Below are 144,179 nucleotides of genomic sequence, written 5' to 3'. Positions count from 1 at the left end.
AATAACATTGAGGATCCAAAACCAGCTATAAAGAGCCTTCCAATATCCCCCTTATCAAAACCATACTGGCTATAGAGGAAGTATACATAGGGACCCTGCAGCCAATCCCCAGCTATTGGCGGATGAACAATAACAAGTTAGAATCTAAGAAAATAATCCAACCCAGATGGTTCGTCCTTCAAGATTTAGAGAATGCTCTAATAATGTTCTGGACATATTAGATCTCCTAGTTGTTTTGATTTTACAAAGTAAGTTTGTTGAGGTTATTCATTGAAAAGGCAAAATAAGCTGATCTACGAAATCAGTTATGGTCAAGAGGAAGAAGAAGAGAGAATTAATTCACATCAATGAAAGGTACTTGTAAGATCTGGAAAATCAAGACGACTAGGTCCACATTATGATCAGACAATGTTATCATTAGATTAATACCAGAGAGAAAAGCAATGAAAACATAAAACAAATGGCGAGTTAAACGAAAAGGCTCTCTGCAAAGCCAAAGAAGTCATTTCCGCACCCGGAACAGGGGAAAGCACAGCAAACAAGATCCCGCATCTGGAACACTGAAAAAGCGATACTAAAACCCCAACTCCCAGTGAATCCGGCATGGAAACCAAAGAGAAATCGAAACCAGGTAATTGGGAGGAGATTCAAACCACAGATCCCAACAGGAGCCAGGCATTAGCCTCAACTATTAATTTGCGCAAAACAGGAATAGCGGGATCCAACCACGTCAGAAAACATAACAGAAATGGGAAATTTCGCTAATTTTACCAGGTATTTTCAAGATCCCAAATGGAAATAGGAAGTGGAAACGCCAGATCTAGCTTACCCATCATGAGAGAGTAGACGACAAGGTAGTTGTTCTTGAAGGAATTAAAAGCAGAAGATGTGTTAATGCGATCTTTGGTGGTCTTGCTGAACTCTAGGGCGGCGACTACCAGCGATAGACACCCAAAGATAAGGTAATAGAAGATTTCCATTTCTGCAGATCGATCTGCTTACACAGACACTCTTCAGTCGTCACACACACTAGCAGAGTAGAGAGAGAGGGAGAGGAGAGAACGAGAGAAAGATAGCTGAAAATTGAAAAGGAGGGCTGATAAATGGCCCCGCGGCAGCGAAAATGAGACTGCAAGTCTATAACCAACGCGAACAAAAGCTGTTCCCCATTTGGTTTTCGCGTTTCGTATTCATACGCGGCAAGATCCGAGTTGTCCAATTTCGCACTCGGAGTTAATGATAACTGTTATGATATTGCCTTAATCATCAATCGTCATGTTAGATGATCAAAATCTAGCCGCTGAGGGCCGATATGGCGATCCCAAATGATTCCATCCACCACGCCTATATCCGTATGGTAGATCGAGGTCGGTGGCCAATAGCCATATCCCACGTACCCATAGAGATCAAATCTCACGCTTTGGGTCAACAACTCACATGATATGATGGTAATTTGTTCGAAGTTCGACTGAAGAATTTAAAACAAAAACCGTCGGTGGCCTTGTGATGACGCATTTTTTACTGGATCGATTTCTAATTCAACGGCCCAAACTAAAGCCTTCACTTCTGTTCCCGAACCGAGGAGCCGATATAAAAAAGCCCACCGTTCAACGGTTTAAGTAAATTTTTTTTTTAATATACAAGGACTTTCTCTCAACTGATATCAAAACAGTCACGGTCTTATGACTTGGATCAGATTTCCGGTCCTTGATTCCCAGAATTAACATCATTTTTGGATTCCGCTAATATATGTAAAAGCTAAAACCTATGTTTTACCGAACTACTTTCAATTAAGGGCATTTACCATTTGGTTTGGTTTGATTTGGACAAGATTTTTTTACCAAATCAGTAAATATTTTCAGATCAAATCAAAACTATTTTAACACAAATCAAATTAGACCAAACCGATCTATTATGATTTGGTCCGATTTCCATTTCCAATAGGATTTCGGTCATTCTATTAGGTAATATTAACCCAATTAAAAAAATCCCAAATAATATGCATACATTCATGAAAAGTGACGAAGGGTGATTTGGCCCGAACTACTAAAGAGGGGATACGTGGACACAACCTGACCAAAAGATGACAACTCAGCTTAACGTAACCAGTTTGTAGTAGATTGAGCTTGGGTACCCAACCACCCCGAGCTAAAATGACCTCGGGACAAGGTCATCTCGAGACGAGATCGACTCGGTACCAGATCACAACAGGAACATCTCGATGCCAAGGCACTTCGGCATTCAACCCAGTTCGAGACTTAAAGATATCAATTCGGGAATACCGACACGTTACTATGTGGTGATCCCGAAAACCCCTCCAACGGATCCCGGGCCTCACGAGATCACGTTGTGTAACAGCTAGCATTATCTCCCAGCCCGATTAGGGCGAAACTGATGAACCTTATCAGTTGGCAGCATTATCTTCCAATTTACATGGAAATGGATCCAATTGTGACGATGATCTCGGAACTAATCCATAAAACCCGCAAGGACTCCATTATATAAAGGCTCCACCCCCGGTGGTTCAAGGTACGTGTGATTTATATGCTCTCTAGCTCTCTTCATTCTTAAGCTATTTTTTAGCTCGCAACCAGTATACTGACTTAAGCATCAGAGCGACCTCGTCGGGCTAGCAACCCAGGGTTCTTTGATCCTCTTGTAGATCAACTGTTCGCCGTCCACCTGGAAGCCATATCACCTCCAGTAGGGAGCAACTAGATCGCACAGCATCATTTGGTGTCGTTGGTGGGAAACACAACAAAAAGCCTTTCTCCACCATCAATAATAGAATCAAATCTATGGCTTCCTCCAGTAACGTCGGACAAAACAACGAGATGAACGTCTTCGGGGGGGCAGCCTCAGTTCCCTTCTGTCTGCATCAGTCAGTTCACCATCCCGCTTACCACGGCTGGGGGACCAACGTTGATCGTGACCCAAGCAACCATTAATTGAACGCGCCACTCCCTCTTGTAGTTGGTGCGACTTTCGCTGAACCATCTGTAGTTCCCCTGGAGCTGGACAGTCCCAACTTGATGACCTGGTACACTGTATTCAGGCCATTCAGGTCCAAATGCAGTAGGTCCAACAGTATTAGTTATACCAACAACAAGTACTTCATCAGTTCTATTAGCAACAGTACTAGCATCAGTTCCCTCCGCTGTAGCAGAATCAGCAGTCGGTTCCACCTCGGCACCCGACAATGCAACAGAATCAATCCCGCCGTCAGAACACTCACCCTCCTAGTCGGGGAGAGACTTCCTAGGTTCCACATTCTCTTGGGAGCCAGATCTCGTCCCATAGCAGGAGGGATAGACAAGTCACTCCTCCCGCTTCGCAGAACGTGAACAAATCGGGAAATACTCAGCCCACCAAAGCCATTTCACCCCGACCCTCGCATCATGAAGGTTCGCTTGTAGGGAACCGGTTCAGGGTTTTGGCCGCGGACTCTAGGCGAGGCCCTTCCATTCACGGCAGCCAGCATCAGCAGTCTGAGCCACTCCGTGCCAAGACGATACCCGACCACACAAAGGTCAACAGCACCAATGCAGAGCCGGTCAAGAAGTAGCAAAGAAGGCGTCGTAAGGCACGCCAAACAGCAGTTCCAAGCCAGCTCGCCGGCCCTAGCCAACCTGAGCAGATAAAAGGCAAAGAGGAAGTGAGTTCAGAAGCCACAAAGACCACTCCCCTCCTCTTCGGGTCATCCCCTTTGTCCTTCAAGCTCCTGGCGACCCCCATGCCGAAGGGGTAGCTCCTGGACAAGTATGACGAATCGTTCGATCCAAATGACCACGTGGACTCATTCCAGTCTCAGATGCATCTAGTTGGGGCTGACGAGTCCTGCATGTGTGTAGTCTTCTCCACGACATTCAAAGGGGTAGATCGCACATGGTACAGAAAACTCGCGCCAAGGACGACCAAAAGTTGGGCGCAGTTCGTGCAGATGTTCACCTCGCACTTCATCACCAGTAAGAAGTGTCCGAGGTCTCAAGAAAGCCTCCTCAGCATAGTTCAAAGAGAAGGGGAGTCGATCCAAAACTACATAAAATGCTTCAACGACACCATCGAAAGTGTTGCGACAGGGGGTCTCAAAAAAGCCTCCTTAGCAAGAAGTGTCAGTTAGGGGGTAGAGCTCTCGCCTAGAAAGCATTGTGACAGGGGTACTATTGGCCCACAATGAAGATAGACACACTTGAGCTCGTCAAGAAGTGCGATTAGTGTCAAAGGCATGCCAACATCCACCACCGACCTGCTGCCGACCTCAAATATCTCACCATCCCGTGGCCCTCCGCATAGTGGGGAATCAACATTCTTGACCCTTTCCCGCCAACAACAGGACAGAGGAGATTCTTGGTGGTAGCAGTGGACTACTTTACGAAGTGGGTGGAGGCGGAACCCCTAACAACAATCACAACCCGTAACATACAAAATTTCTTTTGGAGGAATATAGTGTGTCACTTCTGGCTACCTCGGGTACTTATCTCTGACAACGGAAAGCAGTTTGAGGACATCAAGTTCCAGAATTGGTGTTCCGAGATGGGGATACAACAGAGCTTCACCTCGGTGGCACATCCTCAGGCAAACAGGCAAGCAGAGGTCAGGAACAGAGCCATACTACGTGGACTGAAAGCTCGCTTAGCCCAAGCTAAAGTACTGTGGGTAGACAAGCTGCCTAGTGTGTTATGGGCCTACCGAACTACCGTTAAGACTGCCACGGGTGAGAGCCCTTTCAACCTCACCTATGGCACAAAAGCAGTGATCCCAGCAGAGATCGAGGTGCCTATGCTATGCTTGGAAGCCTGCAATGAGGAAGGAAACGATGACGAGCTCCGTACCAACCTCGACTTGGTGGAAAAAGTACGGGACCTGGCATACATTCAGACTATAGCCTACCAGCAAAGTGTCATGGGGGTAATCGTTGGGGCCCCGTGCGGCACTCAAAATGGGCGAGTAAGCCTACGAAATAAAGCAAACACACACACAAAGGCAACAAGATGGCACACGAATTAGCAAAAGGCTATTTGTATTGCATTAATCAGTGGTAAGCACAAGCACACAGTACAATGTCGAGGGGATCTCGTGCTTAACCTTTACACGCTTATGAGCTCACTCGACTACCTACCTCCCCTCAAAGAGTACGTTAAGCTTTTGGGGGAGTGACAATAGGAAACATCAAAATGATGGAAAAGCATACTAAGTAATTACAATAACGCCATTGGCGGTCCCCCATACAAAATACAAGCAAAGCCCACCCATGACACACATGTTGACACCATGAAGGCACGCGGTTGGCACTCGGATGGCTCACTGTAGGTGCTTGATGACACGACGAAGGAGTCACATGTGACATTCTCCCCCACTCAATTCGATCTACATCCTCGGAGATCGGCTTCGACTGGTCCCTTAGAGTCACTGTTGCGGAAGGAGGGTTCTTCTGCTGCTCCCTGAACCGGCTGTCGTCCAAGGCCGAGGTGTATATTTTGGTGGCATGGTTGGGTTGGCTCATTCTGTTGGGGTTTCCTATGGTTAAGTCCTTTCCTGGCAGCCTCAAGGTATGTTAGTGGCTGGTTCTGTTTGGCTAAGGGGTAGGTTTGGGCCAGGTAAGGATCAAAATGGTGTTTTGGATTATTAAGGTGTGGATTCCCATGCATTTTTCCCCAAGGGTAACTCACAGGGCTACTACGGGAACTAGCCTTTGGGATGATGTGAATGTGGTCCCTAGATGGCTTGGGTGGCACTCGCTCTCCCCGGTGGTTGTGGTAGTAGATGTGGGCAAGGTTTGACACGGCCTTGGGTCTTCTTCTGTTGGGCTCACCAGTTGTGGACACTTGCGGCTTCTGCTGCGAAGTTGACTTCTGCTGATGTGGTTGGCGTTGAAGCTGATGCTGCTGCTGGTGTTGACTTGGGCGCTGGCATTGGTGTTGGCGCTGAAAATGGAACTGTCTAGGGGGTGACTTCTTCCTGGTGACGACTTCCCAACCAGTTCCAGTGTCGATGTGAGGTACTTGACAGGGGTTCTTCCTTATTGACGCAGAGATGTCTTCATGGTTGATAGTTTCTTGGTACAACTGCAAGGCTGAAAGCTGCTTCCCAATTTGCAAGGCTGATGACACAGGAACCATACAAGGGGAGTGTTCGTCCATAACAAGCAAACTGTTGATGTGAGGCATAAGTGCTGCTTCCGCCTGCTTGAGGAACTCCACTCCAAGAACCACCTGAAAATCATCCAAGGGAACCACAGATAGATTAATGGATCCTTTCCATGGTCCAACTTGGAGTTCAACTCCACGGGCCGTGCCCTCTACTGCTTTGGCCCCAGAGTTGATAGCCTTGACCCACCCAGTTTGTTTGGTGGTGGTCAAGCCGAGTCGCTTTGCCTCTGCAAGCGAAATGAAGTTGTGGGTGGCCCCAGTGTCCACCAAGGCTTGGGTCGGCCTCCCGCCGAGGGTGATGTCTACATAACTTAGCCCCTTGTGGGCTTTGGTGGGCCGCTTTGATGTGGCCTCTTTCTTGACCATGGCATTGATGAGTTGGAGGGCGCCTACTCTTGGCGCCGCTGTGGGTTTCTCCTCATTGCTCTCTTCACTATCGATGAGTTTGGCGATGAGGGCAGTTATTTTCTTTCAGGTTGGACAGTCACTCGTCCAATGCTTCCCGTTGCAAAGGTAACACGGCACAGGAGGAGGTCTCCTGGTGGATTGGTGGCCCTGGTAGCTTGGGCCTCCTTGTGGCTTCCTCCCTTGTTGGTAATTGTAGGGCTTGTTCGTAGGCACTGGCTTCTCCTTTGTAGGGGTTGATTGTGGATCTCCCCCACTCAAACTCATGGTACCTGGGCTGGATGGTCTTTGCACATCTTCCTTAGGTGTTCTCAGATCAACAAGCTGTTCAGCTATGGCCATGGCGGTGGCGAGGTCCTCAACCCCACGTTGCTAGAGTTCGAGCTCAGCCCATGGCCTGAGACCGTCCATAAAATTGAACAGAAGATCCTTGTCTGACATGTCAGTGATCTCCAGCGTCAAGGCCGAAAACTCCTTGACATAGTCATGTAGTGATTCTTGATGTCTGAGATTCTTCATTCTTCGGCACGCCAAGTACTCCACATTTTCTGGGTAGAACTACCGCTTGATCTCACGCTTAAATCCAACCCAAGTGTCAATGGTACGGGTTCCACGTTCAATGTCTTGGCAACACCTACGCCACCATAACATTGCGATATCAGTCAAATACATAGCAGCTGTACGTACCTGAGTTTGGTTGTCAATGATGCTAGTGGCAGAGAAATATTGCTCCAGTTGCCACAATAAGTTGTCAAGCTCCCTAGCATCCCGAGCACCCGAGTAAGGTGTTGGCTCTCGGATCTTGATGTTCATGGAAGCTAGGGTGGAGGGAGTGCTTGGTGTGTTGGCCACTGCCCTCTTTAGGAGAGTCATCTCATCTCTCATCTCATCCAATTGCGCTTGGAACCTGTCAAGCAAGTCTTGTAGGCTGCTTTGGGAAGGCCCAACTCCCAAATTCTGTATGGTGGTGTGCATGTCTCTGAAGGCGCCATTGAAACGTCCTTCTAGTTCCACCACTTCATTCTCAACCGTCTCTAGGTTGAGGTGGAGTTCATCAACCCGATCTCGGGTTTCTCCCACTGTCACCTCGCAACGTAGGAGGCGCATGTCCACGGTAGCTAGTTGGTCGACTGATTTGTCATGCTTGCTAGCTTTGGTTGTACGCCCCTTTGGGGCTTGTGTCTTGATAGGTTCGTCAAGTGGAGTTTCATCAGTGTCGTGGGCTTGAATCCGCCCATGTGGTGTGTCATCGGAAATGCCCCGATTTCTCTTCATTGGGTTGATGTAGGGACGAAGACAAGGTCCAGAGTGTTTGTAGGAGCACCTGCTCTGATACCAACTGTCACGGGGGTAATCGTTGGGGCCCCGTGCGGCACTCGAAATGGGCGAGTAAGCCTACGAGACAAAGCAAACACACACACAAAGGCAACAAGATGGCACACGAATTAGCAAAAGGCTATTTGTATTGCATTAATCAGTGGTAAGCACAAGCACATAGTACAATGTCGAGGGGATCTCGTGCTCAACCTTTACACGCTTATTAGCTCACTCGACTACCTACCTCCCCTCAAAGAGTACGTTAAGCTTTTGGGGGAGTGACAATAGGAAACATCAAAATGATGGAAAAGCATACTAAGCAAAGCCCACCCATGACACACATGTTGACACCATGAAGGCACGCGGTTGGCACTCGGATGGCTCACTGTAGGTGTTTGATGGCGCGACGAAGGAGTCACCTGTGACAAAAGGGTGGCTCGGTACTATAATGCTCGGGTCAAGAAACGACACTTCCGTGTCGGCCACCTGGTTCTTAGGAAAGTTATGGTACCTGAGCCCGATATCAATAAGCTCGGACCGAACTAGGAAGGTCCATACCTAGTAAGACGGGCACTCGGGGAAGGTACATACGAGCTCGAGACTTTGGAAGGAAAACAAGTACCTCGAGCGTGGAACATCGGCAACCTGAGACGATACTACCTATGATCGCCGAACTGGAGAGAGGACAGCAAGTCACTCCCAGAAGTCCAAGGACTAAAGTGCCAAGCTGATAAAGGACCTCGACACCACATAAGACCCAGTCGCCTCTTCGGCATGGGCAAAACCAAGGGTAAGGAGAGTGGATTGCGAGTCGCTCCCAAAGCCTAAGGGCTAAGGTACCGAGGTGACAAAATACCTTGACACCACATAAGTCCCAATCGCCTCCTCGGCATGGGCAGACAATACCTAATTGCCTCTTTGGCATAGGCAACTCATCTCATGTCTAAGGTATAGACAGATCGGGTATAAACCCTACGATGTCTAGCCCACCTCGGCTTATAATGAAAAAGTTGAACCCCAACAAAGGGACAACAAACATTACCAAGTATCCCACGAGTAGACAGGTCGGGTATATGCCCTACAATGTCCACGCACCTCGGCATACATCATGCGAAGTTACCCCTACTGGTAGTCCAGCTCGGTAGCCTGACGGTTTAGGGTAACCTACTATACCTATTTGGTTAGTCCGCCAGTTAGGGAATTATTTGCACATTTATTTGACAAAAAGTGTATTTCATTAATATGAGGAGTTTGTTACAAAAAAAAAAAAGAGGAAAGGTTACTATAGACCGAGCTCACAGGCACGGGGTATACAATATGGAGTCTATTCATCTGGGCGCTCTTCCCCCTTGCTCGAGGCTTTTGCAGGAAGGTTCACCCTCTCGTTGGCACTGGTCTCTTCGATGTCGATGAGCATCTCGCTATCACTTTCCACCTCAGAGTCTAGATCTTCAGTAGCTTCGACATCCATCTCATTTGTAACCTTGAGGTGGTGATGACGCTTAGATCGAACTACGGAAATTCACGTCGGGTCAGCCACCTGCTAAGCTTAAAGCCCTTACGGTAGCCTTCCGTCCCCGCCTAAATCTGCTCTCCATGGAACTCATCCACTGTTTGGAGGAGTATTTCAGTTCGCTCCTTGACGTGGACCTCGAGGTTCTCCACCTCCCGCTTCAGCGCCGCTTTCTCCCTTGCGAACTCCTCCTTCTCGGACATCAGCAATGATATCATCTCCTTCTGAGCCCTTGCATCATTCTTCAACTGGAATATTTCATTACGGGCCAGATTCAACTCGGCGTGAGCCTTGCGAGATGAGGACTCTGCTGCAATAGCTCGCTTCAGGTGCAGTTCAGACTGGTATGTCAGAGCGTGCACAACAGAGTTCACCTGCCGAGAGAAGAATAGTAGTTAGTACAAGAAAAGTTATCAAAGTACAGAATTGAAGAACTAAAGGCAACTTACCACCACACAGTGAGTAGCCGCTCGAGCTCCGAGTTGAGCGACCGACAGCTCGGCCCAATTGGCGACCTCCTCGGCATATACCACGCTCTTGCTCTTAAGGAGGTTGCACTTCAAAGTTTGGATGCTCTGAACTGCCCCCTCGCTGCATGAAGAAGTGACAACAGTAGGAGCGGGCTCCGAAGATGTTTCCTCCTCGGGCGCGTGGGGTGGAAAGATCCTTCTTGGTTCCTCCTCAATTAGATCGATCATTGGAGGTTGCGCAGTAGAGGGCTGCTCGGGTTCAGGGATGTTAGCATGCGGAGACTCAACACGAGGCCTTTTGGCAAGTCGCTTTTTCTTCCCCTTCATCCGTCCAAGGAGCTCGTTCGCAGGAAGCTTCATGATTGTTGTAACAAAAGCAAAAAGTCAGAAATAGCATCAAAATAAAACGAAAGCAACACAAAAGTAACAACCTACTAGGACTCATACCGGCCTCACGAGCTTGTCTTTGGTCACAGAGTTCGCAAACTTGAGACCGAGCTCCGCCCAGGACTGGAGCGCTTCCCTTGTTTTCAAGTCCAGCCTGACACCGGGATCTTGGATGGTCGCCCTCCAGTGGGTCAGAAAAGGCCAACCCTCAGTGTTATGGACTAAAAAGTAGCCCCTTTTCCAGGCCGGGACCCTATTTGGGAGTTCGTGTAAAAGCTTGTAGCTCGGATGTGGGGACAAAGAGTAAGTCCGCCTGTGCTCGAGTAGAACATGGGAGGAATTCTTTTTTAATGAAATGATGGAAGAGAAAATGTCGAGGTCAAGGGGTAGGTTATAATCATGGAAGAGCGAGATGGTTTCTACTACGTTACGAATGGAGTTCCGGTGTAATTGATCTATGGTGATATTGAAGAGCTTTATGATCTCTACGATCAAAGGGTGAAGTGGGAGACGAATGCTAGCTGTGAGATGTTCCTCGAAGATCACGATCTCGTCGTGACCGTGCTCCTAGGGAAAATACCCAAAGGAAGGCTATATACAAGATCGCTTGAAAGCTTATACCGAGCTACTAAGGTCTGGAGCCTGTCCACTGTCATCGTCGATGGACCAAAGTTGTTTGGCTGCCAACCTCGATGCGAGGTGAATGCCAGACCACCTGTTGCCTCTCACGCCTCTCGGGGTGATTCCACCTCGGGTGGACCGCGGACCGCTCCTTGACCTGAAGTAACTTCTTCGATGAAGCGATCTACGACTTGAGCTAAGGTACCCACCTCGACTCCTGCGGAATCACTATGTTCATCTAAAAGACTATCGAAACTAAAACTAGACATTATTAAGAAAAGACAAATAAAAAAATGAGAGCTAGGGAAGACTCACCAAAGAAAGATTGAACTAAAAGAAGACATCGGACTGGAGAGACTGAACTAAGAAGCTTGTACGCGACCTCAAAACGAAGATTTGTGAATTTATGGAGAAGCAAATGAGTCTCGGGCCCCCTATTTAAAACGGGTATGTTCGAAACTCAACGGTCAAGATTAAAGCAATCCAACGTCTCCTAGGAAAACCGGTTGCGCAACCCCGAGTTTGAAATTGGTTTAGCGCATTTTTTGACATCCACAGAGTGTATAGATCGCGTGACATCTGCTCGTAAACTAGACGCGACTTGGGTTACTCCTGGTTGAGACCGACCAGCGATTTGCCCAACAAGCCACCTGGACCTCAGGCCAAATCCACTTGTCTTGTCATGAACTCCCCACACCAGGTCGGAACCCCTGGCTTGGGGAGTGGGGGGCAATTGATGAAGGGTGATTTGGCCTAACCTAGTAAAGAGGGGACACGTGGACACGATCTGACCAAGAGATGATAACTCAGCTTAATGTAACCAGTCCGCAGCAGATCAACTCGATACCAAATCGCAACAAGAACATCTCGATGCCAAGGCACTTCGACATTCAACCCGGTTCGGGACTTAAAGACATCAATTCGGGGATACCGACACTTCACTACGTGGTGATCCCGAAAACCCCTCCAATGGATCCCAAGCCTCACGAGATCACGTCGTGTAACAGCTAGCATTATCTCCCCGCTCGATTAGGGCAGAATTGATGAACATTATCGGTTGGCAGCATTATCTTCCAATTTACATAGAAACGGATCCAATCGTAACGATGATCTCGGAACTGATCCATAAAACCCGCAATGACCCCATTATATAAAGGCTCCACCCCCCGATGGTTCAAGGCACGTGTGATTTATATGCTCTCTAGCTCTCTGCATTCTTAAGCTATTTTTAGCTCGCAACCAGTATACTAACTTAAGCATCGGAGCGACCTCGCTGGGCTACCAACCTTGGGTTCTTTGATCCTCTTGTAGATCAACTGTTTGCCGTCCACCTGGAAGTCAGATCACCTCCAGCAAGGAGCAACTATATCGCGCAACATCAAAAGTAAATACGATTCAATATCAAATTAAAATGTTAATAAATGCCTATTATTATTATTGTTGTTATTGTTATTGTTATTGTTATTATTATTTAAATTACATTTGTAACCCCATTTCTTGTTAATACATTATACATTATACATCTATTAAAGTGATAGGTTAAAATATAAAAACCTCCCTGGGTTTTTTTGACAATCATATTAAGCCTTTCATATGTTTTGATTCAAACAAAAACCTCATTGTAGTTTTGAAAAAAATATTTAGATATCTCCCTTTTCTTATCTCTTGAAAGAGAAATTACTAATAAAATTCATTTATATTTTTCAATATACCAATTACGGAAGAGAGATGCAAGGTTAGAAATATACTAACGTGCGGTTCATACATTCAAATCTATAATTCAAAGTTCCAACAGTCAGATTTTTTTTTGTGGTGATGGTTCATCCTCGCCATCACAATCCTTCATTCTATTATTTGTACAAGAGAGTGGTAGAAGTACTAAGGTTGAGGTTAGAGGTGTAATCAAGCCAAGTCGAGTCAAGTTTTGGGAGGCTCGAGCTCGACTGGTCGAAACTCGATTTTTTTTTTATACATGAGCTTGATTACGTTTTGAGTTTCATATTTGAACTCGAGTCAAGTCGATACTCTTGAGTTACTCAAATTTGACTTGGCTGGAATCAATTATAAATAAAGTGTTATTAAAATTATAAATAAATCAATATTATAAATAAAAACTTATTATGAAGCGTGATTATAAATTTATTTATTCATATTATAAATTAATTAATATAAAATAATATTTTCTTATATTATAAATAAAAAAATATATTAAAAATAATATTCTATTAAAAGCTCGATTAGGCTCGCCAACTACTCAAGACGGGTATCATGCAACTCACACTCGACTCCACTAAACTAATTGTTCAACTCAAGTCAAGCTTCACTCGATTCAATAATCTTTGTGTTAAGTTGAAGTATTTAGCAAGCCAAGCCAAAGTAGATCACTAGTTGGCTTGGCACGTTGACACCATAGTTGAGGTTTGTGGTCCTATATGTTCAAGAGCCTCCAAATGGTTTTGTAGTTAAGAGAGATCCGAGAACATAATATATTCAGGTCCTATTTGGTTTGCAGGAATAGGGGTTTAGAATTGGAATTAGAACGGGCTATTTTGATTTTAATTGTTTGGTTGGACGGAATCAGAATACCATTTTTTGCCCCTTCTTTCAGGATGAAATCTCATTCCTATTGATTCCAGTTTCCATTCTCATTCTTGTCCGAACCAAACAGACTATGGGAATAGACCATTTCGATTCCAATTTTAAAGGATTTTGATTCCAAATTTGGCTGTGAACCAAATGAACCCTTATCTTTAAAGATGGCTTCACTTAGGGTACATTTGGTTCACACTTAGAATCAAAATCAAAATCTTTTGGAATCAGAACCATAATGATATTTTTCCATGGTTTGTTTGGTTTAGACAGGAATAGGAATGAAAATTGAAATCAGCATAAATGAGATTTCATTCCAAAGGGAGGGGGAGGGAATGGCCATTCCCTCAAATGGGGGAATGCAATTCCATTATGAATGGGAATGAGATTCCAATTTCGTCCAACCAACCAGTTTGAATTGGAATTATCCATTCCGATTCTGATTCTAGACTCTTATTCCCGCAAACCAAACAGGGCCTTAATCCTTCCTATCGTGATTGTAGCTTATCACTCGATACTACAATGTCATCCATGGATGCAAAAATCACTACTCTAGAGCAATCTTAGGAAATGATCTTTAGGCTTGGTTTGGAAAGAGTATGAATACAAATATGTATAGTGCAAATACGTACAAAATATAGGGGTGCAAATGGATCGGATTGGATTCGAATCTGATCTGACATTGTTTATATCGGATCTGATCAGATTTGAATTTGAATCCTGGTAAGTTGGATCTTCGAATTTGATCCAATCCGATTTGATTTCTTTAAAAATTAATAAATTACTAAAAGAAAAACAAAATATACTAATTTAAATAAAGTAAAAACAAAAAAAAATAAATATTTTTAATTATTTTCATATATATACATATTTTTTATAAAAATAAATAATATAACAAATTTATAAAAATATAATATATACAATATATTATATATAAGATCGGATCGGATCCATTTAACCCCTAAAATACAATGTTTTGCACTCTACATAATTATATTTATACTCCTTTCAAACTGAGCCATGAATTGATAAAACCTTTCAAATATAACTCTCGGAATGGTTTCAGTTTCCACCTAACTAGACGTCGACCCTTTGGCGTAATTCACCCAGTTATAAAGATTATTCTAGCTACACTACCATTCGCAGCACCATTAGCGCAAACTTTGGAATCTTTGCTTTCCATGATTGCATCTTCTAACCATCATGATTCGCAGGAACACGGGTAATACTTATTAGTGTGGAACCAACAAATTAAATATGGCCATGCATTGTGGTCGTAAGGGTTCCTCCCGACTCCCATTTGGTTGCATTGTGGTCGTAAGGGTTCCTCCCGACTCCCATTTGGTTGAGTTAAGGATGACACGCTCTAGAATATCTCTCCTAGTTGTTCTCATTGCTTAATACTTGAGAGTGTAGGGTGGATATATAGGGTAGTCAAGTACTAGATAAGAAAGAAATAGTAATTCTGAGATGGAGAAAGAGGAGGATCAAGCAGGTCTTGGGTGAGTTTTCAAGATGGAAATTTAAAGCAAAGGAAGGGGGATCAAGCAAGGTTACCGGTCAATCCATATTCACAGCATATATATTTGGAAAAGAATAAAGCTATATATCAGTCCATGGCCGTGAGTGTTGCAGATATGATTGAAAAATAATTATTTTATTGATTTGTTTTGTAAATGAGTTTGACATTCAATCAAATCAACCCAATGATAGACTATCCGAATCAGTACCCATGGACGAGACCCAAGTTAAAAAGTTCTACTTGTTTGAGCCAAATCCAACACTTGAAGAAAAAAAAAAATCATCATACCTATTGCAGAAATTGCTACTGAGGGTTACTCATCCTGTTCACTTCAAAAGAAATAAGGCCAAATCCAACACAATCAATCCCGTCTTTATCTAATCGGGTTCTCCCTCTAAATGTTGCAGTTAAAGAAAATTGTTCCCTCAGACATCTCCATTGGTGAGAGAGTGAGAAACCCTATATGGGAAAGTATTGTAATTTTAGTCAATGTATATCTGAAAGAATCATATTAAGGGTAAAATTAGTATTTTAAAAAATAAATGTATTAGCTAAGGCCCAGTTTTAAAGGAGTATAAATACAAATATATAGAATGTAAAATCTTATATTTTGTATTATTTTGTATGTATTTGTATTGTATATATTTGTATTTGTATTTGTACTCCTTCCAAATTGAGCTTAATGTTTTCCATTGGAAAATATAACAGAAGGAAATAATACGTTTTCTTAAAACTATAAGGGAGGTTTTTGTAATCATCAAGACAAAGAGAAGGTTTTTATGATTGTTGTAAAACATAAGGGAAGATTTACATTTATCCCTGGGGTGAGCATTATTTGGTTAAAACCAAAAAATTGAACTGAAAATTTTGGTTTTCAATTAATTTAGCTTTACAAAAATTTTGGTTTCGGGTTATGAGATTTAGTTAATTGAAAAAAACCAAATTAACTGAATTTTATATTTATACTATATATGTTATATATTATATATAATATTATATATTGTATAATATATACACAATATGTTAATGTATATTAATATATTAAAAAATCGGTTTTAACCAAAATAACCAAAAAAATGATTTCAGTTATTTTTATTTTTTCACTATTTCAGCTTCAGTTCGATTTTCCATTTCATTTTTCGGTTTTAAAATTTTCAATTTATTCAATTCAATTTTTAATTGAATAATTCAATTACTTACCCCTATTAACCAAAAGCAATAATACACCGCAAGGTACGGACCACCTGCTTGGTAAGGTCTCTTATTGGTTATAACAGAGACTTGGGATTGAATCCTGCCTGCACCTAGGTGGGGGAGGTTATGGGTAGGAGTGGATTCAAGCCGAGACGAGTTGGATAACTAGCTATTTGAGCTCAGCTCGCCAGGGCAATACGAGGCTCGAACTCGGCTCGGCTCAAGCTCGACTTGAAAATATATTTTATAAAAATAAAAAATTATATATAAAAAATATTTTTATTTGATATTTAAACATTAAGAATTATAATAATTAGTTATTATATATAAATAAAAATATTATATTTTTATTATATATTATTTTCTATTTATTATTATTATTATTATTATGAAAGCGATAATACACCCATCATACTTTTAGTCCTTAGAAATAAAATTGTATAGTGCATGGTTCATTCTTCTTTTATATATATATATATGAAAGCGATAATACACCCATCATACTTTTAGTCCTTAGAAATAAAATTGTATAGTGTATGGTTCATTCTTCTTTATTTTTCTTCTCTTCTATTTAACAATTAACAATGATAGCCGGGCCACCTTGATGTCATTTCATCCAATTCAAAGTGGGGCCACGTTAATATATATGGCCGTAAAATAAACGGTTTGGCTAATAAAACCACGTATTGGCAAAAGCGGATTGCACATTTTTTTTAGGAGAGCTGAAATTATCCACGAAGAAAGCATTTTTACACGATGGTATCCTTTGCCCATCACTTTCTGAGTTTCTTGTCAAGACTTTTACAAAAGAAAAATACTTCGAATTGTTTGATAACGATTGGAGTGGCCAAATTAAATGATTTAGTGTCTTGTTTTTCGTTGAAAAAGACAGTTTTTTAATCGTTATTGATCTAGATGCTTGGATCATTTGATCCGGGATCTATTCAGGCAATCGGTTTTGTTTTACCTTAAATTCGATCATTGGACAAAAATCATTAAATCGGTGGTCAAAATGATTCTATTTCCGAGTCATTTTTTAAAACCATGGAAAAGTAATTAATAAAAATGGTAAAATATAAAAACCTCTCCTAAAGATTCTAACAATCATAATAACCTTCTCTAAGGCTTTATTTTAATAAAAACCTCCCTGTAACTTCAAAGTTGCAAAGTTACCCTTATAATTTATTAGGGCATCTTTCAATATAATTCAAAATATCAGATTTGCCCTTCTATACTTCACTAGACCTAACATTTTTATAGAATATAATTATTTTATTCTTTTCAATCTAACTCGAAAAATTTTTTAATAAAAAAATAAAAATAAAATCTTTTGGGGGCATTTAATAAATTTTCATATGAATTGATGGATAGAAAGGTAAAATGGGTATTTAAAAAATAAATAAATAATGCATTTGACCAATATCTCCATCCAAAATAATAACAAGAAGGAAGTAATTGTTGATTTTTTCAATACTAGCAGGGAGGTTTTTGTGAAAATGAAACCTTAGGGGAATTTTTATATTTGATCCTAATAAAAAAATATTTAAAGATATAATGATGATCAACCACCTGAGTTTAGGCCATCAAAAAACTCATTTTCTTACCTCTTTAATAATAACTTATTAACAAACAGAATAAAAAATCATCAAATTCAGCGACTTCAACGCTATCAAACAGCCCCTTAGTTGGACTTGAAATATCATCGTATTTTAGTTGGTTTCTAGGATCGTAGCCATTTAAGTCAAATTGCTTTACGATCTGATGGAGCGCAATCCGGCCGGTCTTAGCTGTCAACGAACTTGCCTCTAAGCTGGAGCGTCGGGGGGCCTGAAACGGGGAAGATGAGAGAGCTCCGGGGGGAACTCGGTGTGATAACTCCGAAGCTCAAGTCAGTAATCTCTCAAAGGCAAATTGTATACCAGATAGTGCAAAGTTCACATACCTTGTTTGTTGGGGGCAGGGGGTTCTTATAATCACTTCGCGCACTCGCTCCGAGGCCCTTGTCAGGTTGGGTATGATTACCCTTGCGTCTGTCAATTCGGCCGCCGTCCTCTTTGCTGGGACAGAACCGTCACTGCATAACCGTCTCTCTAACTGGAGATGGCGGTGGTAGGTGGTCGTTTAGAGTGTGGCCGTCAAGCGTCAGATCCCAAGTCAGTCCGGTGCGGCGCCCTCGGGTACGGACTTCCTCAGTGTCAGGCATGATACGATTTGTTTGGTTTTGGTGCTTGGAAGGTGACGCAAAGTGGTGAGCGAGGCGAAGTCTTGAGTTCGGAGATATGTATAGGGCGGACCAGTTCGGCGAGGTGTACCCCGAACTGTTACAAGGTTGGCCAGTTCGGCGAGGTGAATCCCGAACTGTTACAAGGCTAGTTCGGTGAAGTGTATCCCGAACTGTTACAAGGTTGCCCAATTCGGTGAAGTGTATCCCGAACTGTTACAAGGTAGGCCAGTTCGGATTACTTTCTAGTTTGGGACCAAATGTGAGTTCAGGCCCCCAGTAGGGAGTTCGGTCCGCTGATGTCTCCCCGTGGTGTTCATGCCTTAGGCTCGCTTTTGTATCGAGCTGTTGTTTTTACCACGTGTCGCATAACTGTAAGATTGGGCCAAATCTTCCCTCATCACGATCCATAGTCTATGGAATGACTTATTACTATTCCTATTCATTGTCAATTTGTCATGTCTTTATTATATAAAATGCAAATCATTCGGTGACTATATGCTATGTCTCATTGTTTAATGTTCAATTCAATTTATCTCTTTTTCACCATAAGGTCGACAGAAATTGGTTTTAGCCATTAATTCCACCTTTTTATAATAAAAGTTTTATTTTGCATGCGCCACCTCTAATTTGTTTTGAAACAAATTAAATGACAACGAAAAATGTTTTCATCACAAAAGGAGAAAACAATATAGCTCAAATATTTGCATCAGAGAATATTTCCACCCATTTCAAATTGAAATTTTATATGTGTATATGTAAATTAAAACAGTGTTTACGAACCACCGTTGACCTAGAATCGGAACGTACATTTGGCTCAGGAACCATCCAAACAGCTGGTTCCGCATGTTTCACCCTTAACCCGGTCTTTGACCCAAAAATTTTGATTTGATCAGTAATCCACTACTTTGGTGGTCAAACCATTGACTTACTTGACATGTTTAATGGTTTTGGCTGTTTTTTATTTTAATTATTTTTTAATTTTTAATTTTTAAGTTGGAATGGGCCATTTGTTCAAATAGATGGTTAAACCATCAACCCAAAAACTGGCGGCCAAAACGGTTTCAGTTCTATGTCAGTTTTTAAAATCTTGATATAAAATTTTAAAATTTTGGAGTTTCATATTTCAATAACAATTCACAGTTTTGGACATGTACATGTTCGAAACCTTGGAATTTAAGCAAAATAAATATGTCTGTTATGCATCATATATCATGTCAATAGGGGTGGATTCGAGCCGAGTTGAGCCGAATACTGCGAGGCTTGAGCTTGGCTTGAGACTGTTCTACAAGGCTTGAGCTCGAGCTCGAGCTCAGTTCAAGCCAGAAACTTGAACTTGAGCTTAGCTTCGCTTAAGCTCAATTTTGAGAAAAATATTTTATAAAAATAAAAAATTATATATAAAATAATATTTTTTATTTGATATTTAAAAATTTAAGAATTATAATATTTTTATAATATATATATATATATTCAAGTCGGCTCGTAAGCCAAGCTCTAGTAGGTTCGAGCTCGGCTCATTTCATAATTGAGCCAGTGAATTGGGCTCGAGCTCGGTTGAAACTGAGCCGAGCCGAGCTTTTCACTAGTCGGGCTCAAATAGCTCGTGAAAAGCTCGACTCGTTGCCACCCCTACATGTCGATGGTGTTGTTTGGAACTAAGAGTGTCAAGTACCTATTCAACTAGAAAGCTTAAAGTTGTTAGGTGTGACCCCTGAATTGATCTTGATTCTAAAAAATGCAGCCTCATATGAAAGCCTCTGAGACTTGAAATGTGGATAAGTACAAGCCCATCCATGCATTGTTCTGAAATTTAATTAATTATTCTCTAACATGCGATCAAACAAGACACTTTATTAAGCTTTGATACTATGTCAACTAACTGTTCAACCTAAAAGCTTAAGCTATTAGGTGAGGTCTATGAATATGTTTTTAGTTTTTAGCATGTCCCTTCACATGAAAGCTTATTAGGCTTGATTGTTGACAAGCACAGGCACGTTCATAATTTATATTGAAATTTTATTAATTGTAATGGGGCAACAATGATCAAACACCAAACCAACATCTAAGAGGCTTTGATACTATATCAAAGAATCATTCAACCTAAAAGCTTAAGTTGTTAAATAAAGTCCCCCAAGGTTTTTATTCTCTAGCATGCCCCTTCATGTGAGAGCCTATTGGGCTCTAAGCGTGAACAAGCACAACTCCACCCATGCCTTGTGCTAAAATTTATAAGTATAATTAGGTTAAGGAGGATTAAATACTAGCTACACTTGGTCAAATAAGCTTTGATACCAATTTGAGGAAATGTTGAATCTAAAAGCTTAAGTTATTAGGCGAGGTTGATGAATAGGTTTTTATTCTCTAATAGAAAATGTTTTCAAAATTTTCATTAACATATCAAAACATGCCTACATTTAACCTAATACAAAAACATCCACATCCACTTCATATTTAGTCTCAAGATAAAACAAATAAATAGGGATGACAACAAGTTGGGTTCTATAAATTCCAAACCCTACCAATTTTAGTATTCAAACCTTCCCCATACATGAATATGCAAAACTCTCCCTACGTTTGAGTAGGGGCGAGCATTGTTTGGTTAAAACAGAAAAACCGAACAAAAAAATTTGGTTAACCAAGAAACTGAATTATATATATATATATATATATATATATATATATATAAAATATGTAGTGATGAAATTTCGTTTTAACTAAAAATTGAGCCAAAAATTTTGGTTTCAGTTTAATTTTGCATTTAAAATTTTGATTTATTCAATTTAGTATTTAACCAAAGGAACCATTTGCTCACCCCCTACATTTGAGGGTGGGGCATGTCAGGTTGCCAAGTTTGGTATTGAACCTGTACCTAATTTCCTATTATTATTTTTGTTTTATATAAGCAATAAACAAGTAAAATAGCATGAACAAGTATCAAAATTTCCAATTAATTGTTTAAAACATGTAGAAAACATATAAACAAGTAAAAGAGGATTCAAATGCTTCCCCTTGTATATAAGTATCTTCACCAATAGCCTACCCAAGGTTCCAAATTTCGATACGATATGCTCGATACAAGGTGTATCATATCGTATCTTTAAAAGTCCAATACGAGGTATGCGAAAAATTTACAGTATTGTCTTTTTTCCACCATATCAGAGCATATTAGGGGCGTATTGACCGATGAGCTACGAAAAAGATACAATAAAAAACTGGGAAATAAGCCTTCTTTCACCCCCCAAATGACTTTTAAAAATCCATACTTCATTCCTAGAGTGCTAGATATGCAAAAGTTTGTAAGAAACAAGCGTGAATTGTTATTTTTTAAAGAAATTTCAAAATTTAAAAAAAATATGGCAAAAATATATAAGTCTATTTTCCATTTTTATAAGATCTTGTGATTTCTTTTTTTTTTCTCGAATGTTTAAATCTATGTTCATGATCTACATTTTTTTTTACATTCAAAATCACAATTTTTTTGTGTTATGAGTAAATCTATGGAAATTTCATGAAGATATTTGGGGAAAATATAAATTAACAAAAAAATTTGAAAATATATTTTTTTTCCTCTACGTATAAAGACTTAATATGTTTTAGATCTATGAATTTATCTATCATATCCATAGAGCAATTGAAATTTCTTCTTTAATAGCTATTTTTTTAATATATGTTTATTCATATATTTTTTATTTTTTATAATTTTTGAAAATGAAAAATAAATAATTATTATTATTTATATTTTCACTTAGAAGTTGTCCAATGCATGTTTTATGGTTGGATAGGGGAGTTGGGTTTTTTCCATCCCATAAAATTCAAGAATTTTAATTTATAAATTATAGTTAAGCATATGTTTTTTAATGAAGTTATAATTAACTACAATATATTTCTTCATAAAACCATTAAAATGTATTAATTTAATGTATATATACCTCATTGAGGTCTTATATTTAGTGTTATTGAAGTATTTTTTGTGTTTTCATGCATATATATAGTATCTTAATTTTTTTCTCCGATTTGCATGCGTATTCAAAGTGTATCCCAATACATTTCTTAAAATTGCCTTGGCATTTATGATACTTTGAACCTTGAGCCTACGACACCATTTTTTGCTTAAAAGGGACATCACATTTCACTTATGCGATGGTGGATTTAACCATTTGGAAATTTGGGTGGAAAAACTAAGCTAGTTAGGGATCAAGGGCAATTTTTGTGGATATCCAATCCATTACAATTTCAGGGTGAGTAAGGGTGGGTACCCTTAGGGTAGAAATTGCCTATCTCTACAAATGAAGCTGAGTCTGTAAAGTGAAAATACCACAATACCAAACATAACATAGAGAGGATCAAAATAAAAGGAAAAAAAGACCTCTTTATCAGTAATTATCTTTTGTTTCTTCTTGAATAGCTGTCCGTCTACCTTTTCTCTTATATATTTGGTGCAAAATCATTTTGGTTAATTTGTTGTTTGAAGTGGTAGTTCTATCAAGTTCTATGTGTAGAAGGAAACTGGTTTAATGAGTATTGAGTGCCCCTTTCATGTGAGTCTGGATTATTAGCTGCATTTAATGGCTGTATTTATAGCATGTGATGGCCGATGTGGAGCGCCCCTAACACAGCCATTAAGTGCAATTAATCCATATTCCTCCCGGGCCAATTTTCTGGTCTATGGTAGGTGAGGGGTCCTTTCATCTAGATGCTCATGTGAGTCTCCATTTTCATGCACTAGAGAATATTGGCCACCATATTAAGTATAGGCCAGTATTTTAATAGTTTTTGTTCATGTATTATTTTGATAAATTTTGTTTAGCATCCATTTTTATATTATAATTTTAGGTTATAATTCTATTTGATATTTTTTATATATAATTTTTTATTTAATTTAAGAGATTAAATCAAGCTTTATTTATAAATAATGAATGACTTTATGGATCCTATATTATTTGATGAGTTTTTTTTTTTTTTGCTTTTTAATAGAATTAACTATCACTAACCCTTTTTTAAGAGTAGAGGTAATTACCATTTGAAACTCATACTTTTTTTAAGTGGGAATAACCACTTTTGAAATGATCTTTCTTGAGAAAATAAGATATCATTTGTACGAGGGAGATCTAAACTCTCTAATTTGAGGGGTGTTCTATGATATTGGAATGACATGGTACTGAACGAGAGATTTGACCAATCAAATCTGAAATTGATGAATACCACTTGATTGGTCTCCTCTTTTATGATACTGGTTGATTAGGTGTAACTTATATATATATAATTAAAAATAAAAATAACAAAAAACAACTAAAAGTCTTAATTTTATATATTAAAATCCATTGTAGGTATCTCTAATAGAATCCTTTTAACTGTAAGACTGTAACATCCCTTCCCTTATTAACTCTAATAAAATCCTTCTCAAACCCATCATTCTCTCTTAAGTATCTTTGAATTCCTATTGACCATGTAACAAAGGTATAGATTTGATGAATTAGGTCAGGTTAAGGCCTAACCCACCCTAAGAAATAGACCTCAAGCCTGTATACCAAGGTTAAGGCCCAAATTGTTTGATTCAAACCCACCTAAGCTAAACCTTACACAACTTGTGATGTGGTTGAAATAGATTTGGTTAAGCTTGGGTGGGTTTGTTCAAGTTTAGAAGTTTTTCCACCCATTTTTTTTTTCGGCTTTATAATAAATTCAATACCACTATGTTACAATTAAGTTAGATAGTTTATCTAAGAAACTAATATTTTTATTTTTTGGAATTCCCTTATTAACCTATTTAGAAATATCACAAGGCTCATTTTGCCAGAATTACTTTTTAATAAAGTATTCGTACCGGAACAATCAATTTGGTGCATTTGCATGCCCTTTCATGTAGTGTCGTCCCCACTCTCTCACACCAAAGATAAAAAGAAATTTCTTATACATCAATCCATGAAAAATTGTAAATTAAAATGTTGACAAGTCAAAATGCTAGAAAATTGAGATGTCAATTCTTTTCTTTTCTTTTCTTTTCTTTTTTAATTTTTCGCTGTCATTGTTAATTTTATTTTGGCTTAATTCTTAAAAAATATAAATATAAATAAATAAATATATATATATATATATATATATATAAAATACAAATACATATAAAATACAAAATTTTGCACTCTACATATCTTACATTTGTATTCCTGAGCCTTTATTGTAGACAAAAAAAAAATGAATATTTATGAAAAAAGGTACATAAAAATTAATTAATCCATCTCCTTGAATTTGATAGAATATATCATTTGTAAAAGGTAAAAGTGCTAACTGTAGCTTTTGTCCAAAATTTTCAATTCTTTTACCTTTAATATGATGATACGATATTCCTTAGGTTTATGCAGAAGTATAAAAAGGCCTATTGCAGAATTTTAAATTTCATTACGGATCTATAAATATTCAAAATGTCAAATACCTCTATTTTATATGTACTAATACCCGCTCATAAATTAACATCAATTCTGTGGCACTTACCCTAACAGTATTTTAGGCCTAAAAATTTTAATCGTAAGAATGAACTCCCTAAGGTTTATCTAATTACTCAGATACCAATTAAGGTAGATCAGACACAAAGTGCAGAAAAACTAGAGATTTGGATTCTCGGTAAGGATGAAACCGGATACTAGGATTTATTAAAAAAAAAGTCGGTTGTGTTGAATGTTGCTGTAATGTTTTTAATTTTGTACACCGACACACCACACACGGATGAAGTTTAGGTTTCTAATGAGTATGGCCAAAATGAGTAGGATGAATGCTACCGACCCACCGTCTTTTTCAAAAATTCAAGGAAAATAGTAGGTATGGCAAGACGGTGGGTTTGGGGCATGTACCATTCCTCCATTTCTCAAATTTTAACTAAGCTGTCACAAGTCTATTTGGGAAAGACTTTTATTTGAAAATCTAATAGTAAAAAAATGTAGTGGATATTTACAAAAATATCTTAGCAGCTTTTACGATATCAAATTAGTCCCCACAACGTCCCACAATACATCTCTGTCGTGTATTGGGTTACCAAAAATGATAATATCATTATTGGGAGATGTTCCCAATACATGGTGGGATGTGCAGTGGGTTGTTGGGGGGGAATCTTGTGGGGGACTGATTTAATCTCAGTTTATATACTGTTTGGTTAAAGGTATATTTTTTTGTGTGAAGATGAGACGAAAAAAGTGAAAAGTTTCATTTCTAACTTCTTGTAAAAAGTTTGAATCATGTTTTTTCGTGTTTTTTTAAGGCACAACCTTTTGGTGGTTAAATCTTTTTCCAACCAAACAGAAAAAAACGAAAACATAGACCATCAGACTTTTAAACAACCGACAGCCCGTACGAAAAGATGTGCCAAATGAGACTTTAATTCTCTATCATCATTCCTTATTTTAGTGAAGAACAAATTGAACCTTCATATCCCTAATCCATGATGGAGATGGATTCTTCCTTCGGGTTAGGTTGGGGCATGAACTTTATTCTCCATCCTCATCCCAAACTTAATATCCCAATTATTCCTCGTTCTGCCATAGCAGTTTCCATCCCTAACCCAATTAGGTTGGGGAGCCCTGGTATCCATTGAGGATAGGAAAATTTGTCATTTCCAAAAAAATGCTGATATGTAGAAATTTATGGCATGTTAATGAATTGTGACTAAGGCTGCATTTGGAATCAGTATAAAACGTTATCAGTGTAAAACTACATTGGTAACATTTTACACTGAACAAAAAAATGACCATTGCTTTTTTTTTTTAAATAGTGATGGGTGGAAGAGTGTAAATTTTACATCGACAAAATTGATATAGTTTTTACATCAATTATTGATGTAAAATATTAGAGTTGATGATGTTTTACATCGACTATCGACATAAAACAACACTCCATCCAAACGTACGCAAAACTAAGCCGAAGTATAATTTTATGTTGATAATAATTACGCCCTCTTTCCAAACGCATACTTAACCAAACTGATGTAAAATTTACATCAGTTCTTGATTTACATCAATCCAAGTGCAACCTAAATAACCCATTGTATTGGTATGTATTCCCCATTATGACTCAAGTCCCATGAAGTTAGAGGCAAAGAGGTTGAGGTTTCTCACTTGTCCCATTAAAGACATTAATTTCCACATATTAGTATGATCCTTTTTCCTTCTTGATGGACATCTCCCATAGGTTGTTATTCATAGGAAGATGTTCTTAGATCGGTCCAAGGAGTGCTCTATGAGTAACAAATCCCAATTCGTTAATTCAAGTTTTGCTTTATGGCACAAAAAAAAAAAAAAAAAAGAGAGCTAAAATCGGTTAAAAGTGCCTTGTGGGATTGGAAAATAATACTGCATTAAACTATGAAAAAAGGGTTATATTAGTAGTGCAATGGAGAAAAAATTATTAATTGATAAGTGGTAAAAATCTAGCCCAATAGAAACCAAATGATAGCATATAATAAGAATCTAGATATTAAAAAGGAATTATTGACCATTCATTAGATTCACTATGTTTGGTTTAAAGGAAAGCTAGGGAAACTCATACAAAGGTTTATAAAGTTTGTAAAGTTTTCCCTACATTTCCCTTCCTTTCCCTATTTTTTCCTTCAAACCAAACACAGATTAATGAAATGGACTTCAAGAAAAATCATAGAACAAATAAGGGCAACCCCAATGCTAAGGCCTGATATCGAGGATAAAACAGTATGGGATCTAGATGTAAAAAGAAAGTTCTTAGTAAAAACTGCTTATGAAGCTTTGAATAAACATCCAATAGAAGAGGATGGATAAAAAAATCGTGAAAGTGAATCAGGAGAAGTTGCATTTCCCCTACGATATTTTTTTATATGGTTTATGACAAGAAATGTCCTTCAAAGGAAGAAGTTTTTAGTAGGGGTGAGCAAAAAAACTGAAAAATCGAACTAATCAAAACTAAACTAAAATTTGGTTAACCGAACTAGTTGGTTTGGTGTTTTTAAGAAACTGAAGGTATCGGTTCGGTTTCAGTTAACCAATATAAAAAACCGATGATTAACTGAACCGACTGGTATACATATATTTTTATATTATATATATTATATTATAAATCAATAAATATGCATTATATATAATATATAAATATATATTTATAATATATGATATATTATATATTATTTATTATTTATTATTTAAAATATAATATTATATAATATATATTTATAATTCTTTATTATATATTTAGATATATTTTTATAACATATATTATAAAAATTTAAAAACCAACAAACCGAACCAATGGTTAATCGAACCGGTCAATAGATTAACCGATTAGTTTCGGTTTGGTTTTGGTTACTGGTTTTCCAAAAATTGATAGTATCGGTTCGGTTACAAAAAAAAAGACCCACGGTTTGGTTAACTAAACTATGAACACCCCTATCACTGGGTCATTCGCCTATCTAACAAATGCTTGCTAACAGATTTCAGACAAGTCTGAATTTGCTCTTCACACAACATATCTCACATCGACCACACAGCATGTTCTGATCACACATCAGCAACGTCTTCCATACTTATATCTAATATAAATATATATAGTAAATGAATGACTTCATGTCAAAGCCTCCCCCAGTCAGACACATGGCATTCTAATATTGCAAGAACAAGAATTTCAATTGCGTGTAAAGTTCAAGTTTAGTTATGTCCAATTTGTTATATATGGGTAAACCAGGTTCCTTAATTTTAGGAAAGAAAAAGCTCAATAGTATTTATCATTCCAATTTCAAAACATTTCTTCCAACCAAATGGACACCTGTCAACCCAATTTCAAGAACATGATAGTGGGTATACACATAAGTGACCCACTTTAATCAGAAGTTGTTTTAACAACTCTAACTGAAGTGGTTTATCGACATACTCTCTACATAGAACCCAAATTGAGGTTCTCCATCATTGTCTTCAAGAAATGCAATGAGAAACGAGAACCCAAACTGAAGTTTTTCCAACACTGTAATTTGGTTTCTGATGGAGCACAATTCAGCCGGTCTTAGCTGTCAACGAATTCACATCTAAGCTGGAGCGTCGGGGAGCCTAAAACGGGAAAGATGAGAGAACTCCGGGGGGGAACCCGGTGTGATAACTCCAAAGCTCAAGTCAGTAATCTCTCAAAGGCAAAGTGTAGACCATATAGCGCAAAGTTCACATCACATGTTTGTTGGGGGCAGGGGGCCTTTTATAACCACTTCGCGCACTCGCTCCGAGGCCCTTGTCAGGTCGGGTATGATTACCCTTGCGTCTGTCAATTCGGCCATCGTCTTTTCTGCTGGGACAAAACCGTCACTGCCTAACCATCTCTCTAACTGGAGATGGCGGTGTCAGGAGGCGGTGGCAGGTGGCCGTTTAGAGTGCGGCCGTTAAGCGTCAGATCCCAAGTCAGTCAGGTGTGGCACCCTCGGGTACGGACTTCCTCAGTGTCAGACATAGTACAGTTTGTTTGGTTTGATGCCCTGAAGGTGATGTGGTGGAGTGGTGAGCAAGGCGAAGTCTTGAGTTCAAAGGTATGTATAGGGCAAGTCAGTTCGACGAGGGGTATCCCGAGCTATTACAAGGCAGGCCAGTTCGGCGAGGTGTATCCCGAACTGTTACAAGGCAGGCCAATTCGGCGAGGTGTGTCCCGAACTATTGCAAGGCAGGCCAGTTCAACGAGGTGTATCCCGAACTATTACAAGCCCGGCCAGTTCGGCGAAGTATGTCCCGAACTGTTGCAAGGCTGGCCAGTTCGGATTACTTTCTGGTTTGGGACCAAGGGTGAGTTCGGGCCCCTAGTAGGGAGTTCTGACCGCTGGTTTCTCCCCTTGGTGCTCGCGCCTTAGGCTTGCTTTTGTGTCGAGCTGTTGCCTTTGCCACGTGTCGCATAATTGTGAGGTCGGGCCAAATCTTCCTTCATCAATTGCCCCCTACTCCTCGTGCCAAGGGTCTTGCCCTGGTGCGGGGAGTTTTGCAAGGTGGTAGGTGGATTTGTCCCGTTCTTCGAATCTTGACTGCGCGAGTTGCTTTTGCCAGGGTTCTTCGGTTCCGAGAAGGCAGGAAACGTGCCTACTGCTCATAAATGTTGACGGTCGTGACAGCGCGCATTTAAATTTCAAAAATTCACGTCGCTAGGACGTGACAGCGGGTCATTTAAATTTGAAAAAAGGCGTGCCACTGCCGTTGTGAAGGGACGTGCACTGGCGGTTTTGTCAGTTGCAGGGAGACATGCGGCGCGGTCAGTTTCAGAAAGACGTGCACCGGCGCGATGTCGGTTTCAAAAAGACGTGCGCTGACATTTTGCTCTTTTCGGAAAGACGTGCGCCAATCACGTCTCGACCTCAGGGGACGTGCGGTCAGCGTGAATGTGGGCCGTCGGATCGTCTTTGACCTGCACGGTCGGTTCTTGGTTACTGTAGCTATAAATAGTGGGGGACCCCAGTCGATTTGTCACTTCTGTGGTTTGCCTCTTGAGCTCGCGTCCAAGTTTTTTCAGCTTGGGTCTAGGCTGGTTACTTAGCCTTCAAGGCTTTTGGCTTGTTCCTGTCTCCGGAGCCCTCAGAACTTTCTTCCGGTGAGTACCTTCCTGAATCCACCTCTTTTCCTCGATGTCTAGCTTTGATAGCTCAGACGACTCTTCAAGTAGGACTGATGTAGGTTCTACAAACCGAGTCGTATCCCCCGACTGCCTTAGTGATCCCGAGGTGGAACTTGATGATGACTATGAACCCGTAGGCCGAGCCGTTTCGGGCAGTTTGGCGTCTTCCTCTCGCCGATGTCGGATGCTAGACAGGTTTGGTCCCTCGACCATGACGCCCGAGGGGCTCCAATCTATACTCATGTCTTACAATCTACGTGGGGGTATACTTATTTCATTCATTCAAGTAGTTTTCCTTGGGAACACGGTCCTGACGAGATCGTGATTTTTCGATAGCAGCTCGTTGCGGGGCTACGACTACCTTTCCACTCCCTTCTAGTCGAAGTCATAAACCAATTGGTGTTACCATTGGCCAGCTTCATTCAAACTCTATTCGGAACCTAGTGGGGACAGTCTCCCTCTTTTGTGAACAGAACTTCCCTTTAGACTTGGAGATTTTCTCCTCTATCTTGATGCTCAAGAAACAAGCGGGTTCTCTTCCTGGGGGAAGACGGGCGTATTACCTTTCTCCTCGTTGGGCTTTAAGCTTCTGCACGATCTTCCTAATAAGGTTCCGGCGTGGAAGCGGGACTACTTCGGTGTGCGAAGTGCACAAGGATGGCCCTTTCAGACCGGGTGGGGTGAGGCCGTTCTTGATTCTGGTGTCACTCTCGACAAAGAGACGGTGAAGGGCCTTTGGCAATGGGCACGGCAAGGTTTAAAGTGCCATCAGTACTTAACGGAGGCCAAAGTTATTGCGGTCGGCCTGAGTTCGGGTAGGTTTCTAGCTCTAGGGTTTCTTGTTTGCTTCGTTCCTTCATTTTTTCTGATGTCGAACTCTATTTTGCAGGTGTTATGAACGCAGAGAGGACTCGTGGGGGGCGCCTGTTCCAAGGCATGAAGAGGAAGAGGCGGGTCGCCAAGCGAACTCGTACCGAGCTGCCCCCGGATGAGGAGCCTCAAGTTCCAGGTCACACGCCGGAGGATCTACCCAGGGAGCCCGAGGTGACTCCACCGATGCATGAAGCGGCCGTGGTGCCTTACGCTGAGACTACTCACACGGGTGCTCCTGCTCACTCTGGGTTCGCTCATATGCGAGTTGGGCCCTCGGGCTCGGGAGCTCAAGGGGAGTTCAGGAGCGTGTTGACACCGAACTACGCTCTTCATAAGAGTAGGGGGGCTACGTTCCCCGAGGAGATCGTGGCATGGACCGATCTACCTTTGAACCAGGTCGCCTATCGCGCTGTAACACATGCTATGGTGGTAAGTCAAATTCCGTCTGCCTTCTTCATTTTCTATCGCTTTTGTTGTTTTTGTTCACTTGCTTCTTTTGGTAGGTGAATTCTTCAATTCACGCCTTAGCAGCCCAAGTTGAGAGGAGCTCGCGACAGGCACGAGCTGCTGAGGCTGCCGCTCATGCTGCTGAAGAGGCTTTCCGTGCCGCCGAGGCGAATACCCGAGCTGCTGAGGAGGCCGCTTATGTTGCCGAAGAGGTTGCTCGCGTTCCCATGGCCAGGCAGGTGATGTCTCAGCGTGATGCCGAGGCCATGGGGGTAGTCGTCAAGCACATGGCAGACTTGAAGTTGGACTTGCAGCATCAAGTCGAATATCTTTAGGAGGACATCAGGGAGAAAATGCAGATTTTTTCCCAAGGCATTGAAGACGCCAAGAAGAACGCCGTTGAAGACTATATTGCCTCTCTGCATTTTGACGATCTGATGGTGGATTCTTATAGGAGGGGGTTCAAGTTGAGCCGGTGGATGATCCGGAACACGTACCCCGACCTCAATGTTAGCGTCATATCCACTTCGCGTATAACTCAGGAGATGGCCAATGCTGCCGATGGCAAGCCAGATTCTGAAGGAGAGGCAGGGCCTTCGGGTGTTGTTGAAGTGCCTTCTGATGGCGAAGAAGTAGCTCCGGGCATGTAAAGATTTTTTTTTGAAGTGCCTTTTGGTGGCCAATGTACTCCTGTTTCTTGCAATGGAATAGACAATCTTTTTGCCTAAGTGTTCTTTTTCCCGAACTGATTCTTTGTCGAACTGATAATATGCCATTGTTTCTTGTCCGGGTTATTGTACTTACACGACCTATTTCGACGCTAAGGATTTTGTAGCAAACTGATTTATTTTTGAGCTGATAACATGCCCGATTTCTTTGCTTGCTTACACCGAGGTTCCTCTTGGCTCTGCATCATGGCCCTTAGGCCCTTGAAGCGATTTCGTCCACTTCGCTTGGTGGTTTATAGGTAGTATCGCCTTAAGTTCACAATGTTCCACGCTCGAGGTACTTGTTTGCCTTATAAGGTTTCGAGCTCGTATGCCCCCCCGAGCACTCTCTTTACTTTATAGGGCCCTTCCCAGTTTGGTCCAAGTTTGCCCACGCTGGGTTCGGGCACCATAATCTTACGAAGGACCAGGTCACCGACCCGGAAGTTTCACTGCTTTACTCTAGCATTGTAGTAGCGAGCTACCTGCTGTTGATAGGCCGCTATCCGGATGTACGCAAAGTCCCTTACCTCGTCCAGTAGGTCAAGGTTGGTCCATAACTCGTCTCTGTTTGTCCGATCGTCGTATGTTTCTAGTCGCAATGTTGGTACTTCGATTTCCACCGGGATCACTACTTCAGTGCCGTAGGTGAAGTTGAAGGGGGTTTCTCCCATGGCGGTTTTTTCTGTAGTTCGGTGAACCCATAAAACGCTTGGTAGCTCTTCGGCCCACAATCCCTTAGCTCGATCTAAACGTGCTTTCAGTCTGCGTAGGATGGCTCTATTCATAACTTTCGTCTGACTGTTTGCCTGCAGGTGCACGACTGATGTGAAGTTCTGCCGAATCCCCATGTTCTGGCACCACTCTTGGAACTTTATATCCTCGAACTGCTTGCCGTTGTCGGAAACTAGTACCCGAGGTAACCCAAAACGACATACTATGTTCTTCCAAAAGAAGTTATGTATGTTTCGGGTCGTAACTATTCCAGAGGTTCGGCTTCAATCCACTTCGTGAAGTAATCCACTGCCACAACTAGGAATTTTCTCCCTCATGTTGCTGGTGGGAATGGCCCCAGGAGGTCGATACCCCATTGTGCAAAGGGCCACGGGCTGGCAAGGTATTTGAGGTCGGAAGCAGGCTGATGGTGGATATTGGCGTGCTTCTGGCATTTGTCGCATTTTCTGACGAGCTCGACTGCTTCTGCCTTCATCGTTGGCCAATAGTATCATTGTCGAAGTGCTTTTTGGGCGAGTGCTCTGCCACCCAGGTGTAGCCGCATAGGCCTTCATGAGTGTCGCGGAGTACGAACTCGGCTTCAGCAGGTCGCAGGCAACGCAAGTAGGGGAGCGTGTAGGACCGTCGATACAACCATTCGTCAATTATGACGTATTTGGCTGCCTGGCGCTGCACCCTCTTGGCCGCATTGCATTCTGCAGGGAGGGTTCCGTCTATCAAGAAGCTCGCGAGTGGGTCGATCCAGCTCGGCTCTGCTTCGACGACGGGAGCGACCTCCTCTGCCCCTCCGACAATACTAGGCCGAGGTAAATTCTATATGTACACGGTTCTCATGTTGTTGTGACTTGTGCTGGCTAGCCGGGACAGAGCGTCGACCTCAGTGTTCTCTGACCTTGGGATTTGCCTGATGAAGTGTGACTGGAAGTTGAGCAGGGCCTCTTTTACTTTCGCCAAGTATGCGATCATAGAGAGCTCGCGTGCTTCATACTCGCCCGTGACTTGGTTGACCATGAGCTGGGAACCGCTGCAGATGACCAAGTGCTTTGCTCTTACCTTTTGCGCTAAGTTCAGCCCGGCTATCAGTGCTTCGTATTTTGCCTCATTGTTAGATGTCGCGAACTCAAAGCGTAGTGCGTATTCCAATTTTGTGCCGTCCAGGCTGCATAAGACTATTCCAACCCCGCTGCCTTGCTGGTTCGAGGAACCATCTACGTGAAGGATCCAGGGCTCCTCATCCCAGTTTGCGTTTCGCCTGACCAGGAGAGATTCCACATAGACTGCTACTTCATGGGGTTCAGACTCTATTGGCTCGGGAGTTCCGGGTTCATCCAAATTGGGGACCTCGGACTCAACCTGTTGGGCTTCATGGCTGAAAGTGCACTCGGAGAATAAAATCTGCCAAAGCTTGGGCTTTAATTGTGGTCCGTGGTTTGTACTGGAGATCATACTCGCTGAGTTCGATGGCCCACTTTGTCAGCCTACTGGAGACCTCGAGCTTCAGCAAGACTTGCCTTAGGGGTTTGTCGGTTAAGACGATGACTGTGTGAGCTTGGAAGTACAGGCGGAGTTTCCGAGTTGATATCACCAGTGCGTAGGCTATTTTGTCTATCTGCGGGTACCTAGTCTTTGCTCCCTGTAGAATTTTACTAACATAATAGACGGGCCGCTGGATCCGGTCTACTTGTTTTACTAATACCAAACTGGCCACCTCGTCGCTCGCCGAGAGGTACAGTTCTAAGACCTCGCCCTCATCAGGTCTGGCTAAGGTTGGTACGGTGGCGAGGTAAGTCTAAAGCCCATCGAACGCGAGCTGGCAATCTCGGGTCCATTCGAACCCTTTGCCTTTGATTGCCTTAAAGAAAGGCAGGCAGCGGTCTGCCGACTTGGACATGAAGCGGCTATGCGGCCGTTTAGCCTTTGAACTTCTTTTACTTTCCGAGGTGGTCTCATATCAAGGATGGCCTTTATTTTGTTCGGGTTGGCCTCAATACCGCGCCGGTTGACAATGTACCCTAGAAACTTACCTGATGTGACACCGAAGACACACTTGTTCGGGTTTAGTCTCATGTTATATTGACGCAGAATTTGAAAGACAAAATCCAAGTCTTTTATTAATTCTCGCAAAAACTGTGTTTTGACGACCATGTCGTCTACATAACATTCGATTTCCGTGCCAATTAAAGGCCGAAAAAGTTTATTTACAAGTCTTTGAAAGGTCGCACCAGCATTCTTTAGCCCAAAGGGCATAACCTTGTAACAGTACAGGCCGAACTCGGTAATGAAGCTGGTTTTTTCTTGGTCGGACTGGTCCATCTTGATTTGGATGTAGCCTGAGTAGGCGTACAGGAAGCTTAGCAGCTCGTGTCTCGAGGTCGTGTCCACTAGGCGGTCAATTCGGGGCAGGGGGAAGTAGTCTTTTGGGCAATCTCAATTCAGGTCAGTGTAGTCAACGCACATGCGTCACTTGCCATTGGCTTTTTTCACCAGAACTGGGTTAGCTACCCAGCTCGGGTAATGAACTTCCCTTATGAAGTCCGTTGCGAGGAGCTTTTCGACTTCTTCGTCGATCGCTCTCCAGCGCTCTGGGGTTAAGTTGCGTTTCTTCTGTCTAATGGGTCTGACTACATGGTCAGTGTTAAGTTTGTGAGTTATAAGGCCAGGGTCAATACCGGGCATACCTGCCGTGCACCATGCAAAAATATCTAAATTTTGGAGTAAGAAACTTACCAGTTCAGTTCGCAAAGGCTCCTTGACGGAGGCACCGATCTGGAGTGTTCGCGTCGGATCTGTAGCCGAGGTCGGGACTGTGACTGTTTCCTCAGTGGGCGAAGCTCGTTCCTCGCCCTGCTCCGTAGGCGGCTCCAGTTCGAGGTCGTCGGCAGCCTTGGTTTTTCCCTTTAGGGCGACAACATAGCATTTGCAGGACTCAAGTTGGTCGCCCCGCGCTACCCCCACACCGAAGTCCGTTTGGAACTTCATTGCCAGATAATAGGTGGAGACTACAGCACACAGAATATGCGTAATTGGCCGCCCTATTATGGCGTTGTATGGGGAGGGGGTCGCGACCACTAGAAAATTGTGGTTGAGTCTTACTGCGCATGGCCATGTGCCGACTTCCACAGGTACTATTATCTTCCCCAGGGGCCTAACTTCCTCTCCATTGAAGCCCACCAGAGGAGTGTGTGCAGGTTTTAATTCGCTTTTCTACAACTGCAATTGGTCGAACGCTGATTTGAATAGGATGTCCGTCGAACTGCCTGAGTCTACCAGTACGCGCCAGACTTTGAAGTCGCTGATCCTTAGCTTTATGACGAGCGCGTCGTCGTGGGGGTAGTGAACATCTCGTGCATCATCTTCTGTAAAAAAGATTGGTTCTTCCTTCTTCGGCCTCTTGGGAGGGTTCTGCTCCTCTCGGGCTGCTTTGCGAACTGACGTCCTTGCTGCCGCCGAAGTGCATCCTTCCACCACCGAACTACCCACTATCATGTGGATGGTTCCCCGGACTGGCCTTTCTTCTGAGGGAGGTCGTTGCAAGGCTTCTGTCGGTCTGGTGCTCGGCTCGAGGACATCCTTCCCGTGTTCCTCTTGCCGACCTGCTTTATTACTATTGTCATAATGTACAAAATTTTTTAAGTACCCACGACGGATGAGTCCTTCTATCTCGTCGCGGATATTATTACATTGCTCGGTGCTATGACCGTGATCTTTATGAAAACTACAATATAAATTTTTGTTCCTCTCGTTTGGGTTGCTCTTCAGGTGAGGTGGCCACTTTATGTAGGGGGCGTCCTTAATCGTCATCAAGATCTCGGTCCGCTTTGTGTTCAATGGTGTGCAGTCCGTTCGAACTGCTAAGGGAGCTCGGGACGGTTGGCTTGGCTTCGCCTCTCAGTTCTGGCTTCTTCTGTCGTCGGGGTTGGAGGGCTCGCCTTCTCTTTTTCTTTTTTCAACCCCGCCTTCGTTTCTCTGGTTGATCACTTCCTCTGTTCTCATAAACTTGTCCGCAAGCTTGAGGAAGTCAGCCACGGTTGCTGGCTGGCTGGCCACCATGTGTCATTTGAACTCTTTGTGCGTCACCCCTCTTTTGGCCGCAGCGAGCTGTACCGCAGGGTCTAACCGAGGGATCTGCAAACATGCTTCATTGAACTGTTTGATGTAGCTCCGGATGGCTTCCCCCTCTCTTTGGATTACCCCGAAGATACTTTCCTCGGTTCTAGGACACCTTTTGCTAGTAACAAAGTGCGCAGTGGAGATCTGCACGAATTGGGGCCAGCTTCTTATTGACCCGGAAGCTAGGTTCCGGTACCAAGTGCGGACCAGCCCTCTGAAGGTGGTGGTGAAGGCCACGCACATGCACGACTCGCTTGCCCTTGCAAGGTGCATTTGCGACTGGAATGCGTCGACGTGGTCGTTGGGGTCAAAGGACCCATCATACTTGTCCAGAGAAGGGAGTTTGAAATCTCTAGGCAAGGGGACTGCCAAAAGTTTTGCTGAAAGGGGGGAAGGAACTAAGAGAATGGGGACGGTTTTTACCCCGCCCGAGCTCGTTTCTTCCTTGCCTCTGAGCTCGGGTAGCACACGGGTAGCAGTTCGGCGACTTCGCCGGCGCCTTCTTTGAGTGGGCTTGGTGCTGGCGCTGCTGGCCTCCGTGTTGCCGAGCTCGATGGGCCCGAAATGTTGGACTGCTGCTAAGGCGTTGAAGCGGTTCTCCGTGAGTGGGAACTCGGGCTTGGAGCGCCGGGGTGACTTCGCGGGCGAGGTTCTTGACCCACCTGCGAGCTGCGAAGCGGGGGTGATCTTTCTTTGCTTACGACCAGGGGATGAGGCCTGACTATTAGGGGGGTTCTGTGGTCAGGAAGCCTCTCCTTGGTGAGGTCGTCCACCTTGAGGGGAGGCATTGACCGGCTTTGAAACAGGGTGTCAGGGGGGAAGCAGTGGTTGGTTCAATGGTAGCTGAGGGAACTGTTGTTGATAATGGTGTTGGGAGAGGTGGTGCAACACCTGGTGTTGCTGGAGTTGGTGTTGCTGGAATTGTTGCATTTGGGCATGCATTGCCCGCATGCTTTGCATGAGATCATCTAGCTGATTTTGGCGGGCTGCAAGTGGGACAGCAGTTGGTTCCGCGAAGTTCGTTTCGATGGGGAGTGGAAGAGGAATGTTCAACGAGGGAGTGTTCAGAGGTGCCACCACCTGTGGCACATTCAAACATGGGATCCCATCCACCGAAAGGGGGATGGTGAACTGCCCAATGCACACCGCCGAAACATGAAGTTGTTCTACGGTAGTGGTTGTTTCGGTTCCTCGTCCGACACTGCTGGAGGAGGCCATTTTGGTGTTGGAGTTTTTGAAGGAAGGGTAGGTAAAAGAGATTTAGAGGGAGGCTTTTAGAAGCGTTCCCACAGACGGCGCCAATTGATGGAGCGCAATCCGGCCGGTCTTAGCTGTCAACGAATTTGCCTCTGAGTTGGAGCGTCGGGGAGCCTGAAACAGGAAAGATGAGAGAACTCCGGGGAGAACCCGGTGTGATAACTCCAAAGCTCAAGTTAGTAATCTCTCAAAGGCAAAGTGTAGACTAGATAGCGCAAAGTTCACATCACATGTTTGTTGGGGGCAGGGGGCCTTTTATAACCACTTCGCGCACTCGCTCTGAGGCCCTTGTCAGGTCGGGTATGATTACCCTTGCGTCTGTCAATTCGGTCGTCGTCCTTTTTGTTGGGACAGAACCATCACTGCCTAACCATCTCTCTATTTGGAGATGGCGGTGTCAGGAGGCGGTGGCAGGTGGCCGTTTAGAGTGCGGCCGTCAAGCATTAGATCCCAAGTCAATCAAGTGCGATGCCCTCGGGTACGGACTTCCTCAGTGTCAGACATAGTACGGTTTGTTTGGTTTTGGTGCCCTGAAGGTGATGTGGTGGAGTGGTGAGCAAGGCGAAGTCTTGAGTTCGGAGGTATGTATAGGGCAGGTCAGTTCGGCGAGGGGTATCCCGAGCTGTTATAAGGCAGGCCAGTTCGGCGAGGTGTATCCCGAATTGTTACAAGGCAGGCCAATTCGGCGATGTGTGTCCCGAACTGTTGCAAGGCAGGCCAGTTCGGCGAGGTGTATCCCGAACTGTTACAAGGTCGGCCAGTTTGGCGAAGTATGTCCCAAATTGTTGCAAGGCAGGCCAGTTCGGATTACTTTCTGGTTTGGGACCAAGGGTGAGTTCGGGCCCCTAGTAAGGTGTTCTGACTGCTGGTTTCTCCCCTTGGTGCTCGCGCTTTAGGCTTGCTTTTGTGTTGAACTGTTGCCTTTGCCACGTGTCGCATAACTGTGAGGTCGGGCTAAATCTTCTTTCATCAGTTTCCAACATCAGATTGAGTTTATCTATACATATTTATAGCATTGAATGGAAATAATCTTGGAATCATGCGATGAAGAGCAAGTTTGTGGATCAGATGATGATGACTTATTGATGAAATGAGCAAAAAAACAAATGTTGATCAACGTATTCATGGTAGCATTGCTTGGGGCATTAGTAATCAAATCCGTGAACCACCCTCCTCAGGACCAACAAAACCATGAAGAAGGTCATGTGTGTCTTCCACTCTCTCCAAACTCAAAGCCATCTACAGCGAATCGCCAATACAGCCAGGTGTAGTAGGAGACACTGTAAAAGAAGACCCAAAATCCAAGCCAAAATTTGTAATTTGCGAGTTTGATCAAGTTCTATGTTCTCATTTGTAATATTTTTAATATAGCGCCAGCACAACCGAGATCCTCTCTAAAACTAAAATCTTTGAGAACCATTTAGAAGAATTGCCGCTTCTCATTTTAATTTAGCATGCTATCAAGAAAGACATTCCAATAAAAAAGCTTTAGTACTTGCAGGTTAGGATTCGAGTTTGTCATAGACTCATTTGCACTATACATTTGATAACTGTTTGGAAGTTTTGGGTTACATCACATAATTTCAAGTGTGTTTCACCTTACAGATTGAGTCGTGTCTATTTTTATTTATCAAAATGGGATTCTTTATATTTTGTTCACTTTTTTATAAAAAAAATGGAATTAATCCTTAATAAATGTTGACTACTGTCATGAATTTAAGTAAATTTTCAATCTACTTTTAGCTTTGAAAAAATGAGTTTAAGTAAATTTTCAATCTACTTTTAAGTAAATTTTAAATTTTCAAACTAGACACGTGTCTTATTCTGATTAGTTGCCTTTCAATAACAGAGCCCACTAACAAAGCCCAAAGCCAACTACCATGTAGAAACATGGCCATCTCTGAGTTTTTTCTCTTACAACTTTCACAGACGTGTGCTATTGTAATTCTTGTGAGAAGTGCGAAGTTCCCACTCGCAATCTCTTCCTAAAAAAATGCACAATATAAAACCATTTGCAATTTTCTTGCACATTCAATCTAACGGAACTAAAAATCTTTCTGCAAATTCAATCTAACCCAACTAAAAACTTTTTGCACATTCAACCGTGTCTGACAAACCCTCAAGGTGTTTGCTTTGTGAACCTGCAACTTCAGAGAAGTATGGAACTCAGAGAACTCTCAAGGTGTCTAGCAAACTCTCTAGCCGTCTGCTTTGTTACACTGCAACTTCAAAATTCTGCAATTCAAAGAATATTGCAACAAGTCTACTACTCAGAGAAGTCTTAACTTCAGCATTGGTGTTGCATTGAAGGTCTCCGGCTCAACTAACTTTCAATCGGTTAGTGTATTATCATGCTATATTTTTTATTATTGTTTTAATAGTTATTTAAGTTCAATTGGGTATCTTTATTTGTTTAATAGTTTTGAGTTATTTCAATCTTTGTTTGTTCAATAGTTATTTAAATCTGTTATTTCAATTTGTGTTTTAATAATCGCCGACCACCGGCGATCGTTTATGGCTAGCGGCAGTGGCGTGGTGTTAATAGGATAGAGTTTATTTATGATCGGCCAGCAGTTTAAAGAAACGGTTGTGGCCAGTCGACGGTATCTTTATGGCCAGTTTGTAGTTAGTTTTCTTTCAATTTTTCTTTTTCCATTTATTTTATCTGTTATTGTTTAATATTTTTTACATGTTATTTTGTTGAACCACCCATTTCTGGCCTGTCGAAGGCCTCTGTTTTCGTCGCTCTAACGAGCGAGCAAAAATGCCTTCGGGTCTCTCAAGAAAGTGAAGGCATCTGGTGTTTCAGGTCGAGTCTTATCTTGCTCCATATTCGCTATGTCTAATATATTGATTTGGGCCGGTTCATGTGTTCATTAATCAAATCGGTTTAATGCATTTAAAGAAAAACCGGTTTCATTAAATAAGTAGTCAATTAATGATTTTACTATCATAATAAGAAGTATTTAATTAATGATTTTATTATTATAATTAAATTTTTTAATGTATTTAAAGATTAATGAAAATGTAATATTTACTTAATGATTATTATTATTTTTGTCTATTTATTAATTATTATTTTGAAATCATTACTTTTAGTTAATAAGTGAATAGTCATTGTATCCTCAATGAGTAGTCGTCTTCTCATACGACGTCTCACTCTAAACTAAATCAACGGTGGAAAACAGATAGTTCATATGACCATCCCGGCCACCGGTGGCCACTCATATGTGATCGTCGGTGATCGGCGATCTCATCTAACTCTAAAAAGCAAACGCCAGTCGCCTGTAGTAAATAGTAACCTGATCATTTTCTTCTTAGGCCAACCTATCTTCTCAAGCGCCGTTTTGCAATAGACCTGTTGGTTCGGTCCTTGGTCAAAATTCGTTGAATCAGTCAATGACCCATTGATCTAAACAGTAAAACCATTGACCCATTGATATGTTCAATGGTTTGTGGTTGTTTTTATTTTTTTAATCGGCCATCTAGGCAACCGGTGCTGCTTTATCCTAATCTCGGTCCGTAGCAAAAAATCGTTGAATCGGTTAATGATCCATTGACTTGGGCGATCAAACCGTTGACCCGTTCAATGGTTTTTGGTCATTTTTTATTTTTTTTAATTTTATTATCAGAATGGGCCATCTGTTCAAACTGAATAGTCAAACCATTGACCAAAAAACCGGTGGCCAGAACAGTTCTATTTTCAGGTTGTATAAGTCACACGCTCGAATGACATGACATGTATGGTAATGCTTAATGGACCTCACACACTCAATTTTTTGCATATAATTTTTGTTGTCAGAATGGGTCATTCGTTTTTTTTAATTGGAAATTGTCCAAGAAACCAATTCCGTTTTACCCCAATCCTGGTCCTTGGCCAAAAACCATTGAATCGGTCAATGACCCATTGACCTGAGTGGTCGAACCATCAACTCATTGACCCATTCAATGGTTTTTAGCTGTTTTCTTTTTATTATTTTTTTTAATTTTTTTGTCAGAATGAGTCGTCCATTCGAACTGAACGGTCGAAACATCGACCCAAAAACCGGTGGCCAGAACGGTTCCATTTTTTGGTCGTATGAAACACACGCTCGAATGACATAACATGTATGATATTGCTCAATGGACCTCACACTCAATTTTTTGCTTGTAATTTTTGTTGTTAGAATGGATTGTCCGTTCGAACTGGACGATCGAACCATTGACCTGAAAACCAGTGGCCAAAATGGTTCCGTAAATTATAATTTTTTGTTGTCAGAACGGGCCATCCGTTCAAACCGAACGACCAAACCGTCGATCCAAAAACTGGTGGCCAAAATGGTTCCGTTTTTGGGTCGTATGAGTCACACACTCAAATGACATAACACGTATTATACTACTTAATAGACCTCACAATTTTTTGCCTATAATTTTTGTTGTCAGAACGGGCTGTCCATTCGAACTAAATGATCGAATTGTCGACCCAAAAACTTGTGGCCAAAATGGTTCCATAATATTTTGCTTGTAATTTTTGTTATCAAAACGGGCCATCGGTTCGAACCGAACGGTCCAACAGTCGATTGTTAGAACGTTATTAACAACATTTATCAATAATAGTAAGTGATTATACTATATAATTAAATAATCATTAATGATAGTTTTAATAATATTATTTAGTTATTTTTAATATAACAATAATTATTAAATTTATGAATATGATTTATTAACAATATTCATTAAATTAATAATTACCAAAATTAAAATAAATTAACAGTATTTATTAGTAATAGTCAGTAATTATAATATTTTATTAAATAATCAATAACAATACTTTTAATAACATTTTTTATTATTTTGAATATAACAATAATTACTATATTTATTAATAGTATTTATAATTTTAATTTAAAGTAAAATTTAAGTAAATATCTATTTATTAAAAATATTTATAATAATAGTAATTATGAATTATAATCACTAATTATATATTTATTAAATTACTGTAATAATCAATAATTATTAAAATTGGGTTACTAAATTTACTAATAGTATTTTTAATTATAATTTTAATTATTTTGAATATAACAATAATTACTATATTTATTAACAATATTTATTAATAATGGTATTTATAATTTTAATTTAAAGTAAAATTTAAGTAAATATCTGGTTATTAACAATATTTATAACAAAAGTAATTATTAATTATAATCACTAATTATATATTTATTAAATTACTGTAATAATCAATAATTATTAAAATTTGGTTACTAAATTTATTAACAATATTTTTTAATAACAATATTTATTATTTTAATTCAAAGTAACATTTTTTTATAGAAACCAAGAGGGGCCACACAAGACGAGGGGTAGCACATCCCCATAAATCAAACTTACAAATACAAGCTAGATTCCAAGGAAGATCACTAAGATTAAGACTTCTGTACCCTGTAGGGACGAAAAGGCTTAATTGGCGAGCCAGTTTGCTGCTTGATTAGCTTCCTGATAGACATGATTGTAGACAAAGTCTTCGTTTGCTCGATTCTTCAAATCCAAACACTCTTCAATGATGTTTCGAAGGTTCTAGGGGGGTCGATGAGTCATTTCTGACAAAAAATCACGATCAAAGAGTCTCCTTCAACGATGATGGAATGGTTTGGGAAATTCATTGCCAAGTTGTGGGCCTCCCACGTGGCCCAAGCTTCTGCCAAGTTGATTGTCGTAGAACTTAAGTGGTAAGCCTTGTAATCTACCGCCTCACCCATGAAATTCTTAGCTATGACTGCGATTGAGCACAACCCATTGTTTAGTCAGGATGCATCGAAGTTAATTTTGATAGTACCAATTTTTAAAGTTTGCCACACAACATATTTGCATGAGTTATGGGATCTACCCAATTAGTCTTCAAATTGGTTTCATAGTATTCCGAAAAGGCCGATAGAGCTCTTTCAATCACCACTTTTCTCTTACATTGTTTCCTCCATTTGAATTTTTCTTACCAATTTTCCACCAATCTTCCAATGAAATATTAAATCCTAAAGGACCCACCAAAATGGGATTTTTTGCATCCCAAATTTGTTTAACAACTGTACAATTTTTTTAAATATGATCCACATCCTTGTTTTTTCCACAAAAACTACATTTTCCATCCACACTTAAACTTCTATTTTGCAAAAGTAATTTTGTTGGGAGTCTTTTATTAAGCAGGAGATAGAGAAAAGTTTTCAATTTTGATGAATAATTAACCTTCCAAACAGTCGAATTCCACTTTAAGTTCAACTCTTCATAAATAAACAAGTTACATTTTAATTTATATGCCGACTTAATTGAAAAATTTCCATCACAGCTAAATTTCCACACTAATTTATCTTTTTTTTTATTTGAAGGGATAAAGATAGATTTTATTTTCTCTCAATTATTTAAACCTCAATAAGAAAGAGATTATCATTTTCAATCCTCATAATTTACTCCAAAGAGGTATTGCCAACCCATGTATCTTTCGGACACTGTTACCAAAAAAAATTCATTTTGGACACGGTTGAGACGGAAGCTGGAAGGTTTTTCTTTTAAATTCATAAAGCTGGAAGGTTTTCAAACTCAATGTTGAATTCTTTACCTATTTTTATTTTTTTAACAAAGAAAAACGGTTTTAGAGATTATCATTTCAGCCGGTTGCAGGTTTATTCCTCCAACTCAACACCGGTGATGTGTCGAAATGTCACCGGACTGAGAGAATCCATTGGCTTGTGAATCGTGACATAACGAACGCGAGTTTTTTTTTGTTTTTATTTGAATAAATAACGAATACGAGTTCAGCGATGGAAATAAGAACCTTTTTTAATAATTTTCAAAGTTTGGCGTGCCGGTGTTTCGTTGAGTCCGGATATGCTCCTCACAATTCGCGCCTCACACACAAGAATACCATGCAAACGAAATTCTCCACAGCCGTTCAAACTCGGAACTCGGAAGGTTCTCCCTACTTTCCAACATTTCTTGGTTGGTGTCTTGGTGATGTCTTCGGGCTTCGCCTTCGGCCTTGTAACTTGTACCTTAAACCCCTAAAAACTGTTGTTACCCGAAAACCCTAATCTTTATTCGAATTGTACTCGTGTTTCGTTTTGAGTTTCATCTCTCTCTCTCTCTCTCTCTTTTTTTTTTTTTTTTTTCATTGTATTATTTGATCTCTGATGTATGTGATTTGATTTCTATCCGTCTAATCGTCTCTAGGAATTGATCATTTCGAAGTTCCCTTCTTCCAAGTTTTTCCACCAAATTAACAGAAACTTCCATGGCTTCTAAGATTGGTTTGCGATTTGGATCCGGCCTACGCAGCGCCTTTTCTCGGATTCCTGTCCACCGCCGGGCTCCTTTCGTTGCCGTTCTGGAATCTCCATCGTTCATTGACTCACCTCTCCCCTATCTTCCTGCAGTTCCCGTCGAGTTTTCGTTCTATAGTGCTGGATTCCGGTACCTGTCGACCCTCCGTCGCCAACCTGTTCGAAGTCGAACCGTAGACATCGGCGCTAGAGCTCGGCAGCTCCAGAACCGCCGGCTCTGGACATACGCCCTGACTTTTAGCTGTATTGCTGGATTCATTATTATCGTCTTGAACAACTTCCAGGACCAATTGGTTTTCTATGTCACCCCCACAGAAGCCCTCGAGAAATTCTCGGTGAATCCTTCGAAGAACAAGTTCAGGTTGGGTGGATTGGTTCTTGAAGGGAGCGTGGTTCAGCCCGCTTCGTCGCCTGATATGGAATTTGTGATTACGGATTTGATCACCGATATTTTGGTCCGGTACCAAGGCTCGCTTCCTGATTTGTTCAGAGAAGGGCACTCAGTGGTTGTTGAGGGCTTCATTCGCCCATTCACGGACGAGAATCAGGAGCAGTTGGCCTCGGCGGGGAAGGCTGTCTCAGCCAAAGCCAGGAGTGGGGAGTGTTACTTCGCGGCCACTGAGGTACTTGCTAAGCACGACGAAAAATACATGCCGAAGGAGGTTGCAGCAGCGATAGAGAAAAACAAAGCAATAATTGAGGCCGAGTCGGAGAAAGTACGAGCAAGGGAGAGTTGAACCTGGGCTACAGTATGGTTCTCTGTCTTCTTCAAGATGTAGCACCTATTTTATACTGTCGCAGACTAACAATTCAGTAGACAATTGCTTTGTTACAGTAGACTTAGACAAGCGTATACATGCTTGGTGGTAAAGGAGAGGCTTTTATCTCTTCGAGGCTTTTATTTTCATTCATTTTTTTTTTTTTTACTTTTTGTTTTTGTAATGCGGCATCCATTATTTTTGTTCTCCTCATTGTTTTGGCCCCAAGAAGATGTGAGACCATATTCTAATGAATAAGAGGATGTTTTTAGCTGCAGTGTTTTGCAATTGAGAACCTTGCAACCTTGCCTTTTGACTTGATAGAATCATGGAAGTTCATTGTAAATTTATTTTGTTTTTAAAGAGACGTGTTGCCTGAAACTGAAAGGCTTATCTGTATTTGAGTTGGTCGTAATGATGTTTTCAATGCAGTCTTCATTTGCTTGCAAGTATAATTAAGGAAAAGAATGATTTCCTTGGAAAATGATATTCAATAGGAAGAGAAATCATATTCCTAATTTCCTGGTGTTTTTCTTTTGATTGGTACTGGTTTTCCTGGTATTTTGCTTAATTTGTAGAAGAAAAAATGAATTAGATGAGGTTACAAATAAAAAGAAAAGGAATAGTTGAGGAATACATGAGTAGGGGGCATTACTTGGTGAAATGGTAAAACCTCAGGCTGCCAAATATGAGAATACAGGTTCAAGTCTGAGAGTGACCACTTTGCGCACACACACACACACACAAAAAAAAAAAGAAAAGAAAAGAAAAGAAAACCTTGAATTATTTTACCACCCAGACAACATTTTTCTTTGGATTTCCCATTTGTCTTTTAGAGCAGTCTTCTGCTTAGACCAAGTTACTTGTTTTAACTGCTGCAGCCAATGGTTGCCTATGTACATGAACACACCATCTCAGTTGATTTTCCCTCATCTTGCCACTAATTAGCTCTACTCCCAGGTTCTCACTTGTGTACTTAGTTCTGACTCTCTTTTCTAGTTTTTCCACTCATCCATCTGAACTTATTTATCTCAGTCACTTATTTATGAGAGAGGTAAGCATGCTGTCCTACTATTGTTAAATGGATTTATCACAGGGAAAAGTAAAGTTATGTTTTACTTGCCATTTGCTAAAATTTCCAATTTGTAAATACATCAAACCAACCTCATTTGTAAATATCAAGGCTTCAAAGCAATGAGAACAATGATTGCAGTAATTATTGAAATTGGATTTTGATCACGTTCAATATGAAATAATGTTTTCTTTACTATGACTTTATCTACTTTGAAGGAAAGCATAAGCGCTTAGCTAGAATTTGATTACATTTATGAAAAAAAGAGAATTCGGTTACATACTTTTCCTGTACCAGTGAATTTAACCTAGACTTCTTAGACTATGTAGGATTCTACTTGGTCTAGCCTAGAAAACCATTTCTACTCTACCTGAAGCATTAACCAAAGTTTTTATGCAGATGACTAAGGGTAAATTATTGTATACTTATTGTAGATCCTGAACTCACAGGGGCCTAGGTATTCAAGATAGGGTTCCTGTCAAATGGGAGAAAGTATGCAAGCCAAAATCTAATGGGGGCCTAGGTATCTTTAGAGATCCTCCTACGTTCTGTCTGACCCCTATTGGTTATTAAATTTAGGCAGTTTTAAACTAACAAAGGTTTCATGGCCTGATTCCAGCTTGATCAATCCCTTTATATCTGCTTCAATTAGATGCTATTTTTATGGGTTTTGCATGGCAAATTTTAAATATCCAGTGATTAAAAAGCTTGGGAAAACCCATAAAGGAGCCAAGTTGACCTAGATTTGAGTGCCAATCCTCTGTATGGGCCATCTAAGTTTTGTATCCAGATTTAGCTTCCAATTTTGTCTATTTGGCATCCAAGAATTCCATATCAGTCTTGTCCTCATCTTCCAATGATGTTCATCAATAAGATGCAGAACTGGCCCACATGCTAGTTTTTTTTTTTTTTTTTTTTTTTTTTCTTTTGATCAATTGGCCCACATGCTAGTTGAAGTTCATTTGTGGAAAAGATGCATATAAAAGGGCAGAGCTCCTTGGAGCTGATACAGTCATGCATTTGATAGCATATGCAACTAGTTGCTTGCAATGTCACGTATGGATATGAGAAATAAGAAATGGTTCAGGCAGTGAAAGCCACCAATGGATACAAGCGGTGATGAAGATAGGAATTAATGGTGGTTCCAAAGGAACAAAATGACTAAATAGATGAAAATCTAAGCTCTGTTTTCACCAAATATCTTGCAATTCAAAGTACAAATTCTGAAATTTTTGCCAGGATTTGTTTACATGTTTTATAAACTTAGAAAATGAACTTTTAGAGAAGCAGTTGTCTCAGAAAAGAGAAAGAAAAGCTTCTTTTCTTATATTATATTTCAAAGGGATTGATTTCAAATGACTCTAGGTTAAGAACAGCAATTCTCATTACATTTTTGCCCTGCCATTGAACCACTATCACAAGTTGCCATCATTTGAACCATCTCCTATTGGAAGTTGAAAAAGACCATGACCCAGCCTATTCGAGTTCCCTAATTCCCTCTTGTGAGTTACCGTTAATTCAATAGTGTCTTATGAGGTGCATAGCAGCAAACCAAACATGGACATGATTTCCACTGCTAATTAAGTTAACTAGTTCCTCAGTTCTACTTATGTGCTTAGTTTGCCATAAATATGCTTTTTCTTTGACTTTGGATGAATGCAAGTTTTGGATTTGAGAAGTTTGATACAGTCAAAGGTGGAGAGGTTAGAGCAGAAACTGGGTTTTCAAGATCACCATCTCCAGTATTATTGGTGCCATGTTCTGGTCATTCCTTGGTTAGTGTGTTATAAGGTTTTGAATTTGTTGTTTATTCTCTCTTGCATGTGAGTTTCTACAAGGAACTATTAAATGAATTGTACGTAATACTCAGCATTCGGTGTGATGCCAAATCTTCTTGGTTAGTAACAGGCCCTCTTTTAGTGGGTAGTTCCCATCCGTACTGTTCCATTTATTGGATAACAGTTCAGTCTGCTGAGCCAATCTGCTGACTTGGCTCCTTTCTAAAAGGCCTCTTACCTGCCATCACATGGACCTTCAATATCTTAAATCTACTTTGGTTGGTTGTCAATCTTAAGTCTACCTCATATATATTTTAATAAAATAATCCATTCTGTATATTGATTCTTGTTGGCCTGTTATATTACTTGGAACAAACATAAGAGAAATTTTGCATTGTCTAGTATGATAATCAGTGGCATTATGCTGTTTAGGATTTAGAAATGCAATTGTATAGTACTTTATTGGTTTTTTTTTTTTTTTGGTTTGGAATTGTAAAATATTTCTATCACTTATTAGCTAGGACCTAATGTACCATGCATGTTTCTGGTCTTTGCAAAGAGACAACCATGACAGGCTTTTAGGTAGAAGACACACACAACGACAAATTACAGCTATTGCTGCGGTTCTTTTAACAGGGGTCGTCATAACTATCGCAATATAGGATTTTTTTAGTAGCAATTATTGAGAAACATTGTTATTCAACCATGATTATAATTTTTTAAGCAATGGTTGCATTACTGGCACTAATATAATCCCACTATAACATGATATAACGCCGCTATATCGTGTTAATCAAATATTAAAAATATAAAATATAAAAATTTAGGCATGCTCTTATCCTTTTTCTCCTGCACCTCATTCTTGTTTTTTCCCCATTCAACCCCTTTTCCTTTTGGATTTTTCTTCTATTCCCTCTTTCTTCCACACTCAAATGCTTTTCAACGTCTTTCCTCTTTCTCATAGTTACTTTAAGTGGAAGAATTGGGATGCTGGAGGGAGAGAAGCAGACAAGCGACTCCAAATCTCTTCAGTTTGTAGATCCGGTGGTGATAACTGTAGATTCAACCTTGAAAGTTTCATTTACATTTAAGGGCAATGAAACTGCTCTGTTTCTTGGTTCTCTTTGTAGAGAACATTGATGTGGGCCCCACAGCTGTCGTACCACTCTGTCCGTAGGGTAGAATGTATCTAGTCACAGCTGTGGTTATTTTGTTGTTTTGTTATTTCTAGTTTCAGTTTTATATTGGTTGTTATCTAGTCACAGTTATGATGTAAACACCAAGGGCAGATATGTCCTTTCATGTAACTAGCATAACCTATATATATTAACTTAAAGTGGCGGCGGCAGAATCATTGACATTATGTTCTCCTCAAAATCTGTGTTCTATTGCTCTTCCATCACTCTTTCTTCTACATCTTCTTCACTTTTTCTTCTCATTGAACCTAAAATCTCTTAGTGATCAAGACTGAATAGCAGTCTTGAAAACCTACATGGTATCAGAGCCAGGTTAGGGTTTTTCATGTGAGTCTAATACCAGTCGACCACATGAGAATCTCCTAGGACTGAAAGCTGAAAAGGAGGAGTTCGCAGACTGATTCTTGGAGATCGCCAGAGGTACTAGCAGCTGTTAGAAACTTGCTAGGGTTGCAGAGTGTTGGTGGTCAGGAAGGATCAGAGAAGACTAGGGTTCAGGTAACCCTAGAAGGCAGCGAACTATTTTTTCCTTGTAAGTTGTTATTTTTTAATAGAAGTTCTTTCAGAGAAGATAGGTTGGACCTATCTGGAGGGGAAGGCCGAATCATTCTAGCTCTTTCTCTCTTCGATTTCCTAGGGTTTTACATCAAACCCTGGACCGAACTGTGTTTCTTTCTACTCTAGGGTTTGAAAGTGATCTGCGACAAGCTCTAGTGGTTGACTGAACTCTATGATCTACCTAGAGCTACTCTTAAGTTGATTGGTAGATCCGATCAGATTCTAGGGTTTCTTATTAACCCTACTGCAAGCTCATCTATACAGTTTGGACTGTGCGACTGAATTGCTTCCTCTCAGGACTGATTAAAACCCTACTGAAAGCTCATCTATATAGTTTGGACTGTGCGACTGAATTGCTTCCTTTCAGGACTGATTAAAACCCTAACTTTCCCTAGCATATCAGTTTTGTTTTAAAGTTGTTCTCAGAGTTCTAAGGGGGTTAGAGATCTACAGACAGCTACTGCTGTGTTGGCTAGTTGGTTTTAGATCAGAATTACTTCGGTTTTGTGCACATACACTGAGAATACAGATCAAGCCTATACTGTTTTGATTGTGATTGGTGATTCAAGTACTGTTTTGAGACTTGACAGAAATGGAGTCTAAAATTCAGGCAGAAGGCAGTCTTGGGAACATCAGTTATGGTGGTATTTCTGAGATGGGTGGTCAGATTACGACCGTAAAGTTTGATGGATCAAACTATTTGGAATGGGTCCAATCAGCCATGATGGCTATTGGTGGAAGAGGTAAATTAGGGTACCTCCTGGGAGATATGAAAGAACCTTCCAAGGGAGACCCGACATATACCAAGTGGATACAAGAAAACTACTTGGTTATGACATGGCTGTGTAATTCTATGCAGCCTCATATTAGTCGGAATTATTTGTGGGCAAAAACAGCTAAGGAGATATGGGATGTTATGAAAGAAACTTACTCCCAACCCCTTAATGTTGCCAGAGCATATGAATTGAAATGTGAAGTGAACACCCTTAAACAAGGAGAGAAACCGGTATCGGTCTACTTCTCTACCTTGAAGTCCCTGTGGCATGAGATTGATCACTTAGAGACTCTTGAGTGGGAGAGTCCCAAAGATGTTCAGACCCATAGAAAGCACATCGAGACAAACAGAGTGTTTGAGTTCCTGGCGGGACTGAACTCAGAATATGATATTGTGAGGCAACAGATTTTGACTAGAGACAATGTGACTCTCTCTCAGGCTTACTCATTTGTACATAGTGAAGAAACCAGAAGGAAGGTTATGATACAACCCATATCAGCCTTTGTAGCGGCTACACCCAAATCAGGGGGTGATTCAGAGAAGGACAGGAGGAAGGAAGACAAGAAGGATGTAGTATGTGAACATTGTAAGAAACCCAAACATACAAAAGAGACATGTTGGAAACTGCATCCCCACTTAGTTCCTGCGAAGTTAAGAAACAAGAAGGGCACTGCTCATGTAGCCATGAACATTGATTCAGCATCCTCATCTGGCACAAAAGGAACATCTTTGGAGACCTTAGCTGCAATTCAGGCTGCCCTAATACAACTAGAAAAGGAGGTTGGAAATTCAGCTCAGCCACCGCAACCTCCATCAGCCCCTGTCACATCTGCCTTTGCCCATTCAGGTACTCGAGCTTCAGCCTATCATGCCTCAGCTCCAGGTACTATTGAACCTTGTTGGGTAATAGACTCAGGTGCATCTGATCACATGACTAGCTTGTCTTCACTGTTTACTACTTACCATTTGTCTTCTGGTAGGGATAAGGTATCTATTGCTGATGGCTCCTTGGTTCCTATTTCTGGGAAGGGTGACATCAAGCTTTCAGATACTATCTCCCTATCATCTGTTTTGCATGTTCCTAAGCTTGATACTAACCTTCTTTCAGTCAGTAGTATTACCAAGCATATGAACTGCTCAGTAACTTTCTTCCCTGACCGATGTGTTTTTCAGGACTTGGAGACGCAAAAGGTGATTGGGACTGGCCGTGAGACGAATGGGATCTATCTGCTCGGGGAGCGGTTTCGTCAGGGAGAGTCAGTAGAGAATTTGTCTTTTGTTTCTAAGAGTGTGAGTCCGGCTATGCTTTGGCATAACCGATTAGGTCATTTGTCTTTTCGATCTTTACAGAGTTTGTTTCCTACTTTATTTGAGTCTATTGAGTTGTCTCAGCTACAGTGTGAAAGTTGTGAGTTTGCTAAGCATTGTAGAAAGCCTTATTTATTGAGTAATAAAATGAGTGATAATTTTTTTTGATATTGTGCATACTGACGTTTGGGGGCCTTATCATATCCCTTCCATGGGTGGGTACAGATATTTTTTGTTATTTGTTGATGACCATACCCGTTTTTCTTGGGTTTATCTCATGCGTTCACGAGATGAGGTACCTTCCCTGACCCAAAATTTTCACCAAATGATCCTAACCCAGTTTGATGCCAAGATCAAAGTTCTCCGATCTGATAACGCAAAGGAATACTTTGCTAAATCATTGACATCTTATCTTCTTCATCATGGGGTTATCCACCAGAGCTCTTGCCCTCATACACCTCAGCAGAATGGAGTTGCCGAGAGGAAGAATAGGCACATTTTGGAAGTGGCTAGAAGCCTCATGTTTACTTCTAATATCCCTATTCGCTTCTAGGGGGACGCTATCCTCACGGCGGTATACCTTATTAATCGGGTCCCTTCCAAGGTCCTTGATATGCGATCTCCTTTTTCGCTTCTACACCCACGTGAGGACTTGTTTTCTATTCCCCTTAAGACATTCGGTTGCACTTGCTTTGTTTAGTTTCTCGGACCCCATCCCTCCAAGTTCGAACCCAAAGCCTCCAAATGCATCTTCCTTGGTTATGCACAAACTCAAAAGGGTTATTGCTGTTATGATCCTGTCTCCAGGAGGAAGTTTGTCTCCATGGATGTCACTTTCTTTGAGGGGGCACTCTATTATCCTCGGGTTGCCCCTCAGGGGGAGAGTAGTGAGAGTGGGGGTTTGAGTTCTTGTCTTCAGGGGGAGAGCAGTGAGAGTGGGGCAGTTCCTTTACCTATTCCATTGGGTGATGAGAACTGCAATGGTGAGGGTGGTCAGAGGGATTAGGAGACGAGGGAAAGCTACAATGGTGAGGGTGGTCAGAGGGATCAGGAGTTGAGGGTTTATCACAGGCGGTGCAGGCAGGTTGATCCTGATCATCAGCAGTCCAGACCAGCTCCAATCTCATCTGCAGCTCCAGGTCCAGATACTTCAGTCCCAGAGCCCATAGAGACTTCCCCTACAGATGATCTTGACTTTCCAATTGCAGTCCGTAAAGGAAAACGACATTGTACCACATCCACAGCCCACTGTATTTCCCAATTTTTATCCTATGATCGCCTATCTCCTACCTACAGGTCCTACCTTAGCTCCATTTCCAATGTCCCTATTCCAAGAACAGTGCAAGAAGCCCTATCCGTCCCTGAATGGAAAGATGCAATGCAAGTTGAGATGGATGCTCTGTTGAAGAACAACACCTGGGAGGTAGTTGATTTGCCAAAAGGAAAGAAACCAGTTGGGTGCAGATGGGTATTTACGGTGAAGCATAATGCAGATGGATCTATTGAGAGGTATAAAGCTCGACTAGTTGCAAGAGGGTTTACACAGACTTATGGCATAGATTATTTGGAGACATTTGCACCGGTAGCCAAGATGACTACTATTCGAGTTCTCTTGTCCCTTGCAGCAAGTCACACTTGGCCTTTATACCAAATGGACGTGAAAAATGCCTTTCTGAATGGAGATCTGCAGGAAGAAGTTTACATGCGTTTGCCTCCTGGATTCTATGATGCAGAAGTAGGTAAGAAGGTCTGTCGGCTCAACAAGGCTTTGTATGGTTTGAAACAGTCACCTAGGGCTTGGTTTGATAGATTCAGACTAGCACTTGTGAAGTTTGGATATGTACAGGCCCAGTCAGATCATACCCTATTCATCAAGAGGGTGGAGTCCTCTTTGACACTGTTGGCAGTATATGTTGATGATATTATGGTCACAGGGAATGATAGCCATGAGATTGAGTCTCTTAAACAACTTCTTCACCAAGAATTTGAGGTGAAGGACCTTGGTGTACTCCGGTATTTTTTGGGTATTGAGGTTGCTAGATCCAAACAGGGGATCTTTATATCTCAGAGGAAATATGTCCTAGACCTGTTGGCAGAAACTGGAAAGTTAGGTGTCAAGCCTGTAGATACACCAATTGAACAGAATCACAGGATTAGTGCCGAGAGTGGGGAGCTTCTTAAAGACAAAGTTATGTTCCAGCAACTGGTAGGAAAGCTCCTATATCTCTGCCTCACTCGGCTAGATATTACTTATGCTGTTAGTGTTGTCAGCCAGTACATGCATTCTCCTAGAACCACACATCTTCTTGCGACAAAAAGAATCTTAGCCTACTTGAAGAGATGCCCAGGTAGGGGTATACTTTTCAAGAACAACAATCACATGAAGGTGGAGGTTTATACTGATGCAGATTGGGCTGGGAGTGTTGATGACAGAAGGTCTACCTCGGGATATTGTGCCCTTGTTGGGGGGAAACCTTGTCTCCTGGAGAAGTAAGAAACAAAGTGTGGTCTCCCAGTCAAGTGCTGAAGCAGAATACAGGTCCATGGCCAATGGAGTGGCTGAAATCCTATGGCTAAGATCTCTACTTGAGGAGTTGGGTATTGAGTATGAGAAACCCCTGATGCTGTACTGTGATAATCAAGCCGCCATTAATATAGCACATAATCCAGTACAACATGACAGAACCAAACACATTGAAGTTGACCGCCATTTTGTGCGAGAGAGGGTCTCATCTCAAGAAGTATGCCTCCCTTACATCACATCCAGTATGCAATTAGCCGACATTCTTACTAAAGCCGTATCAAGAAAGAAGGTAGAGGCGGATCTATCCAAGTTGGGAATGATGAACATATACTCCCAACTTGAGGGGGAGTGTAGAGAACATTGATGTGGGCCCCACAGCTGTGGTACCACTCTGTCCGTAGGGTAGAATGTATCTAGTCACAGCTGTGGTTATTTTGTTGTTTTGTTATTTCTACTTTCAGTTTTATATTGGTTGTTATCTAGTCACAGTTATGATGTAAGTACCAAGGGCAGATATGTCCTTTCATGTAACTAGCATAACCTATATATATTAACTTAAAGTGGCGGCGGCAGAATCATTGACATTCTGTTCTTCTCCTCAAAATCTGTGTTCTATTGCTCTTCCATCACTCTTTCTTCTACATCTTCTTCACTTTCTCTTCTCATTGAACCTAAAATCTCTTAGTGATCAAGACTAAATAGTAGTCTTGAAAACCTACACTCTTAATGATCTGACTTCTCTAGTTTTCTTCTGTTATCAGAGTTGCTTATGGAATGGAAAAAAGTGGTGCTGGCCTGGCCACCATTGGTGTTATGAGGCCAGAGCAGGCTATGAGGTTGATTATTCTCATCATTATGGCTAGGGTTCTGGGTTTTTATAGAATGTTTTTTACTAAAAACCATTACTAGAATAAACCCTAGGACCAAGTCATATTATCTTTTTTTATGGTTATCCACACCTTTCATCTAGCCTTGCTGGGCTTTCTGCTGGAACGGCAAACACTATCTTTGGTGATTCTGGTGGTAGGTAATGCTTTTGATTTCTTGATTTTATTTTGATTGGAAAGTGGTCTCTTTCCCTGTTTTGTCATTGCCTTAGAGCTTATTCTTTGAGTTGGTTTGGTTTGTTGTGCTCTATCCAAATTTTCTAACTCATAATCAGAATACTTTATTTTGTTTAGAGTTTCAATCTGGATGATCTGTTTTGATCTGCATGAAATTTGTACCTATTGGAAATGTTTATGCAAGTCTCAAGGTAATTATGGAAAAATGTGTTTAAAATGTTTGGGTTTTAATCCTCAAGCAATAGCTTGTATGAACTTTCCACCATGCTCCTAATAGTTGGCAATACTTTCCCATTTCTTCCTTTTTGTGTGTATGCATATTTTCATAGGGCTCTAAGCCTCTGAGGTAGCTTCTAATGCTCGGCTTCCTTTCTAAAGACTATGTTCCACTTAATTGGTTATTTACAATGTAGTGAATGTACAGGAAATTCTAACCATGAAATTCACATTGCCCAATGTAAGACTATGTTCCACTTAGTCTAGGTAATTCTTGTGGGTTTCTTTGTCAAGACCCTTTTTTTAAAGGATGGAAGAAGCTGCACTTCAAAGTCTACAAACATTTTTTGGGGAGAAAAAATAGTGATTACATGGTAGTCTTACCCTGAACCTGATTGATGGTGGGAAGTCTTATCCATCCTGAACAATGTTTTCAACCTGCCGTTGACCCGGCCAGTTGAACCATTTGAACCGTAACCCAGCCGGGATTTTGGGTCCTGTTCAGTCAAGACCCTTCAAACGGTAAAAAACTGTTGACTTGATCAAGAATCGTTCGACCCGGTGGCAGGGTCGCGGATTGCACACTCGATGCATGCAAAACTTTCGGAGGCCATAGCTTTGCACTCCGATGTCTGATTGGGGTGATTTGCTTTTTATTTTGGGAAACTTTTCGAGATCTATGCATCCCAAGGAGGCAAGAAGCCGATTTTTGTGAAAACCCCCCTTTTTTGGCCTCAAATTACAATTTTAATATTTTTATAAATAAAAAAATTAAAAACTGAATTAAAAAACATAAATTAAATATAAAATAATGAATATAACATATCTAAAACATCTTTATACATTATTTATTGCTAAAATATTTATTTATATACACACACATACACACGTGTGTATATACACACACACACACACACTTAATACATATATGCACTGAGTCACTGAGGTGGCACGATCTGAACCTTTGACCTGGCCGGTCGAACCAGTGACCCTTGATCCAGAGGCAAAAATGGTCTGGCCTCCGGGTTGGTTTTTAAAACATTGATCCTGGACCAAGTTGTACCACATTAAGTTGTGTTATGGGCATTAATTTGGAGGGTAGGGTTGTTGAGTCTATTGTAGAGTGCTTAGATTGCCCCATATTCTCTTGGCCTATGTCCTACTTTGGTCTCCTTCTTGGTGCAAACCCTAAAGAGAGTCAATTTTGGACTCTGGTTTTGGAGAAGTTTGAAAAATGTTGGCCTTTTGGAAGAAGAATTGCATCTCCCTGGGTGGTAGAGTTACCTTGATTAGGGCCACTTTAGCAAAGTTACCAGTTTATTTTCTCTGTCTTTAGAATCCCCGCTAGGGAAGCTAAGAGATTAGAGAGAGTGATGAGGAATTTTCTTTGGGAACCTGGGAGGAGAAGAGGGATCACTTAGTAAGATGGGATTTGGTTTGTAGGAACATAGAGCAGGGTGGTTTGGGTCTAGGAAATATAATGTGCAAGAATGTGGCTTTGTTGGAAAAATGGCTTTGGAGGTGGCCCCGAGAGAGTGCCCTTGTGGCATGAGATTATAGGTAGTATACATGGATGCTTAGACAATGGTTGGGATGTTGGCTCATCTCGTTGGGCTACTTAGGCTTCACCATGGAAATCCATTTCAAGGATCCTCCCCTAATTCCTTCGTTATATCAGGTATGATGTTTGTTCTGGGAATCTAGTAAGGTTTTGGGAAGACATTTGGGTGGGTAGTTTAGCCCTTAAAGGATTTGTTTCCTTCTCTCTATTCAGTTTCCCTGCAGAAATATGAGCTTGTTGCTAATTATTAAAAAAAAAGAGCTTGTTACCAAGTGTCTTTCCTCCCTTATCACCCTTGATTCTTTGAATTGGAATTTTGGGTTTAAAAAATGTCTAAGGGAGGAAGAATTGGCTTGTGTGACAGACCTCCTGCTTCTCTTGCCTGGGTAATGTTTGTCTGGACCCTCTCAAGTCAGATGAAAGGATTTGGTTCCCTTTGCCTAAAGGTTCCTTTTCAGTTGCTTCTTTTTTCAAAATCCTTTGCTCGCCCTCTGTTTCTTTACCCTTCCCTGTAAAGGAAGTTTTGATCAAGTCCATTGCCCCAAAGGTGAGGATTGTTACCACCTATTTTTATCTTGCCCCGTTACTACAACTATCTGGTTTTGGATTTTTGCCCTCTTTAGTTGCAGGTGGTTGCTAGCAGAAGTTTCTCCGTTGTTTGAACTCTCAGCCCTTGGTCGGAAATAAAAAAGAGGAAGATTAATGTGGAGGTACATTAGGGCAGCTTCCTTATGGACTATTTGGGAGGAAAGGAAGACTAGAATCTTCCACAATAAGGAGAGAAGCCTTTCAGAGATGAAGGACTGCATCTTGATAAGGGCAATACACAGGTTGAGAGCAACAAACTTGTCCGAGTCTTTTTCCTTTGATGATTTCTGGAGAAACTGGTCAACAATGTCTAGCACTTCATCCTCAAAGCAGATTTATGGTGCAGTTTGGGTCCTGCCTCCTGAGGATTTTGTTAAACTGAACTTTGATAGGAGCAGCCAAGGTAACTCGGGACCCTCTGGCATAGGAGTTGTCTTGAGAGATAGGGACAGCAATGCTTTAGCTTTATTCTCAGGCCCAGTGGGTTTAGGAGACTCTCCAAAAGCAGAGCTACTAGCTGCTGTACAGGGGATTCAGCTAGCCAGTCAACTTGGTCTAGAAAGATTGGTAATTGAAGATGATTCCAAGGCTGTTGTGGGATGGTTGCTGGATCTGGATTCGACTGTTTGGGGTTTAAGAGATCTTCTTAAGAAAGTGGTTTGGTTAACAAGGAATATGACAGTGAAGGTCCAATGGGTAAGAAGATGGGCAAATGAGATGGCTGACTCTCTTGCAAAACAAGGGGTTAACAGGGATTCTCTGTTTTGGGCATCTCTGTAATTGAGTGTAATCTTGCTAACCAAACAGGGGTTACTTATAATTTTCATGTAGTTTCTGATATTCTCTTAAAGAGTGAGGCTGCATCTTGTGCTTCTCTCTGGGTTACTTGTAACAGATCTATCTTTTGATTAATGAATCGATTATTCAATTATAAAGAAAAAAAACTATTACATGGCACATCTAGGAAAATGGCCTTGGTGATTTCCCATGGAACCATGCATCTTGTGGGGCTTCCTATGGTTTGAACGGCACGTCAGAAAACAGATCAGCAATCTTTTGCTATGTAAGTCACTCTTACATCTTTGGGAGGGTATTATTCATAACAGATATTTTTTCCTGGGAACATAAATCAGATATTCTGAGTGTATATGAGTTCAGATAAGTCAGGTCCTTGCTTTACCTAACTCACAAGAAAATTCTGAACCAAGGAGAGTGTATTTGAGTTCAGATGGAATTTTATAGGTTATGTTTTGGACTTCTGATGCTACAATGATTTTAATGGATCAATATGACAGGTTATGCTTTTACAGAAATGAATGGATGCACAAATTATCCTTCTTTTTTTTCCACTGTTTGATGGCTATAACAGGTTATGTTTTTACAGATGGAATTCAACTCCACTGTTGAATTGGAGTTGACTCAAGCAAATTTTAACTGCGCAAATCAAATTGAACTTGGCCACCTCCTTTTAACGTAATATTGATTAAAAAAATTGAACCTTGATGGATGTAGCTTTGAAAACCAAGGTAATTGTGGAGTGGAGGGTGTTTTTAGAAAAAGCAATGGATAGCATTATTTTTGAGTTCCATTGGTCAAGGTGATTCAACAAGGGCTGAGCTGATGAGAGTTCAGCAGGATAGGCTGGTCACATTACTAGATTATACTTATCAAAAAAAGAGATTGGTCAATACTGTGGCTGGCGCTTTAGCAAGACAAGGGGCTAATAGATCTAATTTGTATTGGGGACCCATGGAAGAATTTGTAGATAAACAAGTATAAATTGGGTGGGTAGTTTAAGTTAGCCCAAGCAAAGGATTGTATAACACAACTATACTTGTTTATTAATTACATATTGCATTGTAGTTTCTTTTCTTGTTACTTTCAATACTTGATGCTGTTTTATATGCCACTGACTTGGAAAATCTCTACTGTAGCATTATTCTATATGTAGTAGTCATGATAGATTGTGATCAAGACCACCTGGAGATGTCTGAGAATCTGGTCAAGACAAAAGATGGAATAGAGAAAGTAGCCTTCTATCAGTCTTCGGTTGGCAAGTCATCTTTTTGTACATTCATTCCATGTTTCGTTGCCTACTTTGACAATGTTTATCCCATGAATAGCAGATACTTCCGACACTTCTAGTACTTCCAGAAACTCTATTGGCACACAGTGATGCTGACACTTGTATGTTTCTATATTTCTATTAATACTCGTATACTTCCTTTTTGTTATCTGGTAGGTTTGGAAAGAAACTAATTTTTATATTCTTGAGAACAAAATTGTTAAGGTTGATTCTATTATAGATAGGGTATTTAGGAGGCTATACTTTTGTTTTTGATTTTGGCAGAGCTCAGGGGTTTTGGTTCCTTAGCTTGAATCAGAAGAAATTATTAATGATCCTTTATTCTATTTAGCTATATTTGTATTAATTCAAGGTGGCTAGGGTAATTATACATATTGCACAAACCAGTTATACGAGAGACCAGGTCTTCATAAGATCTAACATTGTTTTAAAAAATGTGATTGCTTCTTTCTTCCTTCCCACACACCCCATAGTACGATAGAGGTCTTGCTGCCTACTTATTATCTGGAACCTGTTTCAGGCTTTCAAATGCATTAGGGGCATTTATTTATCCTATTTATGGCTAAGGAGAGCTGCCACAAGCTTTTTTCCATTGTTCTGCTGTTAACGGTGCTCTCTACATAAGTCCCGGTCACTATAAATTATCTCCTTTAGAGGACAACGTTTTGCATTGATAGTTTTTTTTTTTTTTTTCCTTCCTTTTCTTTCATGGATATTTTTTTTTTTCCTTTTCTGATTGTAAGCTTTCATGGCTATTATGTTTTATGCATTTCTCTAAAGCACTATCACTGTTCTTGTTTACTTTTGTAGTTATGATGAACCCATCGATTGCTGCTGCTTTCACCATGCTGTTTTTGAAAATTTAGTTGCAGTTGTACCAATATGAAATTAAACTTAATATGCATCTCTAAAACTTTCATAGCTTACCAGCGCCTTGCTGTTATACAGTTTTTTTGCTTGCCTATAAAAATAAATAAGTTACATGTATTGCAGCTGTTTACAGATTCCATGAAATTTGTAAACCGCTGGAATCTAAATTTGTGTTTACTTTACCTGAATCTGTAGCTCTTTACCTCTTTATGCAACTCTTTATTACTTTATTTGAAGAGGACCTCACCAAGTAATTAACTAGGGCATCTGCTCATCATTCAACTCATGTGGAGATAAGTGGAAGGGTGCTGATGGGCAACTGGCCAAAAGTTCATTATTCCATACCCCAACCAAGGAAAAAGACAAACTATAATACTGGAATCACTATCATTAACAATGGATTACTTGTTCAATAGAAGAATACTTAAAAAAGATAAATGCTTCAGTACATGTAGGGCTGTCGATTGGACTAGATTTTGGCCAATCCAACATAAAGTCCATTCACAAATGGACTGGACCCAATGCAATCCAAATCCAATCCAATCCAGTCCAAACTGAATGAAATACAAAAAATTATATAAAAAACCCATAAAATATAAAAATTACAGAAATATATTAAAAATTTCACAAAAATATATTAAAATGAAGAAATTCTTAAATTTTTATCTATAAAAAATTGTTGCCTTAAATTTGTTCTTTCTACATATCAATAACCTTGTAACTGTAGCTTGTTTTAATACAAATAGTTATACTAAGGATCAGAACAAAGATTTTCATAATTACAGATGAGATCCCTTGCTTGTCAAATAGTACTGTCAAGAAGGCCGAATCATATTTACAATTACAACTTTAGAACTTTAGAAGTTGAGTTGTTCAGGCTGGACCATATTGATCATAGACTATCAAGCTTGATCTCAGCAAGAATCTTTTTTTTTTTTTTTTTCATGTCATAATGGTTGCTGAAGTTAAATGGTTGTAATCATCCAAAATATATTATCCTGTCTAACTCACTAATCTCAGGGTTCCTCCTGCAACAATTAATACTGGCAGACCAGTACCTCTCAAGAATTATAGGTCATACAGAACTTGTAATATTAAATAAGAAAAAAGAGAGTTGTTTGCCATGGTGGAAGCTGAATGGGCTCTGATCTATGGAAAAATTACAGGAAAAAAATTAAGTGTAAATCTGTTTACACAGGTACACATTTACAGAGATTTGCACAGGAAGAAAAAAAAACACATTTGTCTCCATTTAGTGGTTAATTGATCATAAATTGAAGGGTTCCAAACAAGGGTTTGAGATAACAAACACCCTGGTTTTGTAACAAAAAACTAAAAGGAGTACAATAAAGAGATGTAGAATTAGAATAGCACTATCTTTCAAACTTCTGTTTGGGCTACAAGCAAAAGATAACTGCTATATTTCTAACAAGCTACTGAACAATAGAACTCTTGTTTGGAAATTTATCCATTAGGACCTAACATTCAGTATTCTCAGACTTTTTTTTTGAAAGATCAGCATTCTCAGACTTGAACATGTGGTTTCATCCTTTGCTGGCCAGAAATTTTACAGGACATTATTAAGAGAAAACTTGTTCTTACAGGAGGCTATGAGTAAGGGATTAATCCTTGAGATAAGAGTCATCCTTTGCAAGCATGGTTTTAAAAGGATTAGTCCTTGAGATAAGAGGCATGCTATGCCTTGCAGTGAGGGCTTTGAAGCACAAAGAAGATGCTTCAAGGCTTAATCCTCAAAGTAGACCTCCATTAGATAAGGTATGCCTCATTCCTCAATGCTTGAGGTTATGAAATGTTTAAACCTCAAAACTTAGTGACCGAGATGTTCTTTGACATAAAAAAATCTTTTTTTTCATTTTAATGTTTTTAAAATTTTAACTTGCATAGACAGGGTAATTTTGGTAATTATAGAACAAATAATAGAAAAAATGTCAAATTCTTTGGGTCAGGTTTGGTGTCGGTGGCCTATACCTCAAAAAATTCAAGCTTTTTGTTGGGAGGTGGTTTTTCAAAAAATCAATGCTCTAGATATGTTGCAAAGAAAAAGGCCAAATTTGTGCCTGCCACCTCATGTTTATAGCCTTTGCTTGGGTTTTGGTGAGACAATCACACACTTATGGTCAGTTTGGGAAGAAACAATAGAATCTTCAAAAGAGTGGAGAAATCCAAGGAGGAAATTGCAGAAAGAATAACCATTATGACTATTCAATGTTTGAAAACTTTGGATTTATTTAAAGACTTCTCAACTGAAGACATTTACAGGAATTGGGGAGTGGTGGCAACTACAACCTCCATAAAACCTATTGTGCAGGAGTTGTGGTCTCCACCAACACAACAAAGAATGAAACTGAACTTTGATGGGAGCTCTAGAGGTAACCCGGGCCCTTCAGGTATAGGGGGAGTATTCAGAGATGAAAATGGCAGAACTGTGGCTATGTTTTCAGGGCCAATAGGAGTGGGGGATTCATTGAGAGTGGAGGTGATGGCCTTGCTTCAAGGTGTAGGATATGCCAAACAATTGAGGGGGTTACACCAAGTTGAGATAGAGGGAGACTCTAAACTGTTAATTGATTGGTTGCAATCAGGTAAGTTGGGAGCCTGGATTTATAGGCAGGCCATAAGGGAAATCCTCAAAATGACAAGGGATATTGGAGCTTGCTTCAAGGTGTAAGATATGCCAAACAATTGGGGGGGTTATACCAAGTTGAGATAGAGGGAGACTCTAAACTGTTAATTGATTGGTTGCAATCAGGCAAGTTGGGAGCCTGGATTTATAGGCAAGCCATAAGGGAAATCCTCAAAATAACAATGGAGATTGGTGCTTGCTTCAAATGGAGAAGAAGATCAGCTAATGGCTTAGCTGATATGTTGGCTAAACAAGGGACTGTGAGGGAGGGTATGTTCTGGGCAGTTTCGTAATAAAGATTACTGGGGACTCAATGTTCAGGGGTTGAAAGTTGTACTTAATATTGTATTTAATGAAGTTACCGTTTCTAATAAAAAAAAGGGTTTAGTCGGCAGGGTGATGGTTTTTCCTTGTTCTTAATCAAATTGAGTAATTTTTTCTTAACATCCCTACATCCTTGGGTGATAAAAAAATCTAACAGTGTATGTCATTTTTTTTTATTGTTTTCCATATGTTATCTACACGTAAATGATGATTTGCGCTATTTTCTTCCTTTTTCCTCTTAATTAATTTCTTTGATTTTATTGACAATGGATGATTCAGAAAATGATTCTATTAGTGACCACAAATATGATAATGGAGAAAAATTTTACTTGGAACTTAGAACATTTAGGATTTGGTCATTTGAACAATTTGAAAATTTGGATTTTGGAACTCTATTGTGGAAGGTTCATGGTTGTTAGTTGAAAAATTGTTACTTGTTGAATGCTAAAACAATATAGTTTATTGTTAGGACTTTGTTTTTTAAATGCTTTTACCTTTAATGTTTTAACTATTATGTTATTTTTGTCACTTATAAGTTTGTTGGCTCTTTTGATTTTTGAAGCTTATGCTTCACCTCTTTGGGCTGTTATGCCTCAGCAACACCATAGGCTGTTTTCTCTATGTTTTCCTCCCTTTCCCCACCTTTTCCTTCAAACCAAACATAGCCCAAAGGTTTTTAGAATTCTAGTGGAAAGCTTGTGCTATTCAAGTGGAAAAGCAAAGATACAGAGCTATTATGTAGTTACTATCTAAATGATACATTTTAAACCACCCTGAACCTACTATTGATTTAACAAATCAGTTTCCCTTTGAAGACAATTGTGACCATCAAATTGAGGGACATATGCAACATTAGCGGGGTGATTTTCTTAGGATGTCCATTCTTCAAAGGAAGCTTGTACCCCCCCCCCCCCCCCCCCCCCCCCAAGATGCAAAATATGAGCCTTGGGTTTGGGCTGTAAGATGCTTGCATTGTCAAATTAACTGCAACATTCGAGCCTTGGGTTCATCACTCCCTGCCTTGCCTCATAATCACCAAAACCATCCTCATCAATCTGGTCAAGTATGATCAGATCTGGATTTCCATCTTCTATGTAATTCAGCAACCTATCACATACATTGTTAATGATAGTCATTCTTGTATCATAGCAGGTTGCTGTGAACTTGGAAACTCAACTGCTCTTGTTGATCGGATTTAATAATGGGCGCAATTCAAATTACAACTCAACTGCTTACATGCGTGATTAACTAAGCAACTTAATTACTGACTACAAAAGTAATAAATTATCTTATAATGTGGTTGTTACTTGGCTCAATTCAGAGGACCCTCCCTGGAGATTCAGATTTTTGGTTAAGGAAGCCTATTTGTTGGGTAGAAGCCTGAACTGCTTGTTCATGTGGATTGCCCGACCAGCCAATTCCCTAGATGATAGTTTAGCCAGGGCTATAGTAACTAGACAAGGTTACGATTAGGGGATGCCAGGTCAGGAGCTATTGTAACTGGAATTCTTGTTAGTAGTTATGTATGTTCAGCTCTGTGTTGTTTCTTTGTATTGCACCTGTTGCCATTTTTGGGCACTCCAGGTTTTCTTTCATGTTTTTTTTTTTTTTTCTTTTAATACAAATCCATTACTATAAGAAATAGTAATGGATATAAAGTATCACTTTAGAAGTATGGATACACAAAATGACATTTGTGTAATTTTCAGTGACGTTCGGAAAACGTCGTTGTAGACATTTAGGCTGCATTTAGAATTCCTTATTTTAAGGACTGCAAAAAGGCGATAAGTCCTTAAAACAAGGCCGGCCAAATGCAGCCTTAGTAACGCTCAAAGAATGGTAATATATCCCGTGTTTCTTGTAATCCTTGCCTCTTTGTTGACGTATTTTGCTGTCGCCATTAGTATTGCAAATGGGTTTATACCGAGGGAGTTTAAATCCGTTTTTAAAACTCTATATTTACGGTTCTTATACCAACTCTGGATCTCCTGCCCAAGGTTCAAACCGGTAGATTGGACTGTATCGAGGGCTCGCTCCCCTTTTTTTATGTTTTTTTTAAACCTGGTTTAGAGGGGTTGGTTTAAGGTTTATCTATCCCCTGAATCGGGTTAAGCCCCAAAACGCCCTTTGTAGGGGCATATTGGGAAGCCCCCGATACGGCCTAATATGTATTGAAATTTCGAATCTGCTCCTGCCCACAAGAACTCTACCCCCAGCCACCTCTTATCAGTTTCTAATTAATTAAATTAAATGTGGGATGAAATGCTATGAGAGAGACTGTTGAACCCACCATTAGAATTCTTAGTCCTACGGTACAGTTGGGGTAAGTGCCTGTTTAGAATTGATGTTAATACATGAGCGGATATGTGTTTAGTATGGGGTGTTTGACATTTTGAATTGTAAATCTGTAATAAAATTTAAAATTCTGCATTGGGGTGGAATGTATTTTCCGTGATACAAAATACAAATTTTCTCTTACATATTATGGGTAACAGAGCTTGATTTGGCAGGTACATGTAAGATGTGGACCAAAGAGTACTTAAATGAGAGTTACCAATTACTACAAACTGATATATTTGCCACGGAGTCACATCAAGCATCCGCTGAGGTCATATTGGCGCCCCACAGCACCTCCCACCCACCCCAACACCCATGTATTGAGAACATTTCTCCATCATAAGGGAGATGTTTCCAGTGCACGCTGAGACGTGCATGTGGGGCGCCAATGAGATGTGGCATCTGCTACCACCTTCACCGATTAACATACTCGGGAATCTGGGAAACGGAACCACATGACCTACAACTACAAGTAGTATGTTATTGTAAGTCTTAAGATTGGCTTGGTCATGGTCCATCATACTGCTGAAAAGAGGTACTGGCTCAAGATGGGCGACGCTAATTGACATAATCAGGTTTAGCCAGGTGTACCCCTTAATTGAATTGATATAAACTTGGACCAGAATTCTTCCAAGTCTCAAAGTATCGATACGTTTTTAGTCGGGCATATCATATTGTTCCGGCAGGTCGTTGATATGTCTTTTTAAAGTATTTTCCCAAAAAATTCATATATTTAAATGTTAAATAACATATAAACCAAGTAACCATTAACCAACCCCTTGTGAAAACATATAACTCGAAAAACCCACTTGGGTGTATGATAGTTTGAACCCTGGTTTTGAAAACTCGGATGGTCAGATTGGTTGATCAGGAAATTGGTCAAGTAATTGATTCTATTTCACCCTAAAATAGATTAGTGAATAGTGACGCGCACCTAAGTGTCGAACCATTGATCTGGACAATGGTTTTTGGCTGTTTGGCCGAGGAACCGGTGACGAGAATGATTCCATGTCTTATCTGATTTTTAAAACCTTATTTTGAACCTTATCGAGCCATTCAATTCAATCATTGAAACCAACCACACTATCAGTTAAATTGATGAATTGGAGCCGAATAGGATTAACTGGGTTCCAATCCAGACATTTGAACGGTGAGAGGTGGGAAAGACATTATTTGTCTTCTCATGAAATGACTTGGACAGAAATCAAAATGCCACCTATCGGCTGTTTCACAGAGAAGAATAATTACTGTGCATTTCACCATGATTTTACCAATGCTACAGTACGCATAAGGATCGGATTGGGCGGTCGGCCCCGTTGGCAAAAGCGAGAGCGACTGCTCGATCAATGAAGCGTGACCTGAGGATTTACAGCAAAGTGAACATGCTGAAGAGACGTACAATTATATGTTTTGAATATATAATTTGTAATTCTATCAATCTTGATTTAACAAAAAGCGACATTGATGTAATGTAATGTTATCATCCCTTACTCCCTAATGATTTCAGCTCATGACCATCTTCATTATACTGTCCAGAAGCTTGTCGGTGCGACCTCTTCATGGTGAACCAATCCAAAATGCCCTTTAACCATATAAAATAATAAAGCCAGAGGTGGACAATTCATAAGAGTACTAGAATTAATGAGAATCACCACACCACCACTTAATTACGCAAAGTGTGTGCTTTCATCTCAAACCCACCTGCGATCTTAAAAGTAGAGTCAAGAGCGAGTTAATTTGAAGTTAATCTAAAAAGAAAAGAAAAGCAACAACGTTTAATCCGGTTTTACGCCCTGATATCATTTGGGGGCTGTTCACCATTCCGACCTCAAGAAGCCAGCCCAGCAGGCCAACAACAATGATGGTGACAGCGCAGGCAGCGTTTACTTGCTCAGGTTCCGCTGTATTCCGTCTCTTTAAATCGATAATAAAACCCAGAGTCAAATCACCTCTCTCTCTCTCTCTCTCTCTCTCTCTCTCTCCCTCTAAACACCCCTCGTCTTCTTCTTACGTCTGCCTCCTCTTCCTCCTTGTTTTGCTAAGAAACAAGAAGTCCAATACAGAAAAGAAAATAAAAATGAAAGAAGACGTGAAGAGTGGGGGCGCTGAAGAGAATGAGGAGGAAGTAGTAGAAAAAATAGACTACGTCTTCAAGGTGGTGGTGGTTGGGGATTCGGCGGTAGGTAAGACCCAAATTCTGTCCAGGTTTGCTAAGAACGAGTTCTGCTTTGATTCCAAGTCTACCATTGGAGTAGAGTTCCAGACCAGGACCGTCACCATTCAGGGCAAACTCATCAAGGCCCAGATCTGGGATACTGCTGGTCAAGAAAGGTAACGAGATTAATTATCTATGATCCCACAAACCTCGTTCGTATATACTGTCATAGTATCATCTGTTGTTGGTTGTTACAACTTACTAGCCATGCATACACGAGAAAGGAATAGATAAAATGAAAAAGAGAGAGCAAACATTTAGAAAAGAAAGCCTAGCTTCTTCCACATGTGCAGTGTGTTTGACTTGACACTGGGGATGGAGTGTCAATCAATCTCGGTGCTTGAGCCTGGATCATCGTCCGTCTGCGTCTCTATTTGATGATCAAACACTAATTCATTCATTACTTCCCAGCTTTGTATGTACATACGTGCTGTAATACCACTCTTGTCTTCTCCGTTCGGGGAATTCCAACTATAGGTCAAATGTCACCGGAAAATGCTGATGGTAATGTGAACCTGCATTGATTGAAAACACAACCCAGCAGGTGAAATCCAAAGTCCAGACTCTAGGTACCCAACTGGTCAACGTTTCCCTGGCTGAAGAGGGAGAAAAACCCAGCTTTAATTAGTTAGTTCTAAATAAGTTAATTAATTAGATTGTCTGGTCTTGGGTTGGGTTGCTCCACCCAGTAGAAGCAACCCATTTTATATGATGATAACCAAGACCTGATCTTTCAATTTGTCTGGGTGGTGGTCGGTGCTTTTGGAAGATGGAGAAGGTGGCTCAAGAAAAGAAGTTCATGATAACAATAAGGACACAACAACAGGCAGGAGCTAGACCACCATTTTTAACTACTTAAGCATTGAATAGCAGACACCATGCATTAATTAAAACAACAACAAACTTTACCGATTGCCGATGAGCGTTTTCTGTCTGCTTCTTCATAAAAAAAATGGTTTTTCACTTTTCCTGATTCCTGAATGGATAGGTATCGAGCAATTACTAGTGCGTACTACAGAGGAGCTCTGGGGGCCATGTTGGTGTACGACATCACAAAGAGGCAGAGCTTTGACCACGTTGCGAGGTGGGTGGAGGATCTACGGGCCCATGCCGACAGCTCCATAGTGATCATGCTAATTGGGAACAAGGCAGATCTCACTGATTCCAGGGCAGTCCCCACGGAAGACGCCGTCGAGTTTGCTGAGGAGCAAGGCCTCTTTTTCTCCGAAACGTCAGCCCTCAATGGAGACAACGTGGAGAGTGCCTTCATTAGGCTGCTGGAGGAGGTTCATGGGATGATGGTCTCTAAGAAGGCCTTAGGCTACTGCAATGAAGGAAAAACCAGAGCTGAAGCTGAAGGCGATGTGCTGATGCTCAAAGGATCAAGGATCAATGTCATCCTTGGGGATGAGTTAGAGATGAGTGAGCTGAAGAAGGCATCTTCTTGCTCTTCTTGTTGATACTTGATAGATAGATCGTCCAAGTGTTTCTTTTCAGCGTTCTCCAGATCATCAGATCAGAGTGCAAGTGTGCAACAGAACACAAACAAAGCACAACATGACATATATCGGCGATCCTTCTCAGCCATTCCCTCCGTCTTCCAGTGTCCGTCTCTGTGTTTGTGTCGTGTGTCAATTTGGAATTCCACTAGGAACAAGCGTGAAAATTACAACTGTTTGATAAAGTCGACTTCTGCTCGCGATGGGACCGGATGTAATTTGTAATGTTACGTACTACGTACTAAGCAGAAGATACCATTGCTTAATGTAACAATAATGCATATCGTACTGGATGTACATGATGATAGATATACCATTGCTTTGATCGAACGGTGGTTAATTTTTATTTATTTCGCTTTGTTTGATACAGTCTTATAGAGCATGTCCTAGGCTCCTTAGCTATCGATTCATAACAGCCTCGGTAGTATTGGTCTGTAGAACAGTGATCACCACCACGGAATCAAACCCCAAGCTCGAAGACTATGTTTGGTTTGAAGGAAAAAGTAGGAAAAGGAAAGAAAAGGTAAGGAAATCTTTACAAACCTGAAACCTTGTATAGGTTTTGATACATTTTCTTACCTTTTCCTTTAAACCAAACATAGCCCAAGAGAACTATATGAGATTAAAAAGAGACACAGTTTACTTGAAAGATGATTCCTTCCAGCTAAGATTGAACTCAGTCCGGATTTCTTACTAACTCAATTCTACAATCTTCTCTACTAATCCAATAAAACAATGCCACCTGTCTCTAATTCTAAATTGTTATTGCCCTTCGGTTACATCTTTTCCTAAAAAAGATCTATTTTTTTCTTGAACATTATTTCTTTGTAATTCCTCTCACTCTCTCTTTTCTAGTGTTGCCAAAATTTGCTATATTCACCGAATAAATTTTTGTCACCTAACGTCATAATTTTTCTCACTGCAATCATCTCATTATATATATGCTGATTAGGACGATCCCATCTCAGATGCCCTCTGAACTTTTCAAAACCCTTCAAATATAAGTCAATTTCTTATTCAAGATGTATGGAAATCGCACCTCCAATTCATGTTGAATCTAATTAATCTTGTTAACAACTTGTTTTGAACAGGTTAGAAAAGGTAGGCATCCCCTTATTTTTCTTGTTTTTACTTCCGTTTTCATCATCTTTGCTTTTGCAACTCAATCGAGTATAGACACTATTGCTCTGTTTTCTACAACTGAAACAAGGGAAACTAGTTCATTGCCGGTCATCCCAAACTTCACTCCTTTGAATGGAAATCTACCATTGTATATGGAGGCTAGTAGACAACTGATTCCAAGCCTAGAATCCAAACCATAACAGTTCTATTATGAGACTCGTTCTGCTCACTTTCAGACCAGAACCTCCCTTAATCGATCTTTGACGGTGATTTGCCTTTCCATTGAGTAAATCTTGGAATGCCATTACGATTCCATTGAACTCACAATTAGATCAAGAACACCCATCTTCACTACAGTTTTATCTTTGTAGTAATTCCATGGGCTGAAGATAACATCCAGCAGAGAAGAGAGAGGCAGAATCATGCATATTTTTTTTTTTTAAAGAATACATGTCTAACGGAGGGATAATAACATCATCCGTGTTATTTGTTAAGTTAAAGATTCAAAAGACGTTTAGGTACAGGTGGCATTGTTTTATTGAGTTAGTAGAGAGGATTATAGAATTGATTTAGTAGGAAATCCCGGCGCGGTTGAACTTAGCTATTAAAGGATGTTACACCCTTTTTCTTATGCATAAAGGACCATGAAATGAAAACTTTATATCGCAATACAGGAAGCAGAAACTTCAGTCAGGTTGATGTCTTATTTATTTACTTAAGTGGGTTGGGTCAAGTTATGGCCAATCTTAATCATGAACATTTTTAAAGGCCCTAAAGGCAAATCAATCATCATCTCTAAATATGGAATTTGGCCTGGATCCAAACTGATTTCAGAATCCAAATTTATCAATCCAAACCTAACCAGTTTTTACTGTTTACCTACTAGTTTATATAAAGAATGGATTGTCCAAATACAAAGAAAGTTTACTTTGAATCAGGGGAAAAAGTTTGTTAAGTTACTGATAGGTGCTTGAAAAATAACACATTTTTAAAAGTTGTAATAGACTAATAGGAGGGTTTTAAATTAGATTGCAGAGAAAGGTTTTGGAGCACGAGAGATTTGATTCAAGGCTTTCAGATCAGATCCAATATATAGGTTTTGATGGGCATATTGGATTCGATAGATGACACTGTTTTCATCGATTCATCAAATTACCAACTTTGAATACTCAATACAACAAGGGCCTTATCCTAAATTTTAAGGCTCAGTTTGGTTCGCAGGAATAAAGGTCTGGAATCAAAATTAGAATGGGCTATCTTGATTTCAACTGTTTGGTTGGGTGGAATTGGAATCCGCCAATCCCTGCCCCTCCCCTGTGAATGAAATCTCATTTCTGCTGATTCTCATTCCTATCTGAAATTCTGAACCAAAAAGAATATGTAAATAGATCATTCAGATTTCGATTTCGAAGGATTTCAATTTTAATTCTGATTCTGATTCTGACTATGAACCAAATGGACCCTAACTTTATTGTTCAATTCTTAGCCCTCGTATCACTTCTTCCTCAACCCGCATCCTCTTTGTTATGTCCCTCAGAACAAGGTTCAAAGTATTGATACTTTTGCACGCAAAATTTGTGTATCAAGAGTTTAAATTGACGAAAAGATGTTATTTTATTTATTTTTCTTGCTTGACCATTTGACAAATTATATATCAATCAAGTATTAACGTTCAAAATATTTAAATTCACTTGACTTCCAATATTTACAGTATCGATACCCTGAAAACCTTATACCTTGCAACATTTTGAACCTTGTTTCAGCATCCCCATTCACTGTTTTGGGTTTGACAATGATAACGGAAAGATATGACACTGAAAAAAAGACAATAATCAAGCAATTGGTATCATAAAAGTAGCGACCAATCAGTTGGTCGCTACTTTACCCTACTGTTCTTATAGAACAGTATCATAAATTTACCCTACTGATATGATGCCTTTCCACTATCATAAATTTACCCTCCTGTTCTTATAGAACAATAGATCAACTGTATTTTGGATATACTTCCTAAAATAACAACCGTCCAATGTTGTTAAGAGAAGATACAAACTATCAAAAGAGAGACACCTAAAACTGAACTTCTTTGGAATTTATAGTCAATGTTAGCTTATACCTTTAGTGGCATGGATTATATATATTTTTTATATGAGCTCTTCTAGCCCCTTCAAAAGAAAATGATAATAATATCTCTTTGAATAAAAATGACAAACTTGAGTGAAAATAATTCCACACGGTTCTTTTTAACCCACATTGCATTGAACTCTTCTAAAACCGTAAGAAAAACTATGAACTCTATTTTCTCTATTGGCTTTTCGATTTATTCTTTCCATTTGGCACATAAGTACCAAAGTGCCTTTCTCCATTTGTCATAGGTTTTTGAGGTTTATGGCTATCTATGCTTTGCTTTTTGAGGTTTAAGACTTGGGCCTCTTTCCAACAAACATTTAAGCCTCATACAAAGTTATGAGGCTTAAACCTTAATGCAAAATGCGAACACCCCACCTTAGGGCTTAAACCTTTTAAAGCTACATGTAATATGCCCCCTCCCCCCCAATTAAAAAAAAAAAAAAAGAAGATAAATGCCTACCAAGTCTCCGCTACAACCACTAGAGACATTACCAGCACCTTCACATTAACATTATCAAACTAATGTCTGTAGCTTCAAATTCAAGACCTCGCCAACCAGAAGGGTTGGCTCGGTTGGCACGTTAGCTGGTTTGTTCTAGAAGTGCAGATTTGAAACACGATAGCTACCAGCCTACCACTGCCTTTGGAGAAGGGTTATTATTAGTGTGACGCTGTACTATTCCAAAAGAGGAAAAATGAATTACGGGATTCAGGCGTACGATTGAATACCCAAAAAAAAAAAAAAAAAACAGAATTCAACACCTCGGCTAGAACCGCAAGAGTTTAGTTGCAAGTTACAAAATTATCAAATCAATGTCATATCTTCAAATTTGATACATTGACTAGAAGCCTGGAACCAATTGCAAGTTTTCCGATGATTTATGCCAAAAAAATAAACCTGACTAAGAAATTACCACGCCCTCTCTACACTAGAATAAACATGGGATATCACTTTGCATAAAGCCACTCGTACATCATAATATACCATTCTGTGATCCCGTGTAAGAAATTGCACAAGGCAAAAAATCAACTTGAACCAGATCAATCCCAGCGCATTTTGATGATGGTATGCAGTATGCTTCCATAAAGAAGGGATTTGCAGCATTAGTATGGCAAAACACTGCGTGCCATAGAGATAAATAACTCCGTAGTTTTTTTTATTTTAATCAATAAACACGATGATAGGCTAGATAATCTCAATTTCCAAATATTTCAAAGAATGAATCCAAGTGTATCAATGCTGTGTGATGGAAAAAAGAGAGTTCATGAAGTTGAACTAATCAACTCATAAATATTCAACCGCAAAGTAGAAAATGTAAAACGCCAAGGTATTTAATCCCTGGAGAAGAATAAGCATCATAGTACTTCTTTGGCCCCAAAGCCAAGAAAACTGCAGATTGTACACCATGCTAGCAGTTAAAACTGAAAACCATGACCCGGTGGCGAGACCTATTTGGACCCAGCAACCAATACCTGATATATGTAGAAGAAACTCATGCAACACAGGAATGAAGAAGCTAGTCCAGAAACCCAGTTCAGATGCCATCGGAAGAAAACCATGCACTGATAAATTAGCTGATGGTGACAACTCTCTTCATTGACTAAAACTTCAAAGCAGCTCTTGCCATAGATAAAGCACCCTCACAACTCTGATTTCCACCAATAAACCCACTCATATGGACAAAAACACAACCAGGAATTCCCGACTCCTTTGATAGCTCGTCATCTCTCAAGCCCCTCCATGGAGAAGGCAATGGCTTGCGGCTCTCAAATTTATCAGGAGATATTGCCACTGCCTGCACTCGCCAATTTTTGCTTCTATCATCCTACAGATCATAATGAAAGAATTTTTTATTAGACCAGAATGAAAGAATTATACCGGTCATCTTACAAAACAAAATTTACAAATTTGAAGAATAGGCAAACCCAAAAATACCACCCTCCCCCCCAAGCAAAAAAATATGGAGTCACAACAATAAATTTTCCATGGAACATTTACTCCCATGAGAAATACATTTGCTATTTGGTTAAATTAATTAATATGATGCATGCACAATACTAAATTAAATTATGCTGGAAGGTGGCTAAAGTACCTGATAAAGAACATATTTAATCGGAGGATCAATCTTCATCTCCACCTCGAGTTCAAATAAGTGAAGCTTCCACTGTAAAACAAACCAACTCAATGAAGATCTGCTAAACTCAAAGAAAGCAATTAACTGTAAACGATGAATCACATGACATTAGCGAGAAATATTATCATGTAAAATACAAACATAGGTTTGAAGTAACATGCTAATAGACATATACAAGAATCAAGAGAAGCAAATTAAACATCAGCTAAAGGATAGAAATGCTAGAAAAATAAAACCTTGCAGAGGGTTCTGAAGTGAAGAAGAATCTAGAAGCTGACTAACAGAAAGTTTTTTTTTTATCAATAACACAATTCATTAATTATCACAATAAAATCACAAAGAGGAAGACAAACTTTCTTATCTTCCAAAATCAGCTTGAGCCCCAAGAAAGGAAACGAGAGAGAGAGAGAGAGAAAGGAAAAATACGAAAATTAAACTACATCTGTGCCCAAAACATTGAAAGTTAGCTGATCTTTTTACCCATCTGATTTTAACTTCCATTTCTTGAACCAGCCATCTGAATTTCCTCCTCACATTGCTATAACTCCATAAACCACTGTCGTCTTTATTCAACCAACCTACCACCACACCTCCAAATCCCCTTCAATTATGAGTTTCCTGATATCCATCTCCCTAGCCTTCTGGACTCCTACCATAACTGCTTGGATCTCAGCTCTAAGAGAGTCACCCACTCCAATTGGGCCTGAGAACATGGCAGAAACAACCCCATTCTCGTTCCTGAAAATACCCCCCAATCCCTAATGGTCCAGGGTTCCCTCTGCTACTTCCATCAAAGTTTAGTTTTATGAAACCCACAGGTGGGGGAGTCCAACACACACTCAATTATTGTTTTAGTCTGGGTACAGCTAGCAATCTCACCCCACTTCCTCAGCATGTCATCCACTATATAATCTGTGAATAGCTCTAGGGATTTCATCCACTATACAGCCCTTATATGGATCAGAGCCCTCAGATCTTCAGCACTTTCTCTGCTTCCGAGAAAATCCTGGAGTTTCTTTCTTTCCATAGAGACCAACAGATTGCTGCCCTTGGTCCTCTCCACATAGTCCTTCCCCTTTTCATACACCACCTAAAAAAAGGAGCAAAAAAACTTTGCAAATTTGATGGAGGATTCCAAGTACACCCAAACAAAGAGAAAAACCACTCCCAAATAGATTTTGCAAATTGGCAAGACACTAGTAGATGAAAACCAATTTCCCCATCAGCTTTACAAAGAACACACCAATGAGGGGACAAACAAGTATTGGGTCTCTTCTTTTGGAGCAAACCACTAGTGTTGACTTTTTCCAGAAAGGCTTCCCAACAAAAACTACCAACCCTAGGAGGAATTGGCCTGCACCAAACCTCATTAACAAGGAGGGGGGGGGGGGGGGGTTACAGGACTGCTGGACTGGTTTTACACTTAAAGAATGAGGCACAGGAGAAGAAACCAGTAGGGGTGGGAATCCAGATTCTAGAGTCTCCCTTAGCAGGGTCTAAGAAAACATCACCAAGAAGTTGGAGGAGACTCGAAATACTATCAAGGTTCTCTCACAGCGCTTCTCAGACCCAGATTCCATCCAAACCCAGAATTGGAGGAGTAAGGGGTGATGGAAGAGGAAACTGGCTCTTTTTTTTATCAATAACTGTAGATTGAATTAATATTAAAAATATGAGAAAATTACAGGGCAAGGGGGCTAAACAATCTTAGCTCCCAAGAACAACCATTAAACATCAAAAGAACAAAAATTACAAGACAGCCCAGAAAATAGAATGTCTGTTCACCCCTTGTCTAGCTAGATCATTTGCCAAAGAGTTCGCACTTCTTTTTACCCATTTGTATTGGATTTCCATGTCCTTAGTCAGCCACTTGAATTTCCTCTTTTCATTACTGTAATTCCAAAGTCTAAGACTATCCTCTTTCAGCCAGTTTACCACCACTTCAGAATCTCCTTCTATGATCAGTTTGTTAATATGCATATCCTTGATTCTTTGTACCCCTTCAAGAGCTGCAAGAATCTCAACTCTCAAAGAATCTCCCACCACAACTGGTCCAGAATACATAGCTAACAGCTTCCCTTGTTCATCTCTTATTACTCCTATTCCGGATGGCCCTGGATTGCCCAAGCTGCTGCCATCAAAGTTCAATTTAACAAAGTCATGGGGTGGGGGGATCCAACAAACATTTGAGGCCTTCTTCATTGGAACAAGTTCTGCTATCTCCTTCCACTTTCTTTGCAGCTCGTTAGCTGAGAATTCTGCGAACAGAGCCTAGGTTTTCAGCCAGTGTATAACCCTAATGTGGATGACCTCCAGCAATGCTTCCAAACTTCGCTCCTTATCTGTAAATATTTGTGAATTTCTCTCCTCCCAAATAGTCCAACAGACTGCAGCCCTCATACACCTCCACATAAACTTGGCCCTTTTTGTTGGCCGAAACGGCATAAATGTGAATAGGCTTTGCACATTCGAAGGGGGGTCCACCTGCACCCAAACAAAAAAGCACACCACTCCCAAATGATGTTAGTGAACCGATAGGAGATTAGTAAGTGATAACCAAACTCACCATCAGCTTTACAGAGGACACACCAGTGAGGACAAAAACAACTATTGGGTCTTTTTCTTTGAAGTAAATCTGTTGTGTTAACTCTTTCTAGAAAGGCTTCCCAACAAAAAACTCCCAACCTTAGGAGGTATAGGATGACACCACACCTCTTTAATGGAGAAAGACAAGCCAGGAGAAGAAGAATGTGTGAGGCACTGAAGAAAGAGAGGCACAAGTGAAAGAACCAGAGGGGGTGAGAGTCCAAATTCTACTATCTGCCTTTGTTGGCTCTAGGAACACCCCTTCAAGAATGGATAACAGTGATGAGATACCATCAAGCTCTATCCCTGATATCTCTTCGCAGGCCCAAGTTCTAGCCGACCCCAAAAATAGAATTAGAAGAAACAATGAATGAAGACACCGATTCATTTTTAAAAGCAGAAAGGGCAAAAAGGCTTGGGAATTGGTCTTTTAGGGTGGAGTCCCCAATCCAAACATGTTCCCAAAATTTAATGAGATTGCTTGAGTGCAAGTCATACCTGACCCATAGGAGGTATAGGATGACACCACACCTCTTTAATGGGGAAAGACAAGCCAGGAGAAGAAGAATGTGTGAGGCACTGAAGAAAGAGAGGCACAAGTGAAAGAACCAGAGGGGGTGAGAGTCCAAATTCTACTATCTGCCTTTGTTGGCTCTAGGAACACCCCTTCAAGAATGGATAACAGTGATGAGATACCATCAAGCTCTATCCCTGATATCTCTTCGCAGGCCCAAGTTCTAGCCGACCCCAAAAATAGAATTAGAAGAAACAATGAATGAAGACACCGATTCATTTTTAAAAGCAGAAAGGGCAAAAAGGCTTGGGAATTGGTCTTTTAGGGTGGAGTCCCCAATCCAAACATGTTCCCAAAATTTAATGAGATTGCTTGAGTGCAAGTCATACCTGATCCATGGAGAAAATAAAGGTAGAATAGCTTGAATATCTTTCCAAGGAGACACTCTTGTACTCCTTGCTAGAATGCTAGAGTCCCATCCATTTGTTGCAACCCCATGAATGCTTCCCATTATCTTCACCCAAAGTTTGTCCTTCTCCAATGAGAACCTCCAAAGCCATTTCCCCATAAGAGCCAAATTCCTACTACTCATGTTCCCGATACCCAAACCTCCCTCCCTCTTACTCTTACAAACCATTTCCCACCCCACCCTATGGTTGGTCCTTCTCCTCCCCTGTCTCCCAGAGAAAGTCTCTCATTAGTTTTTCTAATCTACTAACCACCTTAGTCAGAAACTTGAAGATTGACAAAAAGTAAACAGAAAGGTTAGCTAAAGTAGACCTGATTAGAGTGGTTCTCCCTCCAAGAGACAAATAATTTTTCTTCCAAGTTGCTAATTTCTTTTCAAACCTCTCCACAACCGGAACCTAAAACTCACCTTTCTAAGGGCTATCACCCAATGACAAACTAAGGTAATTAAGGGGCCAATTTGCTATTGCACATTCTAAGATGTTTGCAGCGTCAGAGATCTCCCCCTCGCCTATATTTACCCCAATTATACAACTCTTCTCAAAATTCACCTTAAGGTTTGACATTTGCTCAAAAAGTGGTATAGTGAGCTTCAAATTTCTAATCCTGTTAGGGTCCCTTGCTTCAGAAAAGAGTATGGTCTCATATGCAAATTGCAAATGTGTGAGTGGCACAAGCTCCCTCCCAACTCTCCAGCCTCTTATTAAGCCCCTGGAATCTGCTATATAAATTAGTCTCCCCAGAACTTCAGCTACCAAAGTAAATAAAAAGGGAGAGAGGGGGTCTCCTTGCCTAATCCCTCTCAAGGCTGGGAAGAAACCGACCACTGTCCCATTTACCAGTATGGATTAATGGCAGTTCCTAATACAACCCAAGACCCATCTGCACCAATTATCCCCAAAACCAAAATCGATCATCACCTCCATCAAGAAAGACAAATCCACCAAATCATAAGCCTTTTCCAAATCCAGTTTACAAATCACCCCTTTTTTCTTGGATATCTTAAACTCCTCCAAGCTCTCATTTGCTACCAGAATCTGATCTGTTATCTGTCTCCCCTTCACAAAAGCTCCTTGATTATCTGCTATAATTGTTGGGAACACTTTCCTTATTCTGATGGATAGCACCTTGGTGATAATCTTATAAAAGTTGTTGACTAGGTTGATCGGTCTGAAATCCTTTGGGTGACATGCATTCCTCTTCTTAGGAACCAGTGCAATAAAAGTGGAGTTCAGCCCTGGGTTGATCACCCCTCTAGAGTGGAATTCATCAAACACAGTCCACAGATCTTCCCTTAATATCTCCCAGCAATCTTGATAAAAAGTCATCGTAAAACCATCTGGGCCTGGTGCCTTTGATCTATTCATAGCGAACACTACCTCCCTTATCTCTTCCACTTCAAATTTCCTTTCCAACCAATCCCTGTCCTCTATCTACAAAGTTGGCCATTCCATACCCTCAATCCACACCCTACTATTTAGGGGTTTTCTAAAGATAGACCTAAAGTGATTTGCAAAAGTCTGCTATTTCTCTTTGGGTGGATATTGTAACCCCTTCAATCTCCAGACTTCATACAAAATTCCTTCTTCCACTTGCCACTACATGAAAAAATTTGGAATTCCTATCCCCCTCCTTCAGCCATTTACACCTTGATTTTTGTCTCCAACTTATTTCCTCCTAAAGAAGATAATCCTCTAACTGTTTATGCAATTTCCATCTTAGCTCCTTATCTTCTTATGTAAGACAACCCCTTTCTTCCTTGCCATCCAGGTCCTCAATTTGTGCAGTCACTATTTGTTGTCTTTCCTCCAATCTCCCAAACTCTAACAGATTCCACTCCTTGATTTTGCCTTTCAAATATTGGAGCTTCTTATGAAACCTCATTCCACTCCATTTCACTGTTGGATTGCTTTCTAGCCACCACTCTTTGACTTTCTTTATGAACTCCGGGTGTCCTAGCCACATGTTTTCAAACCTAAAGAGAGCAAGACCAGCACTTCTCACTTTCTCCCTACAGATTACAATAGGCCAATGGTCAAAAGTCACCCTTGGATATGCTCTAGAGTTTAGATTCCCCCAATGTTCTTCCTAGTCTTTTTTTTTTTGTTTTGATAATTAATGTAATTCCCAGTCATTTGAGAATAGAAATCTATCCAGCTTAGAGCAAATCGTGTTCACTTGGAGATTGTACCAAGTAAAACAGCTATGTGATAGTGGAATCTCTTTAAGCTCGTAAACATCCACAAATTGATTGAATTTCCTCATACTCAAGGTCGATCTCCACGTCGGACTATTTGTCTCTTCCAGGAATCTTATAACATTAAAGTCACCTCCAAGACACCAAGGCCCTTCCCATAGTCCCCTTATATCGGCCAGTTCTTCCCACAACTTCCTTCTCTCTCTGTAATCATTTGGACCATATACATTGGTAAGAACCCATTCAAATCCATCATCTACTTGTTTAAACTTCAAGGAAATTGAAAATCGGCCTATTAACTCTTCCTGACCTATGAGTACTTCATTCTTCCACATTGTGACAACACCCCCTGCAGACCCCCAAGAAGGCAGAGCCGCCTAGCTAATCCCCCTGCCTCTCCAGACACTCATTGCCCACCTAATGTCAAAATCCGCTCTCTTGGTCTCCTGCAAAAATACCACATTCGGGTCTGTTTTCTTGATGGCCTCTTTTATTACTGCTCTCTTCCTAGCACTTCCCAAACCTCTGACATTCCAGCTTAAGATCCTCATCTAACTAACTTCTTTCCCCCTTAGACCCTCCTACCCTCAGTTATTCCTCTTCCTTCTTTCTCCTTTGATCTTCAACATCTATCTCCTCCCACCTCCTTTAGCAGCCTTTCAACCTCACTCACTCTTCTCCTTTTAGATTTTGCTTCTTCTTTCTTTGTTTTCAATAATACTTTGAGAGCATTTGGATCTTTCAAATTGCACCCCAATTTCTGTACAAAACCCGCCACAGAATCCTCACTGATTACATCTCTTACACTTGACATTCTACTTCCCTCCCATGTTTTTGTCTCCCCCCTTCTATCTCCCTCCTCCTCAAAACCCTCTACTCTAACTCCCTCTAACCCTTTTGATTGTTTTCCACCACTGCTTCATTTAACAAACACTCTAGGATTTCCAGGATTCTTTTCTTTTTTTTTTTTTTGTTTTAGGGCATAGAAAGAAGGAAAACCGGTCCTTTAGAGGGGCATTCCCCGCCCAAGTTTGTTCCCAAAATTTTACGGAATTACCTGAATTCACATCATACCTGATAAAAGGGGAAAAGGCTGGTAATAGATCATGAATGGCTTTCCAAGGCGAAGCACTTGTGGTCCTAACCCGGATTCCAGCATCCCATCCGTTTAGTTCCAGCCCATGTATGCTTACCACTATTTTAGCCCGTAATTTCTCCTTCTATAATGGGAATCTCCACAACCATTTCCCTAGAAGAGACAAATTCCTTTCTCTAATGTTCCCAAGCCCTAACCCACCACTGTTTTTACTCTTGGTCACCACCTTCCAGCTTACCATATGGTCCCTCTTCTCCTCTCTTGAGTCCCAAAGGAAGTCTCTCATCATCTTTTCCAATCTGTTAGCAACCTTTACTAGGATTTTAAACAATGAAAGGAAATAAATGGGTAAATTTGCTAGAGTAGCCTTAATTAGTGTCATCCTACCTCCAAGAGAGAGGTAATTCTTTTTCCAAGAAACAAGTCTCTTCTCAAATCTTTCCACCACCGGATTCCAGAAACTCTCCCTCTTTGGATTATCACCCAATGGCAGCCCCAAGTAATTCAATGGCCATCCTGAGACCTCACACCCTAGCACTTCTGCACTCTCCCTAATTTAGTTATATCTACAGTAAAAGGAGAAATAGAAATAGAAAAATGCATACCCAGCTTAAATACAAAAATTAGCACAACTATTGCTAAGGAAAATTTCAGATCTAAACAAAAATCAAAAGAAAAAAGCATATTTGTAGTTAGAATTTGCAGCAGAAGGGTGGATTAGGCCTAAAAAACCATAACATGGAGAGGGAACCAAAACAGGGCTAAGAAAGCAGAATTTCAAGAGATGCAATTTTGAAAAGCATCCCCAAAATGCATATCATAGAGATTTACATATATCTAAAATATGTCTCAGAATTTAGAATTTAGATGCATCTTAGGGGAAATAAGAAGACAAAAGTATCTCTATATGAAGGGTCTATCCCTTTCTAGACAAGATATTTTCATAAGAATTTAAATCCAGCAATAGATTCCTGAGAATGTGGATGGTGTTATTTACACAAGATTTTACCATTCCTATGGAACAACTAGAGCACAAATACCTTTCAGTTCATCCTGAATATGTTTTTGATTAAAGAGTTCTATAGTGAGTAGTGACCTAACAAATAGATGGTGAATCTTCCCTTTTATGTTTAGAAATCTATATCTCTGTACGACCATCTTGAAGATGCTCTGGTGCTCAAAATGGGCATTTATCAGTTTATCAATTTTATTTGGAAATTTTTCAAAAGATAACTTCATCTAACTTTAGAAAAAAGCTAGCTGTGGCTGGGATGAAATCTATTATTATAGAATACATACAATTTCTGTAACAAGTTCAAGCTTGACTAAGAGAAATTATATTCTTTCATGAAAGAAGATACTTCTCAAAAGTTTAAAATACCACCAGCACAAACATGAAACTGAAAATTGTGAGAAGAAAATGAATTTCTTTCATTAAGAAACTAGCTTTTAACCATATATATGGAAAAATTGTGAAAGTGCTTAGACATATATTTCCTACTTACAGGGCAAAATTTATTCAACACCATGATTTCTCCACTGGAGTCGACATCTCCTCTTGCAGCAAGACATTCAATAACAATAGAACGTGCTGGTAACCATGATTTTACATGAAACCTAACACTCTGAAAATAGAAAACTGTGTTAACTTTATGAGATTTAATTTATAAAAATGCATATATAGAATGCCAGGCATATATTGACATGAAGTTGCATGTCAAGAACAAGGTTGGATATTCCAGTTTCAAGATTTTGGGGGTTTCCCATGTCTGCTATGTCATATTAGTGTCAAAACACAAACTCATACCCATGCCCATAAATCACAGGTATATACTCTCCCTGAAGTAATCTATAGTTGATGCTTAGATTATACATTGTTATTTGAGGCTAGACTAAAAGGATTAACATCAACGAACCAAGAAGACATTTTGGTACAGAAAAATAAAACGATGAAAATAAGAAACTGTATAAAAAGTAGAGGAAAAACCTCTAAAAATTCACTTCCAGCCAGGTTCATTGCATGCTGGAACGCTTCATTTTCCTTCTCGGCTGACTGGTCAGGATCCATCCAATCCAAATTAAGTCTTCCAACTCTTGAAGACAAGTGTGTATTATTAACATATCTGGGAGGCTGATCTGTGTCATATTGATTAATCCCATTGTCAATAGAATCAATTGCCTGTTATGAAGGAATAAAAATGTCAAATCAATTGGTTCTACATAGTAAAAAGATTATATTCTATTAAATTAGCATCTAAATACCAATGCATAGAAAAGTGTAGTGAGAATGGGCCGAATGCGCCTTAGTGTTCTTTATTTCTTTTAAGTAGTATTTAAAAATTATGTTTCTTAGTTATGGGCCTTCTTTTATTTTCTTTAATTATTTCTTTTGTGCTGGCCGCCCCATTAAGGGCATCCAAGTAATTGAACTCAGACTTTGAATTATTAATAAAAGTGATTTATAAGTAAAAGTGATAAAAGGGGGCTAGAGAGAGGTCCGAACTCTTCTTTTCTCTCTTCCCTTCTTTTCTTCTTCCACAACCTATTGCTGAAACTTCTTTCTTCTTTCTCTTTCTCTCTTTTCTTCTTTTCTTGCATTATTTGAATTAATGTAGGTGTAATTCTCAACTTGGTATCAGAGCAGGTTCTCACTTTCAACTTTTTTCTCCTTTCTTTGCCCATACATAGTGTGTATGGAGAACTGATCAGTCGATCAATCAGCTACTTATGCAGCCCAGTTAGGAAGGTTTTTGGAAAGTTTTGTGGAGGTTTTTCATCCTTAGTTGAAGCTCATGGCAGGTTCTTGGAGATTTTTCCCGAAAACCCTAGATAACTAGAGAGACCTTGTTACAGGTCGTAGAGACAGTTGAAGTTTCTTTCTTTCTCCCCATCCCACAGGACCCTGTGAAACCCTAATTTTGGGGGGTTGAAAGGTTGTACTTTGCTTAGAACAATAGGAGAGACCAAATATTCTACAGATTCCAGATTTGGGCATGGGGGGTCAGCGGAGAATCTTGTTGGGGCAGTGACTACTATGAAGCTAGATGGGACCAATTATTTAGCTTGGCCTCAATCTATTAAGATACATGTGTGTAGTAGAGGAAAATGAGGTTATACTATCAGGAGCAAGAAGAAAACGGCAGAGGATGATCCTACCTATGAAAGGTGGATGCAGGAAAACTACACAGTAGTGGGTTGATTAGTGAATTCTAAGCAACCACACATTAGTCAGCATTACCTGTGGATGGAAACTGCAAAAGAAGTGTGGGATAGTGTCACAGAGACCTATTCCCAAAAGCTTAATGTTGCTCGGGCCTACAAATTGAAGCATGATGTGAATAATCTTAAAACAGGAGGAGAAGCCCTTAGCTGTCTACTTCTCTATGCGGAAATCTCTTTGGCAAGAGATTGATCTGATGGAGACTGTTGCTTGGGGTTGCAAAAAGGATGCAGAAACGTATAGGAGGTTGGTGGAGAGAAATCAGGTCTTTGAGTTCCTCATTGGACTTAATTTGGAGTATGATATTGTGAGGCAAAATGTTTTAGCAAAGGATGAGGTGACTTTGTCCAAGGCATATGCTATGGTGAGCAGTGAAGAGAGCAAAAGACAGTTCATTGTCTGTCTACTCACTTCAGCCTCCCAGATATGTTAATAATCCTATCGTGACGAGCCATTGATGCTAATTAATCCCATATCTGGGAGGCATGTCTTTGTGACGAGCTACTGATGTTGTATTGTGATAACCAAGCTGCTATTAACATTGCTCACAACCCAATTCAGCATGATAGAACTAAGCACATTCAGATAGACAGACACGATAGAGAGAGAGTGGCTTCAGGAGAGGTGTGCCTACCTTTCATTGCATTAGAAGAGCAGCTAGCAGATTTTCTAACTAAGGGAGTTCCAAAGGCAAAGCTTCAACATTATGAAAGCAAGCTAGGCATGATTGACATCTATGCTCAGCACCAAGGGGAGTGTAGTGAGAATGGGCGAAATGGGTCTTAGTATTCTTTATTTCTTTTAAGTATTATTTAAAAGTTATATTTCTTAGTTATGGGCCTTCTTTTATTTTCTTTAATTATTTTAGTGTTGGCCGCCCCATTAAGGGCATCCAAATAATTGTACTCAGACTTAGAATGATTAATAAAAGTGATGAAAGGGGGCTAGAGAGAGAAGTTTGAATTCTTCTTCTCTCTTCCCTTCTCTTCTTCTACAACCTATTGTTGAAACTTCTTTCTCTTTCTCTCCTTTCTTCTTTTTTTGCATTATTTGAATTACTGTAAGTGTAATTTTCAATTAAAAGCTTAGACATTATGCTTTTGAATGTTTCCACAAATAGGAAAAAGGTCAATAAGAAGAACGAAAATAAATACTAGAACAATACAATAAATAATAAATGCTCCATTTTGTTAGATGGGCTCAATCATCCTTGCATTTTGAGCTGGTTAACATACCCAAGGAAATTTACAGAAAATGATTCTCCTGGAAGGGGATTAACTGGTAATAATTGAATGGATACAAGGAGATTAGATAGGTCCATTACACTTGAGACATTTCATAGAGGAGCTGGATCTTTAGCCAATTGTATGTATGCCTCATTTAGATGAATTCAGAGAGCAACAAACTTGCTCAAGAGGTGATACATATATCCTATACTAGGGTTAATGGCCACCAGGTTAAAGGACAATAGTGATGCTGTATTGGGTATAGTGTTGTTTGAAAGGAGGTAGCATGTTAAAACTAGCCTCACCCCTCAGGACATACAAGGGAATGCTGGCACAACTTTTCATTGCATCTCACTTTTTTTACTGGTAATTAATCAGAATTTATTAATAGTTGACTTTCTGATCACCCCTTATTTGAGATAAAGGGTGGTCCCACCGGTTTGTTTTTTTATTCACATTTACCGTGTATTTCCAGAAGACATTTCCCCAATATAATTGGCTTTTTTTTTCTTTACATTTCTAAGACACATTCTCACATTTTTTTCTTGCTTAATAAAATTATTATATATTAGGATAAACAAATTTGTGCATTTTAGTGGAGGAAAACTAGCCAATTTAACAATCAACATACATATCTGATCAATTAATTTGCATTCTAAACAAGCATTTTATACAACAAGCATAATTATCTGATATCAACTTTCAGCATTCCTTGATGGTTTTGAATCTTCAAAGATACTTCTATTACGTATCCCCACAAGTTGTAACAGATCAACACAATTTAGCAGTGAAAAAAAACTAAATAAACCATAAACTCAAAGCCTCAGTTAGTTTGCAGCTCTTAAAAACTGTGCACACATTATGTTTTTTTACATACAATGATGCAAATAACCACCTTACAAGTGCCGCCAGAATACATTTTTTTTAATCAGCAGAAAAGGTTTTTATTAAAAATGATGAAAAAATGGAGTTAAAAGTAACATTCAATTAACAGGACTGTCAATACAAGAGCTGGAACATAGAAACCCAAAACAGTTGCTGCCTCAAAGGCCCTTGCTTAGCAAGGGAATTAGCTATCTCATTTGTTGTCCTTCTCACCCAACTGAAGTCAGTATTTAACTCCTTTGCAATACTTTCCACTTCCCTAAAAACATGTCTGAGAGTCCGGGGGATGTGTCTATTGCAGCTTGCCCAGGAAATAATTAGTTTTGAGTCCCCTTCCACCTCCACCTGTCTATAGCCCAAGTGTTGTGCTAATCTTAGACCCTGAAGCAAAGCCATCAGTTCAGCTTTCAAAGAGTTTCCCATTCCAATAGGCCCTGAATACAAGGCTAATATCCAGCTTTCCTAGTCCCTGTATACACCTCCTATTCCTACCATGCCCAGATTTCCGAAAGAGCTTCCATCAAAGTTGAGTTTTACTCTGTTGCCTTCTAGAGGTTTCCGATCCATCTTTATCATATCTTTTACTCTAGAAGATTGTGCCACATCAGTCAAGGCTCTTATTATCACATTTACAGAGAACTTTTGAAAACTTTCCAAGGTTTTTAACCAATATGTAACCCTTATCGTTATGTTGTCTATTACCTTCTCCAATGATCTACTCTTCCCATTGAAAAGTCTTCCATTTCTTTCTTTCTTTCTTTTCTTCTTTTTGATTGGAAACAATAACTTTCATTGAAGATATCAATTAAACAACATACACTGTCAAACACTCAGAATATGAGTGTTGACTCCAATCAACTTCAAGAATTACAATACAGCCCAATAGAAGTTTTCCCTGAAGGTCCCCTGCTTTGCCAAACTATCTGCCACAGAGTTGGCTGACCTCCTTACCCATTTGAAAGTTACTCCAACATCCCTTGCCATGCAGATTATTTCCCTTATTTGTTGTCTAAAAGTCCATACACCCAACCTTTTTGTCTGCAGACACCGTATTAACAGTTTAGAGTCCCCCTCCACCTCAAAGTTCTGAAATCCCCATTGCTTGGAAAATCTCAGGCCTTGTAGGAGAGCCAAAATTTCAGCTCTCAGAGAGTCTTCCATTTCTTTCTCCCAAACAACTCAAACGATTGCCGTCTTTGCAAGCCTCCACAAAATCCTCCCTCTTTTCTTTGGTTGCCTCAGGAAGTTAGAATTGAAAATACCAACTACATCTTGTGGAGGATCTCAACTGCAACCTAAAAGAGAACAGAAATACTTCCAAATGCAATGCACTAAAGAACAGCCTAGTTTCGCCACTAGCCTTGCATAAAAAGTATATATGAGGAGAAAGGCAAGAGTTAGGCCTTCTTCTCTATAGAATATTACAACTATTAATCCTTCCAAGTAAAATTCCCCAGTTGAAAACTTGAATCTTAGGTGGAATAGGCTTACTCCAAATCTCTTTCACCGGGAAGTCAAATCCTGAAGAAATAAGCAGGGTGGGGTTTCTGATAAAAGAGGAGCAAATGAAAAGGCCACCAGGAGAGGTTGACCAGATCCTAGTGTCCTCAATATTTTGATTCAAGAACACTATCTCCAAAAGACCAAGGGGGTGTTCTATAGTGTGAATGCAAAATTGGTGGGTGTGGACTGGTCCACACCACGCCCTGTGGCAGGGACCAATCCACACCACACGACAGTCCACAGCTGTTCTGAACTGTGGGCAAACTGTGTAGACTTGTCCACACCACACTTTTTTTATTCCATGTATCTCATACACATTGTATGAATGATATACATAGTTAATCATAAATATCTAACTTTCGCATTTTATATGATAAATATTTAAAAAAAAATGCATCACCAAATTAATTAACCAATAAATATTATTTTCTTATAAAACAATAGTAAAATAATTAAAAATATATTTTAAATATTTAAAAATAATATTTTATTGGTAAAAACATTAAAATTTTATAAAAATTAAAAAATTAAGTAAAATAATTAATATTTTAGATCATACAACCGAAATGCAACTGTAGGAACTTCAGAGATAAAACTGAAGGTGTATCTCTGTGTATCTGTAGTCTGTCTTAGATCACACAGCCTCTAAACCCTGCTCCTTAAGCATGGGATCAAAAATAAACCGTGGAGGGGACATATCCACGAGTTTTCCTGTTGATGATACATTGGGGTGTGGACGGGACCAGTCCACGCTATATTGGGGTGTGGATGGGACCGGCCCTGTCCACACCCAATCGAATGGGTCTTCATCCCGTGGTTCGGTCATGTCCACGAGATGAACGCAGTGTCGAACACCGCCCAAGTAAGTGAACAAGAGAAGCATATTCACTTTGTCTTGGGCCTCTTCTAAAACCTAGGTCCCAATGAATCTGATGAACTTTGATCTTGTTTGTAGATTATTTACCAAGTCCCTTGCCAACTGCCTTATTTCCCTTGTATGGTTTGGAATCTTCAAAGATGCCCTTTATCAATTGTCCTCCCAAACTTGACCATTTTGGATCATACCCCCCCCCATCATTATGCCTTCCATCTTTGTCACCATTCACAAATAGTTAGCACTCCCTTTTGTAACCTAACCTCAGACACTGTTCAACTTCTCTGACAATGCCACCAACTAATTTTCACTCTTTCTCCCATCCTATTTTCTTGTTATCAGGCTATCATCCTACTTCATTAATTAAACCATTCAATATGATAACCCCAAGAAACAAAGAGTATAATAGGTTACAGTAGTTTTGGCAAAGACGGTCAATAAATAGGCTTTTCTAAGTCCACCCAAATATGATAGATTTAAATTTCATCCCAAAGGGAAAGCCTACTAACTATGCTTAACCAAATTTCATGCATATTGGGATCTGATCCCTGTGCCAAGAGACCAGGCAAAAAAATAAATACATCCAACTAAAGACCCAACTAATCATGCCACTATTTGATGTCAATCTTGTAATGCCAAGCAGGAAAGATGAATTTTAACAACAGCAGACTTGGTGAGGCCTAAAATAATTAATTTGATAAACCATTATGGATATCTGGAAAACATGCATAAATAGTATTAAATAAAGAATTAAGATGAAACAAGCTCCTAAATTAAAAGAAAATGGGAATAGAAATGTATGACATATCACCATCATATGAACCTTGTCCCAAATATATGGGATCAGCTGCATCAAGAGAACAAATGATGGAAGGGCAATTTTACCTATATATATATATATGTGACAAGTATCCATGTGGACACTGAAACCTATAATATAAACAGCTATACAGGACAGATATGACCACTATGAACGTGAACCACCTTGATACCATTTGGTGCAGAATTCAAATAGATTAAAAAATAGCATGTATTATTAGAAAAAGTTGTAAGCAAACAAAGTAATACAATACTAAGATTTACGGATAAGACACAAACACCAGATTCAATGATATATGATAATATCACATGGTACATGGATATTCAGAAGATAACAATATATTAACAATAAAAAAATAAAATAGCAGTATATTGACAGAATTGAAAAGAATGTAGTATGTGTTAAAATGTGCAGAATTTATCACCTCCATAAAGCTTTTGTAGATAGCCAGAAATAACCGATGCACATCAGGATGTCCTTTATCAAGCTGAAGCTCCTTTGCAATTATCTCCATCCCAAAATGCTGGATAAGGAAAAATCATGTTGGATTTTCTGGAAAGGAAAGACCAATGACGTTTTGACTAGATTGAAAGTTAAACATGAAGCACAAACTAGAGTTATGTGTTCAAGTTCCTGAATAGTTGGACTTAATGAAGGTTGTTGTGTTAACTTAAGCAGCATAAAAGCTAGGAAACAGATCTACCAAGTCAACTTAACCGCATATGAGAGTCCAAGACCACGGGATCCTTTCTCCCCAATAAAATCATGTCTGCCTATGCTTTTAGCCTACATCCCTTTTGTACAAAACCACAGGCCACTTAGAATGTGGTCAATCTTATTACAACAATATCCTCAAATAGAATCAATAGAAAGTGATCACATAGCAAATTAATTATAAAAACTGACCCAATATTTTCGAAACATTGAAAAACTTAGTTTTTGCCTAACACAGATGAGTGGATCTGGATTGTAATTAGGTACAACCATGTGGAGACATATCCTGATGTAGATGAGGAGGATGCAAAGGTTTCTAACATTAAAGAGCAAACTGATCAAGTTGAAGAGGGTGGTCAAGCTCCATTCTATGCTGTGCCTGTGAATTTTCAGCTTCAGGAAAAGGATGAGGGGGAGGAGATAAAGGTGGTGTTGTTCATTCTGAAACCCTAGTCGAGCTCATTGACTTCAATGTTGTGATCACAGAGGTAAGAGGTTCTTCAGAAGGTTGTGAGAATAAGCAAGGAGGGGAAAGAGGGGTGTTAAGTGAACCAGGAAGATTTGGAGAGGATGGGAGGAGGATCGGTACAGCTGGACAAGAAAAGGATGAGAGTTTTGTGAAGGAAGGAGATCTAAATGGTAGGTTTCATGCAATTTCAGAAGGGTTGGGTGTTGGAGTTGAGAGAGGGAGGTCGGTGTGTGTTGTTGGGGATGGGGTTTTAACTGTTGGGAGTCGGAAAGAATCAGAGGGAAGTAAAGGACTAAGGGTGTAGGAGAAGAAGTCAATTGTCTTAAGGAAGGTATGGCTGAGAAAAGAATTGGGCTTGAAATAAAAGATTGTGGTGAATTTGAGATTGATACAGAAAGGGGGTTCAAGACTGTGGAAGGTGTTAGTGATGAAGTAAGAGAGGGCCATGACGTGAAATCTGAACATGAAACTCCGAGTTCAAATATTTATAGAAAAAAGATAAGGTATAGAACTAAGCCAGTTCAAAGTTGTTAAGGTCGGAGATGAAGCAGATGAAGGTTTTGATTCGCATGAGGAAGTTGTAGTTATTGACGAGACTCATGTGATTGAAAGATTAATTGATTTGGAGACAGTGGTGGATACTGAAGAGGAGGTAAGCAAATCTCCGGATTTGTTTTTCCTTGGGAGGAGGAATTTGCAAGAAAAATAAGTAACTGGAGTAAAAGTATACTGTGCCTTCTAAGGACAGAAAAATAGATAAACTTGATCCTGTTGTGGCTGGCTTTAATTCAAGTTCTGAAAATGGTCAGGACAGAGTAACTCTTTCAGTGGCAGTGGGGATCCTAATCCTGATGTTGGAGTGTCAGGTGCAGATCAGACCTTTAAGAAGGATTCAATCTTGGAGTTAAAGAGGATCAATGCTAGTTTTAAGGAGTCAAAGATTTCTGAGAATCTTCCCAATGCTGTTGGGCGGTTCAGAAGTCAGAAAAATAACCAAAACTGTTCGGGTTTAGTTTTTGCCTGAAGACTTATTTGGGGTTGGACATATCAAAAAGGTGAAGAAAATTGGTAAGAAAAATAAAGGGGATCATTTGCAAGATTATGAAGTTGTTGGATAATCAAGTATATAATTCCTGATTAAGTTTAGTGAGGGTTGGGTGTCAATTTAATGGGATTTTCATGCTTTTATTGGTTGGGTGGTTGTAGTTCTTGTTGATGTTGAAGAGTTTGTTTTCTTTTTTTGGTTGAGGTATTGAGGGTTTGATCAGGGAGTTCTTTGAGAGAAGGGTCGGTTTCTGTTTCTCAAGGTGACTTCTGGTCACCTTTTCTTGCACTCACTTTTTTCTTTAATGTAATTTTTATTTTATTATCAGAAAAATATTTCTTTATGCAAGGACCTTGTTAAATTTAAAATATATACATAGGGAACACTAAATAGAGACATAGTTACCAATCAAAAATAAAAAAACAGGACAAGATAAAAATATAGAGTTATGAGCTTATATGTCAATCCATTCCATTAACCAACTTGGGGTGCAGAACCTACTAGTAGAAGGAGACTCCAAGGTGATAGTGGGTTGGCTGCTGAATCCGAACAGTGCTATTTGGGGCTACAGTGATCTCTTGAAAAAAGTAAAACGGATCACAAGGAATATGTCATTAACTTCCAGTGGATTAGCAGATCAGCAAATCCGTTCCATTTGTGCCTCCTCCAAGCAGATCAGTTAACTTCCATTTGTACTCATCCTAAAGGGGAGGTAGCATCCCATGCCTCCTCTAAAGCTTTTTGTACTCTTCTTTATTCTCTTTAGTAAAATTACTTACTCATTCATCAAAAAAAAAACATTCCATTAACTAATCCTATAAATAAGCATAATGTTATATCCGAGATGTAGGGGGAAGGAGCAGCCCCTAAAGTTTGTGCTAACAAGACCAAAAGCCCACTTAAGCGTGTCAAGTGCACCATAATTTCTAGGGTTTTGTTAAGATATTGTAACCAACTTCACTTGAGTTTATTTCTATTTCTTTTTGGCCAAAAGTTTAGGTAGGAATGGCAATGCAGCAGATTAATTAGACAACCAACTCTAGCCTAAACTTGATAGGATGGTTTTGGCAAGGAAATGTCAGGGCAGGAACCCCAATCACTACCCTAGTTCCTAAATCAGGTACTTTGGTTGAAGCAGGCCCAAAATGACTAGTCTGCTTGGTATAGATTCCCCCTCAGTCGTTATTCTACTCAACAGCATGATAATACAGTCTTTGTCTTATCTCCTGTTCCTCTTTTGTAGCCTTTCTCACTCATTCCAACCCTTCTTTTTTATCAGCACATAACGAAATTTAAAAGAAAATAGTACAACAGGAAATTGTTAGAAATAACACCCAATACAGCAAAGAATCACTCCTTGTTTAGCAAATCCATCTGCCAAACCATTAGCAAACCTCCTAACCCATCTTAACTGAATTTGCATATGTCTTGACAGCATCTTAAACTGTCTGAGTTCATTTCTGAATTGTCATAATACCCCTTCTCTTTTTTTCAGCCAGTCAATGACTATTTTTGAATCTCCTTCTATTATCAATCTTGTAATCCCCATTTCCTTGGCTTTTTGCACCCCAACAATAGCCGCCAAGAGATAAGCTCTGACTTAATCACCCCAGTGTTTTAAAAGCGCAAGGCGCAAAAAAAGCGCAAGGGCCAATTTGCTCCCGAGGAACAAGGTGAGGCGCACACCTTTTTAAGCAAGGCACAAAATAACCAAAAAAAAAACTAAAAATTCAAAAAAAATGCCAAAACTTTAAAAAATGCAAAAATTTCAAAACATATTAAACATAATGTTAATAAAAAATATAAACTTAAATTTTAAAATAAATGTTTTAAAAAACCTATTATCTAAAATTAAAATACATAAACATAACATGTAAAGCGTATTCAAATGAAAATTAAAAAATAAAAGCAAACATATAAAGCATTTTCAAGCATGTAAAACCAAGGTTCAAAGTATCGACAGGTAGGGTGTATCGGCCTATATTGGTACTTTTTTTTAGGTTTTATTTATTTTTTTCGAAACCAATTCAGAGGGTTCGGTTTAAGGCCCGGCTACCCTCTGAACCAGTGTCTAACCCAATACAACCCTTGGAGGGGGCGCATTGGGAACCCATCAGCACGATATGTATCGGCTGATATGGGCCGATACGTATCAATACTTTGAACCTTGTGTAAAACCCACAATCTCCTATTCTCCTTAATTGCATGCTTCAAGTAACTAATGTGATGTAAAACATATTGCATTCTTGATTTTATGAGTCGCCTTTGTACCACGCCCCTCGAGGCAAGCTCGAACAAGTCTATGTTAGGGTCTGAAATCAAAGAATAGTCCAATTTCGGAAAAGTCCTCCACTGAGAAATCAAAGAATAGCTTCAAAGTCCTCACGCAATGAGAAACTCTAATTGTAATAGTCTCCAAAATTACTTGTTTCTTTATCCTCAAAGATTCTTAAGTTCCTTTTCTCCCAAATAGTCCACACGATTGTTGTAGCACACTTCCACAAAATTCTGCCTCTTCTTTTTGTGCATCTTAGGAAGGATGGGCTAAAGAGACTTTATAAACTAAGAGAAGGGATCCACCTGCAACCAAAGAGAGAGCACAACCATTCCCAAATACAACAAACAAAAGGGCGGGAAATAAAGAAATGGAAAGCACTCTCACCATTCAAATTACACAAAAAAATGCATCGATTGGGAGACAAACACCAATTTGGCCTTTTCTTTTCCTGTGCAACAAATCACTCGTGTTGACACTCTCATGACAAGCTTCCCAACAGAAGGCACTAATTTTTGTGGGGATAGGGGCACACCAGACTTCTTTAACAGGGAAGGAATGGGATGGGGTAGAGACCACTGGTGAAGAGAAAAAGGATTTGCAAGTGAAAAACCTAGAGGGACTGAGATTCCACATCCATCTATCTTCCCCATACTCATCAAAAACCAAGTTGTCCAAGATATTCAAAAGGTTAGACATTGAAGGGATTTTAGGCTCTCTTAGGTTTCTCACGAACCCCAAGTTCCAACCCTCATTAGGGGAAGAAGAAGACCCAAAGAAATCAGACATAGGATTTTCATTAAGGCTTGAAAGAGCATGCGCAAATAAGGGAACACGACCTTCAAGGGAAGATCCCCAACCCACACATCTTCGTAGAATTTGATCCTATTACCAAAGGACAAGTCATACCTAATGTGCTCAAGGAATTAAGGAAGAATACAATGCATTCTTTCCACGGTGTAGGATGGTTAGCTCTTTGCAGAATACCGGCATCCTAACTGTTCCTAAAAAGCCCATGAATACTTGACACCACTTTATGCCACAATTTATCATTCTCCAAGGGGAAGCACCAGAGCAATGTTTTTCTTCCTAATGTTGCCTAGACCCAACCCACCCCTTTCCTTCCTTTTGCCACCTTCTCCCACCTAACCAAATGATCTCTTTTTTTTTCCATCTCCTGGCTCCCACTATAAGTCTCTCATCAATTTTTCTATTCTCTTCGCAACTACTTGAGGCATCCTAAAGATAGACATAAAATAGACGGGGAGGTTAGCCAAGGTGGATTTGATCAATGTAATTCTTCCCCCTAAAGAGATGTAATTCCTTTTCCAACCTGCAAGCCTTTTCTCAATTCTCTCCACCACAGGGTTCCAAAAGTTGATAGACCTCAGATTGCCACCAAGTAAGCCAAAATATTTTAAAGGCCACACACCTCTCTCACACCCCAGAATCTCTGCAAATGAACCCAACTCCTCTTCAAAAACATTTATACCCACCACCACACTCTTATTCCAATTGATTTTCAAGTTGCACATTCTTTCAAAGAGGCTAACTAGCTTCAAGTTTTCAACCCCATCTGTATTTTCCCTATCACAAATGATCAAAGTGTCATTTGCAAACTAGAGATGGAAAACCACCACACTATTCCTTCCCACCTCCCAACCTTTAAAGAGATGCAACCACCATACTATCCATTCCAACCCTTCTCTTTCATGCAAGAGACCTCATTGGTTGCAAGTTAGCAGAAATGGGTTCATAACAACCCAACCCATACAAAACCTGATCCAGTGGTCACCCCTAACCATTCAAGTTTGTGCTTTGGTGTTTCGCCATGATTTCTAGCATGAAGATTTATTCTGATGCCATGTGATACATTTTTCAGGACAGTTATTGTGCTAATTCTTGTAAAAAATGTAAAATAGGATTGGATCCTTCAACAGTCTTTCATCTTGAATTTGAACCCTAAATTCCCAAATGTGGAACCCCAATTCTTTTCTTAACTTCAGATTTCTGAATTTTATTTCTAATTAATTTCTTAAATTTTGAGCAATTTATACTCAACCTTTCTTATTGTAAATTCCATGAGCTTAATCCTGGTTCTGGCCTACAGCCCCAATGTAACCCCATTGAATCCTAGTCACTAGCCCAATCAACAACTAATAAAATCCCTCAAAACTTTCTAATTTCAAGTTTTCAACACTTAACTGCCATACTGTATACTCTGAAATATAGTAAGTAGGCAACTTTAGGTTTGGCTTTCTTTCACCAATTTAGACCAGGAACCTAGAAATTGGCAAAGCGGATATGCAAAAGAAATGGCATAGAAATAATGGCTATTAAACCATATATTAATTATTTCAATATTTCCTCTGTCAGGCACTCCGGCATGGTTTGAGCATTGAAGCCCCTGCTGTTCTTAAATTTATTTTGGAATAACTAGAAGGAGCACGCAAACGAGAAGAGCAATAGTATTTAGAGAATATAAATGGTCAAATGACGGTTAATTTATTATCAGGATAAACAAATGTGATGGATAAGAAATCAGGAAAATGAAAAACAAATAAACAGTATGCAGAATATGGATTGGAAGGCCAAGAACATCGAGCTAACGAAAAGAAAAAAGCTAACTGTTTGCAAACGCCATCCCTTTTCCTGGTTCATATTTTAATATGACGAATATGCATTTATGCAATTCCTTTAACTGGATATACTAGAAATGTCGGATTGCCTACCTTGTAGACAAGCCCAGCACTACTGAGCTTGGTAGTGAACCCATGGCCAAAAACTTCACCAAAACATTTCTGATGGTGATCATAACGATCTCGGTTAGGATCATACACGCCACCAACATCAAGTACGGCATCAAGCGTGTCCAATACCTGCATTATCAAAGCAATTCGACTAAGAAGTGAATACGAGACACGAGCAATACTCTAAAAACTTTAGATATTTATTGGGAGGGAAAAAATAAAGAGTTTTTAGAAAGCACACCTGAGGATCCCTAGTTCGCACTATTTCGGCACCGGAGAATTTCTCGGTGAGGCGCATCATGAAGCAGCCAAGAGCTTCGTCGCAGTGAAAGCTACCGTTGTGAGTACCTACTCGCTTAGGAGGAGGATTAATGGGAGAACCGGTGGAGAAAGCAGAAACCCTAGAACCACCCAGAGTCGCCATGAGAGGAACACTGGTGTATCTCTGAAACAAGAAGACTTTCTGGCTAAAACCTCTAAACGAAAGCATGCCTCGTTTGGATTTAGCCCCTACACTTTCTTATAAAACACAAGGCGAGCCTATAGGCTTTAGACTCGGAACCGGGTCGTGTCTGCTCACTGGTCGCTACTGTCGACTCTACGGGCTACTGTGGGTACTTTTGTTTCTATTTATTTTTTAAGGGAAATTGTTTAAAATTCACCATAAGTTTTCAATATTTCTCTTAAATTCATTACAACTTTTTAAAATGTCTAAAACTCACTGTGTCATTAAATTTTTATTTTCCAAAACTCAACTTCGCATTGTTGATGCTTTTTTTTTTTTGCTTTTGCAGTGTTTTGTTATAATTTGCAATGTTTTTTATAATTTATGTTTTTTCATATTTTTCTATTTTCTATAATCTATAAATTTTCCGATATTTTCTATAGTTTTTATAATTTGAAATATTTTTTTATTTTGTTTGCAATTTTTATAATTTCTATATTTTTATGTATTTTATATTTGAAAATATTTTTTTGAACTTTTTCCTTTTTTCATGTCTAAATATCAAAATGGTAATATATTAACACCCGTTAATTTATTTTGTATATATTTTATTTTTTTCTATAAAGGTTAAAATGGTAATATATTAATATATGTTAGTTTCTTTAATGTCAAGTTAGTGACATGGTGAGTTTTAGACATTTAGAAAATTTGTGGTGATTTCAAGAGAAATGCTGAAAATTCATGGTGAGTTTTAGACAATTTCCCATTTTTTTAGGGTCTGTTCTGGAATCGGAATCAAAATGGTCAATTCCCATAATCTGTTTGGTTCAAACAGGAATGGAAATGGGAATTAAAATCAACAGGAATGGGATTTCATTCCCAATGGAGGGGCAAGGAATGGCCATTCCCTCAAATGGAGGAATGTCATTCCAACGGAAATGAAAATGGGATTCCAATTCCACCCAACCAAACAGTTAGAATCAGATTGGGTGATTCCGATTCCAAACCCCTATTCCTATCAACCAAACGGGACCTTAATTATATAGGAATTTACTTTGGCTGCAGCAACTTGCATACTTTGCTTCTTCGGCCAATCAAAGTTTGCCACATCAACCATGTCTGACTACATTTTAGGATCCTTGTAAAAAATTAGCTCCTACATGCAGCGAAGGTAATAAGAGGATGTTCCACATAGCTATTTTTTCTTGGCTGTTGCATTCAAATAATTTGCCATATTAGTAGGGCTGTTCATAAGAATGCCCAACCCGACCAAACCGACCAAACCGGACTGACCCAACCTGAGTCGGTCGGGTTTTCATCAGTACCGGTCGGTTTCGGGTTGGACAAATATATAAATCGATATATTGGGTTGGGTTTTGTTTCTTGTGTGAAAGCCGAAACCAACCCGACTCGAACCGAACTAGTCAGTAGTTCCTAGTTTGAGTAGTTTCCCACTTAATTATAACTAATCTTCCACTAAAACTAGAAGACCCATTAGGTAATTACAATTAGAATAGGCAATCTATCATATTTTTCTAACTTTCTATAGTCTTTTACACCAAATAGGCAACCCATTAGGCAATTACAATTAGAATTCAATTAGGTGTCCTTTTGTACAGAAGTAAAACCAAAACCGACCGAAACTGACCCACCCCGACTCAAACCGGTTAGGTCGATTTGGCCTATCAGTGGGTCGGTTTCGGTTTCCACCTCAGGTAACCCAACCAAGTCGGATTGGTTGGGAAACCCCAATAAACCGACCCAACCCGACCCGTAAACACCCCTACATATTAGTATACATTTTTATATGGGCATTTTCGTTTTCGTCTTCGGTGTTATGCATCATTAATAACTTCACCCGATCCTTTTTTCCCAACGAACTAATACATCAACGAGCCAGCCCTCGATTAGTATTTATGTAGATAATTGAATATTTCTTCATTGCCCCACTAATGTAACACGAATGTGTAAAGGAGAAAAAAAAAAGATTGTAAAGTGTTCAGCTCATTTAAGGTATTCATAAAAAACAGCTGTCGTTTCATTAGCCATTAACAATGATATCATGAGTTGGAAGTTGTTTTTGTTTTTTTGTTTTTTTTTTTTAATTTGAAGCAGTGTTAAAAAAAATCATTCATATTGATGCATCCGAAAGGAATTGGATATGATCCAGGGTGGAGCCAAGTATATTGATGGGAGGTCCTCAATCCCCCAAATTCTTTTTATAAAACCATTATTTATATGGTTGTGGACTCTCCCCCCCCCCCCAAAAAAAATAATAATAATAATAAATAAATTGAATTAAAATTGAAAAGGATCACTCTTTAAGACTTTTCCAATTTCAAAATTTAAAAAAGACATTTATTTTTTATTATTTCATTTTCCCCAAACCCTACTCCTCTCTAGTTATTTCATTTTCTTGTTTAACTTAACCCCCCAAAATCCTAACACCCGTTGCAATCATACATCAAAAACATCTCACAATGAATGACAAGGCCGTTAGGACCAAACCCAAACTCATCATAAAGACATAATATCACAAGAGTTTTGACCAATCAACCCCCCTTGAATTTCAAAAAATATCACCTAATGGTCCCCACTCTTGTGGTACCAGCTGATTGATTACAAGTTTTTTTTTGGTAAAGTTTCCAATAACATAGTTGAACCCCATAAAAAATGTTTTAGAAAGCAAAACCATTCACATTGTCGAACATCACCCACTCTCTTAGTTGTCCTATTCCAATTCGTTAGGAGGCTAACAAACTCGAGAACAAGAATAACAATTGGCAATCAAACAAACATGAATAAAAAATATAAAACATAGCAACACAAAAAGTACATTCAGAGATTTGTGATTTAACTTATAGCCTATGTCCACATGTGTCAGATGTGAACAAATCCACTATCTAATAGTAGATATTACAATTATGGTATTCATAGCCTACCCAACAAAACCCTATCTCCCAATACACCTGAAAGTTCCCACTATATATGAGAAATCCCAAACTGGATCAACTCCATAAGCTACTAAGTAATAGATTTCACAGGCCACGAAATCCTTATTGCGAGTCCAAAGTCCTGCAATTCCACTTGCAAATCTAGCATGTGATTCCAAACTACAAGTATAGTGTCTTGCAATCTTGCAAGTCTCAAGTGTATGATTTCCTTGACATTGCTAATCCATACTCATCCCGAGGGGTGGTTAGTGGTGGGCTATGTCCCTCCACTTCCACCATAGATCATCATAAAATTTTGCCTTTAGGATCTCAAGTGTGGATTGGATCATGGAACAGATACACAATTAGAATTCAAGTTACCAATACAATATAACTCTTTCATTATCTATATCTATCAAACAAATTTATGATATATAAGGATATGTTTGGTGATTAAGTGGTTTGATAAACAAGCAAAAAGTGTTTATTTTAACAACACCTTAATGTTATTTGGTGACTCATTTGTCAAATCGTTTATTAAGTATTGTAAGCACTTATTGGAGTGGAGATGTTTGGTAAACTACTTTTTTTCACAAGTGTTTATTTTAGCATAAATAACTATTTTAGTCCCCATTTTACCCATACATTTAAACTATGGTTTTCAATATTTTATCATACATTTGAAGTTCGCCACATCACCATGCCGTGACACATGGGAGTCCATGTGGGCCCACACATTGAGCACCACATGGACAATGTGCAATAAAAATTAAAAGATATATATATAGTATCACAAAAAAATCGTATTAATAAAAAAATAATCAACATTCGGATTAAGGAAAAAAAATGGAAAAACATCACCAAAGAACAATCATCAATTATTCATAAATTGGAATAAAAACACAGTTTTGCAATAAGAACAATCATCAATTATTCATAACCAACCTAATGTCATTGGCAATAGGGATGAGCATTCAGTTTATTTGGTTAAAATTTAAAAACCAAAGTAAGAAAGATGAAAACAAACCAAAACCAAAATTTTTTATTTGGTTTTTGGTTATTTCGGTTAAAAATCAAATTTAATATATATATATTACATATTATATAATGAATTTCAGCTAATTTGATTTTTTTGGTTAACCAAATTTATCTCTGAAAGCCAAAATTCCTAAAAACCGAAATAACTAAACCGAATTACCCAAAAAACCGAAAAAAAATAAACTGAAAAATCAGAATAAAAATTTTTGGTTCGGTAATTCAGTTTTAACCGAATAATACTCACCCCTATTTGGCGATTGTACAATGAGAATGGCATGAAATCCCCCAAAAAAAACAAATCTGGTAACAACAACGCTAAAAGGGTTTCGGATTTTAAATACCTCAAAAAAAAAAACAAATATTCATGAAAACATGGAAAAAATGGTTCCAAGAGTGAACATGACCTGATTGGCTGGTGAGTTTTCAGGTTGTCATGTGGTTGTCGGTCGCTCCTAGAGGTGTTACTATTGGTGTACTCGAGTCTGTACGAATGAGGGAAAAGAGGGTTTTTCTAATGCCTAAGGGTATTTTGCGGATATAAAAATTTAACCAGGGAATGAATTGTTCCAAAAATTTTGAAAATGTTCTTATTTAATAAGTGCTTAGAAAAAGCCACTCTCAATTTGCTTTTTCAATAAGCACTTCTTTATTCAAATAAACACATTTTCCTCATTTTTTTATCAAACATGGATAAGTGGTTATTTTCCACTTACTTAATGTGTGGTCCCAACACTTATTTTAAGTACTTATAAAAAAGTATTTAATAAAAGTGAAATCAAACAAAGCCCAAGTTGTTCAGAGAATCAACATAGAGGAATTATGTTGCTAATTATATATGTTCAAATTAAAAGGTAAAAGAATAGTAGTGTTATGCCAAAAACCATCTAGGAGTATAAAATTTGTCTAGTCCTTTTACCCCTAGGCTTTTTTTTTTTTTTGTTGAAAAAAAAATCAATTTAATCAACAACAAACATGACATTTCTTTCTCAGGTTGTTAAGAGGCTAACAAACCTACCAACAAGAAAAATGATTGACAACCAAAGAACTAGGAAAAAAAGTATAAAATAGAGCAACACAAAAGTACATCTAGAGATTTATGTGGTTCCACTTCCACTATAGACCATCATGAAATTTTGCCATCAGTTTTTTTTTTCTCAAATTTGGATTAGATCATAAAACAGATTCACAACTAAAACTCAAGGCACCAATACAATACAGTCCTTTCATTACCTATCTCTACCAAACACATTTATGATATATAAGTTGCCTGGAATTTTGATAACTAACACTTGACCAATCAAAATCCACTCACGAATTTTAATAAATAACATTTGATTTACTACCAAATTTATAATTCTAGTTGATTGATGAGATGTTTTTCAGATATTATATCTTTTCCATATCATAGTTGAACATTATATATGTTAAGATGGACGAATAATGCCAAAAAAAATTGCTTAGTCCTTTTACCGTAGGCAGTTTTTTTTTTCTTTCTCAGATTGAATTTGAGTTTTGCCATTTGGGCGGGGATAGAAGGGTGATGATGGAACAAGGATTTGAAAACCGAGTCTTATTTTTTCTTATCCTGCAATCTAAACAATAATGTTATCCTTGCTTGAGTCGTATGCCAATCTTGGCCTAATAAATGGACCATTAACTATTTATATATATTAAGCCAATTCCTAGACCCTATTAACCAAGTGGCATACAATTCAGCTCTCGCTCTAATTCTTTTTGTTTGTTTGTTTTTTCACACATCGAATCTCACTCTAGTACGTGTAAAATAAGCATTACATTGACCCACAAATTCCCCTTATATGTTGTCTTTAGTAAATTATGCGCTCTGTGCCTGTGTCCATCGAACATCCTCATTGATGCTGTAGAGAATTCCGGTGACAGTCGAGACTCTAGAGAGAGGATCCCAACTCCCAAATAAACATTTTCTAATTTCCAGAAGGAAAAATGCAGAGCATGTATGTCCCGGTTTGGTTCTGTCGAAGGATGACAAGGCCAAAGTGGATCTTTGCTAAACGCTATGCACACATGACGTATATATCGATCACCATTTCGAAGAGAAAAGGCCAAACTGGAAGCATCCCAATTCCCCATCTTCTTAAATAATATCTCATCTCCCTGTGATGAGACTGAGAAAAGGAATTTTGATTGATGCAAGGCCCACAATCGTCACCACAGAGTGGTGTGGTGTGGACCCATGCATTAATGCAGTTGAGGAGCTGAGCCTGAGCGAGCGTTTCATCCAAAATGAGCAACAGCTGCCCCTCTGTTTTCACTTCTAAACGTAAAAAGCGAGTCCGGATCTCCTGCCCACATCCGAATCCGAAGTCGTACAAAGCAGTCATTCTGATAGTTCCTGAAGTAATCCACAATTGTCAATCTCAAATCAATTTTGAGCCAACCCATTAATCCACAATTGTCAATCTCTCTTGTCCAACAGGATGATGACCTTCATTACTCATTAGCCCGTTATCATTTTTGTAACAATTGGATTCCACTTACAGACATCGTTCTCCCATTTAGGGACATCTTACCCGTCAAACAGTTATAATATAAAAAGGATGTGGACCATCGAAAGATATAGACCCCAATATTTGTATATCAAATAAAGAAAAAGGATTGGACATTTGAACCATTGGGGCCTAACCAAATGCTCCACTTTGCTTTCATTGCCTCACACCCACGGTTAGTCGTTACCTTGAATTTCAAGTCGTCTACATTCTACAATCCTATTATTCCTATCACATTCGGCTGACATGGAATATCATGATTGATTTTCATTGAGGATTTTTGCAAAGGTGTTTTTTTCTCACTTTTCTGCTTGGGCCCAGTTAATTTGCTATTATTATCCTTTGAAATAAATAGAGTTCACATCTGCTTTCCAAGGGATACCAGATCTGCTCCTCACACCTGGCGCCTTACATGCACATCTTATCATGCATTGGAAACATCTTCCATATTTATTGGTTATCATTTACGGGAGATGTTCTCAATGTATAGTGGATGTGCATGTGAGACACCCATTTTTGAAGAGTAGATCCCGTCACCCCCACAAGGGGGTGCCCCACAACGTTCCACAACACATCTCTGCCATGTATTGAAAATATCTCCAGATGATATACCAAAAATGATAATATCATTACATAGCCGAGATGTGCTGTAGGACGTATTTGCAATAAAGATTAATTGAATGTAATGATAATTCAACATGTTATGAAAACAGTGATAATGTTCCACGCCATAAATAAAATACATGGAATCTGATGAAGGGTATTTGGCCTGACCTCATAAACGGGTGACATGTGTACGTTACTCGACATGAATAATAACTCGACATGAGCAGATCGGCACGTGGATATGACAAGACGAGATGACAACTCAGCAAGTATCAGCTCGCCTCAAAATGAGCTCGGGTATGATAATGTCCCGAGCTGAAGGTACTTCGGGTTGAGTCCATCCCAGTTCACGGACTAAAACAACCATGTTCACAGTAGTCTAGACCTAAGCAAGTGATCCACCTCGGAGACGACTCACCTCAGGCGGAATCACCTCGGCATGCCACTAGCAGCTCGCCACAAGGTAGCTCACTACAGGGTTCGTTATCAAGTAGCCCTGAGTCCTACGAGAAGCTTCCTATCTGACAACCGTACCTGTCAGCCCTGAAAGCTGCACCCACGTCCATTCCTGGCGGCGCAGCATCTGCCAACTTTGAGGACTGCACTCATTGTCTCTCACCTGGCGGCAACGTGCCTACCAACCCTGGAGATTGTCTCCTACCTAGCGGGACCGTACCCTACAACGGTCACATTGGCCCACGTACTCCCTAGTCTTGACGACGATAGCCGATCACTCTGAGACATTGCCTGACAACAGATCATTGCAACAGAGATTTGGAATTAGTTCCCTCAAACCTGCTAGAGCGTTAGTATATAAAGACTTCAACCCCCCCAAGGGCCAAGGAATTGCATATTCACCACTCTCTAGCTTTCTCATCTTCGTGCAAACTCATTCTCTTCCAGCTCGCAACTGAGTATTAACTTAAGCATCGGAGTGTTCCCACCGGGTGAGCAACCCCGGGTTCCTTCATCTCTCTTCACGCAGGTATCTCTTGCCCGTCGCCAACTAGGAGCTCAGTCACTTCCAGCTAGGAGTGGCTAGATTGCGCATCATCAATTGGCGTCGTTTGTGGGAAATGCCTCAAAAAGCCTTATCTACCTAACTTTCACCAGCATCAATGGCGTCTTCTAGCAATGCCGGGCATAACAATGAAATGAACACTTTTGGGGGGCACCTTCAGTTTACTATGCCTCTCAGCACCTTTGGGGACCCCACGCTGGACCTACCCCAGGTCACCGAAGCAGTGAACACCCCATTCCCTCCTACGGTGAACACCACCTTTACTGAACCCTCCATGGTTCCTTCCATCGTGGGGCAAAACCAGCTGGGTGACCTAGTGCAGTGCGTGCGGGGCCGTTCAGGCCCAAATGCAGCAAGTCCAACAGCTTCAACACTACCAACAACAAGTCCTGTGTCATTTCTATCACCAGCATTTTCTAATGCTGCAGCAAAGCCGACAGCCAGCTCAACCGCGGTGCCCAATAACACCACAGAACCAGCAGCCGCTCAACAACCGCCGAAGTAGCTGCCCTCCTCACCGGGGATAAACCTCCCAAGCCTCATCCCATAGCAGGAGAGAGCCAATAGCTCCCACTGCCTCGTGGTGATGAGGCAAATCAGAAGACACTCGCCCCGCCAAGGCCGGTCCTCCCCAGTGCGCACAACCGGAAACCTCATTGACGGGCAACCAATTCGAAGTCCTAGCCGTAAGCTCTGGGCGAGACCTTTCGGTTCGCAGAAGTCAGTACCAGCCTGATTCACACCAGGCCAAGACTCGACTTGATAGCACTGAAGCAACCAGCACCAACACGGATTTATCCAAGAAGCAATGAAGGCGGCATCCCAAGGCGCACCGCACGATAATTCTTGAACAGCTCGCGGAGCCTAACCAACCCGAACAACCCAAATGTAAGATGGGAGTGAACCCAGGAGTCACGAAGACCACCCCTCTTCTCTCGGTGCCATCTCCCCTCTCTCCTGATCTCCCAACAACTCCCATGCCAAAAGACTTTAAGGTACCTCCTCTAGACAAGTACGATGGGTCGTTTGACCCAAACGATCTTTTGGACTCCTTCCAGTCCCGAATGCACCTCGCCGGAGCCAGTGAAGCCTGCATGTGTGTCGCCTTCTCCACAACCTTCAGAGGAGTAGCACGCACATGGTATCGAAACCTCCCATCCGGAGCAATCCAGAGCTGGGCACAGTTCGTACAAGCGTTCACCTCGCACTTCGTTACTAGCAAGAAGTGTCCGAGGTCGCAAGAAAGCCTTCTTAGCATAGTCCAAAAAGAGGGAGAATCCATTCGGAGCTACCTCAAACACTTCAATGACACCTGCCTCTTGATCCTGAACCTGGACCCCGTAGTGAGACTTGCCGCAGCAAAGAGAGGAGTCACTCATCGAGAGTTCAAGTGGCACATAATGGTGAACAAGCCCAAGGACATCACTGCTTTCCTCAAGCTCGCTGACCAATTCATCGAGACTGAAGAGGAAATGAACCAAAAGGCCGGAGCTCCAGCGAAGAAAAGGAGGAGAGACGATGACAAGGCACACCATGGAAGTGGCAAGAGGAAGAAGAGCAAGTCCCCAACCAGGGGAGATGGCAAATCAGGTTGGCACCCCCGAACTCCTCCAGCTGAAGGGACAAGTTACACCCCTCTCAACGCGAAGCGAGGGGAAATTCTAATGACGATTAAAGACACTCCGTTTGTAAGATGGCCACCCCGGATGAAGGGGGACCCCACTACCAGGAATAAGAATGCATGTTGTCATTTCCATAAGGATCACGGTCATAGCACCGAAAATTGTAAAAGCCTCTACGACGAGATTGAGGAACTTATCCGTCGCGGATACTTAAAAAACTTTGTACAAAAGAGTAATAAAAGTCAGGCGGATCAAAAAGAGGAGCAAAGGAGAGATGCTCCTGAGTCCAGTAACAGATAGAATGAGCAAGGACCACCGCCCGAAGAAAGGCCAGTCCGCGGAGTGATAGACACGATTACTGACGGATCCATCGTTGTGGGATGCACCTCGACAGTTGGGAAGACCTCAATCTGTGAATTGAAGCGTGAAGGGCAGAATCCACCGAAGCGTCCACGGCCCTCAGACCCCATATCCTTTACCGAGGATGATGCGCGAGGAGTCCAGTATCCCCACGATGATGCGCTGGTCATAAGAATAAAGATCAATGACTTTGAAGTCAGGTGCGTCTTGGTGGATTCAGGAAGTTCAACTGGCATCCTGTTCAGGAGCATCTTCGACAAGCTACAGCTCAGGGAGAGCGACCTCCAGCCCACAAGTACCCTCCTAGTGGGCTTTAGTGGAGAAGAGGTAAGGCCCCTTGACCGGATCTCATTGCCTGTGGAGATCGGAACATGGCCCAGCATTGTGAGGTTTGAGCACGCCTTCCTAGTAGTTGCGACACCTTCCCTATACAATGCCATCATAGGACAACCCATCACCCACGCACTTCGCACGGTGGTATCAACCTACTACCTGACAATGAAGTTCCCCCATGGATTTCGGGATAGGGTTAACCCGGGGTGACCAGCTTGAGTCCCGAAAGTGTTACGTTGCGACCCTCAAAGGGAAGGCCAAGCTAGAGGACAGCATTGAGCTCGAACGGCCTGTAGAGTATCCTGAAGAGCGAGCTACACCGACCGAGGGAACGACTCTCATCCCAACTTCAGAAGATGATCCGACCAGGACACTCCAGATCGGGGGAGCGGTCAGAGAACCTCTTCGAACTCAACTAGTAAGTTTCCTACTAAAAAATTTAGATGTATTTGCATAGTCTGAGATAGAAATGCCCGGAATAGACTTAAGAGTAATAACTCGCAAGTTAAACTATGATCCCCTAGTCAAGACCATTAGACAAGAAACACAACCTCGCCCCAGAACGCTAGAGGATAGTTGACGAGGAGGTTGGGAAACTTCTTGTAGCCGACTTCATCAGGGAGGTCCATTTCCCGAGCTGGGTGGCTAACCCCGTTCTGGTAAAGAAGGCCAACGGTAAATGGCGCATGTGCATCGATTATACTGACCTGAATTGGGCCTATCCAAAGGACTGTTTTCCACTCCCCAAGATTGATCGTATAGTGGACGCGACCTCAAGGCATGAGTTGCTGAGTTTCCTGGATGCATACTCGGGCTACAACCAAATCAAGATGGACCCTGTCGATGAAGAAAAAATGGCTTTCATTACCGAACTGAGCCTGTATTGCTATAAGGTCATGCCCTTTGGGCTGAAAAATGCTAGGGCAACCTACCAAAGACTTGTGATTGTTATGTAGACGACATGGTTGTCACAACCTAATTTTTGGATTGCTTAATAAGTGACTTGTAGTGTGTATTTGAAATCGTATGCAAGTATAATATGAAACTAAATCCTAACAAATGTGTCTTTGGTGTCACATCGAAAAAATTACTGGGTTACATAGTTAGCCGACGTGGCATCGAAGCTAACCCTGAAAAGATAAAGGCTATCTTGGACATGAAGCCCCCTTGCAAGTTGAAAGAGGTCTAGAGGTTGAATGGCCGTATGGCTGCCCTGAGCCGCTTCATGTCCAAGTCAGCAGACCGTTGCATACCATTTTTCAAGGCAATTAAGAAAAGCAAAGACTTTGAATGAACCGAAGAATGCTAGTTTTCCTTTGACGAACTGAAGAAGTACCTGACCAGCATCCCAATTTTGACCCGACCCGAGGAGGGTGATGTTATAAAGTTGTACCTCTCTGCGAGCAACGAGGTGGTCAGCTCGATACTAATAAAATAAGTAGATCGGGTTCAACAACCTATCTACTACGTGAGCAAAGTTTTGCAGGGAGCCGAAACTAGGTACCCAGAGATTGAGAAGTTGGCATATGCGCTAATCATAGCAGCTCGGAAGCTTCGGCCATACTTTCAAGCCCACACAGTTGTCATTCTTACCAATCAACCCCTGAGGCAAGTCCTGCTCAAGCTTGAGGTATCTAGAAGACTGAAGAAGTGGGCTACAGAAATCAGCGAGTACGACGTTAGGTACGGACCCCGAACAGCAGCTAAGGCCCAAGCCTTGGTCGACTTCGTAGCGGAATGCACTTTTAGCACCACAACCTCTGAATTGTTGGAGATCGAGCACATGAAGGAAGCCTCAACCAGCACGGAACCAGTCCCAGTCAGAATGAAGTCGACCTAGGACGAAGAGCCCTGAATCCTTCACGTAGACGGTTCGTCGAACCAACAAGGAAGCGGGGCCGAAGTCATCCTGTACAGACCGGGTGGAGCAAAACTGGAGTATGCACTCTGGTTCGAGTTCGCAACATCCAACAACGAGGTGGAATATGAAGCATTGATAGTTGGGCTCATGCTAGCAAGCGAAGTACAAGCGAAGCACCTCGTCATCTACAGTGACTCACAACTCATAGTCAACCAGGTAACCGACAATTACGAAGCTCGTGACCCCACCATGGTTGCCTCTCTAGCCAAGGCCAGGGAAGTTCTACGCAGCTTCCAATCATATTTCATCAAACAAATTCCAAGATCTGAGAATGTTGAGGCCGACGCATTATCCCGGCTAGCCAGCACAAGCAGCAACTCCATGAAGATCGTGTTTATAGAGAACCTACCTCGGTCCAGCATTCTCGAGGGGCAGAGGAGGTAGCCCATGTTGCACAAGCAGATCCGAGTTGGATTGACCCACTCGCGAGTTACCTACTACACGGGACCCTCCCTGCAGACCGTAACGCAGCTAGAAGGGTAGAGCGACAGGCAGCCATGTACGTCATGGTAGATGGATGACTATACCGAAGATCCTACACGCTCCCTTACTTGTGTTGCTTATGACCCTCAGAGGCCGAGCTCGTTCTCTGCGACACTCATGAAAGGCTGTGCGGCGAACACTTGGGGGGCAAGGCCCTCACCTAGAAAACGTTACGGAAAGAATACTACTGGCCTATAATGAAAGCATATGCACTCGAGCTCGTCAAAAAATGTGATAAATGCCAAAGGAACGCCAACATCCATCATCAACCTGCTGTCGACCTGAACTACCTCACCAGCCCATGGCCCTTCCACCAACGATAGGACAGAGGAAATTCCTAATGGTAGCAGTGGATTACTTTACAAAATGAGTGGAGGCGGAACCCCTAGCGATAATCACAGCTCGAACTGTACAAAACTTTTTCTAGAAGAACGTAGTATGCCATTTTGGACTACCCCGAGTACTTATCTCTGACAATGACAAACAATTCGAAGATATCAAGTTTCAAGACTGGTGCACCGAGATGGGGATACAACAGAACTTTACTTCGGTAGCACACCCTCAAGCAAACGGACAAGCGAAAGTCACGAACAGAGCCATACCTCATGGACTAAAAGCTCACTTAGCCTGAGATAAAGGACTATGGGTAGACGAGCTACCCGGCGTACTAGGGGCCTATCGAACCACCATCAAAACCGCTATAGGTAAAACCCCCTTTAACCTCACCTACAACACGAAGGTAGTAATCCCAGCCAAAATCGAGGTACCTACATTATGCCTGAAAGTATACGATAGAGAAGCAAACGATGACGACCTCCGCACCAACCTCGACCTGATAGAAGAGGTACGAGACCTCGCGTATATCCGGACCGGAGCCTACTAGCAAAAAGTAGCTCGATACTATAACAATTGGGTCAGGAAGTGCTATTTCTGTGTCGGCGACCTGGTCCTTCGGAAAGTAATGGTGCCTAAGCCCAGCGTGGGTAAGCTCAGACCGAACTGGGAAGGTCCCTACTGAGTGAAACCAGTGCTCGGGGAAGTTACATACAAGCTCGAAATGTCAGAAGGAAAGCAAGTACCTCGGGCTTGGAACATTAGCAATCTAAGGCAGTACTACCTGTGACCGTTGATCCAAGGGGGCAGATTAAGAGTCGCTCCCAGAAAGCCTAGGAGTGGGCGAGTCACTCCCAGAGTCTAAGGATCGATGAACTCGTCATGATATAAGTCCTAGTCGCCTCCCCGGCATGGGCACCCAAGTCCCCGTTGCCTCCTCGGCATGGGCACCCAAGTCCCCGTCGCCTCCTTGGCATGGGCACCCAAGTCCCAATCACCTCCTCGGTATTGGCACCTAAGTCTCAGTCGCCTCCTTGGCATGGGTACCTTAGTCCCAGTCGCCTCTACAGCATGGGCAAGGCATAGGAGTGGACTCCGAGTTGCTCCCAGAACCTAAGGGCCAAGGCGACGAACTGATAAAGACTTCAGCACCATACAAACTCCAGTTGCCTCTACGGCATGGGCAAAGCTTAGGAGTGGACTCTGAGTCGCCCCCCGAGCCTAAGGGCTACAACACCGAACTAACGGAAACTCTGACAATACATAAGACCTCGTTGCCTCATTATTAGAATCGGTGTAGACATCTCGGGCATGAACCCTACGATGTCTACACCACTTCGGTAATGATTGTCGTCCAGGTCCGTCAAGGGACCAACATTCAAACTGGCTCGTATACAAACAACTCGAGGTAAATAACTTAGAAAAATTTTGCTAAGGTTACCCTTACTCGTTACCAAGCTCGATAGCCTGGTAATTTAGGGTAACTCGCGCAATCCGGAACAACGATCCCTACATCGGGTACCCTCACTTGTTGCCAGCACGGTAGCTCGACAACTCGGGTAGCCTATACTTGTGTCACTTAGATAAAAATGTAATCACTCTGGGCAAAAACAATATTTCATTAAGTTTCCAAATGTTTTTACAAGAAAACTGGGCTCAACAGCCCGGGAAAGTACATTCACAATAAAAGAAAAGAAAAAGAAAAGAACAACAAAGCCATCACACGAAGGGGTCCACCACTTCCACCTCGTCGTCACCCTCCTCTTCTGATGAGTTGGGCTCCTTGTTCGTTGCATCTGCTATCTCCGGAGCCAGGCCCTTCATCGTGATAGCCCCAAGGTCAAGGTCAGGAAACCCCTGTCGAACCAGGTGTTTGCAGAGCTTGAACCAGAATGGTAAGAGCTCGTGCCATACTCAACCTGGAGATCATAGAACTCCAAGGACTCCTTGAAGCGATCTAGAGCATTGCCCCCTCCTCTGACTGAGCCTCCTCAAAGGCGATGTCAAAGGCCCGAGCTCGCTTCTAGATCATGGCTTCGAGGCTTTGAATCTTCTGTTGGAGCTGTGCCCTCTCCTCGGCCATCTTCGCAGACTGCTCCTCCTCCCTCACGGCCATAGCGGAGACCTGCTCCCTGAGCATGGTGTTCTCCTCGGTCAGTGAAGAGATTCGCCCCTCTTGCTCCTGGATCAATACCTTCTGGGCTTCATTCCTCTTCTTCGCCCAAAGTACTTCACCCCAAGTTAAGCCTAGCTCGCGATGGAGCTTTCGTGCCTCCACCTTAGCGTCCCAAGCCCGATTGGACTGGATCACGGACTGACACGCCAGCGTGTGAAAAGTAGAGTTCACATGTCAAAGGAAAATTGAGGTCAAAAAAAAAAAAGAAAGAAAGAAGAGAGAGAAGAAAGAAGAAAAAGAATGAAGTACTTACGATCATGCAGTGAGTGGTGGCTAGCCCCAGAAGCCGCTTTGGGCCTATATCAGCCCATCGTGCGACCTTATCCGGGAAGACCGTGTCCCGACTCTTCTGCACCACGAGCACATGATTCGTGATGCTCTCTCCGTCGGCAGCGAGAGCGAACTCCGACTCGACAGCGATGGTAGGCTCCTTTGAAGATGACTCGGGTACGTCCTCCAATCCCTGAGGACGAACCTCCTTGTCACCGCCGTCTATAATTTCCACCTCGGGGACTGTGGGTTGGGCCTCCTCAATGGGGAGTTCGATAGGAACTGGCTCCACGACCTGGGCCTCGGATGCCTTGGATGTTGAAGCTTCGTCTAGATGCGGCCTTTTCGCCGCTCTCTTCTTCCCCTTCTGGGAACTCATCAAGAGACTTTGTGCATCGACCTTTGGCATTGTAGCTACAAAAGGCAAAAATTAGGTTAGCGTGAGCTATTAAAACCTTAAAAAAGGAAAAAACCCAAAGCAACCTACCAGGACTTAAACTGGCCTGCACAAGCTTATCTTCGGCGAGGTAGTCTGCGTAGATAAGGCCGAGCTCTGCTTAGGACTGAAGTGCCTCCCTCGCCTTCAGGTCTAGCCTAACACCAGAGTCCTGAATGGCAGCCCTCCAGTGAGTTGGAAAAGGCCACCCCCCGGGGTTACAGACCACGAAGTAGTCCCATTTTCAGGCCGAGATTTTATTGGGCAGCTTGTGAAGAAGCTTGTAGCTCAAGCGGGGGGATAGATAATAAGACCGCCTATGCGCGGGGGCACCGCAGGAAGCATTTTTTATAGACAAAATCGAAAAGAAGATTTTGAGGGTGAGAGGGAGGCAATACTCGTGGAAAAGCGAAATAGTCCCTACTACATTACGAGAAGAGTTCGAGTGTAATTGATCTATGCTAACGCCAAAGTGTTTTAGGACCTCTACGATCAACGGGTACAAGGGAAGACGGAGGCCAGCCACGAGCTACTCCTCAAAAATCACGATCTCGTTGTGATCATGCTCCCAAGGAAAATTGCCCTCGGGGAGACTGTAGGAAAGCTCCCTCGGGAGGTTGTACCGAAGTACCAGAGCCCGAAGCCTATTCGGGGTCATTGAAGAAGGACCAAAACTGTCTGGCTCCTCACCTCGAGGAGAAGTGGATGCCAGGTTACCAAAGGCCTCTCGAGCCTCCAGGGGAGACTGTCCCTCGAGAAAACCACGGGCTACCCCTGACCTCGAGGTAGCTTTGTCCCGGCTACCAACCCAAGCCGAGGTACCCACCTCTGCCTCATCCAAAAGGCTATCAAAGCTAGACATAACTATAATCGAACTGAAATAGAAAACAAAGGAAGACTCACCAAAGCAGGATGACTGGACTGAAGAAACAATACGAACAGGGAAAACCCGAGCTAACGAAGCAACAACGCGACCTCAAAACCGAAGGCAAGTCAATCTGGTGTGAGAAATGACTCTCAGAACCCCCTATTTATAGCCACTGTATCAAAGCAGCAATGGTTCATATCAAAGCAATCTAACGTCTCACAAGAAAACCGGCTGCACGACCCTCAAGACCAAAGACAATTTAGCACGTTTTTTGGCATCCATGGGACTTATAGTTCGTGTGACGTCTGCGCGTAATCCACAGGCAATCTGACGGGGCAGCCTGAACTCTGAGCCAAATCCACTTGTCACATCATGAACTCCCCGCACCAGGTCAAGACCCCTAGCTCGGGGAGTGGGGGGCAATTGATGAAGGGTATTTGGCCCAATCTCATAAACGGGTGATACGCGTACGTGACTCGACATGAGCAGATTGGCACGTGGACATGACATGACGTAGATGACAACTTAGCAAGTATCAGCTCGCCTCAGAATGAGCTTGGGTACGATAATGTCCCGAGCGGAAGGTACTTCGGGTTGAGTCCATCCCAGTTCGCGGACTAAAACAACTAGGTTCACGGCAGTCTAGACCCAAGCAAGTGATCCACCTCGGAGACGACTCACCTCGGGTGGAATCACCTTGGCATGCCACCAGCAGCTCGACACAAGTAGCTCGCCACAAGGTAGCTTGCTACAGGGTTCGTTATCAAGTAGCCCTGAGTCCCGCGAGAAGCTTTGTATTTGACAACTGTACCTGCCAACCCTGAAAGCTGCACCCACGCCCCTTGCCTGGCGGCACAACATTTGCCAACTCTAAGGTCTGCACTCATTGTCTCTCACTTGGCGGTGTCGTGCTTACCAACCCCGGAGATTGTCTCCTGCCTGGTGGGACCATACCCTACAACGGTCGCATTGGCCCACGTACTCCCCAGTCCTGACGACGATAGCCGATCACTCTGAGACATTGCCTGACAACAAATCGTTGCGATAGAGATTTGGAGTCAGTCCCCTCAAACATGCCAGAGCGTTAGTATATAAAGACTTCAACCCCCTAGGGGCCAAGGTATCGCATATTCACCACTCTCTAGCTTTTTCATCTTCGTGCAAACTCATTATCTTCTGGCTCGCAACTGAGTATTAACTTAAGCATCGGAGTATTCTCGCTGGGCGAGCAACCCCGAATTCCTTCATCTTTCTTCACGTAGGTATCTCTTGCTCGTCGCCAGTTAGAAACTCAGTCACTTCCGGTTAAGAGTGGTCGGATTGCGCATTATCAGAATCATTTGAACAACCATTGTGTTCGGTTAATCCGAATCATTTGTCCCTAATTCTGACAAATTTTATCAAAAAAAAAAAACACTTTGAACGGAAAATTATAAGGGATCCAAAATATAATTACCTAGATAAACAAAAACGAACAAGCCCCAAGATTCATCGGCAGAACTCAGAAGTATTCTTTCTAATTGAACAACACAAGTTTCATAGTTCCGGTTACGGAAACGGTCTAAATGGTAATGTTGTCATTTACAGGCCACAAGGCCGTAATATTTAAAGGGAACAAGTTGACAAATTCCGCGAGTTTAAAACCCGCCGGAGGAGAAACATAATAATTTAAAAAACCGGCGGGAGTTCTTTAATTTAAAATATCAAATGGGACTTGTGTCTCGTGCATTGTTGCATTCCAACTCCCAATTAGCCCCAAATCCAATTAGAAGAAGAAAGCCCTTCTGTCATTTAGTCGTAAAACGTGCCTGTCTGTACCTACTTGTTGATTGGGTTTTATTCAACACGTGCCTAAGCATTGTTGTGAGTTGTGAGTCTAGTGACTGCTTCAAAGTGTCAACCTTCATTCTCGCCCGAGCCTAGATCGAAGGGGCCCGACTTCCTACTGCTCTTCAGTCTCAGGAAACCGTACAAATTACGGAACTCTCTCACCGTGTGAACGCTCTCCCTGCAGATTACCCCACCCGATTCCCCCAATTCATCCACACTCTGAATCCGTCCGTTTACCGATCTGCTCTCGCTCAACTGCTGCCCAATCTTCCCGTACCCTCTTCTGTCACTGTTCGTTTGCAACGCTGTCATCACCGACTTCAACGCCCGACTTGGTGAGCTCCGGTTCACGATCATGATCTCTCCGATCTCCGCTGGACTCAGAGTAGCTCCACCTTGGAAGATCTCCTCCACTTGAGGGAAGAGCTTGTGATCCTTGAGGCCTAAATAACTACTGGCCAGAGACTTGAACGCAGAAAAATCGCAGAGAGGAAAATGGATGTGAACATCAATTCTTCCGGGCCTCAGGATTGCAGGATCGATGTGATCTTTACTGGTCATTGTGAAGACCATTACCCGCTCCTCGCCGCAACACGAGAAGATCCCGTCCATGAAGTTCATAACCCCAGATAAACTCACCGTCTTTGATTTCTCGCCGAGAAATCGATCGAGATCTTCGATAACAATGACCGATCTGCTTGTCGTCTGTAATAGGAGTATTTTCAGATCGGAATCGTCGGAGACTTTGGAGAGGTCGACGTCGTACACGTCGTAGCAGAGAAATTTCGCCATGGCGGCAACGAAGCTCGATTTTCCCGTACCCGAGGGTCCGTACAATAGGTAGCTTCGCTTCCAGGCTCGGCCGAGTCGGTGATAGTACTGCTTCGATTTGAGGAATGATTCAAGATCGGACTTCACCTTATTTTTTATATCGGGATCCATGGCGACGGTGTCAAGAGTCGACGGATGAGTAAAAGGGATCGAACTCCACCGCCCATTGCGATGCACCGTTTCCGTGTTTGTGTAGAGCTTCACCTCTTTTCTTCTTTGTTCGATCTCGTCGAAGACAGAGTGGATGTGTTGGAGGTAAGGACGGAGAATTCGACGCTTGTCTTTCTTTTTGATCTTCAAAACAAAAGTTTTGCACCTGCTGTTTCCTTCGCGTTTCTCTTCGCTCATCCATGAGACTCTGGCGCCGAGAAAAGTATCGTATACAAGCTGATTGGTATCGAGTTCGAGGGTAATCTCGTTCAACTTTTTCCCGGAAAAGAGATTCGCGTAGTCGGAGTCTTCTATTGAGGCTAACGAGCTTACATAGGTAGAAACTTTTCTGTAAAGCTGATTCTCCTGAAAGTTTCGGTTGAATTCGGGAATTTTATAGAACTGATAGACGTGACACCAATCATCGATCGTTCTGCACCATTTCTTGAAAAGAAACCACAGGGCTGTACCAGACAAAATTATACGAAAAACCAAGAAGACACCGGCGACCACTAACAGGAGAACAAACGGATTAGTTGGAATCATGATTTCCTGAATTAGAAACCGATATCTCCCGGGTCGTCGGAGCTTCTTTCAAACAAGAACTTCTACGAAACCAATGGCTCTATTTTATTGCCTTTTTTTCCTCTTAAAACAAAAAACCATCCTCGCAACAGCTAGAAGTTCGAGGAGACAGAAAAGTTTCGATTGTTTGGTTGTTGAGAAATTTGGTTTTGTAAGGAAATGAGTAAGGAATTCGTCTCACTCTCATCTTTTATTATTGGGCGAGAACACCAATTAAAGGTTTGAAGTCAAGAAGTTTCAGAGACGTGTCAGAGTAAGAGATTGATCATGAACGAACCACCAATGCTTTTAACGCCGTTTCAAGACTGCTCTTGCCGGTAATTCCACTTGGTCAAAGATGAAGAGGGAACAGAGAAAAATGTGTGAGAGAGAGAGAGTGAAACCAGAGGGTCGAGAGGAATTCTACTTCTATAATCTTAATTCCTAACTTACGACGAGTTCTAACTTCTAAGCTTTGAGCCCTCTTTACTCACGGCTGGTTTGGACTGCTTGGGCGAAAAATTACTATAATGCCGTGATAACGTGAGCCAATTACTAAAATACCATAAGCCTAGGATTGACGGTTGATGAATACTTGGCCATCTGGGCTGGACATAATGAATTTACTATTGAATTGAGGACGGTTGGATGCTATAGGAGCTCGATTGGACAGATGGGATGCCAATGTAAGGTGACATCATTGGGTGGAAGGTTGTAACAATTGTCGGACACTGTTAATCCATTAATCTTTTTCGTACGGAAAAATAATAATAGAAAGCATTAAAATAAGCCATAACGAAATAGTTGTACTATGAATTGAAAATAAATGGGAATACAGTAAGAATTTGTGATTGGGCGTCCGGAAGGTCAAAAAGTGAGGAGTGAAATCCTTTTTTTTTTTTTTTTTAATCTACCAAAAAAAGTAAGGAGTGAAATCTTGCAATTTTATCTACCAAAAAAACATCTTGCAATTTCAAGGTTATTCCATTTTATTGAAGACTTCAAGCATTTGAAACCAAAAAAAAAAAAAAACTCAATCTCACTCTTTTTGGAAAGTGAAATTGAGATGACATTAGTATGGTATTTCCTAAGCCAAATGTTGCATGTAACCAAAGCGAAAGGACGTTTTTCTTTATAAGCCATTCTAATAGGACTTGAGGGGTTTCTAGCTTTCTATAGTATCAACTTGTTAACCTAACTAACTTTTGTGGTAAACGACCTCGATTTGTAAACATCTCTAATGTATGGGATATAAAAGAAAGAAAACCTCTATTAAGTAATTTTATAAGAACAAAGATATAAAACTAGGGGTTGCCAGATTGCATTGGCTCCTCGCATGGAGTGCTTCCACATTGGCTCCTCACATGGGTTCACATGTTTCTAATGCATATTAAAATGTGCTATGTGGCAAGTGCACTTCGATCGGCTACCCACCAGAACTGTTCCCACACCCCTACCTACCTAATTTGGGAATATCTCTTCATGAAGACAAGGAAATATTCTCAACGTGCAGCTGTAATGTTCGATGGGCAAGAATGTGAGAACATGTGAACCCAGCATGTGTGGGGTGCATTCCGTGGGGAGGCCATGATTCAGATGTCATCAGTGGGTTGGCTTAAGTGGTAACTGCTAAACCTACTTGGACCTAATCCTATCAGGTTAGGGCAGTAGATTGGGCTTAGTGTTAATCAAATTCGGGTTTGGATTAACTCCTTTGCCAAACTAGGGGTAGGGGTGATCATTTGTAATTTGGCCCGGATTCAAGGTATAAATCCTTCACATAGGGTAATTTGTAATTTGTAATCAGCAATGTTTTTAAATTTGGATTGGACCGGATTGTCAGACCGGAAAAACCAAGAACCGCTTTTGTTTTTACCCCAAAACCAATATTTGAAAAAAAAATCGTTAATTTGATTAGCAAACCATTAACTTGGGTGGTCAAACCATCGAACAGCTCGATCCAGGAATGGCTTTGGCCATTTTTTGTTTGTTTAATTTTTGTCAGAGTGGGCCATCCAGACCATTTGATCGAGAAACCAAACTCCAAAACGGTTCCCTGTCCAGTCGGATTTTAAAAACCTTGGAATTCAGTATTCAATTTTGTTTAATTGAGTTGGATCAATTCGATCTGTGTGGTTTGTTTTTGGGGATTCGAGGTTAAATGAAGCCACGCCACATGAAACAATCTGTGTCCAGAATTAAGTGAGATGGCAACAATGAAGAAGCTAATTTAGGAGTATCACATGGGATTACCAAAAAAATAAAATAAGAGTCTCGCATGGAAGATATGGTCCTTACAATTCACGAGCCTTGTTGGCGATTTTATCTCTGTTTCCCTGAAATACAGATTTTTGAATGGATTTGCCTTATGCTTGACACACACACACACAAAAATCACGAGTCTTAGAACTGTAAATCATGATGCATGCACATCATAAAAATTATAAGTCAATATTGTACCTGTTCTTTTTGTTTGGTTAGTATTTAGACCTCGCCTCACCCAACTCAAAAAAGGTGGGCTAAGGCCCCCTATCTAGTGACGCAAATTAGAAGGCACCTTAACCCAGTGTTGGATCCTGGACCTTTGACCCGTGGGGACACACCTGCGGATTCACCTCTGAGGCCTTTTAAAATCATGAAAAAAATCTCATTAAGAAAATCAGACCTCCTACTACTTTATTTGAATGGGGCCATTGTCAAAAAGAAAAATTAATTTTCTTTATACATATAAAGCAGTTTTAAATTTCAGTGGGGGCAATTGCAAACACCGGCTTTTAAATAGATCCGTCATTGTGTTAACCCGGTTTGGGCTATGGATCACCTCTTTTCAAACCAATGCTTTCAAATTGACATTGATTCAGATGGTCGATTATTTGAACCATTCAAACAAACTTATATTTTTTTATTAAAAAATTATTTGATCAAAGACCAGCTGATTTGGCTGGTTGAATCGTTGACTCATGGATCAACCTTAACATGAATACTTAGGGTTAGAATCCAACCTTTTGTCCACCCAATCCAAAATCGCCTTGACGCAGCCTGACCCGATTGCCTGGTCTAAAATTACTATTGCAATGGCGCCCACATTACGAAGATAAATGCTCTTACAAGTTGGGAACTCAATCCTTAACCTTTACATAAGTTCACATGTACAGTATAAATACATACAAAATAATATAAAATAGAAGGTTTTGCTTATTTGCTCTTGTAACATTTTTTTTGTAATTGAATGAGAAGGTATATCCTTTTGAGTTTGGGCTTGGACCTTACATGTTTATTTGTAAATAAGTGAAGGAAATGGTGGGCGGCCGGCCGGCACTCGGTCATCAATCTCTTAAAAAACAAAAATAATTAACGAAAAGATACTCAAAAAAATAAATAAATAACGAAAAGAAAGATATTTTCAAAAATAAAAATGGAATTGCTGTCGAAAACTCGTCTTGAAAATTTTCTAAAAATCTACACCCGTGTATAAGCCGCGTACAAACCCCAATGGCCATGCACACCAAACCATCTTTGTTTGTATTCTTTCAACTTTTTTTTTTTACCTTCCTACCAACAAAAAAGTTTATTTTTACTTATTTTTATTTGTTAATATAACAAATATTAATTTAATAGAATATGAATAGGTGAGTCCATATATATATACTGATTGGAGATCTATATCTATATATAGATAAACAATCTCCAATCAGTCATGGAGATTGTTTATCGAACCACCCTGGATCTATCAAATATGATTCACTCAATGAAGTTGATGTATAAACAAGGATTAAAATATTGATATGTGATAGTGTGTGTTCTTGATGCTCTTATTTGGAGGGCAGTTCGGACTTTGGATGTTTAATTGGCTGGTCGAACTGCAAGGAAACAATGCTCAGATGATTCAGGGTGGTTTATCCGGTGTGGACGCTCCGATGCTTAAGTCAATACTCTTAATGTCGAGCTGAAAGCTTAACTGCAAGTAAACTAGTGAGCAATTAATTGTACGTACCTTAAATCATTGACGTTGGTGTCCTTATAAAGGTGAGTTGTCGTAGGACTCATGAAACTCTTTCGAGATCTTTGGCCTGTGCTACTAGGAATCCGTTCTGCACTAGGAGGAGAACTTTGTGCTAGCTAATAAGGCTTATTGAGTCCGTCTGATTCAGGCGGGATGAAGATAAGGCTGGCAATCGTGCAATGTGATCCCGGAGAGGTAAGAGACAACCGACATGCTTCTAAAAGTTGGCTACGTGTCACCTCAGTAGGTCAGGCCATTGTGAGCTGCTTGAACCTCGGTCTTGGCCAAGGTGCCCAAGATACCCGAATTGACTTGACTTGCTGAGGTGGTAGGAAATGCCGAGTCATCGTCCGATCAATAAATCGGTTTCACGTGTTCGAATCTTAATTGGTCGGGCCAAATTACCCCTTATCAATATGCATCGATACCGAGAGTTGGCATATTGTTATGGCCAAATCAATTTTTTTTTTATAAGGAGAGGGTCTCAAAGAAATATAAGACCCTTTAAAGTTTTTAAAATATTTATATATCGGTGAATTTATCCGGACATATCGATATACAATACGCCCATCGTTGGCTGTAACACTTTCACTGCTAATGGAAAATCTGTCTCCACTCCTAAAGCTTCGGTTAGCTCCATTGCCACCTTTCAGGGCAACAAGTTCTGCTCCGAGAAAGCCTATAGATATGGGCAGGGCACCCCATATTGCTGCAATAAAGATCCCCTTGTCAGGGTGAACAAGACATTCAAAGAAAGTAAATCTTGTTAGAAATACCCCCATCACAATTTAATTTGATCTAGCCAATTTACAGGAGGGGACCATTTCTTCCCACTTTAATTCTGTCGTCTCTGCTCTATTCACAGCAATCAAAACTGACATATTATCAAGCAATCTACCACAGTGATTTAAAAGTTCATGACAGCCAATGGGTACGTGAATATATATATATATATATATGAAATATAACACTACAGTAATAGAACCCAACATGGATAAAAGATTCAGCCCAACATGAATCGTTGACTACTGCAAGTCTGCAATTACTGAAGCAGAAACTGCAACCACTCCATACAAGACACATACATCCACATTCAATGGCACATGAAAATGCAATGTGAAATCCATAAGAACATGCCTTAGCAAGAGGACAATGCTGGAATTGAATTTCAACTTTTGTACGTACTTTGATCACCACCCAATTGATTTGTTGGATTTTAATCTCATAAGAGATTAAATTCAATGAGTTTGATTGGTCAATTACATGAGAAATTGCATTTGCACACTTGGTTGAAAAATCGGTTTTTCTTTTACAAAAAACCCAGTTTTAAATTTGTCCCACATTGAAATATTATAAGTTTTGTTTTTAATTTTTCAATCGGAGCTGATTTACCCTCCTTAGAATTAGTAGAGAAGGGTATGGGGACTCGATACTGTGCAATGCGAACGCGCATGTGTGCGGCACAATGAGGCGCTTTAAAGGCGCATTTTGCTCGCACTTTGTTCACACCCGCATGGTTCGCGATGGACGGCTCTGGTTTTGGTGTGTTGATGACCATTGATGAGATCAATGGTCACGATTCGATCGGGTGTGATCAAGAGACACAATTCAAAGTTAATAGTCACCAACTGTTAACTACTTTTTAAACAGTCACAATGTTTGAAATTGTGACTGTTCAAGGTGTCTTCTCTAAACCAACACCTACATTTTCTTCATACATCTTCACAAATTATTTAAAGAGAATGAATCAGACTCCAAATCACACAATTTCGAAATTCACTCTCTCTATCTCTTTTAGTCTTGTCTGCTACAGTCTCACAGAAGGTTTCGCCCAAGGCTCTGTTGTATCCTGGGAACGAATTTGCCTGTAACCCAACAGCAAACTCAGTAAAACTGAGTGGGGGCAAATAACGTTCTAAAGACAGTGTCTTCAAACACGCCTCAGAGCTTATCCTCCAAGTTATAGTGACCCCATTATTCCCCAACATGATTGACTGTTTGCCTTTATGGAAAAATGTTTTGTTTGGGTATAGAATATTGGCATGTTCACCCGTCGATGCACAACCAAGTGAACAACATTTTCTAAGTCGACCGATGCATGTGTGGGAGTCTATGTGTACTCAGGTAGAAATAGTCGTATGTAATGTAGCAATACCATATCTCTCACCAATCTCTATTGCTCAATTCAAAAGATGCATTTTAGGTGGAAACAATAGTGGTACCAAAACACAACCTAATTAAGTAAGCAAACATATATGGGCCAATTGGTTGGTCTGATTTCTGGCACACAAATGTGTTCATCCAATTTAGTAGTATAGTTTTATATATTCATAAATTTGTTAATACTCTATAATAAATATTATATTTAATATATTTAATATTTATGATTTTTTTAGTCTTTTTTTCTTTAAAATTTGAATTCCACCATTTTTCTCTATGCCTTTTATGGTGGATAACTAAGGGGTTGTTTGGCAAGTCTTTTGGGAAGATCTTCAGGTAGCTCTGATAGTCAAAAGACACATTGAGATTTTGCATTAAGATCTGAACAATCTAAAGTCGGTTTGGATATGACATGTCTTTCCACGCGATAATGAACCGAGATACCCTAATATGCTCCATCTTACAAATTGGGTGTTTCAATCACACTCTTTAGTTTTTTCTTTCCTTAATTTTTATTTTCAAAAATTAGTTAGAGGGGTCAATATAAGGCCTGCCTATGTGTTGGCCTATATGAGCCAATATGTGCGCAAAATTTTGATCTTTGTCTGAAACATCATTTGTAACATGGGTGTTTTTAATATTTATTTTACCACATATATCGATAGTTATATTCAAATTAAAAAAAAACAAAAAAAAATTTTAGAAATCTAATATAGTGGCATAAGAATTAGTTTATTCCTCATGGCTGTATATATACTAAACTAGTGGCGGAGCAAGAAATTTTTGTCACTCGGTACAACCAAAGTTAAAGCAATAAAATCACACACAAAAAAAAAAAAAAGAAAATAAAATGTATCAATATATAAATATTTATTATTAATCATTCCCCTTTCTCAAATTTATTTATTTTTTTCTTGTGTTCTTTCTCTTCTCTCTCTCTATTGCATTTATTGTAGATTTTGAATTGCTTTTATACCAAATCCAACTTTTGTTTAATCTTTTAATGAAATTCTTTATTTTATTTTAATGATTATATATTAACTCTTAAAATTACAAGAAGTATCCTATGCTTTTAATGGAGTTTGGTAACTTTACTTTTGATAGACTTAAATCTTTATATATTTTGAATTGACCTCACAATTTTTATTTGTTTGGAGTCAATTTTGATAAAAAAAGTTTAAATCTAACAAAAATTAAGAATAACCCCGTAAGGATTTTAAAAGCTAAATGGGCTTAATTGCTCACTCTCATGACTGTTTAATTGAAATGTTTTTCATAAATCTCATGGAAGACCATAAAAGCTAGAAGACCGTTTGGTATTGTTTTGAAAATGTGTGTTATGTATATATGAATGTCTTGTGTGTGGGCCAACAAACCTTTCATTAAACACATGTGACCCACATACATTTTCTAAGGTAGACCCCACCTACCATTGGTGGACATGTATGTGGGGCCCACATGCATTTTATAAGGTGGGCCTAACATACCCTTGGTGGACATGCATGTGGGGTTCATGTGTGGACATGTATGTGGGGCCCACATACATATTTCAAGGTAGACTCCATATATCATCGATGGACATTTATGTGGGGTCCACATACATTTTACAAGATAGGCTTGACATACCATTGGTGGACATGCATGTGGGGCCCATATACATTTTTCAAGGTGGGCCCCACATACCATTAGTGGGCATGTATGTGGGGTCCATGTGTGGACATGTATGTGGGGCCTACATACATTTTATAAGGTGGGTCTGGCATACCATTGGTAGACATACATGTGGGGTCCATGTGTCTAAAATACCATTGGTGGACATGCATGTGGGGCTCACATGCATTTTTCAAGGAGGGCCCTACATACCATTAGTGGACATGTATGTGGGCCCACATACATTTTATAAGGTGGGCCCCACATGCCATTGGAGGACATGCATGTGGGTCCATGTTTGGACATGTATGGGCCCACATACATTTTTCAAGGTGGGCCCCACACAACCATGGGTGGACATGCATATGGGTCCATGTTTGGACATGTATGGGCCTGCATACGTTTTTCAAAATGGGCCCTACATATATTTTTCAAGGTGGGCTCCACATACCATTGGTAGGTCCCACTTACACATTCAAATAATTTTTTTGTGAGAAGATAACTCATTTTATCCCAAGCATGTGCATTGTGCCACGCGCTTGAAGAAGACGAAGCACTAGAAGATTGTAAGGGTTTCATTTGAAGCTTCTTAAAAAAGCTCAAATTTGGGCTGTTGACGTCTTTTATGGATTGTGACTTTTTTCCAATAGATCTTTCCATTGCCAAACGGGAAAAGCCTAGAATTTAGGCTTTTGGGCTTTTAAACAACTCGAAGCCCGCATGGAAAGACTTGCCAAATGTAGCTTTGGTTGTTAAGGTCTTTCATTGATTGTAGTAGGCTGAGTGGAGGGATGGGCTAAACCTGTTTTGTAGCCCCATGAACAAAAAAAAAAAAAAAGGTATAATGGATTTTACAAAGATCTCTCATGGACATAGTTGTGCTTTCTTCAATATAGCATTTTATTTCTTATTCTGTTCTCTTAGGGCCCGTTTGGCACATATTTTTGAGAAAATCTTCTTGTAGCTCTGATAGTTAAAAAACGCATTGAGCTTCTAATATAAGATATGGGCAGCTCGAAGACAGTTTGGCAGATATGCGTTTTTCTGTGCATCTGCCTGCTTTTTTTCGCGTGAGATTATGACGTGAAAGATGCAGGAAGACAGTTTGAAGCTTCCTGAAATATGTCCGAAATGGGCTTCTCACACCTTTTTGGTGCACTGTCTTTTGGCGGCTAGATCTTCTGCGAGCCAAACAAAAATAGACAAAAAATCGATCTTCTCGACTTATAAACAACCGAAAGACCGCACAAAAAAACACGCCAAACAAACCCTTAATTATTAACATAACATATGCATTTTCTTAATCAAGTATGCATGCTAATTTTATATAGGTATAAGCATAAATATGAATATAAATTTAGGTAAATTTCTGCTTCATGAATAAGTGATAAAACGGCATATCATAATGTTGACATGACGGTAACAACTTTATGTAAAATGTGAAGATGGATACATTATAAAGCATGAACAATTGAAAAATAAGTAGATATCATTATCAAAACTAGCAATAGTGCACCAACCCTTTGAGTTACAATCACCCTCGTTATCAAAACTAGCTTTAATTTCCTAAAAGTAGTTAAAAGCTCGATCCACTAGAAGCAGGGGGAGTAGATTTGTTATTAAAACACTTATCATTTATGTTTTTTTTTTCAGAAAAACTACAAAATCATCATAAGTTTCTCTTTGACAAGAGGATCAAAACATGATCCATACGTACCATAATCTGGGCCCACCTATTCCTCACAGAAGAATCACTATCATTTAGCATCGGCAGGCCGGTCCACAATTAATCGTCCAAATTTTGCTTAGTAAAATTTAATTAATCAAGATTTTCCTCTTCTCCACGGTGGCAACAAGCATTATGATTATCCATATTAAATCACCTAGATGATAAGTTTGTTTTTTGTAGGGAGCTTGCCACTAAGTACCTAGAACATGAAAACTATTAATTTTGGGGGAATCCTAAGATTCCAAACATTTTTCAAGAAATTATCTGATGAGGAGTAATTTGGTTTGAACTGTGAATACTCAGACATGTTGGAACGATTTGTCAATTGGATGACAATGGAGCGTTTCATGTCACCTCAGCAAGTCAGGTCAGTTCGGGTATCTCAGGCACCTCAGCCAAGTCCGAAGTTTGAGAGCTTGTATTGGCCCGACCTATCGGGGTCATGTTGCATGTAGCTGACTTCTAGAAGTTGGCCAATTGTCTCCAATCTCTTCAGGATCATGTTGCACGTCTGCAAGCCTTATCAATTCACATGAAGTCCACCTCCTTGAGTGGAACGAATTCCTAGTAGCACGGACCGGGGATCTCAAAGGCGTTTTGTAAGGCATATGACAACTCACCTATATAAGGGCATCAACCCCAATGACACAAGGTACGTGCGTTTTATTGTTCACTAGCCTACTTGCTATCAAGCTTTCAACTCGTAGTATTAAATTAAGCATTGGAGTGCCCACACTGGATAAGCCACCCCAGGCTCTTTAAACATTGTTTTCTTGCAGTTCGACTAGCTAGCTAAGCAACCGACGTTCAAGTTTCCCTCCAGCTAAGAGCATTTGAATCGTGCACCATCACTATCCATAGCCATGGCCTCCATTAAAACGATATTCCTCATTATAAGCAGAACTAACTGAAAACATACCACTATAGGTGAATCTCCACACAAGCTCATCCTCTAAGATTATGTTTGGTTTGGAGAAAAAGGTAGGAAAAGGAAGGAAAACCTATATAAGGTTTGTAAAGATTTCCTTACCTTTCCTTACTTTTCCCTTTAAACCAAACACAGTCTAAATGAGTAGAGGGGATGAAAGTGGGTTTAATACGATGCTAAGCTAACTTAGGCAGCATCTATCTTAACATTTTCTTTCTAAAGTGTTTCTGTCCTGGTCAATAACATTATAAATACAAATAGGCATCTCAACATTTTCAATGCAGTCGTGATTAACCTCATTAATAAGAGGGGAGTTGGTTGCCCACGTGTTAAACCAAATTTTAATATTTTTTTCATTCCCAACATTCTAATCAATAGGGGGTGCAAGTCGTGTGGGTTGGGCTGGGTTGATGGTTAACCCAAGTCCGATCCTAAAATTTGGGTTCAAGGCTTAAGCTTGGGTTAAGCTTCTAAGCCTGAGGTAAAGCCCAATCTTTCCAATTCGAACCTTGTTTGTACTGTAATTTGATGCATTCAGGTCAGGCCTGGGCTCATGTTGGTCAATAAATCCACTCTAAAAATATACATATATGTATGTATTTATGCAAATATGTATACATATGTGTATGCATATATGTAAATATGTGTGCAAATATGTATGCATATAGGTAAATATGTATGTATGTATGTTCGTATGTATATATGTATGAATGAATACGTATAATTGGATTGGTTTGGGCCACCTAAAGGCTAGGCCTCGGCGGCCTGGCCCAGCCCAATGACTGATAATCTATGCCCGACTCATGTAAAATTTTGGGCTGGTCCGTTTAGGCTTGGGTTGGGCCTGCCAATTGCACCCCTGCTAACTAGGGGTGATCATGGGCTGGGATAGGCTTTGCACTTATGATAAGGGCTATAGCTTAAGCCCGAGCCTGAAACATAAGCCCTAGCCCAGGTATACACGAGCCTGCTTTTGGGCCAATGTCTTTCGTATATATAAAATATTACATATCTATAATATTTTATGTTAAATGACATAACATGTATATAAATTTATTTTATACATTATATAATATAAAATACTACATACAATATAAATTATACATGTCATGTTATAATATTTATATATAAATTATATAATATAATGTAAAATAACTTATATACATATGTATACATTATACACAAAATGTGTAAGTTTAAATATATGCGGTCCGGGCCGGGCTTGAAGTATTAAGCCCAAGTCCGGCCCTAAAATTTGCGGGCCTGAACACAAAATTCAGGCCCAAGACCAGAATTTCCGGGTTGGGCTGAAATGATCACCCCTACTACTAACCAATACCTCTCTTGATAAAGTCACACAATCCAAGAATAACTCTCCAAGCCCAAGATATACTTTTTTTTTTTTGGATTGGCATCCCAATAATTATTTCTTTTCAAATATTTGCTCGATACCACTTTAATCCATAAATTTTCATTATTCTTAATAATTTTCCATCCAAGATCGACTAAGAGAGCCTTGTTAATTCACTTGAGATTTTTCAAACCCAAACCACCCCAAGCCTTAGAGGTGTATACCCTATTCATGGACAGAACCCAAACCACCCCAAGCCTTAGAGGTGTAAACCCTATTCCAGTTACTAAGATGGACAGGGTTCTTGTTACTCAATTTTGACCAAATGAAACCTGTTTGGGCTTTTTCAAGGTCATTTATACAGAAATAAGGATTTTGAAGGATTACATAACAAATCGAGGAATCATACTAGAGGCTGAATTGACCAGGGTAAGTTTCCCGGTCAGTGAAGGGGTGCCTTTCTTCCACCCCACAAGTTTATTAACCATCCCCTCATTAAGAAATTTAAACAAATCCTTGGAAGCTCTACGAGCTCCAAATACTTCTTAGATTTCAGATCAAGAGGAATTTTAAGGATTATAGACATAATTCTCTGGAGTCTACAAGGAATGTTATTAGAAAAGTTTATGACCAATTTTGCAAAATTTGAGGATTGCCTTGAGGCTAATGCAAATTTGCCAATAAGACTGTATTTGGAAGGAATATAAATGCAAATATGTAAAGTATAAAACCTTATATTTTATATATATTTACGCTGTATATTTGCATTTATACTCTTTTCAAACTAAGCCTAATGTTTTTAATTTTTAGACAAGCATTTATGGAAGTATTTACAAATGTTAATATAATAATAATACAAGCATCGGTAAATTGGAGAATGGGGATTGTGAAGTCATCCCTCGAGATCTTACAACCAAATTTTCACCACAATTGGATTCTCTCTCCGCTTTCCTCCTCGTAAGGACTTCCATACATAACACAAATCTTCACGCTTTTTGCTTTGAGCATATCCCCTCTTCTTACCAAGCCATCATCGAAGAAATCTTTACTTTCCTTTTCCCTTTCCATGCAACAGAAATAAATCAACCTTTCTAATCTTAATTAGCACATTATTGATTATGGTATGTATAAGTCATTTGGCGCACAATACCAACTGCACTATAATTTCCTACCATTTCACTCATTTAGGCTGTGTTTCATTTGAAGGAAAAGGTAGGGAAAAGAAGGGAAATATAGAAAAACCTTTATAAGTCTTGTATAGATTTTTCCGTCTTTTCCATTCTTTTTTCTACTTCTTCTTTCAAACCAAACATAACCTTAGAATTTATTACTTGTAGCTAAAACAATGCATTAATTAAAATCTATTAAATCTCAGACGTTCATTCTCCCTCCAAAACCATTTTGCTTGACAGTTTAAGTCTCCTACCCACAAAAATTCTAAATAACCTGCCAACAAAATATGTTCCAACCAACCCTCTACCAATATGATCTTACACCACATATTTCATACATGGCAAGTCCCACACCAATCTATTAGACCATGACTCATGCTACGATGTTAGATTAAGTTTTGTTGGCAGAAGATCTCAACTCCCCTACCCACACCTGTCCACGTTTTGATGCTACAGTTTTAAGAGTTTGACGATTGACCTAGCTAAGATTTCCACAGCTTAACATTCCAATTAACAACCCCAAAGCCCAATTACATGTCAAGATCATTGAATGATGGTGCTCTGCCAATGTGCCCACACCCTACCTTTTCGTTTTTCGTATTAGATTTGTATTGAATAACGTGTAAAAAAAAAAAAAAGTAATGGGGTTATATTTTTGGGGCTGGAGCTTTTCAGAAAATCGGGGATAACTGCTTTTAGCATATCATCCCGTGGTGCAGTCCCCAACAAACGAAGTTACAAACGATGAACATAATAATAATAAAGGGTGCAGGTTCAGCAGCTCCAAAGCTACAATACATGCATAGTCTGTGTAACTTTTTATGATTACAGGACATACGTAACAGCATTATGGAGCCCAACTGCACGGGCCGGCGTTTGGACGCTGTTTTGTTGGCTTTTAATCTGTCGCAGACACCATTTTTTAACAGTACAACAACAACAACAACCATAAATTGAATTGTGCAACACCCATTTTTCTTTCTTTAAAGTGCAAGTGGATGTGGATCCTCAATTATTTCACCTTTTCTCCTGTATACAACCCAGTTATTGATGGAAGCTCCCATTACAAATTAATTATTTTTGCCACCACTCCATCAACATGATCAATGCTTTTCTACACATGTGTCGGATATTTGTACTTGCCATCATTTCACTGTGGATTTTTTTTTCTTTTTTTATCTATACACTTGGGTAAATTACAGACTGTCAATTATATAAAATTTATATATTAAAATTAATAAATATTATAATAATTGGTTTCATATTTTAATCAGATCGAATGGGGTCAAAGCCGAATCCAATCTGATTATTAATCGGATGTAGATTGTAACATTTGAATCTGATCCGATTAAATAAATACATCATTTGAATATGAGATAATCGGATAGGATGTTAGATCAAGCCTTGGATTTTCGGGTATTACTGACAAATGTAGTTTGAACTACTCGCGACTCCTACGACCACTGCTGCATCGGATCGTCGGTGGTAACTAGTAAGTATTCATCCTTTGTTTATTCTCATGCTATATCACTATTCTCTATTTGAACCACTCGCCACTGTTACTCATGTTTATTAATTAATATTAATATTATTTTTTTTATTATTAAGTTTCAAATAATTAAAATTAATTGTTATTGATATTATTAAATATTATTAATTTTTTATATTATCAATTATTGTTAATATTACTACTCATTTTTAATTAATATTAATATCATTATCTGTTATTTACTATTATTAATATTATTTTTATTAATTATTAAAATCCTTAGCAATTTACTAATATTCTTCTATTGTGTATATTACAAAAAGTAATACATTATTTTTTAATGATTAACGACATAGATTATCTTAAATGATGTAGTTGAGATGCATGGAATCAAATACAATGTGCAGACTTAAATATGCCACACTTTGCAATGTGCAGACTCAATTGCAATGTACATCCATACATTTTTTACCACGGTGTAGAACAACTATTTTGTTGAAGTGTGCTTTATTGTTTTCATCCACACTACACCCGTGGTGTGGATGAAAACACACTACCCACATTTCTCATCTACATTGGTGAACACCCCGTCTCTCTTCAGAATTTCAACCATGAACTTTGTTTCTTCTTAAGCAAAGGTTTGGAAAGGCCATTTTCCCATGACCCATCAAATCTCAAATGGGCAATTTTATAGATTCACCTTTATCACAAGCAATATGTCACCCTCCCTTAGGCTCAGTTTGGAAATAATATAGATATAAATATATACAATGAGAATATGGAATTTAGAAATACGAAATACAAGATTTTTATTTGTATTTGTGCCCAAAAGGTTCAGTTTGAAAAGAATACATGTATTACAGATATATACAAAATAATAAAAAAAATACAAGACTTTGCACTCTTTGTATTTAGGCACAGTTTGAAAAGAATATAAAAACAAATATGTACAATATAAATACGTATAAAATAATACAAAATATAAGATTTTACACTCTATGTATTTGTATTTATTCTCCATTACCCTAAGTACAAAATAGCAGTTTTTGATTTATCCTTTTTTGCCCTCTAATTAATTTAGCTTTGCCCAGCTTTCCTAATTGTCAATATATCGTCTCAATCTCGCACAAAAGGGTCTGTTCCATCTGAAGACTCTGGATCCCCATGTGAACACCCATCACCCACTCTAGGACTCCAAGTTAGACTGGCTGTTTAGATTTTCAGTTTTCGATATATGATGTTTTTTTTCTTATTCTTGCATGTATATAATACTGAGGTCAATCCTTGCTCTAATAGGCTTCTCATCCATTGGTTTCTGACTTTGATTCAATGTGTATATAGTAAAGAAAAAAGCTTTGGTGCGATATGAATCCCTTAATTAATCCTAATTCTAGATGTCATTGCCCATATATTATAATTATTTTCCTTAACCCACCAGCTGCCACCCTCATTCTTTTGTTTCAACATCATCAACAAACTTTAGTTGGGAAGGATCAGAATTTGCATCATCAAAAGTAATAACTTCGCATTTGTCATCCATGACTAAACTACTATAGTGATGGCCTTATGGTATTAGAAAATCAATGGGTCTTATCTCTATTACATCAACCACGCGGAATTTCTTCTTACAGGATACAGCTTTAGGTGACCACGTCAGTACAGCACTCCACGATGTTATAAGCTTTGATATAATAAGTCCTTTGGATTGCAAAATTAATTACTTTTAAGGATATTATTATGCGTAATATAGTTTAATTTTAGGCAAAATCTCTGAGTATGATACATTCCTATTAAAAGATGTGATTGGTTGATTGTAATGGCAACTAACGTTCAAAATATTGATACGTTCGATATGCCGGTAGAGCATATTAGGTAAATCGATATCTTTTTTTTTTATTATTTTATTATTTTTTAAAACTGGTTCAGGGGGGTTGGTTTAGAGCTCCTCCACCATTTGAATCGGTCAGACCCCTGATATACCCTCTGTAGAAGCGTATTGGAGAGGTCATGGAACGATACGTATTGATCGATATCAGCTGATATGTATCGATACTTTGAACCTTGATGACAAGTATTTTCCGTGAAATATAAATCAATTTTAATGTGATTGATTGACATTTAGATTTAACGTTGGGTTGAACTCTTAATTTTAAGTATAATCAATTTTTTATATTAACCAATAAATACATATTTTATTATTTGTTTTAAAAAGTAAAAACTGTGGGAGAAATTATTTTCTAACTCATTAATGTTGTAACAATCAAATCAGCCCGTCTATTGTCAAGTTAAACTCCACCCATTGGTGTTTGGACCAGATTTCCGCATTATTTGCCTATATGGATCCTCATCGAATAGGGATATAATGAAATTGAATTCCAATACTCTTCCGGATAGCAATTTTCCCCATCTCCGCCGGATATCAGACTTTCCAACTCCATGAAGTCACCCCAATTATATATATATATAATATCCATATTAAATATATATTATTTTATTTATATATCAAAATAAAATAAAATTATTTATATTTTAACTTTTATTTTATTTTAAGTAAATTCATTTTTTTAAAAATACTGTTAATTAACAAATTTCAGGTCCTTGCCTAAAACCTGTCTCTCTAATGCTATTATTGGGTTCAAGGTCAAGGCCTGGGTTGCATTTATTCGGGTTTCATCGGGGTTTGGGTTGAGTCAAGCAAAATCCATACCAAACCCTCCCTATTGAGATCCCTAATCATGTGCTCAAAGATATAGATACTATACCCTCTAATCTCTCTCTCTCTATTTATATATATATATATATATATATAACAAGTAAGTCTAGAAATTTATTAGAGAGTTTCTCTCATAAATTATCCATATTTCTTATTTATCTTCTCTCCAACTTTTATCTACATCTATCTAAAGAAAGTTTGAATTAAAAATTTTAAGAATTATTTAAATATTCTAACAAAATTATATAATAACTTTAAAATATTTATTAAAAATATAAAAAATAATTATAATCGATTTAATAATATTTATATTATTAATAATCACATATTTTTACAAAATTCATCATGAAATTATGTAAAAACTATATAAATTATAATTTTCTGGATTATTCAATCTAAATGCTATTCAAATAATAAAAATCTAACATTAAAAATGAAATATTATTTAAATATTTTAATAACTAAATATCTTAAATGATAAAATATTAAAATTAATATTTTATATAAATTAATAATATATTTTAAATGGTTAATGAATATATTGTATTTTAGTAATTATTTATTATTCTTTTGTGATAAACATGTTTTCAATAATTATGTATAAATCTAATTTTGTTTTGTTATTTAATATAAAATTTTCAATAATTATTATAGTATAAACTACTATTATTTAGCTTGGCCAACCAATTCGACATGGTCAGGTTGGGGGGTTGGTCACTCAGGTTATAATGGTTTAGGTCAATTTTCTGTTTGGTCAGTCGATTCATAAGATTTAAACTTGAAAAATTAAATTTAAATATTAGGTTTAAATTTTAAAAAAGTAAAATGGTATTATTTAAAAATAAATTTATGATATAAACTATTTTAGCCTAAGAAATATTGGAATTTCCCACTTTCTCATATTAAAAAATATATTTAAAATATAAAATATTAATTTATATCTATGGTTTGGTTGTTCGATTTTAATTAGTTTACAAATGGCCAGAGCGAAACTGATCCAACCTAGTTGGATTTAGAAATTGTTGAACCAAAGCTGACAGGAAATACTAGAAGTCAGATTGGTGAGTTTCATAGTTTGATTCAGAATGGCAACAGGGCGGGGCGGGGCGGCATGGGGACGGGGAGCCTCTCCCTATCCCTATCCTTGCAAAAATCCCCATCCACGTCTCCATCCCCATCCCCGTCTCTAGGGCTGTTCATAAGAAGCCCCAACCCGACCAAACCGACCAACCTGGACCGACCCAACCCGAGTCGACCGGGTTTTCATCAGCAACGGTCGATTTCGAGTTGGGCAAATTTATAAACCGAAGTATCGGGTCGGTTTCGGTTTTCTTGTGTAAAAATCGAAACAACCCAAAACCGAACCAAACTAGTCTTCCTACTTAATTAGTCTTCTATTAGTTCGGTAGTTCCTAGTTTCCTATTTAACTAATCTTCTACTAGAACTAGAACAACCTTATCTTCTAGTTCCTACTTAACTAAATTATATCTATCATATTTTTTATAGTTTTTTACACTAAATAAGCAACCAATTAGGAAATTACAATTAGAATTAGGTGTCATCTTTTACCTAGATTAGAATTTAGAAAGTTTCTTTAAATATAAATGTTTCTGCCTTCTTTCTATAAAACAGCTTGACTTTTTATTTTATTGTCTTATTGAATATTGAATACTGATAACTTTTGTCTTTTGTCTTCTAACTTTTGTCTTAGTGAATATTGAATACTAATAACTTTTGTCTTCTATAAAACAGTTTTGTCTTTTGTCTTATTGAATACAAAAGCTTTTTGAATGGAATAGAGGTTAGTAAGGTTGACATTGGACCAAAGGTGAGACAAGTTTCAGAAATAAGGTTTGACTACAGGAGCAAGACCGAAATCGACCAAAACCGACCCAACCCGACTCAAACCGACCAGGTCGGTTTTGCCTATCAGTGGATCGGTTTCGGTTTCCACCTCAGGTAACCTGACTAGGTCGGGTTGGTTGGGAAAACCCCAGTAAACCGACCCAACCCGACCCGTGTACAGCCCTACCCATCTCCACGGGGATCCCCACTTCTCGTGATTCTTTATAATGCCAACCATTATGTTTTTTGTTTTTTATTTTATTTAAAAATTAAAAATAAAATAATTAAAATTTACAATCCTATTAGAAAAGATTCCAACATAGTCAACTATATTTTAAAAATATTATCATATAGACGTATGTGTACATATATACATATATAAATGTATGCATATATATACATATATATTAGTGAGACCCCATGGGGCAAGGATTGGGGTCCACATGGGGCAGGGAATGATCTCCACGTCCCTGCCAAAAGGGATGAAAATTTCCCCATCTCTGTCCCTACAGGGGGAAAATCATCCCCATCCCTTCCCCATTCGGGGCAAATCCCCATTGGGGCCAAGGAAATAGGGAATTGCCATCCATAAATTTGGTAAACATCCCTATTTAAAATTAAATATTATTATTTATATATTGTAAAAAATATTAAAAATAGTTTTTTCTTTCTTTCTTTCAAATCAAACATAACGAGAGAAGAAGGATTGTAAGTTGGGTGGGTTGGGCCCAACCCTAAATATTGGGCCTAAGACCTGATCTTTCTAGTCCAGGTCCAGCCATAACTAAATTTGACATGCTCAGATTTTCTCCACTTTTTTTTTTAATTAATTTTGCATTTATTCTTTCAGGGATATCAATGGGTCAGGTAAAATGGTAAATCCGGCTTGACTTACCTTATAGGTCGGATTAGGGTCAGGCATATTCGACTTTAGAATTGGGTTAGGGTTTTAATTATTTGACCGGAGTCAGATTTGGGTTTTAGTTGATCCGTCCCACCGGATCATTATACCTGCATATATGCAAAGTATTCTTATAATCTTTTCTTTTTTTTTTTACTTTTAATTCTATAACCTTAAAGTTTAAGATTTATTTACATGTTAATTTTGTTTTTTTTTTTCTTTTTTAATAAAAAAATAATAACTTAATATCTGTAAAACAAATTCTTTACTTGAATTAATAGATTTTGGGTCTTCAAAATGTGTTAAAAAATATAATCGAAATGCCATGGGGTTGGGTCAGGTTGGTATTGAATTAGACCCTATACGATGGTATCGAATTCAGAAGTAATGCAATTTTTTAAGCTGAGAGGGGATTGGATTCAGGTCAGAGCATTGGAGGGTTGGGTTAGGATCAACGTTTTCGAATTGCCGTTGATCCAGGCAGTCGGACTATTTGACCCGAGAACCGTCTAGGCAATCGGTTCCGTTTTACCCAAAACCCGAAATTTGGTCAAAAACCATTAAAAACCGAGGTTAATATTTTAAACTGTTAATGGGTTAAGTAGGGAGACGTGAAACACCCATTATTTGTAGTGTTGCTGGTATGCTGCCCATGACTTATTTCCTCATTCGGACATGGGGAGATACGGAGATATTTCCGATACACAAGGCTACTATTATATTAGTAGAGATGTAGGAATAATTTGTGGATAACAGATCGGGAGTGATTATTGGTGTTGCAGTCAATTCAAATATGGAGGGTGCAAGCTTGAGAAAAACCTAAAAAAACAAATCAGAGACATAGCCCTAAAACCCATTAAAACGAATCGGTATCCAAATAAGTCACTACCTTTCTCTAGACTTTTTTAATTCACACAAAACTTGCGCATTTGAAAGTTGAAATCTCATCTGTCCAACAAATGAGATCAATTACTATGGCCAACCGTTCAGGACAGGAATTGTCCATGAACGATAGTATATTCCTGCATTCTAGATTTTTTCATCTCCTGCCATGGCCTGGGATCTATCTTGTCAAATTCGGACTGCATCAATACGGACTGTTCACTGGTTTAAAGTTTAAACATTGAAAAGCCATAATACAAATTTGGACCCCAAAAAGCTCATTGGTCACAGACAGGTTCATGGATTCAACCGCAAGGTCCAATACAAAACCAAATGAATACCTTATCACTACCAAAAGTACTGGTCCATCGGTCCATCCGTTCGTTCGTGAATGGAGTCTACTCATCAAAATTTTGGTATGGTAATTGGTTTTGTACTTACAAAATTTGAATGGAGTCTCCCTAATCATCATTTACCCTGTATCCAGTACCAACTCATGCCACAAATCTATTAAACCAATTTCATTCAATTATCATCTAATCATGTTAAAACTGTCACGTTCATGGGTAATGGGTTGGGTTTGGATTTGGCTCTTCTCAAAATTCTAATGGACCCAGCGCGAAGCTAAAGAGGGACATTGTAAATCAGGCCCATACTCCAGGTCATGAATAGGTTTAATACTCTACATCCAACTTATATATAACAAGGCTTCAATATATGTAAAAAGAAAAATTGAAGCTCGAACATGATTTTTTTTTTCAAAATTACTGGCAATCAACTAGGGATGCTCATTAAAAAACTGAAAATCAAATTTGTTGGCGCACAATCTGGTCACTCTTAGCTGGTACTTACGTGCCTCCTGGAATGTACTTGAGATGGAGAAGAAGAAGAATCCCCGAGGGCTTGCCCGACGGGAACACTCCGATGCTTAAGTTAGTATTCTGTAGGAGAAGCAAGGAGAAGATGAAGGCTAAGAGTGTAGATAGTGCGAGAGTAGAAGATCATACCTCTGTCCCCTGATATTAGCTCCTTATAACAGAAATCTGTTGTATCAGGTCCATCGGCCTCTGACAGGGAGGTATAACCGCCACTGTCAGTCTGCCGTAGCCGTTACTGGTTGGGCTGAGGTGGCACGCGCGGGGCCGTCACCGCAGGGTACGTGCTTGTCAGGTGTAAGGCACCCTCTAAAGGTGGCAGGCACGACGCTGTCTAACGAGGGATATGGCTATTGTCCTCATGTTTGTCGGGTACGGTGGTTGGGCAGGAGATCTTCCTGCAATACGCCGAGCTACCCTTCTGCGAGTTACCCTGTGTCGGGCTATCTCGTAAGCGGCAAGCTACCTGTGGCAAGCTAAACCGAGTTGTTTGGCTCGAGGTGTCTTTACCTCGGGGTATCTATAGGCAGATCAGTGTGTTCCTGTCTGGGAATGGTCCAAGGTCCACTAGGAGGAGCTCGGGTATTAGGAAAGGTCAGGGGGCCCCGAGCTTGGAGGTAGCTCGGGGTGCCTTACCCCCCGAGGTGGCAGTGCAAGACGGGCGGCTCCCGATGAGTAGTCTATTCTGCCGAGTTGCCAGGATGAGCTCGGTGGGATCTTCCCTCCGAGTTGCGGTTGCACCTGTTGTGTTGTCGCGCTGAGTCATTGCTTGAGCAAGGTCACGCCCACATGTTCCCGTGCTACGAGGTCGGGCCAAATCGTCCTCCATCAATTGCCCCCCACTCCTTGAGCTGAGAGCATTGCTTTAGCACGAGGAGTTCATGAAGCTTGATGGACTGATTTGACCAAAATTCAAACTTGATTGACTACTCACATTAAAGGCACCCCCGGGAATCAAGAGATTTTCTGACTTTTCTGACTTTTCGGATTCCCAAAACGTGCTGAGGTAACTCCTAATTTCGAGCGTCGTGCAGCCGTCATTGCCTTAATCGTGGAAGACGTGCCGCCAATCATCTTCAGTTTTTAGAAGGCGTGTGGTCAGTGCACCTGCGAGCCGTTGGATTCGCTTTGATCTGGGCCGTCGATTCGGAAACGTGGGGGCTATAAATAGGAGGGCCCTCTAGGCCTCGTTTCCCCTCACGCCATCTTGCTGTCTTCGGATTCTAAGGTCGCGCACCTGTCAAGTCTACTCGAATTCCTCAACTTATTTCATCCCGTCCTCTTTCAATGAGTCTTACTTATTGTCGGTCATGTCGGGATACCCGTACCATGCCCGTTACCAGGGCGGTGACCAGGATGATGATGCTCCCTCGAGCTTGGGGGGGGGGGGAGCTTGGGAGTAGGTTCCAGGGGCCAGGGAGGTCTACGGCGAAGGAGCTTCTACTTCGCGGGGAAGGGAGCCCAATACTTTCGGCCCTTCCTCCATGACAGAGGGGAGACGTAGGTCTCTAATTAGCTATTTCCACCTTCCTAGGGACCTTCTCTACTGCATCCCCACTGTTAATTTTCCTTGGGAGCATGGCCCTAACGATATAGTCATTTACCAAGAGCAGCTCGAGGTTGGCCTGCGTCTCCCCCTACACCCCTTGATAGTGGAGGTGTTAAACCACTTCAATGTCACTATTGACCAGCTCCATCCCAATGCCATCAGGAACTTGGTTGGGACGATATCCTTGTGTTGGGAATATTGTCTTCCCTTGAGTCTAGACATCCTCTCTACTATCCTCTGTATAAAGAATGCCACTCCTGGGGCTCGTCGGAGAGGCGTCTCTACTACTTTTCTCCCCACCATGGCTACAAGCTCTTGCACGAGCTCCCGAAGAAAATCCCTGCCTGGAAGCGGGATTATTTTTTGGTTCACAACCCCAAAGGGTGGCCCTTCCCTACTTTTTGGAGGGGCGCTATCCAGGACTCCAGGGCCGAAATGGACCCCGAAACTCAGAAAATGATGTTGTCCTGGGCATCAGTAGGCTTCCTCTGCTTGGACTACTTGGCCAAGGAGAAGCTCACGCAGGCCGGCCTGAACCCGGATAGGTTGACTTTTAGGTTGTGCGGTTTTTGTTACGACATTGTGTTCATATGCCTACATATATCTCGTTCTTACCGAACTGATACTGTTATTTCTTCTTGGCAGCCATCATGTCTAGTATCAACTCACGCTGCCTTCTTTCAAGCAATTAGGGGCGCAAGGTGAAGATGTCGCGACCCGACCGAACTCCCACCTTGGGGGGTGCTGAGTTCGGATCTACCGAGCCAGCTTTATCCTCCCCTCTGCCTGAGATCCCACCACCTCCATCTGAGGGAACTAGTGGGGCTAGTCTCGGAGGAGGCGAGCTCCCACAGTAGGGGGCTACTCCCCGTAACCCTTTCCAGCCATCCCCTTACCCTTCGTTCCCAGTGGGGAACTGGGAAGGGGTGAACGACTACGTCGTGGCTCGCCGGAGGAGCCGAAAGGCGATTAATAATGACGAGGTCGCTCATTTGGGAAATATGGAGCTCGGGGACCTTGCCGCGTTTGCCTCCTCCCACTGCATGGTGGTAAGTGATTCTTTCCCTTCTTCTCTCACTTCGCTTCCTTTTGCTGTCCTATGATCTTCTTTCAGCTGGCAGGTGAATACCGCCATCCATGCCATGACTCTCCTGACGCACATCCACCACGTCGACGCCCTCGACCAGCGGACTACTAATAAGAAGCTCCAGGGTGAGCTCGACCGGATTTGGGGTGAATTCCACCACACTCGCAAGGGGAGTGAATCTCAGGAGTTGCTCGTCTGCGACCAGGAGGCCCTAATTGCCCGGTTTTCTTAAGAGAGCACGCGTTACAAGGTGGAGTCATCGAAGGTGGCAGCGGAGA

General features: G+C 40.1%; 5 protein-coding genes, 1 long non-coding RNA gene and 1 pseudogene across 7 annotated transcripts in view; 3 read left to right on the top strand and 4 right to left on the bottom strand.

The window, feature by feature from the left end:
• The window catches only part of LOC148864366 (uncharacterized), a 4,371-nt gene extending 3,087 nt beyond the window's left edge, over positions 1–1,284 (bottom strand). Inside the window, exons 1-2 of the mRNA XM_088979288.1 lie at positions 830–1,284; positions 1–112 (exon numbers count right to left, since the gene is read on the bottom strand). The exon at positions 1–112 is cut by the window's left edge and continues 33 nt beyond it. Of these exons, the coding sequence (XP_088835414.1) occupies positions 1–112; positions 830–980 (263 nt within the window). The 5' untranslated portion in view covers positions 981–1,284. The remainder of the gene's footprint in view (positions 113–829) is intronic.
• A 43,662-nt stretch (positions 1,285–44,946) lies between these two features.
• On the top strand, positions 44,947–46,457 carry G1 (transmembrane protein G1P-related 1). Its single transcript, XM_088974740.1, has one exon. The coding sequence runs from the start codon at positions 45,374–45,376 to the stop codon at positions 46,157–46,159; it is 786 nt and encodes a 261-aa protein (XP_088830866.1). The 5' UTR covers positions 44,947–45,373; the 3' UTR covers positions 46,160–46,457.
• A 22,422-nt stretch (positions 46,458–68,879) lies between these two features.
• On the top strand, positions 68,880–71,164 carry LOC148864363 (ras-related protein RABA3-like). Its single transcript, XM_088980458.1, has 2 exons — positions 68,880–69,412; positions 70,285–71,164. The coding sequence occupies exons 1-2, from the start codon at positions 68,940–68,942 to the stop codon at positions 70,754–70,756; spliced, it is 945 nt and encodes a 314-aa protein (XP_088836584.1). The 5' UTR covers positions 68,880–68,939; the 3' UTR covers positions 70,757–71,164.
• Positions 69,426–70,341, bottom strand: LOC148864364 (uncharacterized). Its single transcript, XR_016110573.1, has 2 exons — positions 70,206–70,341; positions 69,426–69,811 (listed from the first exon to the last, which is right to left on the bottom strand). It is a non-coding gene; the product is annotated as an uncharacterized LOC148864364 (long non-coding RNA).
• Positions 71,165–75,228: 4,064 nt separating the features above from the next.
• LOC148864362 (Metal-dependent protein hydrolase) lies at positions 75,229–99,408 on the bottom strand. Its single transcript, XM_088980457.1, has 7 exons — positions 99,063–99,408; positions 98,804–98,950; positions 91,993–92,091; positions 85,028–85,219; positions 84,546–84,665; positions 76,138–76,209; positions 75,229–75,870 (listed from the first exon to the last, which is right to left on the bottom strand). The coding sequence occupies exons 1-7, from the start codon at positions 99,309–99,311 to the stop codon at positions 75,646–75,648; spliced, it is 1,104 nt and encodes a 367-aa protein (XP_088836583.1). The 5' UTR covers positions 99,312–99,408; the 3' UTR covers positions 75,229–75,645.
• An 8,874-nt stretch (positions 99,409–108,282) lies between these two features.
• On the top strand, positions 108,283–109,311 carry LOC148864361 (uncharacterized). The gene has a single exon (XM_088976313.1). It carries the CDS (start codon positions 108,283–108,285, stop codon positions 109,309–109,311), a length of 1,029 nt encoding a protein of 342 aa, XP_088832439.1.
• An 8,367-nt stretch (positions 109,312–117,678) lies between these two features.
• LOC148864360 (AAA-ATPase At2g46620 pseudogene) lies at positions 117,679–120,346 on the bottom strand (annotated as a pseudogene). The gene has a single exon (XR_016109255.1). The product of XR_016109255.1 is annotated as an AAA-ATPase At2g46620 pseudogene (transcript).
• Between the last annotated feature and the right edge of the window lie 23,833 nt (positions 120,347–144,179).

The sequence above is a fragment of the Nelumbo lutea genome, chromosome 3 (assembly GCF_056320005.1).
Source record: "Nelumbo lutea isolate HS-2025 chromosome 3, American lotus-T2T, whole genome shotgun sequence".
Taxonomy (NCBI): domain Eukaryota; kingdom Viridiplantae; phylum Streptophyta; class Magnoliopsida; order Proteales; family Nelumbonaceae; genus Nelumbo; species Nelumbo lutea.
Note: the sequence above shows the minus strand (reverse complement) of the source record. Positions and strands in the feature narration are given on the sequence as shown.

Excerpts from the sequence above, each read along its gene's own strand:
- LOC148864362 (XM_088980457.1), bottom strand. The coding sequence starts at position 99,311 with ATGCTTTCGTTTAGAGGTTTTAGCCAGAAAGTCTTCTTGTTTCAGAGA. Across the intron at positions 98,951-99,062 it reads TGCGAACTAGGGATCCTCAG|GTATTGGACACGCTTGATGC; the intron begins GTGTGCTTTCTA and ends TTGATAATGCAG. Across the intron at positions 75,871-76,137 it reads TTAAATATGTTCTTTATCAG|GATGATAGAAGCAAAAATTG; the intron begins GTACTTTAGCCA and ends TATGATCTGTAG.
- G1 (XM_088974740.1), top strand. The coding sequence starts at position 45,374 with ATGGCTTCTAAGATTGGTTTGCGATTTGGATCCGGCCTACGCAGCGCC.
- LOC148864361 (XM_088976313.1), top strand. The coding sequence starts at position 108,283 with ATGGGAGTGAACCCAGGAGTCACGAAGACCACCCCTCTTCTCTCGGTG.
- LOC148864363 (XM_088980458.1), top strand. The coding sequence starts at position 68,940 with ATGATGGTGACAGCGCAGGCAGCGTTTACTTGCTCAGGTTCCGCTGTA. Across the intron at positions 69,413-70,284 it reads GATACTGCTGGTCAAGAAAG|GTATCGAGCAATTACTAGTG; the intron begins GTAACGAGATTA and ends CTGAATGGATAG.